Source organism: Coregonus clupeaformis, chromosome 12 (assembly GCF_020615455.1).
Source record: "Coregonus clupeaformis isolate EN_2021a chromosome 12, ASM2061545v1, whole genome shotgun sequence".
In the NCBI taxonomy this organism is placed as follows: Eukaryota; Metazoa; Chordata; class Actinopteri; order Salmoniformes; family Salmonidae; genus Coregonus; species Coregonus clupeaformis.
The window spans coordinates 45,336,588-45,480,766 of NC_059203.1; the positions used below are offsets into that span (position 1 = coordinate 45,336,588).

General features: G+C 42.7%; 1 protein-coding gene across 12 annotated transcripts; it reads left to right on the plus strand.

The window, feature by feature from the left end:
• Positions 1-32,292: 32,292 nt before the first annotated feature.
• LOC121578284 (neural cell adhesion molecule L1-like protein) lies at positions 32,293-112,706 on the plus strand. 12 transcript variants are annotated; one of them, XM_041892548.2, is made up of 33 exons: positions 32,293-32,638; positions 86,228-86,442; positions 87,010-87,027; positions 87,647-87,755; positions 88,048-88,238; positions 88,924-89,046; positions 89,202-89,372; positions 90,751-90,789; positions 90,972-91,083; positions 91,202-91,383; positions 91,770-91,901; positions 91,995-92,135; positions 93,127-93,238; positions 93,656-93,822; positions 94,021-94,186; positions 94,301-94,425; positions 94,792-94,893; positions 95,196-95,393; positions 95,604-95,674; positions 96,466-96,688; positions 97,042-97,077; positions 97,362-97,477; positions 97,735-97,939; positions 98,087-98,209; positions 99,496-99,675; positions 103,098-103,127; positions 104,261-104,332; positions 106,855-106,968; positions 107,197-107,358; positions 107,796-107,927; positions 110,833-110,905; positions 111,032-111,121; positions 111,980-112,028. In XM_041892548.2, the coding sequence occupies exons 2-32, from the start codon at positions 86,298-86,300 to the stop codon at positions 111,099-111,101; spliced, it is 3,840 nt and encodes a 1,279-aa protein (XP_041748482.2). In that variant the 5' UTR covers positions 32,293-32,638; positions 86,228-86,297; the 3' UTR covers positions 111,102-111,121; positions 111,980-112,028. The 12 variants fall into 12 exon arrangements, with proteins under 12 accessions (XP_041748482.2, XP_041748483.2, XP_041748474.2 ...); XM_041892549.2 differs by having other exon boundaries at positions 111,032-111,108; XM_041892540.2 differs by lacking the exon at positions 111,032-111,121 and having other exon boundaries at positions 32,295-32,638; positions 111,980-112,706.
• Positions 112,707-144,179: the final 31,473 nt, after the last annotated feature.

A 144,179-nucleotide genomic window follows, 5' to 3' on the forward strand; every position in this document is an offset into this window, starting at 1 on the left:
TTTTTTTCTGTTGGACAGTGGAGGCCAGGTTTTAGCATAACACAGTACTAGTACTAGAGTGAATGCACACCTTACTGAATAAAAAAAACATTCACATTTCTGGGGATAAATTACATTTTAATGTATGGCTGTGATTCAGAATGGTGCATCTGTATTGTGAGATCAAGAGTCCTCCAGAGGTGATAAGATGGGGACTTGACAGATGTGAATTTGTTGTGATGTGCGGGCAGCGGATAGAGAAGGGAAGAGAAGAGCTGTATACAGTAGCTACAACAACCCCTCTCCATGCTAGCGGCTCTGATAATTGCCTCTTGCATTACACTCACATTGCACCTGGATCCCATTGGCGAGAAATGTGGAACTTTTATCAGGGTGCTTCTCGGGACAGAGGAGCGCTGTAAATAGTCTAATGTTTCTCCACAGGGAACCAGTGAAGCATTGTTGTATTCACACTCGCAATCTGGGGGCATCACAACACCATTGCTTACTGGAGAAAATGAATGCCTGTCCAGTACTCTCTTAGTTTGACAGTATGTTTAATCTGGCGACAGGTTATTCAGTGATGATGTGTGTTTTCTCATAACGGAGGTGTATTAATTTGTTTTGAAGCACCGAACACCAAGGTCGTGGGGTACTGTTGGACAGTGCATATTTGTTTTAATCTTTTGTTGGCTTACTGTTGGCCTATTTTATTGAAGCTTCCAATAAACAACAAGTACACAAAAAGCTCTCACTTTCCCAATTTGCTCCTGGCCATGACTCATGAGCCAGAAATGTTATTGCTCTGTTACAATTTGCTCTCATATTTCCTTTGCTCAGGGGTGTCACCAGTGCAGCCCCTCTCCTGTCCAGCTCTGTAGTGGCAGAGAAGCCTGACAGTGTTAGCTGTTGTTATCTGTTATGTTCAGAATGTATTCTTAATCTGTGGGACCCAGCACCATACATTGTCTACACTGCCTTTCCCAACCAACACTAACACCATCAAGCTCAATACAGGCCACCTACTGTAAGCTCTCAGCTCATCACCCTTGAATAACGATGTGTCACGTTTTGACAGGTGAAGAGGAGACATACTGTAAAAGCACAGGAAGAGGTTTGAAATCTGTTTATAATAGTCAATTGTGCTCCATCTCAGATAACACACCAAAAACTAAAGTGGAGGACAGAAAAGTACAAAAAACAATAAATAAAGAAGTTAGTGTAGACATTTACTATAGGAGGTTGGACTGAGGCTGTGGAGAGATAATTAATGTCAAAACAGTACACTGGTACAAACAGGCTCTGGGTCTCCTCCTAGGCTGATATGGCCGCAATGCACCAGCAGGCTTTACAGGCCTTCAAGTGCTTCAGTGGAGACACATTCCACCAGAATGCACTGCAGAGCCTTTGACTGCCCCTCTAATGAGGTGGAGGACTGTCCGCAGCCTGCAGTCCCCCGCCAGGCCCTCCCTCGCTCCCCCTCGCTCCCTACCCACAGACCCTGCTCCCTCTGGGCCTGACCAGCCTCCCTCCCGCCTCTCACTGACTGACTGGGCAGATTAATAAAACAAGCTCTTTTACGGATCGCTTTTACTTTTTTAAAGACTGGAGCCCCGGAAAGTCGTCCTGGCGGTCTCTATAATTGGGAGACCTGTTTGGCCCTGTTAGCTGGGCTAAAGCGGGACTCCACGGCAAGCGCTCAGATGTTGCCTTGAAAGATGTGTTTGTGGGCATCTGAGACACTGGTCACGTTTTGTCAACACATCAAGGTCCTGGTAACTGTTGTATGTTGTGCATTGATGTCTTTGAAAAGGCTGCAACAATGACACTGAGGTGCAACATGGTATAATTACTGCCCTCATTCACTCACACTCTATGTACTGTACAGTTGAAGTCGGAAGTTTACATACACTTAAGTTGGAGTCATTAAAACTCGTTTTTCAACCACTCCACAAATTTCTTGTTAACAAACTATAGTTTTGGCAAGTCGGTTAGGACATCTACTTTGTGCATGACTGTCACGGATGACGCCGAGGCTGCTCCTCCTCCTTGCTCGGGCAGGCTTCGGCGTTCGTCGTCCCCGGAGTACTAGCTACTGCCGCTCGATGTTTCGATGTTTGTCTTGTATTGTCTAGTTGGTACACCTGTTTCGTATTCTGTATTGATTATGTACCATATAAGTTCCCTTGTTTTATGTTTGCTTTTGTGTGTTATTGTCCGCGTCACTTGTATGTATGTTCGGCATTGACCATCTTGTTTATTACGCACTCCGCGTACATTTCTCCTCTTGTGTTTGGAGGCTTTTGTTTTGTGCGTATTTTACTTTGGAAAGTAAAGTAGTCGTTACTGATCCTCTGTGTCCTGCGCCTGACTTCACCGCCGCATACACCTCAGCATTGACAGAATAACACACCTTTAGGGCTTGAACCACGGCTAGCAGCTCCCTGTCCCCCACGTCATAATTACGTTCCGCCGGGCTGAGCTTCTTCGAGTAAAAAGCGCAGGGCCGGAGTTTAGGAGGCGTGCCTGAGCGTTGAGACAATACAGCCCCAATACCGGCCTCTGACGCGTCCACCTCCACCTGGAACGCTAAAGCGGGGTCCGGATGCGCCAGCACCGGAACCGAGGTCAACAGGTCCTTCAGTTGTCCAAACGCCCTGTCCGCCTCAGCCGACCACTGCAAACGCACCGGGCCCCCCTTCAGCAGGGAGGTGATGGGAGCTGCTACCTGTCCAAAACCCCGGATAAACCTCCGGTAGTAATTGGCAAAACCCCAAAACCGCTGCACCTCCTTAACCGTGGTTGGAGTCTGCCAATTACGCACGGCTGAAACGCGATCAATCTCCATCTCCACCCCTGACGCGGACAACCGATGGCCCAGGAAGGAGATGGACTCCTGGAAAAACAGACATTTCTCTGCCTTGACATACAAGTCATGCTCCAACAGCCTACCCAACACTCAACGCACCAGGGCTACATGCTCGGCTCGTGTAGAAGAGTAAACTATTCTGGTCGTTGTGGATCGGTTCTCTAAGGCCTGTCGCCTCATCCCAATGCCGGGTCTCCCTACTGCCCTACAGACTGCTGAGGCTTTGTTTACCCACGTCTTCCGGCACTACGGGGTACCCGAGGATATAGTGTCTGATCGGTGTCCCCAATTCACCTCTAGAGTCTGGAGGGCGTTCATGGAACGCTTGGGGGTCTCGGTTAGCCTTACCTCGGGTTTCCACCCTGAGAGTAATGGGCAGGTGGAGAAAGTGAACCAGGATGTGGGTAGGTTTCTGAGATCTTATTGCCAGGACCGGCATGAGGAGTGGTCGGGGTATATCCCCTGGGCAGAGATCGCCCAGAACTCCCTTCGCCATTCCTCTACGAATCTGACCCCTTTCCAGTGTGTGTTGGGGTATCAGCCGGTTCTGGCACCATGGCATCAGAGCCAGATCGAGGCTCCTGCGGTGGATGAGTGGTTTCGGCGCTCGGAGGACACATGGAACGCTGCGCATGTACATCTGCAGCGGGCTATCCGTAGGCAGAAAGCGAGCGCCGATCTCCACCGCAGTGAGGGTCCTGTGTACGCACCTGGAGATCGAGTCTGGCTCTCGACTCGAAACCTGCCCCTTCGCCCTGCCCCTGCCGGAAGCTGGGTCGGCAATTTGTGGGGCCATTTAAAGTCCTGAGGAGATTGAACAAGGTATGTTACAGGTTACAACTGCCTAATGATTATCACATTAACCCCTCGTTCCATGTGTCTCTCCTCAGGCCGGTGGTAGCTGGTCCACTCCAGGACAATGAGATACGGGAGACTCCTCCGCCCCCACTGGACATCGAGGGGGCTCCGGCGTACTCAGTCTGGTCCATCGTGGATTCGAGACGTCGGATGGGGGGTCTGCAGTATCTCGTGAAGTGGGAGGGGTACGGTCCGGAGGAACGGTGCTGGGTGCCTAGGAGGGACATTTTAGATCCCTCCCTCCTGACGGAGTTCCACCGGAGTCATCCCACGCGCCCTGCTCCGCGTCCTCCTGGCCGTCCCCGAGGCCGGGGTCGGCGCACGGCTGGAGCCGCGCGTCAAGGGGGGGGTACTGTCACGGATGCCGCAGAGGCTGCTCCTCCTCCTTGCTCGGGCAGGCTTCGGCGTTCGTCGTCCCCGGAGTACTAGCTACTGACGCTTGATGTTTCGATGTTTGTCTTGTATTGTCTAGTTGGTACACCTGTTTCGTATTCTGTATTGATTATGTACCATATAAGTTCCCTTGTATTATGTTTGCCTTTGTGTGTTATTGTCCGCGTCTCTTGTATGTATGTTCGGCATTGACCATCTTGTTTATTACGCACTCCGCGTACATTTCTCCTCTTGTGTTTGGAGGCTTTTGTTTTGTGCGTATTTTACTTTGGAAAGTAAAGTAGTCGTTACTGATCCTCTGTGTCCTGTGCCTGACTTCACCGCCGCATACACCTCAGCATTGACAATGACACAAGTAATTTTTCCAACAATTATTTACATACAGATTATTTCACTTATAATTCACTGTATCACAATTCCAGTGGGTCAGAAGTTAACATACACTAAGTTGACTGTGCCTTTAAACAGCTTGGAAAATTCCAGAAAATGATGTCATGGCTTTAGAAGCTTCTGATAGGCTAATTGACATCATTTGAGTCAATTGGAGGTGTACCTGTGTATGTATTTCAAGGCCTGCCTTCAAACTCAGTGCCTCTTCGCTTGACATCATGGGAAAATCAAAAGACCTCAGAAAAAAATGGTAGACCTCCACAAGTCTGGTTCATCCTTGGGAGCAATTTCCAAATGCCTGAAGGTACCACGTTCATCTGTACAAACAATAGTACGCAAGTACAAACAGCATGGGGCCGCGCAGCCGTCATACCGCTCAGGACGGAGACGCGTTCCGTCTCCTAGAGATGAACGTACTTTGGTGCGAAAAGTGCAAATCAATCCCAGAACAACAGCAAAGGTACTTATGAAGATGCTGGAGGAAACAGGTACAAAAGTATCCATATCCACAGTAAAACGAGTCCTATATCGACATAACCTGAAAGGCCGCTCTGCAAGGAAGTTGCCACTGCTCCAAAACCGCCATGAAAAGCCAGACAACAGTTTGCAACTGCACATGGGGATAAAGATCGTACTTTTTGGAGAAATGTCCTCTGGCCTGATGAAACAAAAATAGAACTGTTTGGCCATAATGATCATTGTTATGTTTGGAGGAAAAAGGGGGTGGCTTGCAAGCCGAAGAACACCATCCCAACCGTGAAGCACGGGGGTGGCAGCATCATGCTGTGGGGGTGCTTTGCTGCAGGAGGGACTGGTGCACTTCACAGAAATAGATGGCATCATGAGGAAGGAAAATTATGTGGATATATTGAAGCAACATCTCAAGACATCAGTCAAGAAGTTAAAGCTTGGTCGCAAATGGGTCTTCCAAATGGACAATGACCCCAAGCATACTTCCGAAGTTGTGCCAAAATGGCTTAAGGACAACAAAGTCAAGGTATTGGAGTGGCCATCACAAAGCCCTGACCTCAATCCTATTGAAAATTTGTGGGCAGAACTGAAAAAGCGTGTGCGAGCAAGGAGGCCTATAAACATGACTCAAATACACCAGGAGGAGGCCTATAAACCTGACTCAAATACATCAGGAGGAATTGGCCAAAATTCACCCAACTTATTTTGGGAAGCTTGTGGAAGGCTACCTGAAACGTTTGACCCAAGTTAAACATTTTAAAGGCAATGCTACCAAATACTAATTGAGTTTATGTAAACTTCTGACCCACTGGGAATGTGATTAAATAAATCATTCTCTCTACTATTATTCTGACATTTCACATTCTTAAAATAAAGTGGTGATCCTAACTGACCTAAGACAGGGAATTCTTACTAGGATTAAATGTCAGGAATTGTGAAAAACTGAGTTGAAATGTATTTGGCTAAGATGTATGTAAACTTCCGACTTCAACTGTATGTTCAATATAGCATCTTTGTGTTGGCTATCTGAAGCATCTTCATATGAAGGTTATAGCTACATATTGTATTGAACATCCTTGAATAACAAGGAAACTGGTAAGGGTCGCAGCTGCGAAAGTTTCAGCAGGCTCTTAGCACTTAATATCTGTCTTAAAGACTACTGCCACTCTGTTGGCATAACTTTTATTGACAATTTTGACACTTTTTGCAAACAAAAGATGCTCTAAAGGGATGATGGACTACACCCAAACCATCTAGGGGCCTTGACCCTCCCTTTACATTTTATGGCCGCGTTAAGATATTGACTCAGAGACAGACCAAGCCCCGCTCAGGTAATACCTCCCATCCTCTCTAAACATTATCGTCGTACTGTTGTCTATACTTCCAGGGGTGTTGTCAGTTGTAATCTTCTACCCATTTGTTTGAACTCCCCTCTTAGATCTGCTATTGTTAGCTCAAATAAGGAGTGCACTGTGGTCTGCTCACCCAGTGATTTTAGTTCAAATTAGAATTCCATAAACTTGAATACCCCCTCAGTTTTCAAATCACGTAGAGGGCTTGGGCTGTTGCCCGATAGCAACCAAAACCCATGTAAGTCAGTTTATAATATTCCATCATTCATTACTCTGAGAGTTCCTCATATTGACGTTGGCTACGGCCTCAGGCCCTAACCTTGGAAAAGTAATTCAAATTTCTTCTCCTTCCTCTATTACTAATAGGGATAGATCAAATGGTGCAGTTCTATGCAATCTTATAGCCATACCAATTATATAAATATCAACCATCAGACAGGGCCTGCAACCGCCTATTGAGCATAGTTTGTTTGAGTTGGAGTTTCCATGTGACTAAAAAATCGTAAAGAGCTTACTTCCTAAACTGGATTACATCAAGATGTGGGCTATGCAGACGGCTCTGGACATTCTGGTATTGACTGAATATCTGGGGACATTCTGGACTCTGATATTAATATTGAGGGTTATCATGTGTTCAGAGCTGACAGACAGGGTAGAGGAGGTGGAGTGGCCATTTTTATATAAAAAAAAGAAATCTCTGTCTCTTTACTGAAATCCATTTCCCTTGCCAAACTGTTTGAGCTACTATCTTTAAGCCTTTGTCTGGGGAAAAATCTATCCAAAACTGTTATAGAGATCGACCGTCCTCCCTCGGCTAACCTTTGTGTTCTCAAGAAGTTAACTAGTTTGTTGACTTCTTTTACTAAATCAGAAGTTATTATCCTGGGTGACCTAAATTATGATTGGGAAATGCCAGCTTCCGACAATCTAAAAAACATGTGTAATGATCTAAACCTAACCCAGCTGTTGACTAAGCCTACATGGCCCAACCCTAGAGATCCTTCAAAGTCATCTCTGATTGATCATATTTTAAAGAATACACCAGATAAATATGTTTCTACTGGTGTCTTCACTCAATGCATTACTGGCCATTGCCCAGTTGTTTGTTTTTGATAAAAAAATTGAAGCTTCGTGTCATCACAAACAGGAACCTGTCAATTGTCAATTATCTTAATAATTTTGGCCCCATTTCAAGGCTTCCTTGTCAAGGTAAGATTCTCGAATCCTTGCTAAATGTACAACTTTGCTATTTATTATCTAAGAAATGTATTTTGAATGTAAACCAATCAGGGTTTAGGCCTGGGCGTAGTACTATTACAACAACCACTTTAGTTGTTAATGATCTTGTCAATGCTTTAGACACTAAAATGAAATGTGCTGCTTTGTTTGTGGACCTGTCAAAAGCATTTGATACTGTTGATCATGCTATTTTATTGAATAAGTTGTCCTCGATAGGCCTGAGCTTTGATGCCTGTTCTTGGTGTCATGTTTATCTTAGTGACAGAACTCAGGCCATCGTGATGGTCAGAACATAAAGGTGTACCACAGGGGTCGATTTTGGGAACTGTTCTCTTCACTATTTATATAAACACCATTGGTCAATAGGTTAAAAATTGTAAACTTAATTTATATGTGGATGATACTATTATGTATGCTATTGCCCCGACTGTTGATCTGGCTGTGTAAAAACTACAGTCAGATTTTATAACTATGCAGGAATCCCTTGCTGATTTAAAATGTGTGCTTAATGCTGGAAAAAATAAATACATGTTGGTTTTAAACTCTTGTAAGAATGTTTCAGATGAACTACATGTTCACTCATTTCGATGGTTCTCCAATTGAACGTGTTCCCGCATATAAATACTTAGGCATTTGGATTTACATGGATTTGACGTTTAAAAAACATATAGATGAGATGTTTAAGAAACTAAAATTTAAAGTTGGCTTTTTCTACAGAAACAGATCGTGCCTTTCTCTAAGCAGTAGGAAGCAGACTATTCAGTCAACCTTTTTATCGGTTCTTGATAATGGTGATATTATTTATCAAAGTGCAGCTGCTACTACTCTTAAACCTTTGGATGCCATGTACAGTACCATAGTGCCCTTTGTTTGTTACAGGCGACAGTTTTGATACTCATCACTGTATTCTGTATTAAAAGGTTGGCTTGACCCGTAGATCTCTACATTACTCCCTTTTTGCTTAGAAGGCCCTACTTCATAAACGTCGGTCTTATCTAACTTTGCTGTTGAAGTAAAGACACCTGAGCTGCCGAACCAGTTCACAGGATTGGTTAACTCTTGAAGTTCCTAGGGTAAATATGCTTTTAGTTTTAATGCACCGTATTGCAGGACAAAATTCAAAATACATTTCATCTTGATATTCTGGTGCTATTCGGGCAATTTAAAGTATTGATTGGGGATTTATATGTGGAGGAATGTAACTGTTTTTCTAGGTGATTTGTGATATTTTATTTGTGCTTAGCATTACTGTGTTTTTGTATTTTAATGTGTGTATAAATATACACTACCGTTCAAAAGTTTGGGTCACTTAGAAATGTCCTAATTTTCCATGAAAACAAACATGAAATGAGTATGAATAGGAAATATAGCAAAATGCATAGGAAATGTAGTCATTGACAAGGTTAGAAATAATGATTTTTAATATAAATAATAATTGTGTCCTTCAAACTGTGCTTTCGTCAAAGAATCCTCCATTTGCAGCAATTACAGCCTTGCAGACCTTTGGCATTGTCAGATTGCGACGTGAATGCGGTAGGCGAAGTCAAACGCAGGACACCGAGCTACTGGAAACGATACTTTACTAACAAAGTAACCAGAATACAAAACAACCTCCAAACAGGGAGGGGAATAACTGCACAATAGCAACTGCCGAAAATGACGAGAACAATCACACACAACACACAATGAACGACAGAGGGTTAAATAGGGAATACAATACAACATAATAGGAAACAGGTGTACACAATCAAGACAAAACAAGTCAAACACAGAAACATAGATCGGTGGCAGCTAGTACTCCGGGGACGACGAACGCCGAAGCCTGCCCGAGCAAGGAGGAGGAGCAGCCTAGGCTGATTCCGTGACAGTACCCCCCCTTTGACGCACGGCCCCAGCCGTGCGCCGACCCCGGCCTCGGGGACGGCCAGGAGGACGCGGGGCAGGGTGAGTCGGATGACTCCGGTGGAAGTCCCTCAACATGGAGGGATCTAGGATGTCCCTCCTGGGGACCCAGCACCGTTCCTCCGGACCGTACCCCTCCCACTCCACGAGATACTGCAGGCCCCCCGTCCGACGCCTCAAATCCAAGATGGAACGGACTGAGTACGCCGGAGCCCCCTCGATGTCCAACGGGGGCGGAGGAGCCTCTCGTACCTCATTCTCCTGGAGTGGACCAGTCACCACCGGCCTGAGGAGAGACACATGGAACGAGGGGTTAATGCGGTAATTAATGGGCAGTTGTAACCTATAGCATACCTCGTTCAATCTCCTCAGGACTTTAAATAGCCCCACAGACCGCCGACCCAGCTTCCGGCAGTGCAGGCGAAGGGGCAGGTTTCGGGTCGAGAGCCAGACCCGATCTCCCGGTGCATACACCGGAGCCTCACTGCGGTGGCGATCGGCGCTCGCCTTTTGCTGCCTGATAGCCCGCTGCAGATGGACATGCGCAGCGTTCCAAGTTTCTTCCGAGTCCCGAAACCACTCGTCCACCGCAGGGGCTTCGGTCTGGCTCTGATGCCAAGGTGCCAGAACCGGCTGATAACCTAGCACACACTGGAAAGGCGTAAGATTAGTGGACGAATGGCGGAGTGAGTTTTGGGCTATCTCTGCCCAGGGAATATATCCCGACCACTCCTCTTGCCGGTCCTGGCAATACGACCTCAGAAACCTACCCACATCCTGGTTCACTCTCTCCACCTGCCCATTACTCTCGGGGTGAAAACCTGAGGTAAGGCTAATCGAGACCCCCAGACGTTCCATAAACGCCCTCCAGACTCTAGAGGTGAACTGGGGACCCCGATCAGACACTATATCCTCAGGCACCCCATAGTGCCGGAAGACGTGTGTAAACAGGGCCTCAGCAGTTTGTAGGGCAGTAGGGAGACCTGGCAGGGGAATGAGACGGCAGGCTTTAGAAAACCGATCCACAACGACCAAGATCGTAGTGTTCCCCTGGGAGGGGGCAAGGTCCGTGACAAAATCCACCGATAGGTGAGACCATGGCCGTTGTGGAACGGGTAGGGGTTGTAACTTCCCCCTGGGCAGGTGTCTAGGTGCCTTACACTGGGCGCACACCGAGCAGGAGGAAACATAAACCCTCACGTCCTTCGCTAAAGTTGGCCACCAGTACTTCCCACTAAGGCAGTGCACTGTCCGACCAATACCCGGATGACCAGAGGAGGGTGACGTGTGAGCCCAGTATATCAAACGATCGCGAACCTCGAGCGGCACGTACCTCCAACCCTCTGGACACTGTGGAGGAGTAGGATCGGAACGTAACACCCGCTCGATTTCCGCATCAACCTCCCACACCACCGGTGCCACCAGACAAGACTCCGGGAGTATGGGAGTGGGCTCAATGGACCTCTCCTCTGTGTCATATAGTCGGGACAGGGCGTCTGCCTTAGCGTTTTGGGACCCTGGTCTATAGGTGAGCTTAAATACAAAGCGGGAGAGAAACATAGACCACCTTGCCTGGCGAGGGTTCAGCCTCCTCGCTGCCCGGATGTACTCCAGGTTACGATGGTCAGTCAGAATGAGAAAAGGGTGTTTAGCCCCCTCAAACCAATGTCTCCACACCTTCAGGGCTTGAACCACGGCTAGCAGCTCCCTGTCCCCCACGTCATAATTGCGATCCGCCGGACTGAGCTTCTTAGAATAGAAAGCACAGGGGCGGAGTTTAGGTGGCATACCCGAGCGCTGAGACAGCACAGCGCCGATCCCAGCCTCGGAAGCGTCCACCTCCACCTGGAATGCCAAAGAGGGATCCGGATGCGCCAGCACCGGAGCCGAGGTAAACATGTCCTTCAGACGTTTAAACGCCCTGTCCGCCTCAGCTGACCACTGCAGGCGCACCGGACCCCCCTTTAGCAGAGAGGTAATGGGAGCTGCTACCTGTCCAAAGCCCCGGATAAACCTCCGGTAGTAATTGGCAAAACCCAAGAAGCGCTGCACCTCCTTTACCGTGGTAGGAGTCTGCCAATTACGCACAGCAAAAACGCGGTCAATCTCCATCTCTACCCCTGATGCGGACAACCGATGTCCCAGGAAGGAGATGGACTCCTGGAAGAACAGACATTTCTCCGCCTTCGCATACAGGTCATGCTCCAACAGTCTACCAAGCACTCGACGCACCAGGGACACATGCTCGGCTCGTGTAGCAGAGTATATTAGAATGTCATCAATATACACCACAACGCCCTGTCCGGAAAATCTCGTCCACAAATGATTGGAAGACTGAAGGAGCATTCATTAAACCGTATGGCATGACAAGGTACTCATAGTGACCCGAGGTGGTACTGAATGCTGTCTTCCACTCATCTCCCTCCCTAATGCGCACCAGGTTGTACGCGCTCCTGAGATCCAATTTTGTGAAGAATCACGCCCCGTGTAATGACTCCGTCATACTAGCAATCAGAGGGAGAGGATAGCTGTATTTGATTGTGATCTGATTTAGACCACGGTAATCAATACACGGGCGTAAACCCCCATCCTTCTTCTTCACAAAAAGAAACTTGAGGACGCAGGGGAAGTGGACGGCCGTATGTAACCCTGTCTCAGAGATTCGGTGACGTAGGTCTCCATAGCGGCCGTCTCCTCCTGAGACAGAGGATACACGTGACTACGTGGAAGCGCAGCGCCTACTTGGAGGTCTATCGCACAATCCCCCTGTCGATGAGGTGGTAATTGAGTCGCCTTCTTCTTACTGAAGGCGAGTGCCAAATCGGCATACTCAGGTGGAATGTGCAAGGTGGGAACTTGGTTCGGGCTTTCCACCGTCGTTGCCCCTACGGAAACGCCTACACACCGCCCAGTACACTGATCAGACCATCCCTTGCGAGCTCTCTGCTGCCATGAAATGTTGGGGTCATGAGATGTTAACCAGGGAAGCCCCAACACCATGGGAAACGCAGGAGAGTCAATCAAATACAAACGTAATATCTCCTCATGACCCTCCTGCGTTTTCATCCGGAGAGGCACCGTGACCTCCCTAATCAATCCTGACCCCAAAGGGCGGCTATCTAGGGCATGATTAGGGAAGGGCACATCAACAGGTACGATAGGAATCCCTAACTTATAGGTGAACTGGCGATCTACTAGCGCCTTATGCTGGGAGTGAGGAGAAACCTCGGGAAACACCACTTTAATACACATATGATCAACAGAGAGCTCTGGGTGAGTTGGGTGCCTACTCACCTGGAATGACTCATCAGTGCATCGCCCACTGCCTCGATTCCTAGGAGACCCTCCCCAGCACCGACCAGCAGAGTGTCCTCTGCGGCCACAGTTGGTGCAGGGGACGGCCTCCCTCCTGGTCTTCCTAGCACCAGCACCCCCGAGCTCCATAGGGGTCAGCTCGGAAGTGCTGGGGGATGGAATGGACGGCCCCGAATCCGGACGTCCACGGGTAGCCAACAGGGTATCCAGGCGAATCGACATGTCCACCAGTTGATCAAAGCTGAGGTTGGTGTCCCTGCAGGCCAATTCCCGACGCACGTCCTCCCTCAGGCTACATCTATAGTGGTCGATGAGGGCCCTCTCATTAAATCCCGTGTTGGCAGCCAGCGTCCGGAAGTCCAGCGCGAACTCCTGCGCGCTCCTCCTCCCCTGTCTAAGGTGGACTAGAAGCTCACCCGCCGCTTTACCCTCTGGTGGATGATCGAATACTGCCCGGAAGCGGCGGGTGAACTCTGCATAGCTGACCGTAGCGGCATCTATCCCACCCCACTCGGCGTTGGCCCACTCCAGCGCCTTGCCGGACAGACAGGAGATGAGGGCGGACACGCTCTCGTATCCCGAGGGCGCCGGGTGAATGGTTGCTAGGTAGAGTTCAACCTGGAGTAGGAAACCCTGGCACCCGGCCGCTGTGCCATCATAAGCCCTCGGGAGCGAGAGCCGAATCCCACTGGACCCCGGAGGTGAAACGATGGGCATCGCCGATGGTGGTGGTATCGTTGGAGGGGGTATAGGTAGACCCCCTCTTTCCCATCGCTCAATGGTGTTCACCACCCGTTCCATGGTGGTGCCGAGAGCCTGGATCATGGCCGCTTGGTGTTCAACGCGTAACTCCATAGATCCAACTGGCACCGCCTCTCCTGCTGACTCCATGAGAGGTGTGTGATTCTGTCAGATTGTGACGTGAATGCGGTAGGCGAAGTCAAACGCAGGACACCGAGCTACTGGAAACGATACTTTACTAACAAAGTAACCAGAATACAAAACAACCTCCAAACAGGGAGGGAAATACCCGCACACTAGCAACTGCCGAAAATGACGAGAACAATCACACACAACACACAATGAACGACAGAGGGTTAAATAGGGAATACAATACAACATAATAGGAAACAGGTGTACACAATCAAGACAAAACAAGTCAAACACAGAAACATAGATCGGTGGCAGCTAGTACTCCGGGGACGACGAACGCCGAAGCCTGCCCGAGCAAGGAGGAGGAGCAGCCTCGGCTGATTCCGTGACAGGCATTCTACAGTCGTGGTCAAACGTTTTGAGAATGACACAAATACTAATTTTCACAAAGTCTGCTGCCTCAGTTTTGATGATGGCAATTTGCATATACTGCAGAATGTCATGAAGAGTGATCAGATGAATTGCAATTAATTGCAAAGTCCCTCTTTGCCATGAAAATGAACTTAATCCCCCAAAAACATTTCCACTGCATTTCAGCCCTGCCACAAAAGGACCAACTGCCATCATGTCAGTGATTCTCTCGTTAACACAGGTGAGAGTGTTGACGAGGACAAGGCTGGAGATCCCTCTGTCATGCTAATTGAGTTAGAATAACAGACTGGAAGCTTTAAAAGGAGGGTGGTGCTTGAAATCATTGTTCTTCCTCTGTTAACCATGGTTACCTGCAAGGAAACACGTGCCGTCATCATTGCTTTGCAAAAAAGGGCTTGACAGGCAAGGATATTGCTGCTAGTTAGATTGCACCTATATCAACCATTTATCGGATCATCAAGAACTTCAAGGAGAGAGGTTAAATTGTTGTGTAGAAGGCGTCAGGGCGCCCAAGAAAGTCCAGCAATCGCCAGGACCGTCTCCTAAAGTTGATTCAGCTGCGGGATCAGGGCACCACCAATGCAGAGCTTGCTCAGGAATGGCAGCAGGCAGGTGTGAGTGCATCTGCACGCACAGTGAGGCGAAGACTTTTGGAGGATGGCCTGGTGTCAAGAAGGGCAGCAAAGAAGCCACTTATCTCCATGAAAAACATCAGGGACAGACTGATATTCTGCAAAAGGTACAGGGATTGGACTGCTGAGGACTGGGGTAAAGTCATTTTCTCTCATGAATCCCATTTCCGATTGTTTGGGGCATCCGGAAAACACATTGTCCGACAAGGTGAGCGCCACCATCAGTCCTGTGTCATGCCAACAGTAAAGCATCCTTTTGCCTAAGAACACAGCCATGAATAAAGAATGGTACCAACACATCCTCCGAGAGCAACTTCTCCCAACCATCCAAGAACAGTTTGGTGACGACCAATGCCTTTTCCAGCATGATGGAACATCTTGCCATAAGGCAAAAGTGATAACTAAGTGGCTCAGGGAACAAAACATCGACATTTTGGGTCCATGGCCAGGAAACTCCCCAGACCTTAATTCCATTGAGAACTTGTGGTCGATCCTCAAGAGGCAGGTGGACAAACAAAAACCCACAAATTCTGACAAACTCCAAGCATTGATTATGCAAGAATGGGCTGCCATCAGTCAGGATGTGGCCCAGAAGTTAATTGATAGCATGCCAGGGCAGATTGTAGAGGTCTTGAAAAAGAAGGGTCAACACCGCAAATATTGACTCTTTGCATAAACTTAATGTAATTGTCAATAAAAGCCTTTGACACTTATGGAATGCTTGTAATTATACTTCAGTATACCATAGTAACATCTGACAAAAATATATCATAACCCTGAAGCAGCGAATTTTGTGAAGACCAATACTTGTGTCATTCTCAAAACGTTTGACCATGACTGTAGTTGTCAATTTGTTTAGGTAATCTGAAGAGATTTCACCCCTTGCTTCCTGAAGCACCTCCCACAAGTTCGATTGGCTTGATGGGCACTTCTTACGTACCACACGGTCAAGCTGCTCCCATAGGGTTAAGATCCGGTGACTGTGCTGGCCACACCATTATAGACAGAATACCAGCGGACTGCTTCTTCCCTAAAGAGTTATTGCATAGTTTGGAGCTGTGCTTTGGGTCATTGTCCTGTTGTAGGAGGAAATTGGCTCCAATCAAACGCCGTCCACAGGGTATGGCATGGCGTTGCAAAATGGCATGATAGCCTTCCTTCTTCAAGATCCTTTTTACCCTGTACAAATCTCCCACTTTACCACTACCAAAGCACCCCCATACCATCACATTGCCTCCACCATGCTTGACAGATGGCATCAAGCACTCCTCCAGCATCTTTTCATTTGGTCTGCATCTCACAAATGTCCTTCTTTGTGTTCTGAACACCTCAAACTTCGATTCGTCTGTCCATAACACTTTTTTCCAATCTTCCTCTGTCCAGTGTCTGTGTTCTTTTGCCCATCTTAATCTTTCATTTGTATTGGCCAGTCTGAGATATTGCTTTTTCTTTGCAACTCTGCCTAGAAGGTCAGCATCCCGGAGTCGCCTCTTCGCTGTTGACGTTGAGACTGGTGTTTTGCGGGTACTATTTAATGAAGCTGCCAGTTGAGGACCTGTGAGGCGTCTGTTTCTCAAACTAGACACTCTAATGTATTTTTTCTCTTGCTCAGTTGTGCACTGGGGCCTCCCACTCCTCTTTCTATTCTGGTTAGAGCCTGTTTGCGCTGTTCTGTGAAGGGAGTAGTACACAGCGTTGTACGAGATCTTCAGTTTCTTGGCAAGTTCTCACATGGAATAGCCTTAATTTCTCAGAACAAGAATAGACTGACGAGTTTCAGAAGAAAGTTCTTTGTGTCACGATCGTCGGGAACAGAGGACCAATGCGCAGCGTTGAATGCAAACATATTTATTAAATCTGAAAGATAACACGAACAAAACAACAAAACGATAACGTGACGTCCTTAGCTCAAACACAACCTACTAGGAACACGGAACAAGATCCCACAAACACTGAGGGAAAACAGACTGTTTAAATATGGTTCCCAATCAGAGACAACCAGCAACAGCTGACACTCGTTGCCTCTGATTGGGAACCACTCTGGCCAACATAGAAATACAAGACCTAGAATGGAAAACAAAAGCACAAAACATAGACTCTACACACCCCCCAAAGGCGCGGACTCCGACCACGCCAACAGAACACCACAGGGGAGGGACCGGGTGGGCACTCCGCCTTGGCGGCGGATCCGGCTCTGGGCATGATCCCCACTCCTCTCTAACCCCCCACAGTACCCTGGTCCGGTCTGGCCCTGCTGGCCGGAGCTGGACTGAACACTGGTGGAGCGGATTGCTCTAGCTCCGACGTGGAGCAGCTGACCGGTACCGACCAGGCACCCGTGGAACAGGCACGGGCCGTGTCGGACTGGACGACGCACACCACTGGCTTGGTGTGGGGAGCAGGAACAGGCCGAGCCGGGCTGACGGGCGCACCACTGACTTGGTGCGGAGAGCAGGAATGGACCCGGGCCGGGCTGGCGACGCGCACCACTGACTTGGTGCGGGAGCAGGAACAGACCAGGCCGGACTGGCGACGCGCACCATCGGCTTGGTGCGGGGAGCAGGAACAGGCCGGACCGGGCTGGCGACGCGCACCATAGGCTCGGTGCGGGGAGCAGGAACAGGCCGGGCCGGGCTGGCGACGCGCACCATAGGCTTGGGGCGGGGAGCAGGAACAGGCCGGACCGGGCTGGCGACGCGTACCATAGGTTCGGTGCGGGGAGCAGGAACAGGCCGGGCCGGGCTGGCGACGCGCACCATAGGCTTGGTGCGGGGAGCAGGAACAGGCCGGACCGGGCTGGCGACGCGCACCATAGGCTTGGTGCGGGGAGAAGGAACAGGCCGGGCCGGGCTGGCGACGCGCACCATAGGCTTGGTGCGGGGAGCAGGAACAGGCCGGGCCGGGCTGGCGACGCGCACCATAGGCTCGGTGCGGGGAGCAGGAACAGGCCGGGCCGGGCTGACGACACGCACCACAGGCTCGATGCGAGGAACAGGAACAGGCCGGACCGTACTGGGGACACACACCACTGGCCCTATGCAGGGATCAGGAACGGGCCGGACCGGACTGGTAACACACCCCAGTACCTCTCGCCGTGCCTCCACACTTTCCCTCTCCTCTGTGACCAGTGGCCCCCTTAACCTGGCGGCCTCCTCTGCAAACCCGCTGGACCGCTCCATCGCGGCCTCCTGCTGCCCCGTCGTCCACGGCGTGAGCCCCCCCCTAAAAAATTTCTGGGGGTCTCTCCTCCCCGTGGGCCTGGCCTCTATAGTTCTCGCCCAACTCTCGCTCTTCTGCTTCCAACTCCAGCCACTCTGCTCTTCATTTGGCTTGACCCAGTCGAGACTCTTCCTCCATTGCTCCCAAGTCCACCCTCTATGCTCTTCACTAGGCTTGACCCAGTCGAAGTTGCCACGGAGATCCGCTAGCGATTCCCCTGGCGATGGCTCCTGGACACGCTGCTTGGTCCAGTTTTGGTGGGATCTTCTGTCACGATCGTCGGGAACAGAGGACCAATGCGCAGCGTTGAATGCAAACATATTTATTAAATCTGAAAGATAACACGAACAAAACAACAAAACGATAACGTGACGTCCTTAGCTCAACCACAACCTACTAGGAACACGGAACAAGATCCCACAAACACTGAGGGAAAACAGACTGTTTAAATATGGTTCCCAATCAGAGACAACCAGCAACAGCTGACACTCGTTGCCTCTGATTGGGAACCACTCTGGCCAACATAGAAATACAAGACCTAGAATGGAAAACAAAAGCACAAAACATAGACTCTACACACCCTGGCTCAACATAAAAGAGTCCCTAGAGCCAGGGCATGACACTTTGTTTCTGGCCATTTTTATTCTGTAATCGAACCCACAATTGCTGATGCTCCAGATACTCAACTAGTAACAAGAAGGCCAGTTTTATTGCTTCTTTAATCAGCACAACAGTTTTCAGCTGTGCTAACATAATGGCAAAGAGGTTTTCTAATGATCAATTAGCCTTTTAAAATGATAAACTTGGATTAGCAAACACAACGTGCCATTGGAACACAGGACTGATGGTTTCTGATAATGGGCCTCTGTACACCTATGTAGATATTCCATTAAAAATCAGCAGTTTCCAGCTACAATAGCCATTTACAACAATGTCTACACTGTATTTCTGATCAATTTGATGTTATTTTAATGGACAACATTTTTCTTTCAAAAACAAGGACATTTCTAAGTGACCCCAAACTTTTGAACGGTAGTGTATATACTGAATATAATGTGTTTAATGTGTATTTTATATTGTATTATACAGAGCGCATTTGGAAAATAAACCTAGGTCTCAATATGTCTTCCCTGTCAAAATAAAGGTTAAATAAATAAAATAAAATATTTATTATGCTTTTACATTAACATTTTACATTTTAGTCATTTAGCAGACGCTCTTATCCAGAGCGACTTACATTTAGTGATGCTTGCTTGGGATTTTATGTCTCTAAATTCATTCCTAAGCACACATGCAGAGCAGTCTTTTTATGTGCTAGCTGATTTTAGAGAGTCATAATGTGAGCAATGCTACCATGTAGTTTCCTCTGTGGAGTGGATTTAGTGAATGCTATTTAAGCTATTGATTTAGGCCATACATTGTATGTATTGTTCAAAAAAGTTAAAAACAGCAAAGTTGCAGGTCTTTCCAATGATGATGACCTGCATGCCCCAGTGACTTCGCTAAAAGTGCTCAATATGGATGAAGGAGTACGATGCATGCTGGGTCCTTCCACACAGAGCGCGGGTTGCCAAATAGGAGGGCTGTTGGCCGTTGGCAGATGGCAGATGGTGCGGGGTGAGATTACACTGTCATTGGTGCATGGCATGAGATTGCACTGGTGTGAGTCACTGTGGGTGAGAGTGGGATACAGTTACTCCTCCGTATGCGGATTAGCGTTAGTGTTTATACTGGCTGTACTCTCCTATATGTGTCTGTGGAGCCAGTTCACTGTATGCTACCAGACAAGGCCAGTTGCACTGTTCCCCAGCTTCAGGGAAGAATGATAAATGCAGCCTTTTCTCTCTAACGAGAATCCAAACAGTCAGGTTTATATGCTCCATTTCTCCCCTTGGACTATGTTGCGTGCTGGATATTTATTTATACAAAATATGAATTACGGAGGAATGACTGAGCAAGCCTACTTTGCATAGGACTGTAGTAGAAAATTGGCATCCTAATGATATTGCTACTATAAAACCAGGATGATACATTTAAGACAGACTGTAGTCCATTTGAACAACTATCTTACAGGGGCAATTAAGGCTAAGAATCTTGCTAGAGGGCACAAAAACTTGAACCTCTTGGGATTCTAGCTCACTAGAGTTATATCATCAGGCCATTGGCCCTCTGTGATACCCCATATTGACACAGTGAAACAATGCTTTAATTATACATTCAAGTAAAATTGGTAGGCATAACAATGGTAAGACCCCAAGGTCAAGGAGAGCTCAAGGTCAAGAGGAGCTAGCAGTGTAGACTGCCTTGGTTAGAGTGTTACTATGCAGGACTGAACAAAAAGCATCACCCTCTCAATGGGGATGTTTGGTCAAGTTAGTGGTGGAGTGTGTAATGATTGCCTTTATTAATGTATATTATAAATTACACATACCATTTCCAATTAGTAGTATGTACTAAACATTAAGTAATTCATATAATGTGATAGGCTGCGATATAAGATTTTCTCATTACAGAGTGCAAGAAACATTTTGTCCAGATGGGGGCATTGAAGACAACAAAAAACTGAATCAGGGAGGGAAGGTTCCGTTCAGGATAGAGATAGGGATACATTGTTGGAAGTGCAATAAAAAAATATTTTAAAATATTTTTAATAAAGTATTTGCGGAGAAAGTGTTACTGATAGTGATGATTATTATTGAATGTCATGATTTATGGAAAACTGTGCTACTCTGCAATGTGAGTGCTGCTCTTGTCATTTCTAACTCTACCAGGGGAGGGTAGTACAAGCCAATTTTAGGAGAGGACTACACAGACTGTAGGCACAGGGAGGTTACATAGGGCTGTAGGACTTTCCAATCCCTATTTGATCCCTTTCCATCAGCTGCCTTATTACACATTGTAAAGATGTTGTTTCTCGCACACTTTTTTTTGTAAAGATACTTTAAACAATCAGCCAATAATTCCTCATCAAATTCCATTACCTCAGAACTCCATGACCTTACATGGGGTGCAGCTGCAGAGAGTGAAATGACTCGAATTGGATTCCACTGAAAATACACAAAGACACACATACACTTGGGTCTGAAATGATTGACAATAATTTATTGTGTCAAAGATCATACCCCCAATACATGCTAACCTCCCCTGTTATTGGTAATGGTGAGAGGTTAGCATGTCTTGGGGGTATGATCTTTGGCCCTCCGTAACTTTCTCACTCATCATTATTCACGATTCATTCAGGATTATTTGTAATCATGGTAGCATCCACATTAATGAAGAAGTGTTTAGAAACATATTCTAGTCTTTGACAATTTTTTGGGCCTTCCTCCGACACCGCCTAGTATATACTGTACCAGTCAAAAGTTTGGACACACCTACTCATTCAAGGGTTTTTCTTTATTTTTACTATATTTTACATTGTAGAATAATAGTGAAGACATTATTCATTGTAAATTGTAAATAAGAATGTGTTCTTAACTGACTTGCCTAGTTAAATAAAGGTTAAATAAAAATAAGAAAAAAACATCAAAACTATGAAATAACACATATGGAATCATGTAGTAAGCAAAAAAGTATTCTATTTTATATTTGAGATTCTTCAAATAGCCACCCTTTGCCTTGATGACAGCTTTGCTCACCTGGAATGCTTTTCCAACAGTCTTGAAGGAGTTCCCACATACGCTGAGCACTTGTTGGCTGCTTTTCCTTCACTCTGCGGTCTGACTCATCCCAAACCATCATCAGGTCATCTGATGAAGCACTCCATCACTCTCCTTCTATGTAAAATAGCCCTTACACAGCCTGGAGGTGTGTTGGGTCATTGTCCTGTTGAAAAACAAATTATAGTCCCACTAATCCCAAACCAGACCGGATGGCGTATCGCTGCAGAATGCTGTGGTAGCCATGCTGGTTAAGTGTGCCTTGAATTCTAAATAAAACACAGACAGTGTCACCAGCAAAGCACCCCCACACCATAACACCTCCTCCTCTATGCTTTACGGTGGGAGCTACACATGCAGAGATCATCCGTTCACCCACACCGCGTCTCACAAAGACACAGTGGTTTGAACTAAAAATCTTTAATTTGGACTCCAGGCCAAAGGATACATTTCCACCGGTCTAATGTCCATTGCTCGTGTTTCTTGGCCCAAGCAGGTCTCTTCTTCTTATTGGTGTCATTTAGTAATGCTTTCTTTGGAGCAATTCGACCATGAAGGTCTGATTAACACAGTCCCCTCTGAACAGTTCATGTTGAGATGTGTCTGTTACTTGAACTCTGTGAAGCATTTATTTGGGCTGCAATTTCTGAGGCTGGTAACTCTAATGAACTTATCCTCTGCAGCAGAGGTAACTCTGGGTCTTCCATTCCTGTGGCAGTCCTCATGAGAGCAATTTTCATCATAGCGCTTGATGTTATTTGCGACTGCACTTGAAGAAACTTTCAGCGTTTTTGAAATGTTCCAGATTGACTGACCTTCATGTCTTAAAGTAATGATGGACTGTCATTTGTCTTTGCTTATTTGAGCTGCCATGATATGTACTTGGTATTTTACCAAATAGGGCTATATTCTGTATACCCCCCTACCTTGTCACAACACAACTGATTGGATCAAAAGCATTAAGAAGGAAAGAAATTCCACAAATTAACTTTTAAGAAGGCACACCTGTTAATTGAAATGCATTCCAGTTGACTACCCCATGAAGCTGTTTGAGAGAATGCCAAGAGTGTGCAAAGCTGTCATCAAGGGAAAAGGGTGGCTACTTTGAAGAATCTCAAATATAAAATATGTTTAGATTGTTTAACACTTTTTTGGTTACTACATGATTCCATATGTGTTATTTCATAGTTTTGATGTAAAAAAAAATTAAAATAAAGAAAAACCCTTGAATGAGTAGGTGTGTCCATACTTTTGACTGGTAGCGTAGGTCCTGGATGGCAGGGAGCTTGGCCCCAGTGATGTACTGGGCCGTACTCACTACCCTCTGTAGCGCCTTACGGTCGGATGCCGAGCAGTTGCCATACCAGGTGGTGATGCAACCGGTCAGGATGCTCTCGATGGTGCAGCTGTAGAACTGTTTGAGGATCTAGGGACCCAGGCCAAATCTTTTCAGTCTCTTGAGGGGGAAAAGGCGTTGCCGTGCCCTCTTCACAACTTTCTTGGTGTGTTTGAACCATGATAGTTTGTTGGTGATGTGGACACCAAGGAACTTGAAACTCTCGATCCGCTCCACTACAGCCCTGTTGATGTGAATGAAGGCGTGTTCGGCTCTCCTTTTCCTGTAGTCCACGATCATCTCCTTTGTCTTGCTCACGTTGAGGGAGAGGTTGATGTCCTGGAACTACACTGCCAGGTCTCTGACCTCCTCCCTATAGGCTGTCTCACCGATGTCAGTGATCAGGCCTACCACCGTCGTGTCGTCAGCAAACGTATTGATGGTGTTGGTGTCGTGCTTGGCCACACAGTCGTGGGTGAACAGGGAGTACAGGAGGGGACTAAGCACGCACCCCTGAGGGGCCCCCGTGTTGAGGATCAGCGTGGCAGATGTGGTGTTGCTTACCCTTTCCCCTGGGGGCGGCCCGTCAGGAAGACCAGGATCCAGTTGCAGAGGGAGGTGTTTAGTCCCAGGGTCCTTAGCTTAGTGATGAGATTTGTGGGCACTATGGTGTTGAACGCTGAGCTGTAGTCAATGAACAGCATTCTCACATAGGTGTTCCTTTTGTCCAGGTGGGAAAGGGCAGTGTGGAGTGCAATTGAGATTGCGTCATCTGATGATCTATTGGGGAGGGATGCGAATTGGAATGGGTCTAGGGTTTCCGGGATGATGGTGTTGATGTGAGCCATGACCAGCCTTTCAAAGCACTTCATGGCTACAGACGTGACTGCTACGGGGCGGTAGTCATTTTGGCAGGTTACCTTCACTTTTTTGGGAACAGGGACTATGGTGGTCTGCTTGAAACGTGTAGGAATCACAGACTCGGTCAGGGTGAGGTTGAAAATGTCAGTGAAGACACTTGCTAGTTTGTCTGTGCATGCTCTGAGTACACATCCTGGTAATCCATCTGGCCCCGCGGCCTTGTGAATGTTGACCTGTTGAAAGGTCTTGCTCACATTGGCTATGGAGAGCGTGATCACACAGTCCTCCGGAACAGCTGGTGCTCTCATGCATGCTTCACTGTTGCTTGCCTCGAAGCGGGCATAAAAGGCATTTAGCCCGTCTGGTAGGCTCACGTCACTGGGCAGCTCGTGGCTGGGTTTCCCTTTGCCACATCCGACGAGCGTCAGAGCCGGTGTAGTAGGAATCAATCTTAGTCCTGTATTGACGCTTTGTCTGTTTGATGGTTCGCCTGAGGGCACTGCTCCTTGAAAGCGGCAGCCAGTGTATATCTGCTAATCAAAACAAACCACCTGTGAAGGTTGGCCATCCACCATTTAACATACGCTGGATAATAGCTCAGCTCGTATCGACCCCAAACATGCACCGTCAAGGATCGTCCCACCATTATGGCACCAGCTAAGGAACCAGACATATACAGTATTTGCCAGTACACAAAAACAGTCCATTTCAACTTCAGATATTGAATTTGTAACTTTAACTATAAGCTTAAATACAAAAAAGATACTATCAGCAATCTTACAGCTCAGGGCTCTCTCTCACTGATAAGGTGTTATTGCAGCAAATTTACTTATTATTCAGACTGAACGTAGACATGAGCAGAGACAGAGAGAGTAAGAGAGAAAGAGAAGAAAGAGAGAAAGAAAGAGAGAGAGAAAGAGAGAGCGACTGTGTGGGGGAGCTTAATCTAAACACAGAGGGCAGACAGAAACTCGATTACTGGGAAATGTAACTCTCCTGTCAGAGTGACAGTGACAGTGTCTGGGGCAGGCTGTGACTCCCTGATGATACCATCAAAGTCCTCCTTTATTTGTCTTGATGAGGAAGCGATTCCGCTTCCCCAGATCCCCTGGGGGCACGCTGATGTCATCTGCCTGTCACCCACCATGACTGGAAGCCTCACTGCTGCCAGGAGTCAGGCACAGATGAATTAAGTCTGCTGCTCAATGCATCAGGTCTCACAATGTGACTGGTCAAGCCCAGTAATAACAGCCAGAATATATTAGCATCTTTGCTGCTTCTCCTACTGCTACGTGGTTGTAATGGTTGTATCACTATGATACAACCTCTACAACCACAGTTACCCAAGACTTCTACTAAAATGTGTACTTCTACTGCTGCTACTACTACTTCTACTAGTACTACCCCACTGGGCACTCACTGGTTAAATCAACGTTGTTTCCACGTCATTTCAGTGAAATTACATTGAACCAACATGGAATATAAGTTGAATTGACATCTGTGCCCAGTGGGACTAGTCCTAGTACTAGGCCTACTACATTTTCTCCTTTATTTTTCTGTTGCATGCCTTTTGTTGTTGACTTGCTATGCCCCACCCTTATTTCTTAGAGACACAAAAGCCACTGCCAGACAGAAATGTGTGCTGCTCCTTTCCAGGATTTTGGGAGCACATGCAAATGACATATAATATTGCCAGTTTGTGTGTGTGTGTGGGTGTGTGTGTCCTTTGAATGTCTGAGTCCAAGGCAGCACTTTGTTGAAGAGACAGATTTATCAGCAGGCCTTTGTGAGTGTCCCTTGCCTCCAGCACCTTTGGCTTCTACAGATGACTGCAGACAAACACATATGGTCTATTGAGATTATACCTCATTTGAGATGTACAATGGTCGCATTAGAGCGTTTGAAAGGACCTCTGAATCCCCTGTATTCACAATGGTGACAGGTCGCAGATGCGGATTTGTAACTATTTATTGTCATTGTCCATTGAAGCACACTGTAGGATAAGAAATCCATGAATTAAAGTGAAGCATAAAGTGCTTCAATGTAAATGTCTGAAAATAAATCCCATATTCAGCTGCCTACCACTGCATGCTAGACAATATATAATTATATGCAGCTAGATTGTTAATTGACTTCCTGCATTCCACCTAGCCTATATCTCCATGGCAACCCCTTGGCTCTTTTCATGGTTGTTGCAAAATAATAAAAGTTCAAAACACTCTTATTCACTCTGACATCATGCCAGTCTCTGAATACAACATTAACACTTATTTTTTAGAAGAAAAAAACCCTGAATATTCCAAACACATTTGTAATTTGTAATTTTATTAAATTCACTTCCACTATCTTACCTACCACATATTTGTTGTTGTTGCAGATATCATGTAAAGCAGTCTATGGCTTCTGGGAACTCATAAAGAATGTGTCATGATGGCCCTGATGCGCAGACATAGGGAGCTTCAGAGAGGGCAGGCATACGAGAGCCAGGGAGAGATAGTGGGGGCTGAACTCCAGTCCCCACTGACACTAACATGGCCCTCTCTGTTCTCTGTCACAGTGAGCTCATCCAGTCCTGACTCACTGCCTGGCGTCCTGCTCCTCCTTTGGGAGCCACTCTGCATCCCTCTCACTCACTAACACACTGACCCCAACAGATCATGTGTCTACGTCTGTAACAGGATAGATCGTCTGCTGGAACAAGCACAAGAAACAAGCTGGTGTCGTTGCGCAAGAACACGACTCACCATTTGAAAACAAAATCTTGATTTGTTTTTGGGTTTCGCTAATCTCTTTGTTACATAACATGCTTAATCTGCTCTTCTTGGAACAAAATCATTGGTTTAATTGTGTCCTCAGCCAATATGTTGTCACGGTTACTTACACTGGATTATCATGGCAAATATGATCACACATGCAATGTCTTCTAATTACTGAGATCATTTCAACACCAGGGGAAAATGTCACTTGTCACCTAAATGTCATCATCATCATACCACTGTTATTCTCTGCTGCGTGGAGCGCTGTGTGATGGCTGTCTCTTCACTGCAGTAAATGACATCACATAGCTGTGTGTGACGTTTAAACACCAGGGGTGAGAACTGAAGGTGAGAAAAATATGCTGGAACAAACTGTTGTAGGGAAGAATATAAATAGTTAAAACAGAGTGAATGTAGCGAAAACAACTGACAGAATAGCACCCTTAGAAACATACATTTCCCCTCTTATTTGGCCTATGAAAGGACCCCAATGAGCACTCCTCATGGGTTTTATATGTATTCCCCACAGCCCTACAAGGAAACAGGTGGTGCTGTTCCCCACTTCCTCTGAACCCACTCCAAATGTCAGGGGGCAAGCATGAAGATGGTAAATATGAGGGATTATTTGTATTGATTTTAATATGTTATTTTTAATTAGCCCAAGGGCTTAAGACTTGATTAGATTGGGTTCTGGCTCTAACTCTATTGATTTTAGGTAGACTCCTCTAAATCCACTCTCCTCCTTATTACAGATCCCTGCTGCCTCCCTCGTGGGCTGTGTTCGAAGTGTTACCAAACATGTAGTCTGTTTCTTATGGGGCCAGAAACCATTTGATCGAAAGTGACAAAATAACACCCCTGCTGTCCCACCGGCACAATTCTATTACCCTGTTATGAACTTCCCTTGGGAGTAAAGAAGCGCTGTGCATTCTGGGTAAGTGTGCAGAACAGACACTCCAGCATAATTCTGTTCTTTAAACCTCATCTTGGGAATTATTCAGGACATTTACAGCACAGAGCAGCTCAGCCCCTCACGCCTGGAGGGGTGTTTATTGTGTGTGTGAATCCTCCAGTGATAAAGCTGGTGAATGACATCCTCCTACAGGCATCAGCCTTGCATATCAAAATGTTTTTTTGTTTTTTTTTGCACAACCATTCACACAATAATGTGCTCCAATGTACAACATCACCCAGGGTGATTACTCTCTCTTAACATTAATTCTTTGCTGTATTCACACACAGATCAGATATGGCCATACCTGCCCACCAATTTGGCTGAGTGGAAAGGCAATTATTTGCATGATCACACTGTCATTGTGTTGCATCCATCCATTGAAAAATGTAATTATAGAATGGTAAATTCTTTCAGAGGAGAAGGACGGAAATGAAGACTCTGCCTGCCATCAACTTTGATGAAGACTGCAGGTTTCTCACTGTGTATACAGTAATACACAAACCATTCAATCCAACTTTACCTTATGTTCAGTAATGAACTTCAAACCACTTTCAATAATGTAATGTAAAATGTACATCTTTGTATGGCAACCATATAACCCAAAACTGGCTTTCTTGTTCCCAACATACAGTATAGGACCCAATATCACAGTAGGTTTCTTTGAGTAGAAGTACAGTGTAGACTATATTATTTTTTACATATCAAGTGTAACAGCAGTACTATTACATATATGAAAGGGAAATATCAAATTGCACTTATTGCTGAGTAGGTGACAGTCTGTTGCCATCTGTTTGCTATCTCACCTCAAATGTAATTTCCTTAACATTTTGATTGCTATGGAAACAACATATTAGCTCCCACATTTCCTGCCCCCATCCTGCTCCCCAACGAACCACTGCCAGTATCTCTCAGCTTTTATTTTGTGAGAGGATGCTCCTTATTTCCCTCATTAAGAGTAAATGATTCCATGAAGGCGGTATGATGGAGCTACACGCCAGCACTGGGTTGTTCCCCTGGGACCTCGCCTACGCCCGCTGTAATCTGCTTCAGGAAGGCGCATGCCTCTCTCTGCCTCTCCCTGCCTGCTGCTAATATTAATACAAACCCATGACAAGGTATGGCTGTGCCTCAAGGCAGCACATCCCTGTCTCTGGCTCTGGGACTGTGGGGGTGTTCATTCAAACACTGAGAAGCTACAGATGGCTTAGGAACATTCTGATTCAAGATGGTGGCAAATATATGTACTGTACTCATTTACATTACATTTACATCATTTATCAGACGCTCTTATCCAGAGCGACTTACAAATATACGGTATTTGGCACAAACAAGTAGTGTTCATCAAATCATTATGAGATTACATATTTAAACATATTTTTTTTACAAAGCTCAAATTTTAGGGCTACCTTTAGGAGATAGCAATCCTACACATTGTATTCAACAATCAAATGTCATATTATGCTATTATTTTGTGGTTTGTAAATACCATTGAGGAACCAATTATGCTTTTTTGGCATACATTTATCATAGCGTTCTCATTTAAAAAGAGATTTATGCTTTCTCCTGAGGATTCAATCCGACAGACGGGACCTAATCCATACTGACTATTTGATAAAAGAAGAAAACAATTGTTTGCAGAAATCTGTCATTCATTAGTTTTTAGTCTCCCTGTTTATGTTTACTCTCAGCTCTGAATGGTTTCATCTTCAAGTGAAATGAATAAGCACTCAGCTTACCTTTGATCTAGCCTTCTAAATGTCACAACAATAATGCATGTATTACTAGACAATATGTTGCATTACCATGTTTTTGTGTATTTCTTTCCTATCAGGGGTTTTTGCTTGTGATTATGTAAATTAGTAGACTGTACTGCAAACCGAGTACAATTCATGTTAAATTACAGTGAAAAATCTAATGGTACTTCAAAACATATCGAATGTACTGTATTCCTCAAAAAGGGCCCTTCAGTTCCAGGTAAATAATACACCATGCAACATTGTGCTTTTGGCAACACAATCTGTCTTAATTTTTTATGAAAGCCTATGGGCTGACTGGTAAAGCAGGCAGAAAACAGGCTGCATATTTACTTCCAGCTCATTTATTCTCATTATGCAGCCCTCCAGAAGTCAATGAGGGGATTTCTGCCCCACAGAGATACCCATGGTAGAAAAAAAAGAAAGAGTGAGAGAGAGAGAGAGAGAGAGAGTGACAGAGTGTGAGAGCGAGAGAGGGTGTGTATAGATGCATCTAAAGAACGAGGGGTCAGAGTGACACAGGGACACAGAGAGGAAACGGGGGGGGTACATTCATTCATGCTAGGCCCGTGAACTTTGACACCTCTGACAGAGGTACCCTTTGTTTGCAAACCCAACTCTGATGACATGAGCTCATTCACATCCTCTCGCTCAGTATCTATAGAACATTTATCATTCTGACTCATAATAAGGCTATATGCTGTGTCTGGTGGTGGCAGAAGTGATGCTGGAGGTGCTGATGATATCATATCTTACTATAGTCATATACAGACTAGTAACTGCCCAGAGTGTCTCATTACTGTCTTGAAATATTGGATAAATTGAGGACATAATCCAAATGTTCATTGAATCTTCACAAACAGGCACGTGCCTGTCTACCTGTGTCCGAGCACCTGTCCCTTTGCCCTCCCACTCGCCAAGTGCATATTTTTGTATACAGTTTTTGTCGTTGTTCTGAACCCACTGCCCTGCAAGTCGTTGAGACGTCATCAAGTTAGCCACCCGCCGCCCCACCCCATTGGTTGGTTGTGCCTGTTGGTCTGCCCTGTATGGAGCTCGAGCCCAGTTGCGCCTATTACCTGCCCTGTAAGGAGATTGCGCGGGCCAGGTATCCAAACACATACATGGCATGAGATGCGGCTACAGGTCGAGTGTGTCTAGCAAGCTACCTAGTTGAAATATCAACATTTTATTACTCTTGATTTACATGATCATTGATCAATTTTCGGTCTGGTTGGCTGATAGCCTAGAGAGAGACACAAAGACAAAGAGGTGCGGCTGCATCTACGACCCTCCGACCCAACTCCATCCCTTCTTCAGTCGGGAGTTGCACGTGTGTCAGGGCAGCAGCAACTCAGGTAGTTTAGACTCTAGCTAACCACCATGTCATAAAAAATTGCACCTGCCCCTGAAAGGTCTGTGCACGGCCCTGTTCACAAATGAAAGTCAATTCAGAATCTACGCTTCCCGTAAGTCTACATAAATGAAAGTCAATTCATAGGCTAGGTTTTATTGAAGAAGCATGACTTCCAAGTAAAACAAGATCTGAGTTATCAAAAATAGCCTCACGACTGCATTGTGACTGTAGCCCACTGCTCCCACAACAGCAAGACGGTATTACTGTTATGCATTTGACATTGCTGTTGTTACAACCGATAGTGTTTTTGAAAGTGTGTTTCAAAAAGAATGTGAAACCCTCATTCCTTTAGTGCATTTCATATAATGACACACACATTTGGTGAGCACACATTTGAACTTTTTGAAGGGAATCCGAATACATTGTGTTGTACTGCATGTAATATTTCCTATTTTCTAGAAATGATCTACGTATGCTACACAGACTTTTATTCAAGCTTAAATGGGTTATGCATAGCCTACCTCTGTTTGATAACACCCTGTATGCTTAGCTGGGATGATACAGTAATTGTACTGCAGTGGTTAGAGATACTCTGCCCCTTGACATTGTAGAGTACTCTCTGCACTTCAAATACTGAAACAGGTGTTCTCAGTCTGACAAGAAATCTAATTGTATTTGATGGAGCACTTTTTGTAATGTGGAGTGTGCCTCATATAGAGATCCTATTACACACAGTGCTCCTTGAATGCATCGTGTAATCCCGTCAATGTGATTAAAATGGCCTGAATTAGATTAGGTTGGATTCTATTCAGTCTGTTCATTCCCTCTCTCAGATATATCAGGCTAAGCGCTTGAGAGAACAGGATGAAATCTATTAAATGTGGAAAGGGATGTATAGAATAGGGTTGCCTGTAACACTTTACAAGAAACCCCAGGTTATAGGTCATGGGGCAGTGTGTCGTCCAATTACATCACTCTCAGCCATAAACATTGTTTTTCACACCAACAGCTACCCAGAAGAACTGTATCCAACTATTGCCCTTATAACCTAGTTGACAGCATGCATTTCTATTATTTTTTTAAGCATGTTACTCATCACTGAGCAGAGTTTACATGGCAGGTGTCTCCTGAAAATCCAAATTAGCACCCAGTAATATGGTGGAGATTGAAAAGCTAATTTGATTGCTACCTGAACTCCTCCACCCAGCACAGCTTATCAGTGGCACAGAGATGGAGCAAGTACTTTAATGATGTTGCTGCTGCTGCTGTCTGAGGTGCTGAAACAACCCATCCCCACAGGGACTAGTATGGTGTCTCCCTCCCTAATATGACCGTTAGGTTCTCATACATTGGGAATTAGCTGTTGATGTACCGACACAAATTATGGGAATGTTCTTTTTTTTATTATTTGTATTATGTGGTTCTGTAATTAGCCTACCTGCATAATGTTGCTCCTATACAAACCTATACCACCCATGTCCTTGAATAATCTATCTGCCTTATCCTGTGAAGTTGTTTGATTTACATTCACAATTCCAATTCCGTTTTCCTCTGATTTACATTCAAAATTTCAATTCCATTTCCCTCTCATTCAATATACTGTATGTCTTCATTCGAATAGCCTGGTCCTGACCGGCAGAGTTGGTTGGCTGTCACACCCTCCCCCTCCCTGAAACCTGCCTGCCCATTTTGTGAGCGGAATAATGTTGCTGTCATCGAGGTTGTTTAAACCAAGTCACACCGTTGAGAAGTTGTGTAGGGTTTTCTCGGTTGCCATGGATTTATAAAAGCTATTGACTGCGATAGGGTCCCTTTCTCTGAATGTCTTTGTAGAAGAAAACATATTACTTTTTCTTTTTTTCTTTTTCAGGGGGAGCGATAGCATCTACGGTGAGGAAAGTGTTCTCGTGTCATTCTAGTTCCGTCTGACCAATTGCGCACGTTTTGAGATTCAGTAGCGATAAGTATCTCAGCCGGCAGTAAACGAAATTCAACCTCTGCAAACTGCTGGAACGAGAGGAACTGCTCTTAAAAAAGTAAGTGTATTTACTTTCGCAAATCTTTCTTTGCATATATTTGCGTTAATGCATACATGTTTTTCTCCCTAGTCTTTTCTTATTCATTAGTTCGAAATTTTGTGATACTTTGCTCTAAAGTTGGCAAGCATAAATAATCATAGCCTGTGTATCAAGTAGGCTACTATGATAGCCTATAGTGAATTGCCTATCATAGAAGAATGACTTGTAAAATAAAATAGAAAATGTAAGAGTGAATAGAAAAATCACTCATAGGCTAATGACACTAGCTGTAGCCTAGAATGGATGTTTGCCTCTATTGCCATTGTAATGCAATGATAAACAATGTTGTTTTACATGCGTTCATCTCATTGATTTCACTTACATCTACATGGATTTCTTAAAACAATATCCATTGATCACACAGCATGCTTAGTGTTTTATGTTGCATAGCAATACTACTGTGGCCAGGAATGCTGAGTCAATAGTGCAGAATTTCAAGTCTTTTCACAACTTGGAATGGTAGCCCACACAATTTAGGTAAACCCTATTGACACCCTATACCGTAATTTGTTATTGGGGGCATGGGAAGAAACTGCCCCCCTCCCCTAATGTCATCTGCCCCTGTGAACTACTCCAAGATTCTTGATTAGGCTACTTTTCTCCATCAAATAAATTAATCTCCATCATATGCATTGCTTTGGATTATGAGACAAGTGTTTTTTGTGGAGAGCACATGTGTTGAGTCATTTTCTTTAGTTAGTCAAATTAAAGTAACATTTGAAGCAGAAGATTACTATTATTGGAGCCTCTACATTTCATAATCGAATTTGAGCAAGATTGAACAGGTGATGATGATTTGTTTTTGTGTGAGTCTAAAGATACCAATATGTACAGCATAATGAAGCACGCTTTGTTTTGCATCAGTGATTCCTCTCATAATGTGCTTTTGGTAATTAAAATAACTAAGTAGTAAACATTTTGCCTCTTGGGGATTATGTGCTTGGAGAACCTAAGAGGAAAACATATCACAGCTTCTGCTCAATTTCATCCTGTTTTGATATGGTTCCATTCTTCTTCGTCTTGTGCTTGTGTGCAGCAACACTTGCCAGCCACATAAATTAGAGGGACCTTGTGAAGGTCACACTTCCATTTCTGGACATATCTCAGCCTTTCCCTAAGCAGGAAAAAAAATCACTAGTTATTTTTAACCCCTTTCTCTGGTAAAGGTGGCCAGGCACATCCAATGTGGATTGATGGGCCTATACCTAGATCCTGTAGTATGTATATACAATGAGTGTATACCACCTGAAGTGTGATACCCTGTAGGGATGTCATGCTAAACCAAGTAGCTCGTTATTATTCCAGGCTAAAGATGGAGTCTCTCATGGCATTGGTGATCACGCGTCGTCCCAAGCCTCAGTATTCAGGCCACTGGTGCTTTGTGCCTAGAAGTAGGTCGAATACTTATCTGAAGTCCAGTGTAATTGGACAAGGAAGGGCTCCACCACCAACTCCCTGCAGGTCTAGGTCAGCCATGGCAACATCTCTCACCGCTTAACATGCGGCTCCGGCCGGACAGATTTCATGCCTATTTTATTTTAGGTAACGAAAAAGATTGTGTAAGGCTAGTAAGGACATTCAACATGGTTTGAAGACCGAACAGTAGACTCTAAAAAGTGACCAAGACTGAGCAATCCCTCATTCATGCATGTGAATGAATACATCCAAATGATCATCTACACTGTACCTGTTCAGACTGAGATAGCATGTCCAACTGACACAAACTCAGAAAACATCAATTTCATTCCCTTACTCTCTCTTCCATACACAGACCAGAATACAGTCAGTCATACAAACCCACACCTGTGCCCATAACTACATTTGCTGCATTGCCTTTTCATTTTCATGCAATCCCTAATACAAATAAGCAATGCCTCCTGAGACAGCATGACTTTTGAAGCTGTGAGAGACACACAGTGTGTGTGTTTGTGTTTGTGCGCACGTGTGTGTGTACATGTGTGCGTGTGTGTGTGTGAGAGAGAGAGAAAAGAGAGAGAGGGGAAAGAAGAGGGAGGAAGAGAGAGAGAGAGGGAAGGAGAGGGAGAGAGAGAGGGAAGAAGAGGGAGGAAGAGAGAGAGCGAGAGGGGGAGAGGGAAGGAGAGAGAGGGAGAGAGAGAGGGGAGAGGGAAGGAGAGAGAGGGAGAGAGAGAGGGAAGAAGAGGGAGGAAGAGAGAGAGAGAGAGAGAGAGAGAGAGAGAGAGAGAGAGAGAGAGAGAGAGAGAGAGAGAGAGAGAGAGAGAGAGAGAGAGAGAGAGAGAGGGAAGGAGAGAGAGGGAAAAAGAGAGAGAGGGAAGAAGAGAGAGAAAGCGAGAGAGAAAGCGAGAGAGAGATGGAGAGAGATAGGGAAGAAGAGGGAGGAAGAGAGAGAGAGAGAGAGAGAGAGGGGGAAGAAGAGAGAGAGGGAAGAAGAGAGAGAGGGAAGAAGAGAGAGAAAGCGAGAGAGAGCGAGAGAGCGATGGAGAGAGAAAGAGAGAGAGAGAGGGAAGAAGAGGGAGGAAGACAGAGAGAGCGAGAGAGAGAGAGAAAGAGAGAGAGACTCCACTACTCTACTGGCACCCTACTGACTGATGGAATCCGTATTACACACTTATAAGAGATTAGAGATGAGTTTGACAACAGGAAGCAGAGATGAATTGCTGTACAGATTTAATTGCCCATTGATGATGCCCCTTTATCCCTTCATCTCTAAAACACTGGCGATAGATAACACAGATTAGCCTTTCTTGACCCTCTCTGGACTGTGACAGAGAGAGCAATTATACTGACCCAGAAACAGATACAGATATCATAAACACTGATTCTATGAAACATTGTGACACACCTAGCTGTACTCCAGACAGCAGACTCTGTATCATATCGACAGTGTGTTGGAAGGTGTGGTGCAGCCTAGCAAGTACCCAAGCCTAATTGAACTTCCGTCGGTACACACTATTACAGTGACAACCCCTGCTCCCTTTACTGCAGGCAGTGTTCACAGTGCTGCAGCTCTGCCTGAGCCCTCCTCTTTCATGTTTACTGCTGGTGACAGCAGGAAGAAGCAACCTTCCCTGTATGTTCTGGAAATATGTTTGGTTACATTAAATATTAATTTACCGTTCTCTACAATCCCTGCCTGCCTTTCTGGAAATGTGCATACAGTATCCATTTTTATTATGATACGTTTAAAATGTATCCGTTTTTAGTATGATACTTGGGGGAGAGATAGCGGCAAAGGAATTATTCTGTCCATTCAGCCTTGGAGGGGTTGGGTGGGGGATGTTGAAGATGCAATGATAAGAGGTGGTGATCACCTTTAACAGGCTGCTGTATTATTGGGGACACTGGGTGAACATGATCAATGGCAGTCTGCTCTGCATGGACAATTAATCTGCAAACCTAATACTGAAGGACAAACCTGCAATGAGGTCAATGTTATCGCACATGTTCAGGGGTTCCTTTCCCGGAACAACCCAGTGGGAGGGAGATTGGAGGCTGGTCTGTCTTGCTGGCAAGGTCCCCTGTACACTTCCGTGCTTAAGGCATTGGCTGGGGCTATCATTCTCCATGTGACATGACTAAAGGATATGCCATTGCAGAGAGTGAAGCCCTGTCCCATTCAGTGCACTTGGCTTATTGCAGTCCGGATTATTATTTGCTCGTGGCTATAGGCTTACAAGCTTGTCATATCTCAGATGTTGTCATGTGTTTACAAGTCATCATTCAGAAAGAGGCAGTTTGTGGTTATTGTTATGTCCTGGCAGAGGCATTCACAGCTTCATATTATACATGTCTCCCCTTTATGGTGCCTTAGGCTATTTGTGAAAGGCTTTTCCATGAAAAATACATTGTCTTTCACTTTTCTCAATGAAACAGGCAGCATCTTACTTGTTCTGCCTCAGTACATGGTGAAAATGGTAACTTCAAATACAATTTTGTACAGTTCTATGAAAAATAAATCCACAAAATCATGTTTGCATTTTTCATCCTGCAATGTTTTCTTAGGAATGACAACCACAACCAATAGGATTAGGTTTTATTGGATGCCGTTTGAGCCAACTGTGCATTGCCTTTCTGAAAGAACAAGGTTTACAATCTAGCACTGGGCCACTCTAGCCCTGCACGCCTATTTTCATTCAGATTAATAGTGCATTTGGGGCGCTGTTGGAAGCCAAGGATGTAGCACGCGTCTCCCTATCGCTCCTGAGTTAGTGACCAAATTTATATATTTAACTTTGCAAAACTGCATACATTTCTGTTTGCCCAGGCGTCTGAAGAGACCCATAAACAACTCAGTTCAAGTTTAATAAATTTAAATTCGTAATGACATCAACCCGACCAAAAACAGAGTCTGCAAGAGCAGGCCGCAACAAGCCTGCAACTTCTCCCCGACTCACCCCGCCACCGAACGCTACCAATGCCGGCCCCACGGAAACACTGACTGTGGAGATGCTACAATCCGTGATAGGCACCCTCAAAGCCGACATTTTCGGGAAAAATTGACTGTCTCTCTACCAACCTCAGGTCAGAGATATCAACGATCAAAGACGAGCTTAAAAAATCTATCGAGAGTATACAGAATAAGCTCGACGCACATGGGGTGACTTTATCGGATTTGGAGCGAGGGGCTACAGACCACGGCACTCGCATTAGCGAGCTAGAGGCTAGCGTCGGCTCATTGACAACTAGGGTGGCATTCCTCGATAATAGATGCGAAGATATGGAAAGTAGAATGCGGAGGAACAACATTCGTCTACTGGGAATACCGGAGGGAGTGGAGGGCCCAAGACCCACGGAGTACATGGCCCAGCTACTTCAGGAGCTGCTCGGGCTAGAGGAGAAGCCATTGCTAGACCGGGCTCACCGCACTCTGCGTAGCCGACCCAGGGATGGAGAACCCCCACGACCATTTGTCATCAGGGTGCATTTCTTTCACGTCCGCAACGACATACTGAGAAGATCGGGAGAAGCATCCTCTTCTACATAAGGGTAAAAGAGTCTCGATATTTGCGGACTACACAACAGCTGTGGCTAAGAGGCGGGCTAGCTTTGGAGCTGTGAAACGCCAACTACACACCTGCCCGGGCGTGAAGTTCGCCTCATCTACCCTGCGGTTTTGAGACTGACTTTACCGGACGGTTCCATGCACAGATTCGAGGACCCGGCTATAGCGGCAGATTTCATCAACAAGAACGTGAAAGCGGCTGTTGTACCGCATGGTTTGTAACAAATGGTTGGCTAGCTGGTCTTCCTAGCAGGCTAGTTAGCAGGCCGAATGGGTGACTAACGAAGCCATCTCTGCTGGGTTCATCGACATATGAATGTCATTCTCTTCTTTATCTTTTATTTCCAGCCCAGGTTTGCCGCCTCTAATGCCAATATCTGGGGGTCTGCATGGCTGTTTCAGTCTGATTATTTACCATCTGCGTCGAGGTTAAACCTCTCTTAATCGAGGATAGTTTTCCTTAGACTCTATTGGGGACCATTCTATTCATGTTTGGCTTACTCTAGTTAAATGGTCACTAATCTTAGGTAGCACAGAGTAAGAGTTATCATGCTTAGCTCTAAACTTTCTTCGTATTTAGGGTTTTGCTTGCATCTCATTTGGGGAGATGCTTCGGCAAGGGCGGGTGTGAGGGAAGGGTTTGTTCATGTATATAGTTTGTATATGTTTTTGTGCCTCTTCGTTTGTCTTTGTTTTTTACATTTGCGCTTTTAGGTTCAACTAAGATCTTCAGTTTACATTGTACCTTGTCCTTTACACATCCTCTCTCTCTCTTAAGATATGACTCAGCCTAGTGTAGCCCATACTGCTGGAGGGAATGGCTTTAATTTTCTTACTTGGAACTGCAGGGGCATAAATAACCCAGTTAAACGTAGTAAGGTACTACACCATCTTCATCATTTGAAAGCTCACATCATCTTTCTCCAAGAAACTCATCTGAAGGTATCACAACACTCAAGTCTTAGGTGCAGATGGGTGGGTCAGGTGTTCCATTCCTCATTTCAGAGTAAGGCGAGAGGGGTGGCTATTTTACTTCACAGATCGGTACCTTTTACATGTTCTAAGGTGATCGTAGATCCCCATGGTAGATATATAATTGTCAGTGGTAGGCTGCTCAATACAAAGGTTCTTCTTGTTAATATCTATGCTCCTAATTGGGACAACGGTGATTTTTTCAAATCGGTTTCTCTACACTCCCAGATATGTCCACCCATATGTTGATTTTAGGAGGTGACTTTAACTGTTGGTTAGACCCACAATTGGATCGATCCTCCACTAAACCTACCACCCTATCAACCTCAGCTAGAGTTGTTCGAACCTTTATGTCTGAATTCGCAGTCTCAGATCCTTGGAGAATGGTTAATCCAGCTGGGAAAGCATACTCTTTTTTCTCATCGGTCCACCACACTTTTACGCGCATAGACTACTTCCTTGTTGATGACCGGCTCCTCCACTCCATAACTTCATGTTCATATAACCCAATTGTTGTATCTGACCACGCCCCTGTTACTATGGAAGTAGCTTTTCAAAAATGTTGACAATCAGCGACCGCCTTGGCGACTAAAAACCCAACTGCTCAGTAATGAACACTTTGTCAACTTTGTTTTGAGTCAAATCGACTTTTTCATGATTACAAATAGAACCCCAAACATCTCTGCGTCTACTCTCTGGGAAACTTTGAAAGCTTATATCAGAGGTGAAATTATCTCCTACACCGCACATGAGAACAAATTGAAAAGGAATAGGTTATCTATGCTAACACGCTGTATTGCCCAATTAGATGACATTTATGCCGTTTCACCATCCCCAGATATTTATAAGGAACGTTTAACTCTGCAAAGCAGAATTTGACACACTATTAACAGACCAGGTTACTGAAATGCTTGTCAAGTCTAGGAGCACTTACTATGAACAAGGAGAGAAAGCCAGTAAATTATTAGCTCACAAGTTACGTCAACAATCATCATCATCTCAGATTACAAAAATTCGTACATCATCTGGGATATCATTAGATCCTGGGGGGATCAATGAGGAGTTCAAGAGATTTTACCAGTCTCTATATACCTCTGAAAGTAAAGCGGATACACTGGAATTGGATAATTTCTTCCACTCACTATCTGTGCCTTCGGTCGGCCGGGATTTGGTAAAAAAATTAGAGCAGCCGATCACTGTTGAAGAACTGTCTAACGCTGTCAAATCCCTTCAATCTGGGAGAAGCCCAGGGCCTGATGGCTACCCGACAGAGTTTTATAAAAAGTTTATCACCAAAATAGCCCCTATTCTAATTGAAATGTACAATGATGCATTTGTAAATGGTGCTCTCCCACATACTCTCACTCAAGCAACCATTTGTGTTATTCTTAAAAAAAACAAAGACCCTCTTGACTGTGCATCATACCGTCCAATTAGCCTGCTAAATGTGGACTATAAAATTCTAGCCAAAATTCTGGCAACGCGGCTAGAAACAGTCCTCCCATCAATTATCTCTCCGGATCAAACAGGATTTATAAAAATAGACACTCATTCTTCAATCTCCGAAGATTATTTAATATTATATACAATCCTTCTGTCAACAATACCTCTGAAGCCATTATATCCCTGGACGCGGAGAAAGCGTTTGATCGGGTGGAATGGAAATACCTTTTTACACTCTAAATAAATTTGGCTTTGGCTCCAAATTCATGACCTGGATAAAACTTCTGTACTCATCCCCCCAAGCCTCTGTCAGGACTAATAACACTCAATCAGATCGCTTCCCTCTGCAAAGATCGACACGTCAGGGTTGCCCTTTAAGTCCCTTACTGTTTGCCCTCGCCATAGAGCCACTTGCAATAGCACTTCGCTCCAACCCCCTCATCAAAGGCATAGTCAGATACGGGCACGAACACAAACTGTCTTTATATGCAGATGATTTATTAATATACACATCCAATCTTTCTGTCTCTGTCCCTGCTGCCCTTGCCACTTTCGCATCCTTCGGTCACATATCAGGGTATAAACTAAATCTCAGTAAAAGTGAATTGATGCCACTTAACATGGCTGCAAAAAAATCCCCTTTACATAACTTGCCATTTAAAATAGCACACAGCAGTTTTATTTATCTCGGGGTACATGTCACAATTAGGTTTGAAAACCTTTTTCAAGCCAACTTTGCTCCTCTCTTAACCCGTACTAAGGACGATTTGGAACGGTGGTCTTTGCTACACCTCTCCTTAGTTGCTAGAATTAACTCTATTAAAATGAATACTCTCCCTAAATTCTTATACCTCTATCAGTGCCTTCCAATATTTCTACCCAATACATTTTTCAAAAAGATCGACGGCCTAATTCTACCCTTTATATGGGACAAAAAGCCTCCTAGGATGCGAAAACAGCTCTTGCAGAGGCCCAAACCAGACGGCGGTCTAGCTCTACCAGATTTCAGATTCTATTATTGGGCCGCTAACCTTAGGATCATTCAGTACTGGTTGCAGAGCAGAGTAATATTCCCACCCCCAACTTGGCTGGAGATGGAGGCTGCCTCGTCTACACCGGCATCACTGTCTTCCCTCGCTCACTCCTCTATTACAGGCCCTTACTCCTCCTTCACCAACAATACATGTGTCAAAACAACATTGAAGATCTGGAATCAATTTAGGCGCCACTTTGGGTTTCAAACAACCTCTTCCTTGGCTCCGGTAGCCTCAAACCCAGCTTTTTCCCCCATCTATGATTGATGGTGCTTTCTCAACATGGTCTAATCTCGGTATTAAAAGATTCAGAGATCTGTATACTAACAATACATTTAGTACGTTTCAACAACTATCAGCTAAATTTGGTCTCCCCAGACATCATTTTTTTAGATTCTTACAAGTCCGGAGTTACATCCGCAGCATAGATCCAGGATTCCCCAACCTTTCTAGTGGAACACAGTTCGACACATTTCTCACCCCTCTTCCTAATCAGAAAGGCACAATGTCAATAATCTATAGTCAAATTTGCTCACTACAAGCCATCTCATTAAACAATATCAAATCCTCTTGGGAGGAGGAACTGGGTGAGGAAATATCTGATGAACTATGGGAAGAGGCACTCAAAAGGGTACATAGCTCTTCTATTTGCGCTCGACACGGCCTCATCCAATGCAAACTCATTCATAGGGCCCACTGGACCAAAGCAAGACTATCAAAAATTTACAAGGATGTGAACCCTAATTGTGTTCGATGTAACCAGTCCCCTGCTAATCATGTGCACATGTTTTGGTGCTGCCCATCTCTGGTTGGTTTCTGGAAAGACATCTTTAACACACTCTCAGAATTAAGCGGCACACAGATCGAGCCAGACCCTCTCATTGCATTATTTGGAGTTTCCTTACCCACAATACAATTGACCAAAATGAATAAGGATGTAATTGCCTTTGTCACGTTGTTAGCGAGACGATTAATTTTACTTAGATGGAAATCCTCTGCAGCCCCTTCTCATGCTCTTTGGATTAAATCTATTTTGAATTGCATAAAGTTGGAGAAAATAAAACAGACACTCAATGGGTCTGTAGACAAATTTTATGCAAAGTGGGCTCCCCTTCTTTTCTTATGTCAAAAGAATACATTTCCCTGCAGTTCCAGAGTGATGTATATTTATATATTGGTGATGTAAGAAGCCTGGTATGTGCATATACGACATCTCGGATGTTAAGGACGGTAATAACTGTGCTAGCTGACCTATAACAACTGGATCAAAACAGATATTCTTCCTTTTTTTTTTTTTTTTTTTTTTTTTTTTTGTGTTTTATCTTATTTATGTACTTAATGTCTATTTTTCTTTCATGTCTGTCTCTCCATGTTTTGCTGTATCGTTGTCTTCAAATTGTTGTTCCATATTCATACCAAATAACTTTCAAGTGCAATTATTTACTAAATGCTGGTACTGAAAATTCAATAAACAAAGTATATAAAAAAAAAAAAGATTAATAGTGCATTTTGTTTTGTGGTGGTCTGAATTTTCACAAGTGAATCTAATACAGTAAATGTTAAAAAACACACAATGAAAAGGCCAGAGTACAGTGGGGAAAAAAAGTATTGAGTCAGCCACCAATTGTGCAAGTTCTCCCACTTAAAAAGATGAGAGAGGCCTGTAATTTTCATCATAGGTACACGTCAACTATGACAGACAAAATGAGAAAAAAAAATCCAGAAAATCACATTGTAGGATTTTTAATGAATTTATTTGCAAATTATGGTGGAAAATAAGTATTTGGTCAATAACAAAAGTTTCTCAATACTTTGTTATCTACCCTTTGTTGGCAATGACACAGGTCAAACGTTTTCTGTAAGTCTTCACAAGGTTTTCACACACTGTTGCTGGTATTTTGGCCCATTCCTCCATGCAGATCTCCTCTAGAGCAGTGATGTTTTGGGGCTGTCGCTGGGCAACACGGACTTTCATCTCCCTCCAAAGATTTTCTATAGGGTTGAGATCTGGAGACTGGCTAGGCCACTCCAGGACCTTGAAATGCTTCTTACCAAGCCACTCCTTCGTTGCCCGGGCGGTGTGTTTGGGATCATTGTCATGCTGAAAGACCCAGCCACGTTTCATCTTCAATGCCCTTGCTGATGGAAGGAGGTTTTCACTCAAAATCTCACGATACATGGCCCCGTTCATTCTTTCCTTTACACGGATCAGTCGTCCTGGTCCCTTTGCAGAAAAACAGCCCCAAAGCATGATGTTTCCACCCCCATGCTTCACAGTAGGTATGGTGTTCTTTGGATGCAACTCAGCATTCTTTGTCCTCCAAACACGACGAGTTGAGTTTTTACCAAAAAGTTCTATTTTGGTTTCATCTGACCATATGACATTCTCCCAATCCTCTTCTGGATCATCCAAATGCACTCTAGCAAACTTCAGACGGGCCTGGACATGTACTGGCTTAAGCAGGGGGACACGTCTGGCACTGCAGGATTTGAGTCCCTGGCGGCGTAGTGTGTTACTGATGGTAGGCTTTGTGACTTTGGTCCCAGCTCTCTGCAGGTCATTCACTAGGTCCCCCTGTGTGGTTCTGGGATTTTTGCTCACCGTTCTTGTGATCATTTTGACCCCACGGGGTGAGATCTTGCGTGGAGCCCCAGATCGAGGGGAGATTATCAGTGGTCTTGTATGTCTTCCATTTCCTAATAATTGCTCCCACAGTTGATTTCTTCAAACCAAGCTGCTTACCTATTGCAGATTCAGTCTTCCCAGCCTGGTGCAGGTCTACAATTTTGTTTCTGGTGTCCTTTGACAGCTCTTTGGTCTTGGCCATAGTGGAGTTTGGAGTGTGACTGTTTGAGGTTGTGGACAGGTGTCTTTTATACTGATAACAAGTTCAAACAGGTGTCATTAATACAGGTAACAAGTGGAGGACAGAGGAGCCTCTTAAAGAAGAAGTTACAGGTCTGTGAGAGCCAGAAATCTTGCTTGTTTGTAGGTGACCAAATACTTATTTTCCACCATAATTTGCAAATAAATTCATTAAAAATCCTACAATGTGATTTTCTGGAGAAAAAAAATCTCAATTTGTCGGTCATAGTTGACGTGTACCTATGATGAAAATTACAGGCCTCTCTCATTTTTTTAAGTGGGAGAACTTGCACAATTGGTGGCTGACTAAATACTTTTTTCCCCCACTGTATCCATAAGGTCCTCAAAGGTACAACAAAACCTGACAGTCTTAGCATAAAGAGTAAATAGTTACAGATGTAGGATCTTAATTTGATCCCTCTTTTGTTGTTGAGAATTATCCTGCACAGCAGGAAATGCCAACTTGTAGTGTATTCAAGGTTTAAAGGGGCTTTTAAAGTTTGTAATTTCCACTTTAAAATGTCAGACTTGGTTTGCCCTAATGAAAAATGTATCAACCCCTACAACAAATCTCTATTAATTATAATCCACATAATAATTCACATTTTCTGTTGCTGCAGGATTATTTTCCTGCTGTAGCAAACTGGCTCAAATTAAGATCCTACATCTGTATGATCCTGAATGAAAGCCAGCAGAATATCAACATTATTCCCATTTCAATTGTAGTCTCAATTCCAGATAACTCATGAATATAGGAAATTACTGAACAAAGAGCAAAGACATAAAAGTGACAAATGTCCTGAATGGAATAGATGGGATCACAGTCTCCTTGGCTGTGTTCTCGCAGAGGGTATTGTGTGTGGTTGCATGGGCAAGGTTACAAGGAACCCCTAGGGACGTGGTGAAGAAGAGCAGACAGGCTGGAGGATGACAGACAGTCATGGGGACAGGCAGATCTGGACAAGGAAAATAGCCATTATCTCAAGTAGCATGATAAGAGCAGGTAGCAGAAAGTTCCCCTTTCCTTCCCTGTCAGTTGATGGGTAAATGTCATGTAAACCACTAGGGATAAAGGGGAGTGTAATTTAGGAGGATATTGACTTCACAAAGGATACATGAGGCTCATGTTTAACATCTACTACATGCATTACTATGTAATAGAGTATATATTTCCTAGTACCGACTGTATTGTATGGGCAATGAAAATATGTTCATGTTGTACACACAACCATATGGCATTGTGGTTGAATGAATCTGATGGGTAGACAGACGCCAACAAACAACAACCGTATACACAGTGACCCCATACATCCAAGTGTACACAAACACAAGCACCAGGTGCTCCACCATAATTGCCTAACTCACGTGTGCTCACCATTTGGCTGCTTCCCATAATATTAAAATGTAACTCCTGTTTTGTTTGGAATGAGATATGTCTCTAATAAAAGCCCCAGCCAGCGTCTGTAGGGGTAACGATGTAAGGTCTGTCCCTATGACAGAGCCTGGTGTGAGGGCAGCAGTCCTCTGGGACCTCATTACACAGCGTTGAGCTCCACTGGGGGCTGTAAGCAGAGCAGACGCCTGGCTGCCTGGGACTCTCAGCTGATGATGGAGCTACATGTAGGATCACTGGGTGTGATAAACTATGCACCAGCAGCCCAACGTGTACTGCTGCCTGTTTACTGGCTCTGCCATGCCTAGAGTCAAATCAAATCAAATCAAATCAAATCAAATTGTATTGGCCACATGCGCCGAATACAACAGGTGCAGACATTACAGTGAAATGCTTACTTACAGCCCTTAACCAACAGTGCATTTATTTTTAACAAAAAAGTAAAAATAAAACAACAACAACAAAAAAAAGTGTTGAGAAAAAAAGAGCAGAAGTAAAATAAAATAACAGTAGGGAGGCTATATATACAGGGGGGTACTGGTGCAGAGTCAATGTGCGGGGGCACCGGCTAGTTGAGGTAGTTGAAGTAATATGTACATGTGGGTAGAGTTAAAGTGACTATGCATAAATAATTAACAGAGGACCTAATGGAGGACCAGAGCACGTATCAACCATAATTATAATAATGAAACAAGGAGGTCATGCTAAATAGTTGGATGGGTTGCCATGTGTAAAATCTTCTCTCAGTTTGAAGGTGCAGTGATTGCTGTGTGCTATTGTCCCAATGACTGTATATGAATGGACAAATCCATCGATTACAGGAAAACATGAATTCCTATGTGAAGACCAGTGGAGGCTGCTGAGGGGAGGAATGCTCATAATAATATCTGCAAGGGAGTAAATGGAATTGCACCAAACACTTGAGAACCATGTTTTTGATGGATTTGATACCATTCCACTCATTCTGCCCCAGCCATTACCACGAGCCCGTCCTCCCCAATTAAGGTGCCACCAACCTCCTGTGGTGAAGACTCAATGGCGCATTTGAAGACACATGCGCAGTTTAAGCTAGTCCAGGAAGTGACGTTGCAGGCTAGCTCAGTGCTGCCTCAACTCATTGTTTATCTCAAGTTGAAGGCTGACCTGGGTACTGCAGGCTGCCATTAGCAACTAAATGATCCTTATAACTCCTTCTGTGTGAGCTTTTAAAATAATCGGTTCAAGGACATACATCTGGTGTAATAGACGCAATTATTGGTACCATGACTGTCTTCCAAACTGTTTTTATTTACACAAAGATTGACCACAAAGATTGACATTTTCCCATTCACTATAATGGGGGATCCTGTTTTCTGAAAACAGTGCCTGCAGTACAGCGGTCGGCCTTGAACTTCGTGGCTTCAATAAGAGGGGAAGTCGTTCTCCCCTGTATTATCTTATGTTGGTTAAGGTTGGTTAATGTTACTGAAGTACAGCAGCTGGAAACAAATTACTTGATCATTTCAATTGAATGAGTGCTTTCAGGGATTCTCATTTATCATAGCAAAATTAGAGTTGCTTTTCATAGTTGATTTCCCCAGCTCAATTCACAATTAGATGACACCCTAAGACTCATCAGCAATCCGCTGAATGTTTTGGTGCAGTAAAAAAAAAGAAGAAAAAAAACACATTTTACATGTCTACAATATGAAACTTGACTGCTTGGCCATGAACTTCAATTTTGGAGATTTATCCGAATATTTAATGGGGTTCTGAACATCTTTGTGTCTGTCCTTGGCGTATTGGTGGTCGACTGTACAGACAGGCAGAACACAGCAATAGTCTATTTCTTAATGTTCTCGCCCCCCAGACACAGAACATGTTGAGTAAAATCCTTGCCAAACTGGCCGAGACCCAGCACCATTTGTCAGCTTGGGGGTAACTCTTCTGTCCATTTCTACTAATCTAACCGTGAGACCACCTGCAGAGCAGTGGAGACCCTTTGACCTCATTATTTTTCCAACTCCAGATTCTTGGGTAAATACCAAAACTCCTGGCTGGAGCCATTTATTTTTATGGCACTACATTGGATTGGATTGTGAGTGAGCCTGCCACCTATCACGTTCCAGGGTTTACTGTAAGGTTTTCCTAGTGCCAAGGGAGTTGTTTTGTGTGAATTGGCTGCAGGTGTGTCTAAGGAAGTGAGTGAGGCTGAGTTTTTCTTTCTGTCAGTGGGTTAGGGGGCCCAGTCTTGATAAAACCACTTAAACACCATGGTGTCTTTCCTCCCAATCAGTATCTCATAGATCCCTAATTTAGATAGAAACCTCTCTCTACACACATCACTAAATATGTTTCCATTAACTTGTCCAGTTATTTTTAGTCGACATTTACAAAATAGATGCAACAATTGCCTGCTACGGTGTGTTTCCATTTAACTGTCTTGTGTCGATAAAAACAGCTGGACGTAATGACGTCACACCCCCCCAAAAATAAATTGTGTATTAATAAATTGGCGACAGCCTGTATGCCCTCCCACCCTATCTGTTTCATGTCTCAGGTAAGCATACAGTGGGGAAAAAAAAGTATTTAGTCAGCCACCAATTGTGCAAGTTCTCCCACTTAAAAAGATGAGAGAGGCCTGTAATTTCCATCATAGGTACACGTCAACTATGACAGACAAATTGAGAAAAAAAAATCCTGAAAATCACATTGTAGGATTTTTAATGAATTTATTTGCAAATTATGGTGGAAAATAAGTATTGGGCGTGTTTCGGCTTTCCATGGTGACATCACCATGCGATAAATTGTTTAATAGACCAATAACAAAGAAATTCCGCAAAAACACTACAGTGAATATCATAGTATTTATACCGTAGTTTTTATACCATAGTATTTTTTCATGTGGGAGTGATTGAGCTTGAGGGGTCTTTCAATCTCCCTAAGAGATACCAGTGAGTTGTTGCACATATTTTCCATACAAAGTTTCTTAAAGACAGCTTGCAAAAGCTCAAAAGATGAAGGCTTTAGTCGTTTGGGGAGTGATCCAACAGCATGCAAAACCTAAGAAGGAAATCTCCTGAAGGGGGGGGTACAAAATAGAACAATAGAATAGTAATGCCATGGATACAATGATACCAACATTCAAATAGATGAAGCAGTAGAGATATAAAGATGGAAAATATGTGCTTGGTTTCGTTTACTCTATAGGGACTTGAGAGAACAGACTTTACTTACATTTTTCAATACAGTCAGCACATAGATAGACCTCACACAAGCTGGTGTAATCGCAGTGCTTTGAGAATTTTAAATGGCTGTGAGGCTCCAGGCGATGGCTTTGAAACAAAAACAGATCAATAGAGGTGATCTAAGAGAAATACCGCTTTGATATCTGGGGCTACAGGCCAGGAAATGTTCCCATCAATCTTTGGTGACAGAGACTCTCTCCTGATTGGATGGACAGCCAGCGCTCTGTGTCGTTCCATTGACCCTGCCAGTTTCCTGTGGCGTCTCTCAGAGTGGGACTGTGTGTCATTTTTCCGGTGTGAGCGGCAGGGAGGCCTTGTGTTGCATGACTCACCTCAAAGACTACAGCTAATTGGGATGCAGCCGCAGCTTTGTAGGCATTTGTTGTCTCCTCGCAAATGACAACACTCCATGGAACAGATTTCCACTGCTCGGATTCGTTAATGTCATTCAAATGTGTTAAAAGCACACTATTTGATGCGAGAGAGAGGCAGAGAGAGGCAGGGAGAGGCAGATAGAGGCAGAGAGAGGCAGAGAGAGAGAGAGAGAGAAAGAGAGAGAGAGAGAGAAAGAGAGAAGAGAGAGAGAGAGAGAGAGAGAGAGAGAGAGAGAGAGAGAGAGAGAGAGAGAGAGAGAGAGAGAGAGAGAGAGACTGTCGTGCAAGCATGTCTACATGTGTAATTGTCATCAACAAAAGGATTAGGATTGGGCTATCATTGTATCCGATGCTGTCATCTTCAGATGTCTTTTGTTTTCAGATCAAACTGTATTCTACAGGCACAGGCAATCATACTGTCTCACCAATTATTGTCTGAATACGGCGCTTTATATCTATTCAGCGTCACGCACAATGGCTTTTCTCATGAATGAATTAAACACAAGCTTTTGTGTGAAGGAACAGAATATGTCTGAGACATGAGGCGTTATATGGATCTGCCTACAGCTCTTGTCACCAGTTGACAATTATTGCCTCTGTTCCAGAATCTCCTCAATGTAGTAAACAATGCAGGGGTTAAAGATCCCAGACTGGGGGTCATGATAATTGGGAGACCATGTTGCTCTTACAATAAGATGACAGGGTCTACAGAGGATGAGCTCTGGTTTATCACCAGAAAGCAGGTATGATTGACAACCTGAGCCTTGGGGACCTACCAATTCCCTCAGTCTCTTCTCTGCTATAGCCTAAATAAATCTTTCAGGCTTCCTGTTTTTATAGTATTTTACACCTCAGTAATTCCTTCTAACTACTATTGGCTGCAGCTGAGACAGTTTCCATTGGCAACCTGTGCCATTAGGGACACGTGATGAAACTATTGAGTGTGAGGTGCCTGTGGCTCTTGTGGCTCTGACCCACATGTTCTCACACAGCAATATGTTCTCACACAACAAACCTGTCCACAAGTGCTTTTCTGTGTTTGCCCCCCACTTTTATGGCCCCCATGTCACCACCCCTGGGTTAACTGACCTGCAGTTGAGATGTTTGGAGCGTGTCTAAATACTCCCTGTTGTCCCCTTGTAGCAGCAGGGGACCTGTGTTCAGGATGCCCCAGTTTCCTGTTGGGGTCACCACCACCAGTGGTAGAGGCAGAGAGAGTTTGGGGGTCAGTCAGATCCTCCCCCCGCTAGTCCGTATCTAATGTCATTACTGACACAGAGGCTCCCTCAGCACCCTCCCTCTGTTTGCCCCTCAGAGTAAAACAACAATCCTTGCTCACCCCACCCCGCTCACCCCTACCACCTGTGGAGTGAGTAGAGCTAGGTCTTCTGATTCTAAGTTTGCCAGCACACTCATTAACCCCCTGCATTATCCTATCTCTTTATGCCAGTGTATGAAGTGCACTCAGGCAAACTCTTCCCCATTCATTAGAGAATAGTCTGCATTCCTTCAAGTGAACATGGACATGGTGTGCTGGCCCTTGAAAAGCTTTCATTCCGATTGTGCTTCTGAACAGTAGTGCCACTGTTCCCCCCATATACAGTGCTTTCAGAAAGCATTCACACCCCTTGACTTTTTCCACATTTTGTTGTGTTACAAAGTGGGATTAAAATGGATTTAAATGTCATTTTTTTCAACGATCTACACAAAGTACTCTGTCAAGTGGTGGAAAGATTAATGGTGAATAAATTAGATAAGTATTCATCCCCTGAGTCAATACATGTTAGAATACATGTTAGAATCACCTTGGCAGCGATTTTCAGCTGTGAGTTTTTCTGGGTAAGTCTCTAAGAGCTTTGCAAACCTGGATTGTACAATATTTGCCCATTATTATTTTTTAAATTCTTCAAGCTCTGTCAAGTTCAAATCAAATCACATTTTATTTGTCACATGTGCCGAATACAACAGGTGTAGACCTTACCGTGAAATGCTTACTTAAAAGCCCTTAACCAACAATGCAGTTCAAGAAATAGAGTTAAGAAAATATTTGCTTAATAAACTAAAGTAAAAAAATATAATAAAAAAGTAACACAAGAAAATTACATGACAATAAAGAGTCTATATACAGGGGGTACCGGTATCGAGTCAATGTGCAATGTGGCCATTTTATTAATTGTTCAGCAGTCTTATGGCTTGGGGGTAGAAGCTTTTAAGGAGCCTTTTGGTCCTAGAACTTAATGATGGTGTTGGAGTCGTGCTTGGCCACGCAGTCGTGGGTGAACAGGGAGTACAGGAGGGGACTAAGCACGCACCCCTGAGGGGCCCCAGTGTTGAGGATCAGTGTGGTAGATGTGTTGTTGCCTAACGTTACCACCTGGGGGGCGGCCCGTCAGGAAGTCCAGGACCCAGTTGCAGAGGGAGGTGTTTAGTCCCAAGGTCCTCAACTTAATGATGAGCTTTGTGGACACTATGGTGTTGAACGCTGAGCTGCAGTCAATGAACAGTATTCTCACGTAGGTGTTCTTTTTGTCCAGGTGGAAATGGGCAGTGTGGAGTGCGATTGAGATTGCGTCATCTGTGGATCTGTTGGGGCAGTATGCGAATTGAAGTGGGTCTAGGGCTTCCAGCATGAGGGTGTTGATGTGAGCCATGACCAGCCTTTCAAAGCACTTCATGGCTACCGATGTGAGGGCTACGGGGCGGTAATAATTTAGGCAGGTTACCTTCGCTTTCTTGGGCACAGGGACTATGGTGGTCTGTTTGAAACATGTAGGTATTACAGACTCAGTCAGGGAGAAGTTGAAAATGTGCAGACAGTTACCAGTTGGTCCGCGCATGCTCTGAGTACACGTCCTGGTAAACAGTCTGGCCCCGTGGCCTTGTGAATGTTGACATGTTTAAAGGTCTTGCTCACATCGGCTACGGAGAGCGCGATCGCATAGTCATCCGGAACAGCTGGTGCTCTCATGCATGCTTCAGTGTTGCTTGCCTCGAAGCGAGCATAAAATGCATTTAGCTTGTCTGGTAGGCTCCCGTCACTGGGCAGCGCGCGGCTGGGTTTCCCTTTGTAGTCCGTAATATTTTTCCGACGAGCGTCAGAGTCGGTGTAGTAGGATTCAATCTTAGTTCTGTATTGACACTTTGCCTGTTTGATGGTTCGTCTGAGGGCATAGCGGGATTTCTTATAAGTGTCCGGATTAGTGTCCCGCTCCTTGAAAGCAGCAACTCTAGCCTTTAGCTCGATGCAGATGTTGCCTGTAATCCACGGCTTCTGGTTGGGAAATGTACGAACAGTCACTGTGGGGATGACGTCGTCGATGCACTTATTGATGAAGCCGGTGACTGAGGTGGTATACTCCTCAATTCCATTGGATGAATCCCGGAACATATTCCAGTCTGTGCTAGCGAGTCACTGGTACTTCCTGCTTTAGTTTTTGCTTGTAAATAGGAATCAGGAGGATAGAATTATGGTCAGATTTGCCAAATGGAGGGCGAGGGAGAGCTTTGTACGCGTCTCTGTGTGTGGAGTAAAGGTCTAGAGTTTTTTTTCCTCTGGTTGCACATGTGACATGCTGGTAGACATTAGGTGAAACAGATTTAATTGTGCCTGCATTAAAGTCCCCGGCCACTAGGAGCGCCACTTCTGGATGAGCATTTTCTTGTTTCCTTATGGCCTTATACAGCTCGTTGAGTGCGGTCTTAGTGCCAGCATCGGTTTGTGGTGGTAAATAGACAGCTATGAATAATATAGATGAGAACTCTCTTGGTAGATAGTGTGGTCTACAGCTTATCATGAGGTGTTCTACCTCAGGCGAGCAATACCTTGAGACTATATTAGACATTGCGCACCAGCAGTTATTGACAAATAGACACACACCCCGATTTAAGTCAAAACTGTAACTAGGCCACTCATGAACATTCAATGTCGTCTTGGTAAGCAACTCCAGTGTATATTTGGCCTTGCATTTTAGGTTATTGTCCTGCTGAAAGGTGGATTTGTCTCCCAGTGTCTGTTGGAAAGCAGACTGAATCAGGTTTTCCTCTAGGACTTTGCCTGTGCTTAGCTCTATTCTTTTTCTTTTCATCCTAAGAAACTCCCTAGTCCTTGCCGATGACAAGCATACACATAACATGATGCAGCCACCACCATGCTTGAAAATATGAAGAATGGTATTTAGTGATGTGTTGAGTTGGATTTGCCCCAAACATAATGCTTTGTATTCAGGACAAAAAGTTAATTTCTTTGCCATATTAATTTGCAGTATTACTTTAGTGCCTTATTGCAAACAGGATGCATGTTTTGAAATATTTGTATTCTGTACAGGCTTCCTTCTTTTTACTCCATCATCGATCGTTAGTATTGTGGAGTAACTACAATGTTGTTGATCCATCCTCAGTTTTCTCCTATCACAGCAATTTAATGCTGTAACTGGTTTACAATAACCATTGGCCTCATGGTGAAATCCCTGGGCGGTTTCCTTCCTCTCCGTCAACTGAGTTAGGAAGGACGCCTGTATCTTTGTAGTGACTGGGTGTATTGAAACAATATCCAAAGTGTAATTTATAACTTCACCATGCTCAAAGTGACTTTCAATGTCTGCTTTTTAAATTTTTACCCATCTACCAATAGGTGCCCTTCTTTGCAAGGCATTGGAAAACCTCCCTGGTATTTGTCGTTGAATCTGTGCTTGAATTCACTGCTCGACTGAGGGACCTTACAGATAATTGTATTTATGTGGTAGAGAGGTGGGGTAGTCATTCAAAAATCCTGTTAAACACCATTATTGCACACAGAGTTAGTCCATGCAACTTATTATCTGACTTGTTAAGCACATTTTTACTCCTGAAGTTATTTAGGCTTGACATAACAAAGGGGTTGTATACTTATTGTCTCAAGACATTTCAACTTTTCCTTTTATATTAATTTGTAAAAAATTAATAAAAACATAATTGACATTATGGGGTATTGTGTGTAGATCAGTGACACAAAATCTAAATGTAATCCATTTTAAAAGTCAACGGGTGTACTTTCTGACCCTTAAGAAACAACTTAAATTAATGTTTTCAATTGTCGTCTTGTTCTGATAAAGCATTTTAAGTGATGATAAGGTTTAGAACTGATCAGAGCTTGTTCTGACAGACCCTTACCCAATTTCCTACATTTTAGTGCCTGCTTAACATATTGCGTTACATATTCAGGCAAGTGAGCATCAAGGTCAAGGCACTCAATGGGTGAAATGAGTTATGGCAGATTTGAAATTCAGTTAACACTCTATGAACTCAGTGAACAAGAACATCAACAAACAGAGTTGACCTCTGTGTGCCTACGTATGCATACTAAAAAGAGGATGAGCCAAAACAGTGTTCCGAGACGGTTCTGTGAGTGTCTCAGCATTGTAAGTGGAGTCACGTCTACCTGTCTGTGAGCTATGATGCTGTGAAGTGGGGCTGGGACTGTGCGAGCCAACACAGCGAGTGCTAGTACTAGCGCTGCATGCTAAGGGGGAGTTCCATTACCTCTGCGCTTGGCTCAGACAGGAACCAAGGGGGATTTTTTTTCCTCAACAAGAGCAGCAAATAATATCAAAATGGTTTCCCCCCACAGTTCCTGATTCATGGGCCTGTGTTTCTCCAGCTTCCTGCTGCTGCTGGAAAGAGGGAAAATGGCTGATTTAAGGAGCCGTGCTTCTCTGTCACTATCAATGCACAGTAGATTCGGTGATGAGAGAGGTTGGCAACTTCAGTTTGATGCTTTGATTTGTTCTGTTTGTGGAATCCAGACGCCGGAGATTACGAATGACACGTGACTGCATTTTTCCCGTTCATATTTCACCTTGGTTTGAGGTTTTCATGAATGAGTGCAAATGTATTGGTGTGGTCAATTTCCTTCCCCTAAAAGGCTTTCCTCAACCTACATGTTAACAGTGTTACGAGATGTTGCATCCCATTGGGCACACACTGGTTGAATCAACGTTTTTTCCATGTCATTTCAAATAAATTATGTTGAATTGACATCTGTGCACAGTGGGATATTACGATAGCAGCAATCCACTCTATCAAAGGGGTTGCATCAGACAAAAAAAAATGTTGGTCAATACTGTCAACTAAGCTCCAGTGCTTTTATTAGCCACAGCGATGATATTGTTGGCCAACCGGTTCCTGCCTGTTGGGTCGGTGAATGAGGAGAGACAGACCCATCAGAGGGGATCCCACTGTCAGGACAGAGCCTGAGGGCTCTGGGCTCAGTAAGTCTAGAATGCAGAGCATAGACGTCTAGAACTCCACCAGCCATCATCATTAGAGCTCTGCTTCTCCAGAACGTAATGGCCATCCCTGCTCCGTTGTGTTCTGCCACCTCGGCACTTTCTGAGTGCCCATTGGAGACCGGCCGGTGTGAAGCCATGCATTAATGGTGGTGGGATGAATCCTACGTGCTATCAACCCTTTTAGAGGATGCATTGAGCAGCTTTTTGAGGAATCAACCACGGTGAGTCGATCAGAGGTAACGTCCTCTCTCCACCAAGGCCACATCCTCAAAGGCGGCTAATTGGGGCTTTTTGTCCTCGTTTATCTTCATATAAAGGCTGAAGAGAAGATGGCGTTGTTTACTGGTTTCAGTATTGAGTGAGGCAGCGGGCTGGGGAGGAGGAGGGGAAGACAGTGGAGGCAGTGTTTGGCTTGGGGGATGGGGAGCTGGTTGGTGCTGGTGAGCTAATGGAAGTGCTATCCTTAGACTCCTAATTACATTGGAAGAGATTTCAGATACCCATACAACGTACATCTTAAAACACGGAAAGCATTTCACTTTTTAAGAGGATGATTATAAAACGTCATCCATATTTCCATAGAATGAAGATCTATCATCTTCATTAATCATGGTACTGTGAAGTGCCATATTTTAAAATCAATACAACACCATGACAAGACACATAAATCAACTGTGTTTACTGTTAATCATATTAAAAGGCTTTAAATGCTTGTAGTCTTTTTCCAATTACGTGCTCCCCCTTTGTCATTTTTGTGGAGGAGGTATAGATTTTTAGCCGGCCAAATGAACTGTTTGCTAAGAGCATGCAGTCATCCCGTCCTCCAGATGTACACTTTGCAAATCAATAACCTCAGAGAGGTTGAGGTTAATTCACTCCACCGTCTTCGAGGTACTCGTTGAGTCAATTTGGTTTAATGTCGTCCAGCCTGCTCTTGTTGCTATTGAACAGGCTTGTTTGACATAGTCGCAGAAAGCAACACATTTTCAATCGCCGCCATGTTTTTCTCATGTATTTTGAATATCGTATTAGGCAATAATTTAATTTGGAGGCAGCCATGAGAGAAACACATGGGGGTGTTCTTCTTCCTGATTTGGCTCTCAATCAACTTGTGACTCCCCTCTGACAGTGTATGAATCATCTCTGGATGTGTCTTGACGTGATTCATATCTGTCACATGGGGCGTCATTAATAATGATTAGCCTGTGGCTGTACTGTGGCCTACCTGATGCTGATCAATACTTATATTCCATCGGATCAATGTCCAGTGTCGTCATGCAGAACAGGGGTTCTGATCTCTGGCTCTCGTTGGCTTATTTGTTTTTAATGGCATTCCTAATCTTATTAAAAGGGTTTGGTCTGTCCTCTGTGGTAAAACCCTTGGGTGCTCTGACAGGAGGCAACCTTAATTTGTCTCTGTCCAACTGTAGCTCCCGCCTCTCTCAGCCTCCTTTACTCATCGCCTCCCTCCATCCAATGATGGATCCCCTACCTCTGCTTTCTCTGCTTCTGTTATCTCTAATTATTCAGAACATCAGGCACAGTGCAGCTCCTCAGCTATAGATGAAGGACTCATTTCAATATATTTGTGTGGGTGTGCATCAGTAATTCAATTACACATTCACCAGGAGGTATGAAGTTAGAGAGGGATACAATTTAATGTTATTAATGAGAATGGATTAAAGGACCGGTGGGATGCTATTGTAATCTGCACTGTGTCGATGGATAGCACGTTGTTATGGGGATGCTTTCCCCTAATTTCCGCAATCGACTGAACTTTGCAGGGTCCTCCCCTGTATCGTAGTTTAATCTGCTTAAAGCTGAGATAACCATGCCAGTGAAACCCTGCCAACATCAAAAATGGAACACGTCCAAAACTAAATGGATCAAGCCGCTTGTACAGGCTCTCAGATGAGAGAAATCTAGTTCACTTTCTGTTTTGATCATTTCAGTTTTTCAATAACCTCCCTTCTGGATGGATTGGTCTACTGTAGGGCATTAGTGCTGATACTGGCTGAAACCCACCCACTGTGAGTTGGACGTATATGTACAGTGCTGTGGCACACCGTGTCTGCCATTATTAACAACCAGAAACGTAGTATCTAAAGGATATATGCATTATGCATGATAATACCAAATCATAGTTTTCCACCGTTGAAGCTTTCAGCGTTACCAGGATGAAAGCATGAGGGATAACCAGCTAAGGTACGGCTCTGGACTGACCAGATGTCCCGCTGGGTCCACAGCGTGAGCCCAGAAAAGAGATCAATGGAGCTTTCATTAGTGCAGATAACAGCAGAGGGGAATTCTGCTCCATCTATTACCAACCTCTTTAAAAGCATTAAGATTAAAATCAATTAAATTCAGCTGTGTGACATGTCACACCCTTTGGTGTGTGTGAAAGCGAGATTATACGTGTTGGATTGAGGTGTAAATATACAGTATGTCATGAAGGCAAATGTCGTTTCTGTCTGGTATGTCTTTGCAGATAGTCTATTTTGTTCTCTGTGGCACAGCAGTAAAGGTCACAATTGAGGCTTACTCAACTTTTTTTATTGATTTGTTTGACCTCTCGGTCCCCACATAACCTCATGTCTGTTGAAGATCAATGGACTATTAATGATAAAATATTTGACAATATTAGAAAATGCATTGTCTGAATCTAAGAAAGTTATATCGCACATACAGTATACCGAACAAAAATATAAAAACAGCATGCAACAATTTCCAAGATTTTACTGAGTTACAGTTCATATAAGGAAATCAGTCAATTGAAATGAATTCATTAGGCCCTAATCTATGGATTTCACATGACTGGGCAGGGGTGCAGCCATGGGTGGGCCTGGGAGGGCATAGGCCCACCCACTGGGGAGCCAGGCCCAGCCAATCAACATTTGTTTTTCCCCACAAAAAGGCTTTATAACAGACATAAATACTTCTCAGACGATCCCACAAGTTCAATATTGGTTTCATCAGACCAGAGAATCTTGTTTCTCATGGTCTGAGAGTCTTTAGGTGCCTTTTGGCAAACTCCAAGCGGGCTGTCATGTGCCTTTTACTGAGGAGAGCCTTCCGTCTGGCCACTCTATCATAAAGGCCTGATTGGTGGAGTGCTGCAGAGATGGTTGTCCTTCTGGAAGGTTCTCGCATCTCCACAGAGGAACTCTGGAGCTCTGTCAGAGTGACCATTGGGTTCTTGGTCACCTCCCTGACCAAGGCCCTTCTTCTCCGATTGCTCAGTTCGGCCGGGGGCGGCCAGCTCTAGGAAGAGTCTTGGTGGTTCCAAACATCTTCCATTTAAGAATGATGGAGGCCACTGTGTTCTTGGGGATATTCAATGCTGCAGACATTTTTTGGTACCCTTCCCCAGATCTGTGCCTCGACACAATCCTGTCTCGGAGCTCTATGGACCATTCCTTCGACATCATGGCTTGGTTTTTGCTCTGACATGCACTGTCAACTGTGGGACCTTATATAGACAGGAGTGTGCCTTTCCAAATCATGTCCAATCAATTAAATTTACCACAGGTGGACTCCAATCAAGTTGTAGAAACATCTCAAGGAAACAGGATTCACCTGAGCTCAATTTCGAGTATCATAGCAAAGGTTCTGAATACTTATGTAAATAAGGTATTTCCGTTTTTATTTTAAATATGTATTTGCAAAAATTTATAGAAACCTGTTTTCACTTTGTCATTATGGGGTATTGTGTGTAGATTGCTGAGAATTATTATTTTAAAATCCATTTTAGAATAAGGCTGTAACGTAACAAAACGTGGAAAAAGTCAAGGGGTCTGAATAATTTCCAAAGGCACTGTATATATCTATACAGTGGGGAAAAAAGGATTTAGTCAGCCACCAATTGTGCAAGTTCTCCCACTTAAAAAGATGAGAGAGGCCTGTAATTTTCATCATAGGTACACATCAACTATGACAGACAAAATGAGAAAAAATAAACCAGAAAATCACATTGTAGGATTTTTAATGAATTTATTTGCAAATTATGGTGGAAAATAAGTATTTGGTCACCTACAAACAAGCAAGATTTCTGGCTCTCACAGACCTGTAACTTCTTCTTTAAGAGGCTCCTCTGTCCTCCACTCATTACCTGTATTAATGGCACCTGTTTGAACTTGTTATCAGTATAAAATACACCTGTCCACAACCTCAAACAGTCACACTCCAAACTCCACTATGGCCAAGACCAAAGAGCTGTCAAAGGACACCAGAAACAAAATTGTAGAGCTGCACCAGGCTGGGAAGACTGAATCTGCAATAGGTAAGCAGCTTGGTTTGAAGAAATCAACTGTGGGAGCAATTATTAGGAAATGGAAGACATACAAGACCACTGATAATCTCCCTCGATCTGGGACTCCACGCAAGATCTCACCCCGTGGGGTCAAAATGATCACAAGAACGGTGAGCAAAAATCCCAGAACCACACGGGGGGACCTAGTGAATGACCTGCAGAGAGCTGGGACCAAAGTAACAAAGCCTACCATCAGTAACACACTACGCCACCAGGGACTCAAATCCTGCAGTGCCAGACTTGTCCCCCTGCTTAAGCCAGTACATGTCCAGGCCCGTCTGAAGTTTGCTAGAGTGCATTTGGATGATCCAGAAGAGGATTGGGAGAATGTCATATGGTCAGATGAAACCAAAATATAACTTTTTGGTAAAAACTCAACTCGTCGAGATTGGAGGACAAAGAATGCTGAGTTGCATCCAAAGAACACCATACCTACTGTGAAGCATGGGGGTGGAAACATCATGCTTTGGGGCTGTTTTTCTGCAAAGGGACCAGGACGACTGATCCGTGTAAAGGAAAGAATGAATGGGGCCATGTATCGTGAGATTTTGAGTGAAAACCTCCTTCCATCAGCAAGGGCATTGAAGATGAAACGTGGCTTGGTCTTTCAGCATGACAATGATCCCAAACACACCGCCCGGGCAACGAAGGAGTGACTTCGTAAGAAGCATTTCAAGGTCCTGGAGTGGCCTAGCCAGTCTCCAGATCTCAACCTCATAGAAAATCTTTGGAGGGAGTTGAAAGTCTGTGTTGCCCAGCGACAGCCCCAAAACATCACTGCTCTAGAGGAGATCTGCAAGGAGGAATGGGCCAAAAATACCAGCAACAGTGTGTGAAAACCTTGTGAAGACTTACAGAAAACGTTTGACCTGTGTCATTGCCAACAAAGGGTATATAACAAAGTATTGAGAAACTTTTGTTATTGACCAAATACTTATTTTCCACCATAATTTGCAAATAAATTCATTAAAAATCCTACAATGTGATTTTCTGGTTTATTTTTTCTCATTTTGTCTGTCATAGTTGATGTGTACCTATGATGAAAATTACAGGCCTCTCTCATCTTTTTAAGTGGGAGAACTTGCACAATTGGTGGCTGACTAAATACTTTTTTTCCCCACTGTACACTACCAGTCAAAAGTATGGACACACCTACTCATTCAAGGGTTTTTCTTTCTTTTTTACATTTTTTTACATTGTAGAATAATAGTGAAGTTATCAAAACTATGAAATAACACGTATGGAATTATGTAGTAACCAAAAAAGTTAAACAAATCAAAATATAATTTATATTTGAGATTCTTCAAATTAACCACCCTTTGCCTTGATGACAGCTTTGCACACTCTTGGCATTCTCTCAACCAGCTTCATGAGGTAGTCACCTGGAATGCATTTCAATTAACAGCTGTGCCTTCTTAAAGTTAATTTGTGGAAAATCTTTCCTTCTTAATGCGTTTGAGCCAATCAGTTGTGTTGTGACAAGGTAGGGAGGGTATACAGAAGATAGCCCTATTTGGTAAAAGTCCATATTATGGCAAGAACAGCTCAAATAAGCAAAGAGAAACGACAGTCCATCATTACTTTAAGACATGAAGGTCAGTCAATAAGGAACATTTCAAGAACTTTGAACGTTTCTTGAAGTGCATTTGCAAAAACCATCAAGTGCTATGATGAAACTGGCTCACATGAGGACCGCCACAGGAATGGAAGACCCAGAATTTCCTCTGTTACAGAGGATACGTTCATTAGAGTTACCAGGCATCTAAATTGCAGCCCAAATAAATGCTTCACAGAGTTCAAGTAACAGACATGGTCGAATTGCTGCAAAGAAACCACTACTAAAGGACACCAATAAGAAGAAGAGACCTGCTTGGGCCAAGAAACACGAGCAATGGACATTATACTGGTGGAAAGTTGTCCTTTGGTCTGGAGTCCAAATTTAAGATTTTTGGTTCCAACAGTGAAAGGATGATCTCTGCATGTGTAGTTCCCACCGTAAAGCATGGAGGAGGAGGTGTTATGGTGTGGGGGTGCTTTGCTGGTGACACGGTCTGTGATTTATTTAGAATTCAAGGCACACTTAACCAGCATGACTACCACAGCATTCTGCAGCGATATGCCATCCCATTTGGTTTGGGCTTAGTGGGACTATCATTTGTTTTTCAACAGGACAATGATTCAACACACCTCCAGGCTGTGTAAGGGCTATTTTACCAAGAAGGAGAGTGATGGAGTGCTACATCAGATGACCTGGCCTCCACAATCCCCTGACCTCAACCCAATTGAGATGGTTTGGGAGCAGTCGGACCGCAGAGTGAAGGAAAAGCAGCCAACAAGTGCTCAGTATATGTGGGAACTCCTTCAAGACTGTTGGAAAAGCATTCCAGGTGAAGCTGGTTGAGAGAATGCCAAGACTGTGCAAAGCTGTCATCAAGACAAAGGGTGGCTATTTCAAGAATCTCAAACTTTTGACTGGTACTGTATACATATGCTGTATATAGACAGTATGGACAGTATATTAATACAAAAGGTATCTAAAGCAGTAGTTATATAGGATGAGCCTTGACTAGAATACAGTATATACACATAAGAAGTTGGTAAAACAGTATGTAAACATTATTAAAGCGACCAGTTTTCTATGTATCTATCTACAGTACATTGGGCAACAGGATTCAGCCAATAAGATGGATACATTTTTCCCAGTCCTATTATGGGAAAGCATGGTGGGTAATTCAGTTAAACAAGAGCCCTCATGATGAGCGTTGAGCATCTCAGGCCTTTTAAGGAGTGGCCTGCCTGCCTGCCTGCCGTCTGTCCACACAGACAGACAGTATGGAGGGCCAGAGCACAGAGACAGATGAGCCTGTCTGTCATGGTACACTGCTAATCCTCCTGTGGAAAATGTCTCAGGGATCCGTCTCACATGAACGAGCACCTCGAGATGAGGCAGTCCAATATTTGGGGGGGAATTAATGGTGTGTGTGTGTGTGTGTGTGTGTGTGTGTATGAGAGCGAGAGAGAGTAGGCGTGTGTGTGTCTGTTAATCTACCGTACATTGACATTCAGGTCACTAAAGGCTGCGCTGTTCCACAACCCTTCAAACTGCATGTCACGATCGTCGGGTACAGAGGACCAAGGCGCAGCGTGAAAAGTGAACATATTTATTAAATAATGATGATAACACGAACAAAAACAACAAACGATAACGTGACGTCCTCGGTCTAACACAAACCACACTGGAACAAGATCCCACAACCACTGTGGGAAAACAGGCTGTCTAAATATGGTTCCCAATCAGAGACAACCAGCAACAGCTGACACTCGTTGCCTCTGATTGAGAACCATTCTGGCCAACATAGAAATACAACAACTAGAAACGAAAAACAAATGAAAACTCACACCCTGGCTCAACATACTAGAGTCCCCAGAGCCAGGGCGTGACAGTACCCCCCCAAAGGCTCGGACTCCGACCGCGCCAACCAAACACCACAGGGGAGGGACCGGGTGGGCGGCGGATCCGGCTCCGGGCATGATCCCCACTCCCTCTCTAACCCCCCAAAGTACCCCTGGTCCGGTCTGGCCCTGCTGACCGGAGCTTGACTGCACACTGGTGGAGCGGATTGCTCTAGCTCCGGCGTGAAGCAGCTGACCCGTGCCGAACCCGGCACCAGTGGAACAGGCACGGGCTGTGCCGGACTGACGACGCACACCACTGGCTTGGTGTGGGGAGCAGGAACGGGCCGAGCCGGGCTGACGAAACGCACCCCTGACTTGGTGCGGGGAGCAGGAGCCGGGCCGGACCGGGCTGACGAGCGCACCACTGACTTGGTGCGGGGAGCAGGAGCGGCCGGACCGGGCTGACGGAGCGCACCACTGACTTGGTGCGGGGAGCAGGAGCGGGCCGAACCGGGCTGACGATGCGCACCATAGGCTTGGTGCGTGGAGCAGGAACAGGCTGGGCTGGGCTGACGACGCGCACCACAGGCTCGATGCGAGGAACAGGCCGGACCGTACTGGGGACACACACCACTGGCCCTACGCAGGGATCAGGAACGGGCCGGACCGGACTGGTAACACACCCCAGTACCTCTCGCCGTGCCTCTACACTTTCCCTCTCCTCTGTGACCAGTGGCCCCCTTAACCTGGCGGCCTCTTCTGCATTCCCGCTGGACCGCTCTATAGCGGCCTCCTGCTGCCCCGTCGTCCACGGCGTGAGCCCCCCCCTAAAAATTCTGGGGGTCTTTCCTCCCCGTGGGCCAGGCCCAGCCGAGGTTGATGTCCTTAAGCGATACCTCTGGCGCTGGCTCCTGGACACGCTGCTTGGTCCAGTGTTGGTGGGATCTTCTGTCACGATCTTTGGGTACAGAGGACCAAGGCGCAGCGTGAAAAGTGAACATATTTATTAAATAATGATGATGATGATGATGATGATGATAACACGAACAAAAACAACAAACGATAACGTGACGTCCTCGGTCTAACACAAACCACACTGGAACAAGATCCCACAACCACTGTGGGAAAACAGGCTGTCTAAATATGGTTCCCAATCAGAGACAACCAGCAACAGCTGACACTCGTTGCCTCTGATTGAGAACCATTCTGGCCAACATAGAAATACAACAACTAGAAACGAAAAACAAATGAAAACTCACACCCTGGCTCAACATACTAGAGTCCCCAGAGCCAGGGCGTGACACTGCACCATTATTGTAATTTGATTAGCAAAAATAATCTGAAGCCTACATGTGTTTTATTGTATACTGGACAAAACATGCTTTGTAATTCTGGATGTTTTTTTCTTTGCCTGCATAAATCCTCCGTAGAACTACACATTATATTAATGTATGGACACATTAATGGAGACCATTTCTAATTCATTGGGTAGCGTAAATTTTTTAGAACATACCATGAAACTGTCAGTCAATGGGTACACCATAGTGGTGGGAAAGACATAGCTTTATTGTTCTCAGTGTTAGGCCATTCTACCTTTCTCATAGCCAATTAACCATTGTCAGGTAGAGCCCACAGGCACAATTCTATAAAAGTGCACCAGGAAACTGCATTACCATGCAAATAACGTCCCTTCTGGTTTTATGTTTACCTGATGGATTGTACTAATCAATTGCTTGTTGGGGTAAGAGGGCTCGGTGTTATTATACTTCAATCCAAGCTTTATGTAGAAAATGGCTAACTTAGACTCTCAAAGTAGAGCCTTATTCTTTATCAACTTTAAACCAACAGCAATAAGACTCTTGATCCTTGTGTCCTAAAGGGTCTTGTCGAGAAAACAGGCTGACAGTGCTGTGAATTCACAAGTTTTACATTACTCTACAAATCGAGAGCTTGGGACTATGTGGTTCTAGCCGCAAAAAGATACATGTAATTCTGAGATAATTGGCTTTAAACTTCCGAACCCTCATTGGTTTGAATGGTGTCAGCAATTTTTATATTGTATTCTTTTGAATTTAACAACATGAATTGGGGTATTTAGAGTACTATATACAGTAGGTAGAAAACATTGAACAGAACAAGGCTATGTCAACAACTCAATTTTGACAAAAATGCAGATAGACCCTTATAGTCCCAAGCTCTCGAAATGTAGGATAGTTATGGAGATATTAAAAACCAGAAGACCACCAAAGCAATTTATGGGGGTGTATAAAACCGCACCTGCAAGCCACATCTGGTGTTTCTAAATCCTATGAAACAGTAAAGTATAGGAGTGTACATTTCCTAAAAATTACTTTTAAAGGTCTGATATCAGATAACCGACTGATACTCCATGTGAAACGGTATATGCCTACTTTTCTGAACTGTTTTACCTCACAAATGGATAGTATTAAGGAGAAGCAAAACACATGGAACTATGTACTACTATATTAATACATGGTATTATCCTGTTTGACCAGAAGATCCACATCTTAGTCTGTGGCCTATATGGGCTAAGTAAACAGAAGTTCCAATTCTCTTATATTCCCACTTTTCAAACATGAATATGTTTATTTATAATATCTGGAACCCATAGATATGATATTTACCAGTTACACTGTATAACATGTGGGGTATCTCTGGAAATCAAGTGATTGAAAAGCCTTTCAGTGTAAGTCTCTGACAGCCTGTGCCACTTGAAAGCATTCTCACATAGATGAAATGAACACCTGCTTCATTGAAACACCCGGAAAGTTATCTTTCTGAAACTTGAAAGGACAGATGGAACATTAAAGAATCTAGTCAAAAGGGACCTTTTAGAGTGCTGCCTTTGTCAAGCTCACATCAAACGCCCCGCCTAGAAAGAGAATAGAATTGCTTTGTGTTGTCTGTCTGCGTGTGGGTGAAAGTTTGCTGTTTGCTACAGTAAAAGACACGCTGAGTAAAATGAACTACTTTTCCCACGGTGGTGTATTGTTGACATGACGACGATTTGTACAAATATTTTGTCCTCATGTACAGTATTTCAGATGCTAACAAAAAAATCTGTTTGAGTCTATAACTCGGTCATACAAAATAGTACCCGAAGAGTACGTAAAGAACAGATACTGTGAATAATTCATTGGTGCCAGTGCAGTAGCCGCTAAGAAAGTGATTCCTAACACAAAATAATATATTATGTTCTATCTGTTTTTGCCAGGTGCTGTGCAGACAAAGTGGAAAGGACATTATTTATTAGTGTTGTCCATGGACACATGTATAATGATATCCACTTTTGGAACCTTCTGGTGGTATCCTGGCTCCAGCATTCATGGCTGTGGTTGGGTAAACATTTTGTGCCAAAACACAGGGTGTTCTGTTCCAGATTTACATTCAATATTCATACAAAGGATTTCAGGATTCAAGTGATATGTTGATTATATTAATTTCCATATAAGCTGTGTATGATACAGGTTGTGTTAAATGTGCCACTCTTTCCATCTGTGGGTTAAGGGGGATACAGAGAGTTAAGTGGAATGTTAAGAGTCTGCCGTTCATATGAGCAAAAAGAGAATTAATTGAGGTCTGTAGAGGTTTGGAGTGGTTGGGCAAAAGGACATAACAATGTCCTTGGTCTCGGTGTAAATGTTACCGTGACAGACAGTGTAAAAAGCATTTAGCTGTTTAGTGGAATATAGTCTTGTTTTGGAAACATTTGCTTAATCATAAAATCTAAACTAGTACAAGTTATGGTGGGCCAGGGGTGGGTGTGGATCTCATCATATGCCATCTGTAGAGATAGTTCTGCCATGAAAAAAGTGGATAGTGGAATAAGTCATAGTTGTTGCAGGATATACAGACATTGTTAATGCAGTAAAAAATATTTGTTGTGAAATACAGCATTCAGCATTGTAATTGCCTGAGGTCAAATACTACAGAGCGGAAGAGAGGGTGGGCTAGAGTTGAGGTTGGCCAGAGTTGAAGCCAGCCCATCCAGTTACCTCTCTGTAGCAATAGTGTATTTACTGGGAGCAGCTGGGTAATCATGTTAACTAGTTATTGAACAGAAAGCATTGTGAACTCCACAATACGTAATCTAAAAGAAAAAAGAACAGTGATTTAGAATGGGTTTCAGGCAGGACACTTCAAAGTCTGTACACTCTTAGACAAAAATGTGCTATCTAGAACCTAAAAGGGTTCTTCACCTGTCCCCATAGGAGAACCCTTTGAATAACCCTTTTTGGTTCTAGGTATAACCCTTTTGGTTTCAGGTAGAACCCTTTTGGGTTCCATGTAGAACCTTTTCCACAGAGGGTTCTACATGGAACCCAGAAGGATTCTACCTGGAAACCAAAAGGGTTCTACATGGAACCAAAAATGGTTCTCCCATGGGGACAGCTGAAGAACCCTTTTGGAAGCCTTTTTTCTAAGAGTGTATCGTACCTAAAGTCTAAATCAAATAAGGTAGATGATGTATTGTATTGTATGTACCAAGGGAGTGAAATAACAGAATTCAGCAACAATAACGACAAAAGGGGTAATAAAGGTTAAATGTAAAGGAAGGTTTTCTCTAGAATAGATAGAGTCTGGGCAGAAGCCACAATCATTGTTGTGGTCCATAGAGTGTTTGATCATAATTGCACCATCAAATATTTGACTGGGCCACTCCTTTAGAGGTTACTGATGCATTTAAACAGCAGCCTTTAAACAGTGTGTGGGAATAAATGCATTGCACGCACACTCCCAATAGCACATGTTTTGAGTGAAACCCAGAATCACATATTAAATTAAATATAATTCAGAGAACTGGAAATAGTTTTACTCTCAGTTGAGCTTTTGGAACTTGCTAGGTAAAATAGATATTAAGGCAAAAAAAAAGGTTAGGTCTCCTGACACTGCTCATAAGAATTCATATATGCTAATAGTGAGGGCTTTGAACTCTTTCTATTCATTGAATGACACAATTCCAGATAAAATCTGAGAATGCTTTGTATAATATACTTTATTATATAGAAGCGCGGATGGATTGACAATGTAATTGAACCATCTATTTTTTAAGATGAAAACATAATACTGCTGAGGATCAGGATTTGGGGGAATTTGTCGGGAGATCAGGGAAAATGAGGGGAAATCCCCACCCTCTCAGCTGGCATTGATGACAGGTTTTCACTCTGTTACTGTATAGAGAAAACATTCCATGTAAACAAATGTTGAGTGTGCAGACAGAAGATCAATCAGGGGGTCAGTACTGTTGTCAGGGCTAAATCCCCTGGACCTGTAGGCTTCTTCAATATTCTGACTCCATCATCAGCTCAATCAACTGCCAGTTCAGCACCAAATATACGAATAAGGACTGCCATGCAAGCGTGTCAAAATACAGGGGAAAAGTGATGATATGTCTTTGCACAAAAAAACACCTAATTGAAAATACAACTCAAAATATCATGCAAGATTGTTTGTCCTATGTCTCGACCAACATGTTGGTGGTTTGGCTGTACAGTCTTAGAGAAAAGGGTTCCAAAAGTGTTATTCGACTGTCCCCATAGGAGAACCCTTTTTGGTTCCAGGTAGAACCCATTTTGGTTCCAGGCGGATCTGTTTTGAGTTCCAGGTAGAACCCTCTGGTGACAGGGTTCTACATGGAACCCAATAGGGTTCTACCTGGAATTAAAAGGGTTATACCTGGAACCAAAAAGGGTTCTTCAAAGGGTTATCCTATGGAGACAGCCGAAGAACCCTTTTAGGTTCCATATAGCATCTTTTTTTCTAAGAGTGTAGCTTCAGAGAGAGGAAAGATGACCGATCATGCAGCTTTATGTGAAGGCCACGTTGTGAAGGACATCTTGGACACAGGTTGAGTGTCTCTTTGTTGGCTTCTGCCTAACAAAGCATACCAGCACCATCTTGCTGCCTTGCGTCACCCATATTGATAAGGAAATAATTACTTTCCCTTCTTCCCCTGCAATGACTGTCCCCTGCATCTCCTTCACTCATTAACTTCCTCAGTATTCCTCCTCAAGCACCAGGAAATATGTGGAGGTTGTTATGGCGACAAGTCGCCCACAATGCCAATAACTTCTACAAGAGATTTTAAATGTCTAGGCCCAATGCAATCTTTATATTCTTCCACATAGCCTAAAGGTTCAGAAAATCACTATAGAGGCTCACTTTGTGAGCTTGTGTGACTACGTACGCTTCATAATAGAGATAGAGATGCTTGATAGAGATAATAAGGCCCCCACAATTCCACAGGAAATCAGTTTTGTTGTTGTCACACACTTCTGTTGAAAATATGTCCATGTTTTCCACAAAGCAGAGACCCTACCAGCAACCACTATTAGGGAAAACTGTGCCATGTCGTGACATGGAAACCCCAATAAAAAGTGTTAAGAGCCAGAGGCATTAGCATTTTGGAAGCAGCTGAATGGATGCATTTGTTCCTCTTCCTGCGCCTCCCAGAAAAACTCTATTAAAGGGAGGTTTAGAGATCGCTCCGCTTTGCTCATATTCAAGTTGTGATTGCAAGGGGAGAAAGTCTGACAGTAAAAGTATGTTTTCCTTGGAGAGTTTTTTCATTTACAAGTTATCCACTCTTCTTCTTTCAACCGTCAGTTAGTTTCCCTTGGTGATCTTTTGAGGTCCCTCAGAAATGGGGAGTTTTGTCTTTAAATGAGGTGGAGCAATAATTGATTTCCTGAGGCTGACAAAACAGGAAATCATGAATGAAGCATCCGTCATTCTTTGATATCTTCAGGAATGTGTCTCTCAATGTACAGTGTTATATATATATATATATATATATATATATATATATATATATATATATATATATATATACAGTTGAAGTCGGAAGTTTACATACACCTTAGCCAAATACATTTAAACTCAGTTTTTCACAATTCCTGACATTTAATCCTAGTAACAATTCCCTGTTTTAGGTCAGTTAGGATCCCCACTTTATTTTAAGAATGTGAAATGTCAGAATAATAGTAGAGAGAATGATTTATTTCAGCTTTTATTTCTTTCATCACATTCCCAGTGGGTCATAAGTTTACATACACTCAACTAGTATTTGGTAGCATTGCCTTTAAATTGTTTAACTTGGGTCAAACGTTTTGTGTAGCCTTCCACAAGCTTCCCACAATAAATTGGGTGAATTTTGGCCCATTCCTCTTGACAGAGCTGGTGTAACTGAGTCAGGTTTGTAGGGCTCCTTGCTCGCACACGTTTTTCAGTTCTGCCCACACATTTTCTATAGGATTGAGGTCAGGGCTTTGTGATGGCCACTCCAATACCTTGACTTTGTTGTCCTTAACCCATTTTGCCACAACTTTGGAAGTATGCTTGGGGTCATGGTCCATTTGGAAGACCCATTTGCGACCAAGCTTTAACTTCCTGACTGATGTCTTGAGATGTTGCTTCAAGATATCCACATAATTTTCCTTCCTCATGATGCCATCTATTTTGTGAAGTGCACCAGTCCCTCCTGCAGCAAAGCACCCCCACAGCATGATGCTGCCACCCCCGTGCTTCATGGTTGGGATGGTGTTCTTCGTCTTGCAAGAACCCCCTTTTTCCTCCAAACATAACAATGGTCATCATGGTCAAACAGTTCTATTTTTGTTTCATCAGACCATAGGACATTTCTCCAAAAAGTACGATCTTTGTCCCCATGTGCAGTTGCAAACCGTAGTCTGGCTTTTTTATGGCGGTTTTGGAGCAGTGGCTTCTTCCTTGCTGAGCGGCCTTTCAGGTTATGTCGATATAGGACTCGTTTTACTGTGGATATAGATAATTTTGTACCTGTTTCCTCCAGCATCTTCACAAGGTCCTTTGCTGTTTTTCTGGGATTGATTTGCACTTTTCGTACCAAAGTACGTTCATCTCTAGGAGACAGAACGCGTCTCCTTCCTGAGCGGTATGACGGCTGCATGGTCCCATGGTGTTTATACTTGCGTACTATTGTTTGTACAGATGAACGTGGTACCTTCAGGCGGTTGGAAATTGCTACCAAGGATGAACCAGACTTGTGGAGGTCTACAAATTTTTTTCTGAGGTCTTGGCCGATTTCTTTTCATTTTCCCATGATGTCAAGCAAAGAGGCATTGAGTTTGAAGGTAGGCCTTGAAATACATCCACAGGTACACCTCCAATTGACTCAAATGATGTCAATTAGCCTATCAGAAGCTTCTAAAGCATGACATCATTTTCTGGAATTTTCCAAGCTGTTTAAAGGCACAGTGAACTTAGTGTATGTAAACTTCTGACCCACTGGATTTGTGATGCAGCGAATTATAAGTTAAAGAATCTGTCTGTGAACAATTGTTGGATAAATTACTTGTGTCATGCACAAAGTAGATGTCCTAACCGACTTGCCAAAACTATAGTTTGTTAACTAGAAATTTGTGTGGTTGAAAAACAAGTTTTAATGACTCCAACCTAAGTGTATGTAAACTTCCGACTTCAACTGTATATATATATATATATATATATATATATATATATATATATATATATATATATATATATATTCCGGACTCTGACATTGCTTGTTCTGATATTTTGTTCCTTTTTGTATTATGTGTGTATTGTTATTGTATTATTAAGTATTACTGCACTGTTGAAGCTACGAACATAAGCATTTTGCTGCACCTGCGATAACATATGCAAATCTGTGAACAAAAATGTGTGATTTGATTTGATTTTGAATCAGTTAGAAGAGAACCATAGTGGAGGGTTTTGCCTGGAGTGGTTTATGAGAAAACTCCTCTATCTTACAGACAACAGGTGGGCTGCTGATGATGCTGCTGCTGTTGCTCTGTAGATGATGATGAGGATCTGATCTGCACAGCTCCCTGCCTGCAGGATCTAACCATTCAATTACAATTGAACTGCTCCATTTGGAGGAGGGCTGAGTCAATGTAGGAGGGCTGATTCAATGCAGTCTACAGTGTGTGATTGAGTGTATGCCGAGCCCTCCAACCATTTGGAATGCTGAATGCTGTGTGTTCTGGGGGCTGTGTGTGTTCTCTCTCCAGGTTGAGGGAAGCTCGGAAGCACGGTTGCCATGCCTACACATTTGACTGAAAGACAGCACGGTTGTTTTAATGAATTTGTCTTTGCACTGTATTCTCAATCTGCTGTGTACACACTTAAAATATCTCGGCACTGGGGACCCTTTCCTTTGTTAACAGTGACCTACGGGGAAATAGTTGATTATTGATTCCTGGAGTAACATGATTAAAATGGGTTCTAAGTGGACACTTCATCTGAACTTGTCCACAAGACTACTGTGAGGGTAGATAAGACGTGGCATACAGGAGCCATTCTGTCTTTTTGTCCTGGTGGTCCACTCTTTCATTTTGACTTTCCTTCACTTGTATTTCATGGTTTTCTATTTTTAAAAGGACTGTACAGCCAGAAACATGAGGTTGAAATAGAAATAACAAGCACGCACTCACAAACTGAAATGTATTAATAACAATTCCAGTTACCACATTGCCGTCTCTCAACCAGTGATGTGTGTGCAACAGACGCTAGCGTGCACACAGCTTTTAGTAGGTGTGCTAATCACGAGGAGTGATCCCATGATGACTGCCATGATCACTGAGCGCACCATCTGTGCGGCTCCGCCGGGCTCTCCACCCGCCTGATGTCTCACTGAGAGAGCTGGATGCATCTCAGGCCCTCCTGGCCCACTCCCTCCTGTCCTCCTGTCTGTCCTGCCAAGGCTGCAGTCAGTCAGTCAGGGCTCATCCCTGCCGTATGGCTGTAGAGACTGTCTCACCAACTGCTGAACTCACAGTCACACACAGTACAATATACCATACAACCTGCTGGAACCACTTAACATGTTCAGAACAGCTTAAGCTGCGACAATATATTTTAAGTGTAAGAAAATATCAGAAAGATGTGGGATTTATAATAGGCACATGTGTTATACAATATGTACCATGTTGAAAAGGTATCCTTCCTAGGTTGTTCCCTGATTTATCTGGTGTTAGCTTTATGCCTTTGGTCTGATCGGACGCTCTCTTTGGAGTGTTGCGCTGGATAAATCACCTATAAACCTGCATCTGGAAACAATTGTAGAGGCCATTAAAGTGTCAGGGATAATGGTGAATTGCATATAAACATGGCCAATAAATAGGTGGAATTTCATCTGGTTTTCATTTGCAGTTGGAGGTCACATACAGTACCCATCAAATATCCGGCAATTAAGTGATTTCTGTAGGTTTAAACAGAGGTGGGTGTTGTTTGTGATGGGATACTCAAACCGTGAACACAAACATCCTCAAAACAACAGGATTCAAGATTTGTACCACAGCTAGTTGTCCATACACATCAGCTGTGGAGAGCAATATCAAAGCAATCTGCATGGTAAACTGGAGTAATGTCACCGTAACAACATACACAGGAAAAAATACACAGTTCCTTTTTTTTTCTAGCCACTTTCAGATGAATGCATACCAGTAATGAAAGATATGCCACAGCTCTGCAGATGTCACCTTCTAGTATTAACATCAGGTTTTCTGACACATTGACTAGAAGACGAGTTTGAGAGTGAAAACAACAAAATTAGGCTATCTGCCGAAAGTTCAATTTAATAACCTCATACTGTGTATAGTCTGCATATCTGCCAAGCCTCTGAATTTGTCAAAATTGGCTTTAGTGCCGCCTCATCAGTGATCCCTCTTGTCCCAGTGGGGATGTCCTTCATTCACCCAGCATACTTTACTTTTAGTTTAAGGCTTTGAAGCGATGCTTAACTCCTGAGCATAGATCTCATTGATGGGACAGAAGGAGCTACTCAAGACCCACCTGAGCATAAAGAGCCGACTGTCTAATGTCTAGAAATATAGGGGTTAAACCAGGGCTAGACACAGCTGGTGAACACACCAGACTGCTCTCCTCTCCCTCGGTCTCTTCTCTGCTCTCAGGGCAGAGCGAGAACAACATGGACACTATGATGTGTGGGCTGATGTTGTTGATGCAGGCTATGCTCCTCCCTGTGTCCTCCTCTCTTGCTTCATTCCAAGTCGCCTGAGGGAACTCTGGTCTGGACCATGTTTCTATTTCCATTACATTGACTTGATAGGCCTCTATCTCATACTGGCCAGATAGATAGTATTTGTTGATCGCTGCCTGAAGGAGATAAGAGATGTGTTGTAAATCAAATGGAATTGTAAACATCTTCTCTCACAGAAAGATCATTGGAGGATATCTCCATTTTATTTTCTGTGTACCGATTTCCCCTTTGTTGTGTGCGTATGCACTATGAATTAGCTGTATCACATAGAGACCCTCAAGCAAATATCCCAGCAATGTCACGCTATGAAATATGTTGGATGACACAAACAGAGCTGAGCTATCTCAGTTTATTACAGCTTCCATTTTTTGTAGCTCCAGCTACAGCTCTAGTCGATCTTCGTGTACTGTGAGAGTCTCCCACAGCCTGCTCCATGGCATTTTAACAAATGCTGTTAAGTGTGAATAAATGTTTGATTTTGCGCCTCTATAAGTCATGTCCCATTCATGTAATCTGTGGGGACAGAGGTGTGAATGGGTTGGAACGGACGAGAGTGGAGGAAGAAGAGGGGAAGAAGCAGTCCTCGGGGCAGTGCCCAGGACAATGTGAGGTTTGTCTGGCCTGAGTGAGTGAACACTAAGCTTTTCGGAACTGGCAGCTTGCCCCGGGGACCTTCCCTCTCGTCGTCCTCGTTTCCAGAGCTGTCTAGCTCCAAGCAGTAAGCGTTTGTGTAAAGTTCATAAGGCTTCCTTCTGTTTGTGTGGCCATAATGGCGGCTTCATCCTGCTGCTGCTCAAAGAGAGGGCTGAGTACCTTGGAGGGCCTGTCTGGCGCTGGGTCTCTCTGGCTCTGCAGAGGAGAGGCGTGTGAGTGTTCTCAGTGTCTGGCGCTGGCAATCTGCTGCTCACATTATCAAAAGGCCAATGTCCACCGACTGTCCATTACTTCAGCTCTAAAGCCCTGTTTATACCTGGTTCTAACATGCATCCTTTGTCCTGATCTTTTCCACATTCTGATTGTGACCACATTTTTAGACAGGTGTAGACGATTAAACGACACATTGTGCTCTGACTGTGATCAGATCTTGCTGACCACCTTCAAAGGTGGTCGAGTACGCATTGTGTCTGGATATCTTACAAGTGTAGATGGGTCTGGACAGTGAAACCATTTACATCATAATTATTCTGCCTTCTAAAATCATTGACAAGTGGCACCATTGACTTATGGCATCAATATGTAAATATTATTTTGAAAAAATAGCTGTCAAATAATTTGCATACAGGGAGGGACCAGGAAATGTGGTTCACAATGCAGACACAGTGGATTGATGAGACACACATTTTAATACAATGTGTAGACGTATTTCTGAAAATGTGGGCGTAATCAGAATGTGGACAAGATCAGGACAAAGGACGCATGTTAGAGCCAGGTATAAACAAGGCTTAAATTGTGACTTTTTAAGGTCCAATCCCATCATCTTTGTGTCTTCTGGAAATCATAAAAATACAGTGCCTTCGGAAAGTATTCAGACCCCTTGACTTTTTCCACATTTTGTTACTACACAGCCTTATTCTAAAATGGATTAAATCTTTTTTTTACCCTCAGCAATCTACACACAATACCCCGTAATGACAAAGCACATTTATTAAAAATAAAAAACAGAAATACCTTATTTACATAAGTATTCAGACCATTTGCTATGAGACTCTAAATTGAGCTCAGGTGCATCCTGTTTCCATTGATCATCCTTGAGCTCTATCTACAACTTGATTGTGTCCACCTGTGGTAAATTAAATTGATTGGACATGATTTGGAAAGGCACACACCTGTCTATATATTGGGGGAGAAGGGCCTTGGTCAGGGAGGTGACCAAGAACCTGATGGTCACTCTGACAGAGCTCTAAAGTTATTCTGTGGAGATGGGAGAACCTTCCAGAAGGACAACCATCTCTGCAGCACTCCACCAATCAGGCCTTTATGGTAGAGTAGCCAGACGGAATCCTCTCCTCAGTAAAAGGCACATGACAGCCCGCTTGGAGTTTGCCAAAAGGCACCTAAAGACTCTCAGACCATGAGAAACAATATTCTCTGGTTTGATGAAACCAAGATTGAGCCCTTTGGCCTGAATGCCAAGCATTACGTCTGGAGGAAACCTGGCACCATCTCTACAGTGAAGCATGGTGGTGGCAGCATCATGCTGTGGGGATGTTTTTCAGCGGCAGGGACTGGGAGACTAGTCAGCATTGAGGCAAAGATGAACGGAGCAAAGTACAGAGAGATCCTTGATGAAAACCTGCTCCAGAGCTCTCAGGACCTCAGACTGGGGTGAAGGTTCACCTTCCAACAGGACAATGACCCTAAGCACACAGCCAAGACAACGCAGGAGTGGCTTTGGGACAAGTCTCTGAATGTCCTTGAGTGGCCCAGCCAGAGCCCGGACTTGAACCCGATCTAACATCTCTGGAGAGACTTGAAAATAGCTGTGCAGCAACGCTCCCCATCCAACCTGACAGAACTTGAGAGGATCTGCAGAGAAGAATGGAAGAAACTCCCCAAATACAGGTGTGCCAAGCTTGTAGCGTCATACCCAAAAAGACTCGATGATGTAATCGCTGCCAAAGGTGCTTCAACAAAGTACTGAGTAAAGGGTCTGAATACTTATGTAAATGTAATATTTCCGTTTTCAATTTTTTATAAATTAGCAAACAATTCTAAAAACCTGTGTGTGCTTTGTCATTATGGGGTACTGTGTGTAGATTGATGAGGGGGAAAAACAATTTAAAGCATGTTAGAATAAGGCTGTAATGTAACAAAATGTGGAAAAGATCAAGGGGTCTGAATACATGGAAAATCATTCATTGATATGTGAATTGGTCTTTTGAATAGTCTATTACGTTATATTACTATATTGATTTCAACAATGGTGTTAGAGAATAAAGTTACAATTGCACATTAAAACCAGTGGTATAAAGTACTTAAGTAAAAATACCTTAAAGTACTACTTAAGTAGTTTTTGGGGGTATCTGTACTTTACTTTACTACACTGAACAAAAATATAAATGCAACATGCAACAATTTCAAAGATTTTACTTAGTTACAGTTCATATAAGGAAATCAGTAAATTATAATGATTTCATTAGGCCCAAATCTATGGATTTTACATGACTGGGAATACAGATATGCATCTGTTGGTCACAGATACCTTCAAAAAAAAGGTAGTGGCGTGGATCAGAAAACCAGTCAGTATCTGGTGTTACCACCAATTGGCTCATGCAGCGCGACACATGTCCTTCGCATAGACAGGCTGTTGATTGTGGCCTGTGGAATGGTGTCCCACTCCTCTTGGCTGTGCGAAATTGTGGTAATTGTCAGGAACTGGAACACGCTGGCGTACACGTCGATCCAGAGCATCCCAAACTTGCTCAATGTGTGCCATGTCTGGTGAGTATGCAGGCCATGGAAGAACTGGGACATGTTCAGCTTCCAGGAATTGTGTATAGATCCTTGTGACAGGGGGCAGTGCATTATCATGCTGAAACATGAGGTGATGGCGGCGGATGAATGGCACGACAATGGGTCTCAGGATCTTGTCACGGTATCTCTGTGCATTCAAATTGCCATCGATAAAATATAATTGTGTCCGTAGCTTATGCCTGCCCATACGATAACCCCATCGCCACCATGGGGCACTCTGTTCACAACATTGTTGGACGTACTGCCAAATTCTCTAAAACTACATTGGAGGCGGCTTATGGTAGAGAAATTAACATAACATTCTCTGGGAACACGCTACCTCAAAACTTGAGACATCTGTGGCATTGTGTTGTGTGACAAAACTGCACATTTTAGAGTGGCCTTTTATTGTCCCCAGCACAAGGTGCATCTGTGTAATGATCATGCTGTTTAATCAGCTTCTTGATATGCCACACCTGTCAGGTGGAAGGATTGTCTTGGCAAAGGAGAAATGCTTACTAACAGGGATGTAAACAAATTTGTGCCAAAAATTAGAGATAAATAATATTTTTGTGCGATTGGAAGATTTCTGGGATATTTTGTTTCAGCTCATGAAACATGGGACCAACACTTTACATGTTGTGTTTATATTTTTGTTCAGTAAATTTATATTTTTGACAACTTTGACTTTTACTTCACTACATTCCTAAAGAAAATAATGTACTTTTTACTCCATACATTTTCCCTGACACCCAAAATAACTCGTAACATTTTTTATGCTTAGCAGGACAGGAAAATGGTCAAATTCACGCACTTATCAAGAGAACATCCCTGGTCATCCCTACTGCCTCTGATCAGGTGGACTCACTAAACACAAATTATTTGATTGTAAATTATGTCAGCGGGTTGTGGTGTGCCCCTGGCTATCCGTAAATTAAAACAAGACAATTGTGCCGTCTGGTTTGCTTAATATAAGCAATTTGAAATTATTTATACTTGTAATACTTAAGTGTATATTTGCAATTACATTTACTTTTGATACTTAAGTATATTTAAAACCAAATACTTTTAGACTTTTAGTAGTATTTTACTGGGTGCCTCACTTTTACTTGAGTCATTTTCTATTAAGGTATCTTAACTTTTACTCAAGTATGACAATTGGGTACTTTTTTCAACACTGATTTAAACTACCTTCAAGTGATTATAAATGTTTTACATTAATTAATGCAAAGTGAATGCTCTACAAAAAAAACATTTGCATAAAAAATGTGTGTCGAAATCATGCATTTCATATTACAGTGTTAATGTAATTAGTTAAAGTCACAGAGGTTGAAATTCATATTATTTCAGAATGGAATGCACTTATATGAATTAATCATAATTGAATTTCTAAGGAAAATAATATAGCCTCCATATACAGTATTTGATCGCTTAATGTATTTATAGTGCATTGATCCCATATCGAAGCGTACAATTATCTAATGTTTTAATTCGAAGGTATACAATCTAATTTCCACCATTTCTCAACTGTCAGCATATATGAAGCACAAGTGATAATAACCGTGCATGGGCTTGCACAAATAGCGCTCTGCTAAAAAGGCCATTTTTTTTGCAGTTTTCAGCATAATTCAAGCATGACCGTCTGCCCCTCCCCCTTTTAATGTTCTCCCTTTCTCCTTGTTAAAGCCCAAGTCTCAGACCTGGATCCACACCATACATCATCCAGACTGTGCCGCTCCCTTCCCCCCGTGTCGTGGGAGAGAGGCGGTGCTGTTGTTGGGCTATGGAGGGCTCTTATCGGCAGTCTCAGCACTCTCTCTCTGCTCTGCTCTCTGCTTCTTCCCCACAGGTCACACAGGCCCCCGTCTGTGGAGTCTTGGAATCATGTCTGTGCTCACCAATCTGTGTCAATCAAGGTCTCTAAACCAGTCGCTCAAAAAATCCCAGTTTTCATTCCACAGGTTCATTGGTTTTTCTGGTCAAACAAACAGAACATAATATTCAGACAGATTATTGTGCTTCCTTTGACCGGGTGGGTAAAGTCAAGAGCAGGCCTGGGCACAGATGTACTGTAGGGATACTGTAGCCTCGTCTTCTGTAATGCTGAGAGACAATCGCCACCAGCATTATAAGAAATAAGGAGATTGTCCCTGCCTACGAAGAGGATTGGTCCCTGAGATCTATAACACTCAAAGGCTGATCTCTACCCTGCTGCTCCCACCTGTGCTCTTGCGTGCATTTTGTAAAATATGTGTGCTTAACTATTTTTAAACAACACTTTTAAGCAAAGCTTCAGGTGCAGCAAGTATATTGCTGGTCAGGACACTGAGGGGGGCGAGATGGAACATGCATTCCTCCGCTTCTCCTCCTCAATCTTTTGTACACAGTCAGTGAATAGCCTTTAGATCGGGCTTTGTGAGAATGATTGTCAGTGGCTTAATGAGCTTCTTTGCCCAGCTAGAGGCTTTGGTAACATATGTGTCTACAGTGCCTCTCTCACTCTGTCCCCAGCTTGTGTGACAGGATCCAGTGCGTGTGGACACCGCTAGAGCAGTCCCTGGGATTTTGACAGACCCTTTACTGTTCTATGCACAGTTTTTCCCTTTGGATTGGATTGCCCGTAGAGGGAATGGTTGTTCATATGTATCTCGCGAGGGACCAGAGCAGAGAATGAAGTTAAGTCTTGTAAGTGATGTCTTATCTTGGGATGTTTCTGTAGCTGGCTGTTAAATGTTTTGCATGTGTGGTGAGGTGCACTGGGACGATCTCCCCCTCAAAGAGAGGAGAGGAGCAACATTGTCGATGTTCATGTGTTGAATGTATTGAACTGAGCTGTTTCAATAGTTCATTGTGGGTATCTCTTGTTGTCATAAAATAAATATGGTAATATTGAGGTTATTCTGTTTTGAAAGATACAAGAGAAATGTCTGGGCCAAATATTATTCTTAGTCTTCTTGTCTGGGTAAAATTATACAGTACCTAGTTTTGACATAATTTTGATTCTCTGGATAAATACAATTTTATGACAGCCTGATAGGATTGTGAACTGTGTACGCCAGTACATGATGCTGGGTGATAACATTATACCAAGTTTGAACGAACTTGTCTAGCCAGGAGTATCATACTGCCGTTAATATCTCTCCATATAGTGGGGGAATCCGTAGCATTATCTAACTCTTTTCATCTTACATCTCTGACACTGAGCTCCCCCCAGGAGCCAGACATTTCAATGTGTAGAAAAGGGACCTTAGGGAACTGGAAAAAGGGTAACAACCAGCCTGTGGCAGTTCAATATACTATACTGTATCTGCGTTGAGGGAATCAGACTTTCCTGGTGTTGCACCGAAGTAAATTGCTTTGGGGTTTGATGGAGGAGGCGATTTGGGATATAAGTCCCATCCATCATGTCCGGCTTTGGCACAGTTTCATCCACAGTTACATCCTGGGAAATTGACATCATCAGTCAGATGGAGTGAATGAACGTGGGGAGGACCTCGCTGCGTTAGTTTACACAAAATAATATCCCTTTCCCCACAGTCCAGGCTGTGAATCCATAACACTCCTCTCCTGGCTACTCAGGCAGGATCACAGACTAATATGATGATTGTCCTGGGCATGGGGCGCCCATCTGTGACTCAGGACTTCAAAGAGACGAGAGCTGAGAGGAAAAATTTTGAAGAGCTTGGCTTCTCACCATTCTGTAGACAGTTGACAGGAGCAATATACAGTACCTTTTGTGTCACTTGTACTTGAAACGTGACACATTGAGATATTCTGTCAGGCATTACTCTGCTGTCTCAACGCTGTGACAGCTTCACCATGATTTCTCTCAACCCTTGAATTCTCAGATTTACACTTCCGTTATAAACCAGTTATAGTAAGCCATTGTGTGACATGGCCTGTTGCTCACTTCCCAGTCACATTCACTTCCAATTACAGCGATGTGTCTTTCAACAAAGAAATTACACACAAGCGGCTAGCCAATACATCTCACCATATCTTTAAATGAAGAATAATGGTGAAATGATTGGGAGAGATTGCAGCAATTTTTGCACTGTTTATGTCCCTGCTGTGCCTTAATATGCTCAGCAGGCCTCCATATTTCACTGAGACAAACAGAGCTTTCAGCAGCAAGCAGAGCAGAGTTTCACGAAGGAACAACTCATTAGAAAAGGAGAAAAACCTTCACTGTAATCACTCAGCAAAGATTAAATAGACAGGTGAGGAAATGCATCGACAAAAAGGAACCTTGAAGTGATATAAAACAAAGCTGATGTTTTGGCTATCGTTTTCCTTAATATGTATGATCAAATAGCCCATATTTTGCCAATGGAAGATGCTACAGACACAAAGTGTACAGTATACCAGGATTTTATTCCAGGATTTTCATTGCTGGCTAAAAAGCGATGCCTGTCCCCTGGAGGTCAAAGGTCATATGGTGTCACCCGGGGATGTGTCCCTCTCTGTCCCTGGTCATGACAGTTTATATGGGGTCAGTAAGGTCATTTGTCATTTCTCCACTTGGGACAGAGGTCAGCGACCCTGCAGTACATCTCAGGAACCACTCCATATCCACATTGGTCTAAAGCCATATAGCGTCATTCCCTCACTCCTCTATGCTCCATGCGTGGACAGACTCCTGCAATATTAATGGTGTGGTAATTGAACTGTTCACACACTGGCATGCATGGTAAAGCAGAGTGAAATTGAGCCAAATCTCAATTAGACAAGGTTATTATTTAATATTGGTCTGACTTCCTAATCACATTAAGGGCCTTGTTTATGTTTTCCTCCTGCTGCTGCTGAAGTTTTAATAATGAATTAACTCCTCTCACTCACAAGCATGTAGAGGAATCTGAATCTTGTCTCTGCCTCTGTTTGCCAGAGGTCAGAATGGAACCCATTGCAAATCAACAGGAAATATGATTACATAACAGTAAGTAAGTTAACTGAATGCATCCAAATAAAAGTACTTTTTATGAAATTCCAGGGGGTCTACTTCCCCTGTAGTAGTTAATATTATGATTTTTTGTATATTTTAAACAAGATATGGGTGTGTCATGGGAAATTCTTCACACAAAACATAATTGTTCGATGGACCCCTAGCACATCAGTAAAGAACTACACCCTTATGTTTTTTGTCTAGAACCAGTCTCAAGTCATTTGTAAACTAAATGAGAAATTGACTTCGCAAAAACTGAAAGGAAAGAAAATGAAAAATACATAATTACCGGCAACATAAATGCATGTTAATTGCTGTTTAATGTTAATCAATTCTCCCAATGTTTTAATTGTACTTCGGTGATTAACTGGGATTCAGTGCTGAGGCATTACCAGGAGTGTGTGTGGAGCGTGGTGCTACTGTCTTCCTACATCAATGCTCTTCAGTGAGGAGAATATTTTAATCTAGCTTGACAAGATGAGGATCTGCTTAATCCCATTACAGGCTTGCAGCACATCAAACTACAGTAGGCCTGTAGACACAGACACTCTCCTGCCTGTCTGCCTGTCGTACTGCAGAGCCTGTAGACACTCCTGCCTGTCTGCCTGTCGTACTGCAGAGCCTGTAGATATTCTCCTGCCTGTTGTCCAGCAGAGTTTTGCATGTGAAAGAGGCAGACCGCAGACAACAGAACGGCAAGATGTTAAACAGCATAGCATCTTTGAATGGCAACAGTTAAGGACACTTCACAGTCCTTCAACAGAGCTTCACCATTTTCCTTTAGCCAGCTTGCTTTGTCTATATCTTGATAATAATATCTACAATACTGTATCTTGATAATGCCTCATCTAGAAAATCATTGTTATAAAGCCTCTGAGGAAGTAGTGAATTCTACAGTGTATCAACAGACTCTTGACTTTGGTGTATAAATCAAGGTTAGGATTCCATGCCAGCCCAGATGGCTGAACTAGGAGACTGAAGGGATAGAAAGCATGCCAACCGGAACACTGTGCCAGTAACATCTCCTTATGAAGAGAGACGTGGGTGTCTTTGATTCAGCCTGGAGCCTGAATTATGACGATGGGGCTTCTCAATCAAGTGAACCAGCAGGTAGAGTGAGCATGGAGCAGACGCGACATCCCTCTCTGCCTGCCTCTTACATTTCCTCTGTTATCAGTCTTGTGCCTGGTGCTCGTTTTGAATGAGAAATGGTTTTGCACATCTTGGCAGGTAGCCCACTGTAAAGGATGAAGAGCAGTGTGAGAGCAGCACTCTACAGTATCAGTCAATCAGAGTTGAGTTTAAGGCATGGCTCTAGATTGCACATGGCCCGTGTCCCCTGTCCCTCTCCCTCCACCCCAGGACAGCTTCTGTTCCTTTTGAGCCTCGGCTAAGAGAGATCAGAGTTCATTTTGGCCTTCCCACTGTGAGTAGCTTTTAACCTCCCACTAACTTCATCAGTCTCAGACTCAAGCTATTGCTGCTGAAGGAGAGGATTAAGAACAGCCTGCGGTCTTAGAGCAGGCTTGCCTCAGGCCCACTCAACTGATTCATATAACCTGTAGCTTATACTGTATACTGGGTTAGAGCTAGACATCCCAGTCTCCCACCAGTTTAGCCCCTATGTTTTATGGACCTCCCTCAACCAGATGGCCAAGTTGGATTGGGCTAAATGCTCAACGAGGGGGAGAACAAATTAAATCAGATGGCAAGTGATCAAGCACAGTTTGAACAGAACGTAATCCATCTAAGTGGTGTTAAGTTCATAAAGGCCCTGAGAGGAACACATTACATTTTACATTTTAGTCATTTATCCAGAGCGACTTACAGTTAGTGAGTGCATACATTTTTTTTTCATACTGGCCCCCCGTGGGAAACGAAACCCACAACCCTGGCGTTGCAAGCGCCATTCTCTACCAACTGAGCTACAGGAGGCATTGTCTTGGAGGGATTGTAAAAAGCTCCCCCTTAAACTCACCAAACTTACCAACAAAGCACTGGCTAATTAGCACAGCACAGCATCCTACTTTCTGATTTGAATCTGTAATTTGCAGCATAAATCACAGTGTGTGGGAAAAGAGTGAAATGGGAGCAACAAATCAAGCCTTGGGCATTTTTCAGGTCAGGACTCATGGATCATAACAAAGCCATGTCAATCTGAGGTTGGAGGAAAAGTAAATGGCCTAGTATTGTGATTAAGAGGGGTGGGTGTATTGCACACTCTGTTGTCTGTGGCTCTGCCGGTGACATCAGGCAGGTCAACCACTGTGTCAGAATAACCAGGATGGAGTCACAGAGGCCCCAGACAGAGTTAATACCATTAGCATGAGGCATAGGGAGAGAGGTCAGGTTTCGTGTCCATCTGAAAACAGAGCCTTGCGAAGAAATGAATTAAATCAACTCTTTCACTCCTTGGTCAATTATTCAATTTCTTCTCATGAACTGCCATTTGACCTCTGTGTTTGAATTTGGTAATTGAGGGAGAAGATTTAAAAAAGAGGAGCAGTGGTTTCGGTCAGTATGATTGAAAACACACCAGTAAAAAGCTGTTTGTGAAAACTGCCGTGCCTGTTGGAGCATGGTTATCTCTTACGTCTGGTTCTCTCCGTCCTGCTGAAATAAAGAGCTTAACACACACAGCTTCCTCTCCCAGTACAATTCCCTTTTTTGGCATTAACTGGAAGCTCCATCATCAACACGAGAAGAGACACCAGTTCCAACCAGTTGTAATTACTGGATTTGTAAGCTTGTGATGAGAAATGTTCAGCTATTTTCATTGTGGGGACTCCCCAAAGACCCATGAGCATTATAATTTGACAATTTTCGTAGTAGTGGCCGATTATTGCTTATTTTTCCATGTGGTCTGGTCTATGCTACCCTGCATTGAACTAATTGGAGTCCTGACTAGAATGACCCAATGAGCTGGGTCACTGCCAACATGAGGGAGGCTAATGAACGGATACCCCAGAGATTCTACTACAGAACAGAGGCTGGTGGGCAACAATGCCGCCGAGGTGGACATTCCTGCAGAGAGCTCTTCCCCCAAAATCCTTTGCTCTAGTCATACTGTGTAGAGCTCATTATAATCGAAGCCACTGACCAGTTAGGTGGAGAATGACCTGTGCCCTCTGACCGTGTGACCCACTGGTTATCAGATAACATGTTATTCAGTGTGTAGAGTCGTTAATGTGTGTAGAAAAATACTATTACTATTCTTTGGAAGAGGACTATTGCTATGTCTGAGGACCATGTGTGCAGCATTCCTAGATCAACAGGGTTGTGTTGTGTTCTCTTTTTGAATATTCAGGGAGGAGCCCACAGACATAGAACAGCAACAGCCTGACGGCAGACGCTGCAGCAGGGTTGTATCTTAATGATGTAAATCTTTCGCTCCATTGTGGAATGAATTCATAATTTTCACTTTGAAATGTGGAACATCTGCCAAGTATAACCACAGGCAGCCACATATATTTATATATTTAAACTCTTGTTCTATTGTGCATGAAATTGTGCTGCCTGTTGTGCTGCCAAGCCAACACACTCCAACAGACAATAAACAAGAAAACAATTTGTGTCTCAAGGGAACAGGGTGATATAGAGCTTTAATATGTAGATTTTTGTTTAAGCCCAGAATGTGGTCCCTGCTGATGCGAGTGACTGCTGTGCTGGAGACGTGTGTTGTGCCTGGCTAAGCATCTCTCTCAGTCACCGGGGGTTCTCTCTCTGCGTTGTGTTGCCTTGTGTGGGATTGCCTGACTGTCTGCCGTGCCTGACGCATTGGTAAATCTGGATTCATGGGAGGCCTCTCTGACTCTTTCTCTCTCTGTTGTTTGTGTTGTTCTTGAAGGTCCTTCGTCTTCTGCATGACATAGATATGAACTGAGAGTGGGAAGAGTGCAGCTTGTGTCACTTCCTCCATGATGAACTCTGAGATTGTTGTCTGCTGTGGAGCGATGAGGATGAGGTCATCGATGTGGAGCCCAGGATTGGCTCTCCTAATGGGCGTGGTCACCAGTGTCTGTACCTTTCACCTCACCACTGCCATAGACATCCCACTGGAGGGTAAGTGCTCACTTTTCCCATAAAGTGCTTGGGCAGGATATCATAAAGCTTTGTAAAGTACAGTATATTGATTTTGTTCTCCAATATCTGTAATGGTCAAAGCAAAGCACAGGTATTCTTTGAAATATAGCATATTTTGTAAATCTGTATCATGCCAAAATCAGTTCAATTATATTCATGGGTCGAACACATCCTTTACTGGGGTTTGGTTTCTAGTTTCATCTTGTTTAAATCAGGTTTCTTCATTCTCTTGTATTGGGGCTGTGTATCTTACAGTTTCCTTGGAAACGAGTATCAAGTTTTCTCTTCTAAATTATTCAGAAACATCTCTTAAGGGCCCGCTTACAAAGAACAGTTCAAACAGGTTTTGAAAATGCAACGCATACTTGCTGTTGATGCAGGGTAATTAATTTCATGCAATCTCCTTAAATGCAATTCACAATCCTCTGTTTTGATGTACCTACAGTACAAATGTTTCTAAAGGCCTATAACCAATAAAAAAAACAATAATATGCTTAAACTTCTGCCTGTGTTTTTGTTGTCTTCCTGCCGCCATGGATATTCTAGTTTTAGGTCACATAAACAGTAAGTTTGCTCTGATGTGCCCTGTCCCATCCAGCATTAGTGACAGCCTGTCTGTCCTCACTTCATCTCTTGGCTCAGTGGTCAGCAACACAGCAGTTATACCATGTGGTCATCTTGTTTACGATCTGCATCTCATGTGCCATCCTCCATTTATTTACACAATCAACATCTTCGAATTGGATTGTCTTGGACGACTGTCACCCATTTAGTGGCATGTAGTTTTAACCTGCACCATTGGCCATACTGGCCTCACCTCATGCCGCTAGTTTTACCGTTGTTGACCCCTGTAGTTTTGTAGTATATTTCTCACTCATATCACAAGAAACAAGAAACAAGAAAGCATTGACAAAGCAGGGCAAGTTCAAACAGTGCTGTATGTCACTGTGAAATAGAACTGTAAGAAAAGGAACCCATTGGGCACAGACGTAATTTGAAATGACGTGAAAACAACGTTGATTCGACCAGTGTGTGCCCAGTGGGAAATACCATCATAATCGAAATGAACCATCCCATAACATCCCATAACACCTTATAGAGTGTGAGAGATTATATCATCAGAAACCTGCAGTAGGTCTAGGGGAGTTTTCATAAAGTGTTGTCCTTGTTGTCTGTTTTCCAGTTGAGCAGCTACCCACCATCACAGAGGCGTCCCCCAGTTCTCTGATCGCCTTCCCCTTCGATGAGAGCTTCCCCATGACGTGTGAAGCCAAAGGGAACCCCGAGCCAGAGTGAGTTCTGAGTGTCCTACTATACCATTCCATACCCAGCAGATGGGAGAGGGACAGCCCAGGAGAGCTCGTTAGCAGCCCAACAGACAGCCTATCACTGGCCATCGATTTGGCGTGTCACATTTGGCTAGTTGATTTGGCGAGTTTTGGTGTTTGATTTTCAAGTCTTGGACAGACTGTGAGGACCAACCTTGGATACTAAACACACTGTACATTTGGCTGAAACACATGAAACATTTTCAAGATTTACGTTGAACGTTATCAGTGACTGATTTAACTGTTGATTTTGTAGATTCCGGTGGACGAAAAATGGGGAAGAGTTTGACCCCTACCAGGACCCGAGGCTGATCAAGGAGGACAACTCGGGGACATTTGTGATCCCCAACACTGGGAACCTCACAGAGTACCAGGGAACATACCGCTGTTATGCCTCGAACAAACTAGGGACAGCCATAACGGAGGAGATTGAGTTTGTTGTGCCCCGTAAGTAGCATAGATCCATACATCTCTGATCTCTATGGTGCTCCATTACAGTTCTTTGAAAGTAATTCAGGGCCTGAAAATCAATGTTGTGACTCTGTCGCTCCGTCGTGAGCTGTTCGTTGTATTGACCATGGCAGAAAGTCATTGAACCTCCAGAGCATTCCACCCCCAGTTGCCTCTCATCTATACCCATATAGAAGGGAGACTGATCTAGCCTCTCCATCATTTCCCTTGGTACATTTTTCATTTTGTTCCAAAGCATAGTACATAAATCTTCAAAGAAATCCAGACCGAGGGGAACTGTGACAAAATTTGTCCGTGCTTCAACCATTCAGTGCGACTGACACGCAGCACAACAGTACTAATGACGTCTATTTCTTCCCGCAAGTCAAAATATGAAGAATGTGCTGTAAAATCCAATTCACTGGAACACAAACACCTCCATAGACGACCAGCACAAAACACTAGTATCATAGGACTGCCACCTGCTGGAGAGAAAGGCAACTACATCAAATGACTGACAAATCATACACTGACATACACTGAGTATACCAAACATTAAGAACACCTTCCTAATATTGAGTTGCTTTCACCTGGATTCACCTGGTCAGTCTATGTCATGGAAAGAGCAGGTGTTCCTAATGTTTTGTACACTCCATATATATTATGGTTTTTTTTTAATCAGATGTTCCTAAGTTTCCAAAGGAGACGATTGATCCCATCGAGGTGGAGGAGGGTCAGCCTGTCATTCTGGAGTGTAACCCTCCTAAAGGAATCCCTCCTTTACAGATCTACTGGATGACCATCGGTGAGTGACTAGCGGCTTCCCAGACCTAACACAGTGTCTGAGTCATGTCCAATGCTTTCTGTGGACACCTGCCGTTTTATTGAAGGACAATAGATCAAACAAAAGCTACTAGCATGCGGTTTATATGGAATGTTGCCCTCTTTTCACCTCCTCAGGCCTTCAGCACATAGAGCAGGATGACAGGGTGTCCATGGGTCTGAACGGCGACCTGTTCTTCTCTAATGCTCTGGAGAAGGACAGTCGCAGAGACTACTGCTGCTTCGCTGCCTTCCCCAGGATACGCACCATCGTACAGAAGACTGCCATGTCTGTCATAGTCAAAAGCAGTAGGTGTCAATCTAAAAGGCATGTCTGTGATTAGGTTTATTTATTAACTCCGCTACAGCGTAGAGCTTGACCAAATGACTTTGGTCTTGTGAAGATTCAGATCCAGCAAAAAGCTTTGTTTTGATCATCATAATGACCTCAACCTCTGATTCAATGCATTTGTCGCTATGATCATGTACAGTTGAAGTCGGAAGTTTACATACACCTTAGCCAAATACATTTAAACTCAGTTTTTCACAATTCCTGACATTTAATCCTAGTACAAATTCCCTGTCTTAGGTCAGTTAGGATCACAACTTTATTTTAAGAATGTGAAATGTCAGAATAATAGTAAAGAGAATGATTTATTTAAGCTTTTATTTAATCACATTCCCAGTGGGTCAGAAGTTTACATACACTCAATTAGTATTTGGTAGCATTGCCTTTAAATTGTTTAACTTGGGTCAGTTTTGGAGCAGTGGCTTCTTCCTCGCTGAGCGGCCTTTCAGGTTTGTCGATATAGGACTCTTTTTACTGTGGATATAGATACTTTTGTACCTGTTTCCTCCAGCATCTTCACAAGGTCCTTTGCTGTTGTTCTGGGATTGATTTGCACTTTTCGCACCAAAGTATGTTCATCTTTAGGAGACAGAACGCGTCTCCTTCCTGAGCGGTATGAAGGCTGCGTGGTCCCATGGTGTTTATACTTGCATACTATTATCTGTACAGATGAACGTGGTACCTTCAGGCGTTTGGAAATTGCTCCCAAGGATGAACCAGACTTGTGGAGGTCTACACATTTTTTTCTGAGGTCTTGGCCGATTTCTTTTCATTTTCCCATGATGTCAAGCAAAGAGGCATTGAGTTTGAAGGTAGGCCTTGAAATACATCCACAGGTACACCTCCAATTGACTCAAATGATGTCAATTAGCCTATCAGAAGCTTCTAAAGCATGACATCATTTTCTGGAATTTTCCAAGCTGTTTAAAGGCACAGTCAACTTAGTGTATGTAAACTTCTGACCCACTGGAATTGTGAAACAGTGAATTATAAGTGAAATAATTTGTCTGTAGACAATTGTTGGAAAAATTACTTGTGTCATGCACAAAGTAGATGTCCTAACCAACTTGCCAAAACTATAGTTTGTTAAGAAGAAATGTGTGGAGTGGTTGAAAAACAAGTTTTAATGACTCCAACCTAAGTGTATGTAAACTTCCGACATCAACTGTACATGATCAAGAACATTCCCAATATCCAACAGCATTTCCAAAGTTGTATTTTCTTTACTCTTGATGACACTGATGTTTTCATGAATCTACAGCACCCCATTGTCTGTCATGATTGTTCTGTTTTATGGATGCTTTGCACATTTTCATATGTTACCCACCTTCATTTCAGAAAATTCAAACAGTGACTCAAGTAGCAGTCCTGGTCATGGTAAGTTACATGCCATACCATATCATTGTCCAGAACACCCCATACATTATTTTTTTTCATATCAGAGTGTGATATGGGGATCCAAAGATTGCATTGTAGGTTAGCAGTCCAAGAGTTAGACCCATGCATTGCCTTCTTTGAAAAACTAAGCATAAAAAACTGTTTCTATTCCATTCTCAAAGCCAATTCAATTCTGGAGAGGAAACCAAGTCTTCTGATGCCCTCTGGTGTCAAGTCGGAGACACAGCTGGTGAAAGGTGATGAGCTGCTACTGGAGTGCATTGCGGAGGGCTTGTAAGTAAACCCTTCCTCTCTATTTTACAAAGTACTGCATGATATCTGCTAGACACTTCATTGTATTTGAAGCAACTACATCAATGTAAAATATCAATCATTATACTGCCCCTTTCAGTCCAACACCCAAGATTGAATGGGTGAAGATGGGCCACAGGCTGCCCGACAGAGCGACAATAGAGAACCATGGGAAACTCCTGAGCATTAACCGGGTCAATGAGGACGACAGTGGGAAATACATGTGTACGGCTAAGAACATCCATGGAGAGGCCAGGCACTCCTTTGATGTATCAGTGGAAGGTAAGTGGAGAAATTGACAAAGGTTGAAATAATAGGTTCTTAGTTTTATTATGTGTGTCTGAAAAACAGCTGTATAGCTTAAACTGCATTCATAGGTTTTACTGTAGGAAACCGCAATAGAGTCTGATATGATAAGTACTTCGTAATAGTAACTCATTTTTATGATAACGAGTGCCATCTACTGTACATTGAATGAACTGCTATTCAAGAGGGATTCAAAAAGTCACCATTTGAGAATTGGCTCCAGGTGATAGAAAACACAAACATCATAACTCTTGCATGATTCCCATGTTTTTTAATGCAAATTCTGGGAGAGAGGTGTACTGTGCTCTGGTTCCCTCACTTCTTCCTGATGTTATGTCTGTCTTTGATGTTGTTCTTTCCAGAGCCTCCTCGGTGGGTGTCTGGGCCTGAGAGCCAGCTTAGTACGATTGGCTCAAATGTGCATATCAAGTGCTCCGCCACTGGCACTCCTCAGCCCACCATCCAATGGAGGGTGAATGGAAAACGTCTTGAGGGTATGTTCTCAGTCTACCTCGACAAGACATGAATGTCCTATTTCTAGTACTGCCAATTGATGCACAGTTAATGGATTTCATTGTTGATTGCAGAGGTCCCAGCATCTAACAGAAAAGAGTTGGATGACACCATTGTCTTGCACAACGCCAAATCAATTGACAGTGCCGTCTACCAATGTGAGGCCTCCAACAGACATGGAACCCTACTGGCCAATGCCAATATCATGATCATGAGTAAGTTTATGGGGCTTCGTTGGTTTTACTCTCCACCTCTGAAAATAGCCTCTACTTTCCTCTGAGGCTTTAAGTTTTAATGGTCACAAATGAATAGTTGCAACATCTCAGCATTCATCATTGTTTTACCAGTCGTGCTCATCCATTTAGTATGGAATTGAATGAAGAGGAAAGTGCACAAAATAATCCAACCAGTTGCTTGGCATTGGCGTGAGGCAGTGGAAGACTGTCTGTGAGTGGTGGTGTGTCTGGTTTGAAAGCCGGCTCTGGCGCCTGCGCACCTCGGGCCATGGTGAAATAAAGGTTGTCTGAGCACCACAGTCCTCCATACAGACTACCCACCCACGTCCCCTGTCCCTGTTGATCAGCCCGCCTGCTCCCAGGCATTTATTCATATGCTAGCACGTTTCTCTACTCCATTCAGAATGCAATGCCACAACACTAAAATGTGTTCCTTTTTTAAGAGCAGATTTTAAAAAATGTGCTCTCTTTGGCTTCTCAGAAATGTCTGGAGTTTGTCACTGGTGACAAACTAGGAAGTTATTAACTGGACTGTTTCTGGATTCAAAATCACAGCTTTTCCTTTTTGTTAACAATGGAGTGAGACAGACAGGATGTTTTGGTTAGAAATGATAAGACACATTTATTTTAAATTTGGCAGTCATTGTTCCACTTGTTTTCATTTATTATTCATTTTTTATTGTTTCAAATTGTATGACAATCATCGTGACAGTCCAGCCATTCTTTCAAAATAAATGTTAATTAACAAAAATGGAAGAAAACTTGGTCAGCTTTATCAGTCTCATTTATTTGAATCTTGGCTATACATTTTAATGGACTTTCTTAGTGTATCTTTGTAACCAATACTGCAATACAGGCGAAGGGCAATTCCTCAATCCCTCCATATCTGTATGGAAGTTAGAAAATAAATCTCTCTCTCTCGTTCATTTCCCAAACCCTGAATCACTAACTGGGATATCTCTCCCCACAGATCTGCCTCCTATGATCCTGACAGAGGAAGGTCTGGAGTATTCCACTGTGGAGGGGAAGAGTGTAGTCATGCACTGCAAGGTGTTCAGCTCTCCACCCTCTATTGTAACCTGGTGAGTAGGCTAACCAAAGCCTGGTCCCAGAACAGTACTGGCTTCAGCCAACTCATCCTACTCTTCTTGTCATGCCATCAATCATTGGTTCAAGCCCATACAAATGCTGGACCAGGCTATTCCAGCTCCAACCAATCCTCTCAGAGGCCAGTAGAGAGCAGTAGCTATCAATGTGTCGTTAGTATATATCAGTGTCAAAGTGTCATTAGATAGTTATAAAAATAACTGTGTACAGGATCTGTTTCTCTGTTGGTGCACCACTGTTTACTGTGGAAATGTACAGAAAGAAAAAACGTACACCTACACAAATTCTTTAAGGGGTATTGTTGCAGTATCTTCTTAAGTGCTCAGCAAGGTTCCGCTGTAATTGAATTAAATCGCAAGTGGAGACTTTAATTGATTGTTTTAAATGTACAGGAACAAGGATGATTCAACAGGGTCTGTGGAGGGACAAAGGTTTACAGTTCACCAGAATGGATCATTGGAGATCCATAATGTGGAGAAAGAGGACATGGGCCAATACACATGTTACACCAAGAATACTGAAGGGAAGTCGGCTATAACTGCCTTACTGGATGTTAAAGGTATGAAACTAAATATAAGATGTCATTTGTTTAACACACAACTAGGGCCATGTGTTTTTCTAAATACAGTATGTGACCTGACTAGGAAAAAATGCCTTACATAGTTTTGGTTAGAAAGTCACATGGTTAGAAAAAAGAGGGTCCTAAACATAGCCCTTTACATGTAGCTTATACAGTGGTGTGTTTCATCTATCCAAGATCCCACAAAGATATTCCAGGCCCCAGAGGACTTGCAGGTCCTAATAGGATCCACAGCCCAGCTCTCCTGCCTGGCGGTGTACGACAACTCCTTCAGTGGCGACTTTGAGATAGTGTGGGAAAAAGATGATATGGAGATAGCACTAAACCACACTGAGAATTCTGGGTAAGACGAAGCCTTTCTTATGGTGTCACAGATTCAAGCCTAGCCGGATAGTGAACTTGTTTTTTTTCAGATTGCACAGATCAATAGGTTGTCTCTCTTTTTTTCTGCCGATAGATATTTCGTAGAGGATGGCATACTGCAGATCGTCAACGTAAGCCACAGAGACCAGGGCATGTACAAGTGTGTGGCCAGAACTCCAGTGGACCAGGACACTGCCTCTGCACTACTTATAGTGCTGGGTGAGCATATAGGTCAAATACTGTACATCAAAACCTGGTCTGACCCAAAGGGTCTATGACACCCAGCACAACAGAAATGCATAGCATGTCACAGTATGGATCCATATGCTGAAGCCAAGCGTTCCATGGCGTACAGAACAGAGCAGAACATGATTACACCATGTGTCTTCAGACCTCGGCTCTGCATTTACAGAACAATGCCTTTCATATCGTTTGCAGCGTAGTTTTACATGTTGCTTTCTTTTCCATTAGTCAGTTTCTGACTGTTTCATGGAGCATTTAAACATTTTTCTCAGTCCTTTTCCAGAGGATACCATGTCTTTGTGTTATCAAAGTAATGTTGTTGTGGTGGTGGTGTTTTTCCAGATGTCCCAGATGCACCTGAGAACTTGGTGCTGTCTGAACACAAGGGCAGAAGTGTGAAGCTCAAATGGATCCCTGGGGATGACCACAACAGCTCAACCACTGGTAATAGTCTGGCTCTACAAACAAAGTTCAGCAGCTCTGCATGCATGTTGTAACAGCAGGCCTGTAGTATATACAATGATAATAACATGGCACATATTTACTAAGAAAATGGAATTAGTACTTTATTATTGTGTAAGTCTCCTGTCAACATCCCAACACAAATGTGTCCTTTTTTAGCAAGTTTCCTGCTTAGTTCAGTGTCTGAAGAGTTTGCTACACAGGTGGCTGTTAGATAAGCAGCTCCTTTGGCAAAGGGCTTGGGCAGATTGGGGACTGGTTTGTGTGTCTCACCCTGTGAACAGACTTCATTATTGAGTATGAGGAGAGCCAGTGGGAGCCAGGGAACTGGAACGAGCTTCAGAGAGTTCCAGGAAATCACGGTTCGGCAGTCCTCAAACTTTACGGACATGTTGACTATCGCTTTCGAGTGTCTGGAGTCAACGCGGTGGGAAGGGGGCGTCCCAGTGAGCCCACAGAAAGATACAAGACCCCTCCTGCAGGTAGGAAGTCCACTTATGTTCCTTTATCCTCCAGCTTCATATCCCCCTACAGGACGTCTGACCTGCCTCCGCCGCTCGTTGAACTTTAAAACACTCAAACATCTGAGATAATTGATTTCACCCTTAGGTCTCTCATGCACATTTCACAGGAGATGTATTTAACTAACAATTACAATTCTGGCAAAATCCATATTTCTTCTCTCCCACCAGCCCCTGACAAGAACCCAGAAAATATTAAAATCGAAGGTCATTTGCCACATGAAATGGATATCAACTGGGAGGTAACAAACAGAATGTGGTTCCTTTAATATTCCTTCCCTGCGAACGTACGCACCCCTCCGAGTACTGAATATTTCACAGCAGTTACATTTTGGGGAAATCAAAGAATCTCTCTTTATTCATAGAGAAAATAAGCTTTAGTGTTATCCCTCAGTAATAAATCAAATATCCCTGCTTTTGTTATGTCATATTATGATGTATAACTTTAGAAAACCTATTTTTGATGGGTCGTAGTGAATGGGATAGCTATCAAAGCAGTTCATTGTGGTGCTTTTAATAGAAAGTGAAAAGGAATGGAGCAGAGAGGAGTACAGTAATACAGTAATAAATTCTGCTTCATTGTAAAAAGATTAATCTCACCCCCACGTATTATCGTCCTGCCCTAGCAGAGTAATTTAACCTGAACTTCTGAATTTATGAGCTCCCTCATTGTTAATGATTTGCTTTTGTGGATAATAGTGTCTTATTCTATTTCCCATCATGGTCAGGCCATTGTGAGGAAAGCACTAGATCTCTCTATAATCTCTATAGTCTGTGAAGTCCTAGCCTGCTCCTTATATCAGAGGGGTGCCTCAGAGCTCCCTGGAGCCAGCACCCAGCCAATTGTCTTATTGTTTTACTGATTTTATATGATCAAAGATTAGGATCCATGTATATGGGCTTGACATGATAACCCCACAATAGCTGAGATGTTGAAGGAAATATAAAGAGCTCCTTGCTTCATTGTTCAAGTTCCTATTAAACGGTAATAATCTGTGTGTTACTGTTATTCTTACATTCCCCGCCCTTGCAGCCATTGTCCCCCATTGAACACAATGGGCCAGGCCTTGAATATAAGGTGAGCTATAAACGGCAGGATGTGGAGGAGGACTGGCATGAGCATGTGGTGAAAAGACACTCGTTTGTGGTGAAGGGCACTCCCACGTTTGTGCCATATGAGATCAGGATCCAGGCGAGGAACTACCAGGGATGGGGACCAGAACCCAAAGTGATGACGGGCTACTCTGGAGAGGACTGTGAGTGACTACTGTCCTTTTTTAATAAAATCTTACAGCCTTGTAAATACAAAGAATTTATGTGAATTTCACAATAATAATACTATTCAAATGTATAAGGCCAGTACAGTATGTACCATTCAGCTCTGTGTATTGTTGGCTACAGTCCATAAAAGCTGGACTCTTTCTTCTTCAAATTGCTATACATTTGTGAGCAGAGTAGTTGATGAAATCCAATGTTTGCTAGTAGCTTGGTTGAGCATCACTTTATAGAGCCTATGTACCCTTTCACTTATGCCAAAGTGAAAACTCTCTTTTAGAAGTCATAAACCATTTCATTCCATACAGTTTTTTATTTCTATCTTTATCTTTAGCTTTCTTTTGGATTTGCCCTCAGGATGTAACCTCAGGTCAAATATAACACCTCAACCTTGTTAACTATGTGTTTTCTTCCTTTAGAAGCTTTGTACTCTTCTGTTGTCATACTGTCTGGTATCATCGCTTAGGCAATAGCACTGAGCCCCACACTAGTTCCACCCTTGTGAAAGTGGTATATCACATTATTTAGATTGCAGTCACTGATGTATAGATTATTATTTGACAGAGGTAAATCTTTAAATCACCTAAACACTCAACCCAGCCAACACTACACATATGAATGGCCTGTCTGATGTGAGTGTGTTTGGCCCTGCAGTCCCATCCGCAGCCCCTGATGATGTAGAGGTGGAGGTGATGAACAACTCGCTGGTCAAGGTCAGCTGGACACGTGTTCACAAGGACAAGCTGCATGGACATCTGGGAGGCTACAGGGTAATTCCTCAAAACAGCCCAGTAGCTTTAAGACACAGTTTAAAAGGAGAGACCCTGACCACGCTGGATCTTCTGGCCCTCTCATCCCACTCCGTCTCCCTACTGCTGACAGCTCACTGTTCCCTTACACTAGTAAAAAAAATACTATAACCCAGACTATAGCCTTGTTCTATTTATGAGCTGTTGTCCTTTTCTCACATAATTATGATCTGTTAGACCCATAACACTTTGTCTCCCCTCTGTCATGGCGGTGTCAGATAAACTGGTGGCGGCTGCGTAGTCTGCTGGACTCAAAAAAGACTCACGGGAACAAACACACACTGACATTCCCGGGGGACCGGAACCATGCCATGGTACCGGGGCTCACGCCCTTCTCTGAGTACAGCCTCATCGTCATGACCTTCAACGGGCGAGGCAACGGGCCAGGCAGCAACGCCGTCAACTTCAAAACTCCAGAGGGAGGTAAGACAGGAGGGGAGAGGTCTGGGGTGCCATTGAACATATTGATTCAGTACTGTCCAACTGAAGAAGAAAATAACTATCTAGAGACAAGATTATTGTGCTACACTATCAAACTGCTTACTACCTGTATATTATTTTGTTTCCCAGTTCCAGAGAAAAACCCAGTTTTCAGGGTCACAGATGTTCAGAAGCACACCGTTGCTCTCACCTGGGCACCTCCTCTGGTTGCCAATGGAGTCCTCACAGGATACCGGCTAGAGTATCAGCTAAGTGTGTACAACTCTTTCCCCTTCCCCGTTGAACTGCAGTCTCTTACATGCACCAGCCTACCTTCATTCAAAGTGACTAGCGATTCCTTGATCTTACCACTAGGAGATATTGTTGTGCTTGTGAATGGTGCTACAGCACGTTGTTGAACGCTTTGTTAATGAGGGTTTATAGTTTAGTTCCTACAGCTGGTGTTCTATTATAGAAATGTGAGAAATGCATGCAGAGCTGTGATTGTGAAGATCCACAGGTTTAAATCTCACAGTGATTGCATGAGAATATGATTAAATGGGGGGAAACTCAGATTAAAATAATGAGGCTTGAATAAAACTAAATGTTAAATGTCTCTTATTGGATGGCATCAGAAAGCATGGAAGTGGATATCCAAGTATGACTTATTGATAGTATAACCAGGGATGACCCCCTTGGTGGAAAAAAATCACTGTGTTGTTCTGAAGAGAGAGGGGTCAGTGTTGGGTTGGGGTGTGACACACTGGCCTGTGTGGTGTGTCATGATCCGGCTCCAACAGCGCTGACCAAGGCCAGCGTGTCACAGCCTTTTAAGGTCTTTGTTAGTGACCCGATACCGTCCACTGGGGACTTCATCACAACCAACGTCCCAGATTAATCCCAAAGGAAACAGTCACTGGACAACCGTAACGTGCATGTGTATGTCTCACCCTTCATCCCTGGCCTGAAACAATGATGATGATGAGGCTAATTACAAAGTTTTAAAGAAAGCTTTGCACAGCAACTCTCCCTAATGGTTTTTGATTTTGCCGCTGTGCAAGAGGGCCAAAAGTGTCATGCTGTATTTCAGAAGAAGGGACGTTTACATTGTGCAAGCGTGATAAAGCTGATGGACTCTTTTGAAGTGAGGGGTTTTTGAAGTCCCCTTGAAGGAACTTGTGTGTGAAATGTTAAGGATAATGCACACAGCTGTCAGCATGGCACCGGGAGGAAGCACCAGAGGAATTTAAAGGCTGCTGCACAGCTGTTCCAGGGCTGAGCCCAGCTTCTTAGAGGGCCTTGCTAACTAAATATTTCACAGGTTCCACAGGACCTACACTGTTACATTGAGAGCTAGTTCCATCACTAGGGAGGGCTGAACCAACTCACAATGCAGATCAGATATTATACATGCTTACATAGCGTGGTCATGTATCCATCACCCCAACATATCATGAGTGTCCTTTTCAAATGATCAATCAAAGGCTTCTTTTCAGAGAGATCCTATGTGTCCATTAATATAGTAACACAAGTTTAATTCAGTGTCTGTGTGTGTTTAGTCAATGACACAGAGGAGGTGGGTGTCCTGCAGTCGGTGGACATCAGCCGCCCTGACACCACCACGTGTGTCCTGCGGGACCTCGAGGCTGTCAGCAGGTACAAGTTCTACCTGCGCTCCTGCACCAGGGTGGGCTGTGGGCCCCAGGTCAGCGAGGAGAGCACCACCACGCCTGAAGCACGTAAGTCACACAGGCCGGGGTGTTGCAGGGCAGATGGGGGATACTGGAGGAAGTCCTATATGGACAGAAGGGGGCATGGGTTTAGGGTTGGGGGTAATAGTGAGCTGTGGCAGCCAGACTTTGGGATGATGTACTTTGTAGATGACCAAGCCTGTACTCTGTAGATGACCAAGCTTGTACTCTGTAGATGACCAAGACTGTACTCTGTAGATGACCAAGCCTGTACTCTGTAGATGACCAAGCCTGCACTCTGTAGATAACCAAGCCTGTACTCTGTAGATGACCAAGCCTGTACTCTGTAGATGACCAAGCCTGTACTCTGTAGATAACCAAGCCTGTACTCTGTAGATGACCAAGCCTGTACTCTGTAGATGACCAAGCCTGTACTCTGTAGATGACCAAGCCTGTATACTGTAGATGACCAAGCCTGTACTCTGTAGATGACCAAGCCTGTACTCTGTAGATAACCAAGCCTGTACTCTGTAGATGACCAAGCCTGTACTCTGTAGAAGACCAAGCCTGTACTCTGTAGATGACCAAGCCTGTACTCTGTAGATGACCAAGCCTGTACTCTGTAGATGACCAAGCCTGTACTCTGTAGATGACCAAGCCTGTACTCTGTAGATGACCAAGCCTGTACTCTGTAGATGACCAAGCCTGTACTCTGTAGATGACCAAGCCTGTATACTGTAGATGACCAAGCCTGTACTCTGTAGATGACCAAGCCTGTACACTGTAGATGACCAAGCCTGTACTCTGTAGATGACCAAGCCTGTACTCTGTAGATGACCAAGCCTGTACACTGTAGATGACCAAGCCTGTACTCTGTAGATGACCAAGCCATTTCAGTAATGGCTTGGCCCAGAATTTCAGGGAATATGATATTGGCTCCAACTGCCTGGCTTTTCATATCTCCATCTAAGTAATTTTTGTTGGTAAACAATATCATAAGGGTGTGAGAAGGGGTTTCATTCGTCATTGTCATGAAAGAGCAAGTGCTTATTGATTTAAAGGAGAAAGCAAGCTATGAAACAACCAGCTGGAAAATAGATTTGCCTTCGGCAAGAGAAACTGTATATTTTCTATATCATATTGTATTATTATATAGGAATTGGTGAGGTAAGTCAATTGCCAGCCATTGCAGTATGTTTGGTTCATGCATGTTTGGTTCATTTTATAAAACACTTCACATGAGTGGTAGATATGTACTCTTCTGAGTCTGTGGGAGTATAGATAAGGGGGTGGCACCAGTCAAATATAATTAGAATCTAATGAAAATAAGCAAGTGCACTTGATTTTGTAATGGAGAGTCTGTACTGTATTCTGAGGTGCCACAGCACACACAGCCTCTGTCCAACAACAGTAATAATTCATTTGGGTCCTCTCTAATAGTACATTTTAGTAGACGCTCTTATCCAGAGCAACTTACAGGAGCAATTAGGGTTAAGTGCCTTGCTCAAGGGCACGTCAACAGATTTTTCAGCAAGTCTGCTCAGGGATTCGAGCCAGCGACCTTTCAGTTACTGGCCCAATGCTCATAATCGCTAGGCTACCTGCAAGTAAGGGCTTTCACATGAATATAAATGTACAGTATAACAAAACATAGCATCTTATTCAATCTCAGTAAGCAGGCTTCTGGGATGAATTCAAAAACATCAAATTTGGTGTGCTGTGAGAATGCATGTTTAGATAATATTGTTTTGGATGTATATCCTGTAAATACAAGTTACACTCTTATAAAAAAGGGTTCCAAAAGGTTTCTTTGGCTGTCCATATAAGAGAACCCTTTTTGTTTCCAGGTATAACCCTTTTTGGTTTCAGGTAGAAACCTTTTTTTCTACCTGGAACCCAACGTTTTTTTTTTACCTGGAACCAATAAGGGTTCTACCTGGAACCAATAAGGGTTCTTCAAAGGTTTCTCCTGTGGGGACAGCTGAAAAACCCTTTTAGGTTCTACATAGCACCTTTTATTCTAAGAGTGTTGATTGAGATGGGCCATAATTGTAATTTACTTCATTTACACAAATTGATGCATCTTTTTCATGCTTATGTTGCGGTTGGTGTCTGCATATGCTTTCGCTATGCCATGCTAATGTACACTGAACAAAAATATAAACGCAAAGTGCTGGTCCCATGTTTCATGAGCTGAAATAAAAGATTCCAGAAATGTTCCATACGCACAAAAAGCTTATTTCTCTTACGTTTTCTGAACAAATTCGTTTACATCCCTGTTAGTGAGCATTTGTCCTTTGCCAAGATAATCCATCCACCTGACAGGTGTGGCATATCAAGAAGCTGATTAAACAGCATGATCATAACACAGGGGCACCTTGTGCTGGGGACAATAAAAGGCCACTCTAAAATGTACAATTTTGTCACACAACACAATGCCACAGATGTCTCAAGTTTTGAGGGAGTGTGCAATTGGCATGCTGACTGCAGGAATGTCCACCAGAGCTGTTGGCAGAGAATTGAATGTTAATTTCTCTATCATAAGCCGCCTCCAACATTGTTTTAGAGAATTTGGCAGTACGTCCAACTGGCCTCACAACCGCAGACACGTGTATGGCGTCATGTGGGCGAGCGGTTTGCTGATATCAACGTTGTGAACAGAGTGACAGTGGGGTTATAGTATGGGCAGGCATAAGCTACGGACAATGAAAACAAATGCATTTTATCGATGGCAATTTGAATGCACAGAGATACCGTGACGAGATCCTGAGGCCTATTGTTGTGTCATTCATCCGCCACCATCACCTCATGTTTCAGCCTGATAATGCATGGCCCCATGTCACAAGGATCTGTACACAATTCCTGGAAGATGAAAATGTCCCAGTTCTTCCATGGCCTGCATACTCACCAGACATGTCAACCATTGAGCATGTTTGGGATGCTCTGGATTGATGTGTACGACAGCGTATTCCATTTCCCGCCAACATCCAGCAACTTCGCACAGCCATTGAAGAGGAGAGGGACAACATTCCACAGGCCACAATCAACAGCCTGATCAACTCTGCGAAGGAGATGTTTCACGCTCCATGAGGCAAATGGTGATCACACCAGATACTGACTGGTTTTCTGATCCACGGCCCTACCTTTTTTTAAGGTATCTGTGACCAACATATGCATTCCTAGTCATGTGAAATCCATAGAATAGGGCCTAATGAATTTATTTAATTCGACTGATTTCCTTATATGAACTGTAACTCAGTAAAATCTTTGAATTTGTTGCATGTTGCATTTATATTTTTGTTCAGTATATGTAAGGCTTTTAACTTGTGCAATTGAAAATAATCTATGCCTATCAGGTATCCATCGTTTTGATGGGTACATTCAGTGTGTGGTGTGGAAGCTGAAACCACTTTCAAAACATGTACCTGCTTGGCAATGCGTTCCTTTTTTCTTTTCTATCTCTTCACCAGCTTCAACAGCGGTGTCCACTGTCAACTTCAGTATGTAGATTTCTGTTTATGTGCAGTAAAAATAACTACTGTAGTCTAACGCTGCTGTAAATCATGCCCTCGGGTATATTAACTACGTTGATTTATTACTGCATGAGTCTGCAATTCATTAATTGTATCATATCCTTGGTAGATAGTTGAGTAGTACTGTAGCTCTCTCATTCCATTTCTGAGAACGACTCATGCTATTCTTTTGATATACCTGTTAGTATGATTTCTGTAAGCTATAGTTTCTTTAACATAGACTAGCTGTGTGCATGAATATGGATAAAGGGCTGATAAACGGGTGGGAGGTGACAGCTACAGACAGCTCTAGACAGCTCCTGCCTCCATGGTTGAATGGGTCAAGCAGGCATTTAGCAAAAGTTACTGAATCTGATGTCAGCAACAATTAAGACCTTTAATATTTCACACAAATACGAAACTAAAATGATGCAGATACTCCTCTCATCTGTGAATAATTGCCCTTGTCTGTTGCTTGCCCTTGCCGTCAGCGCTGAGCACTCTGATGCCTCCTTTCATTAGTAGACCAATACAGACTCCCCTGTTTTCAGACCAAGTTTGTGGTTTTCTCTGCAATAACAATGGTAATGAGGATCCTGATTATAAATTCATATTAATCCGATCTCATTAGTGAATCTCTGAATGAATATTGACTTGTGTTCTAACAACAACAGGATCAATGCCACCTGTATTACAAAAGCAACAGGATCAAATGAATCTTTAAGTGCAACATACAGGAAGGCTATCAGACAGGCATCTATATTGTAGTGTCATTCAGTTCAAATGATGGCGTCTTTGCCTCAAACCGAACAGTGGAATAGTCGCTTCCTGTAGTACAAATGATTACCAATGATCATATCTAACCATAAATTAGACCTTATTTCCTAGTTGTTTGATGGTATTCATTGCTCTGTAGTAGTAACCACCCTGACTAGTCATTATAGTAGACATATCTGTAGACTAGAAACTAATATCAGTCCAATAGACTAGAAACTAATATCATTCCACAATACCCATACTTGTAATGTACTAACAATTTGTCTAGTAGTCAGTAGACAGTAGCTCCCCCTCCCTAACTCAAAAAAATAGCCAATAATCTCAAGATCTGTCTTTCTTTTCAGACCAGTCTGCTTCCCCCTCACCTCCAAGCACTGCAGTCTCCCACGTGTCCAATGCCACCCGTTCCAACATAGGTATACATGTCACCAATTGTGTTCAGTATGGCAATGAGAGCCATAGGTGGAAATACTGGAAACTCAAGTGATCGCAATGACACAAATACTCTATTTTGAACTTCAATCAATGAAAAACTAACCTAAGTATCGATGTTGAGTTAAAGTCCAGAAAACGGCTCAACAAGCTCACCAACAGACAGTCAAGTTATTGAATCTATTCCATACCTGAAGGTGTGAATGTAGTGTGTTGAAGTTTGAACAGGACAAATATGTCTTTCATTTTTACATTTTAGCAGACACTCTTATCCAGAGCGACTCACAGTTAGTGAATACATATTATAATTTTTTATACTGGCCCCCCGTGGGAATCGAACCCACAACCCTGGCGTTGCAAACACCATGCTCTATCAACTGAGCTTCCCCCTCACCTCCCTGCCGGCCATTCCCTCCCCTACCCTGGGCCAATTGTGCGCCGCCCATGAGTCTCCCGGTCGCGGCAGGCTGCGACAGAGCCTGGATTCGAACCAGGATCTCTAGTGGCACAGTTAGCACTGCAATGCAGTGCCTTAGACCACTGCGCCACTCAGGATATTGTCAAGGATTGATTTTTTGGGGCCCAGTCCTCTTTTACACGGCAGAATATTGACCAAACAGTCACCTGAACATTTCCTTGTAACCTTCAACTGGGTAACAACAATAGTGCCGTGGGGCAAGCAAATGTCCATAGCACCATTTGAGCTGAGGGAAATGTCGGCTTAGCCAGGCAGAGTGAGGAGGAGGTGTGAGCTCTTAAGGAGACAGTAATGTTTAGGGGACTGAGATAAGTGGATAAATGGACAACTTTTGAAAGCTGTAGATCAGAATATTTCTGTGTACTGGGTCACTCCTTTCAATAGAGCTCCCTGACTTCGAAGAGCCATCTTTCAGGCATTGTGGCAGGGCCAGGGCTGCGCTCCCTGCTGTGGCAGCAGATGCTTTCTGCAGCCTTTAATACCAGGCTGAGCAGCGCAGTGACAAACACGCCAAGCCCTGGGATATTTTTAGTCAGGCCCTGTGTCACTTAGTCATCATACTAAGCGAATGATGGAAATTACCATAGTTACGAAGTCATACATCAGCATTACCCACGGTGTGTCATTTGTGCTCACAGGGATGGGCAGCACAGACACAGGTGTCCTTGTGTACTGAATTATCACCTGAGCAAATAATGACACCTGAGCAGGAGACACAGTCACAGATTTGCATGTTTGCCTGAGGGAAATGAAGGGGATCGGTTGCTGTTGACCGGCTCAGACCAAAGCTTTATTTTCCAGCTTTAGCAATATGGAGTGATGCATGATTCTCACCCTTACTCCAGGTGCAGTGGTTCTTTGATTTCTTCTAGGTGTCAGAGTCTTCAGAGTCTTTATTAGTCTGTTATTGTCTAGTGTATTCACCACTGTGTACATGAGTTAAACTGCAGTGAGGCACAGGGACTTTCTAACCTCTCATATTTAACATTCCCATTGATGTGTTTACTGTTGTAGAAGAAAAGCTCAATTTTGAAATTGAACCCTTCCACGTGAACCACGTGACCCCCTCCACATCTTAAGCATATTTTCCATAGGGGTATGTACACTGAATGTACAAAACATTATAATATTGTGTTGCCCCTTTAGCCCTCAGAACAGCCTCAATTAGTTGGGTAATGGACTCTACAAGGTGTCGAAAGTTGACTCCAATGCTTTCCACAGTTGTGTCAAGTTGGCTGGATGTCCTTTGTGTGGTGGACCATTCTTGATACACACGGGAAACTGTTGAGCGTGAAAAACCCAGCAGCATTGCAGTTCTTTACACACTCAAACTGGCGCGCCTGGCACCTACTACCATACCCGTTCAAAGGCATTTAAATCTTTATATTGTCAATTCACCCTCTGAATGACACACACACAAGCCATGTCTCAATTGTCTCAAGGCTTAAAAATCATTCTTTAACCAGTCTCCTCCCCTTCATCTACACTGATTGAAGTGGATTTAACAAGTGACATCAATAAGGGATCATAGCTTTCACCTGGATGCACCTGGTCAGTCTATGTCATGGAAAGAGCAGGTGTTCTTAATGTTAGGTACACTCAGTGTACAGTACATATGTATTTCAGCAGGGTAAATCTATGTGATTTGAAAACCGATAGCAATCAGTGGTATTGCTTAAGAAAATGAGTCAATAAGCAGGGTTTTGCTTTGTTCATTCGTCTGCAGGTTTCAGTGGATGCATGCTATCTATAGATTTCCATTCAGCTCTGCGGGCTTTCCTTGTCATAACATTTCCATATCATTGCTGTTTTCCTTTGGTCATTTCATTACAAGTGATTCATGAAATGTGTAAAAGTTATTGATAAGCCTTCATTCTGTATCCTCAAGTAGTATTAGGAATGAAACACATATGCAAACTCCCTGGCCAGCTTTAGATGTAATGTTTTATTGTGTGGATGTAATCTGTCCTCTCCTTACTATCCTTTACTAACCGTGTTCTGCCATTTCTCCCCTCTTCTGTCTGTCAGTCCCAGCCCTGTTGAATATTAGTTCCTCAGTTAGTGACAACTTTGCAAATATCAGCTGGATTCCGGGAAGCGAACAAACAGATTCAGAGTTTTATGTTGCATATATGAACAACCGTAAGCCCATATTACTTCTCTGTCCATTTGTAGTCTATTTTGTAGTTATACATGTTTAAGGTGATTTTGAATGTAATGGTAACATCTGAGAAATCTGTATTCCATATTACCGTTACATGTTAGAAATGTTGTTCTGTGTTATTTCATCGAACTCTCTGTAAATAACCTTTAACCCTTGACCCTTCACCCCTCATGAGTACTAACCCTCCCTGATTGTGCACCTTATAGGTAAAGGTAACTGGAAGATCTCTGAGGCAGTTAACATCTCTAAGACTTTCCACATCATTGAGGGGCTGGAGCCTGGGACTGCGTACACTGTGCGCCTTATGACTAAGAACTGGGTTGATAATTCTAGTATTTTTGAAGATGTAATCAGGACCAGGGTTAAAGGTGAGCAGGGATGCAACAGGAAAAGAAGCAAACGCTCTCCCAACCCTCATTCAACTCCCCACCTACATAAGCACCACAACCAATTGAGTCTTATTGAGTACTAGGCCTATGCAGGTGCACCAATGTCCTTGAACGTGTCTCAAGGTATATCATGCATGGTTTTCTCAGTGTCAATAGGATTCCATTTTTTTTCTTCTTCTGTGTGACTTGGTGAAAGGAATCCTGTTTGAACAGCCTCCTCAGTTGATTAATTAGACAAGGGGATTAGCTGTTTAATATTAATACTGGTACATTTCCATTTCAGCGTAACCTGCTGCCTCTCTGCCTCTGCATCAGATAGACTTTGTCGATGTAAACATTCAATGAAGTGTCCTCATGAAAGGCAGAGTCAAGTCAATGTCAAAGAGTCATGTTGCTGTTTATTTTCCTCTCCTCAGGTCTGGCAAGCATCCATGGAGGAATCTCCACTCAGGGCTGGTTCATCGGGCTGATGTGTGCCGTGGCTCTCCTCACACTCATTGCGTTAATCGCGTGCTTTGTCAACAGAAATAAAGGAGGGAAATATTCTGGTAGGTGCTCACTCTCAAACACACACACACTGCACCTTATGAATGCTAACTAATCATTACACTAGGCATCATTATATTTCCATTTAGAGTCCTCGTTACAAAAGATAAATTATACATCACTCTGGACACCGTTATAGATATACTTAAGCTGATATATTATTGTTTGTAGAAATATACATCACACCACTGCTCAAAATGTCAACGCTGATATATTTAGAGTATAATGGGAACTTGAATTAATGGGAGCATATGCATTTGTATTCATAACATTTAAATACAGCATATTTGGAATATGCTGAATTTGAATAACAAAGCATACAATGCACAAAATACACAGAAGATATGCAAATGTTATGGTCACATGCCAGTGGTGGTGTGATGCCATAAGCACCAGCCAGGGTATCTTAATGCCAGTCCTGTCTGTGGGGGATGGGGGTTCTTTTACAGTCCCTTTCATCTTTATACACTTATTGGGCACCAGGTTCAGCTCAGCTAATTGCCCATCATGTCAGAAAGACAGTCTAAATCACAGGGCTTTGTTCTGTGTTGCCTTCATTAAACACTACCTCCTGCACTTTCACTGATAGTAAGCTTTCCACTTTGAAATTAGGATTCATTTGTTACTCATATTGTAAATGTTGCTGACATCAAGTACTAATGAGTATGTTGTTACTTCAGAATGTGAGAAAACTTGTAAGGTGTTTTAACAGAACATTATTGTGTCTTTATCAACCCTTACAATAAAATATTTGAAAAAACACTTTTTTGCCCACATGAGTCAGACACAGGGTTTTCAGACACATGGTAGGTTCTACATGGATTTTTGACATGTATATTTTTCACGTTTATTTTTCACGTGACTCAGAAACATTTGACTCAGACACATTTCCCAACGATATTATAAGTTTCACTAGATCCCGGGTCTCCAATGGGAGAAGCCAATGTCTTGACCATTAAACCAAGCGGGTCAACACTTTTTCTCTTCCAATGGGTATTTATTATACATTTATCACAATCTCTGAATATTGACTGTTCGATTCAGAATAGGGCAGTCAAATGTTTAACATTTTTATCAAGTTGCAAAAATTTAGCTGTAATTTAAGATTTTTAAAATAAAAAGCATTACAAGAATATTGACGTCTTGATTTTGTCCAAAGTAACGGTTAGCAAAATCAGCTAAATTGATAAAGCACACTTTCTTTAACCTCAATCTCAACTTGTTTTGACATCGCATTGTTGTTTTTAGCTGTATCGATTATGTATTTTGGATGATTCAGTGTATTTTGATTAATGCGATTAATCACGATAAATAAAAAGTTAACTCGAGTTAACTGATTAACTCTAACAGCCCTAATTCTAAATAATCTCTTTATATAGAAGTATCTGTTTACATTCATTCCAAAAGCAAACATATTCACACATTTTCAAATACATTAAAATCCCTTTTAGGCCTGTGTATTAAATGTAACAAAAACCAATGGACAGCTAACTATAACAGAAGACCAACGTAAGAAGAAGAGACACGCGCTTGCTGCAGTAATACACTGAATGCCTCTCCTTAGTGGTAGCAATTGTTTTTCATGTGAACTTTCAATTCTACATGTGAAAATGAGATTTACACATGTGGAGTTTTCTTAGATGTGAAATTGCAAATGTGATTTTCTCATGTTAAAGGTCCAATGCATCCGTTTTTATCTCAATAGCAATCATTTATGGTTAACAATTAAATACTTTACTGTGATTGTTTTCAATTAAAATTGTCAAAAAGAAACAAGAATAGCCTCTTAGTAAAGAGCAATTTCTCAAGCAATAATTTTGCTAGGACTGTCTGGAAGTGGTCTGAGTGGGAAGGGGAAAACTGAAAACTAGCTGTTATTGGCAGAGAGGTTTGGAACTCTCATTGGTCTAATAACTAATTTACCGTCTAGTGATGTCACCAGGCAGGCAAAAACTCCATCCCACCATAACAGGCTGATATTTCAGGCTGTCTTTTCAAACAGCTCTTACACTAAAATGGCATCATCATCATTTTCACAATTTCACAGTATTTTTCCAACCTCATAGTGTGGGAATATACACTGAGTGTACAAAACATTAGGAACATGCTTTTTCCATGACATAGACTGACCAGGTAAATCCAGGATAAATCTACTGTATGATCCCTTATTGATGCCACTTGTTAAATCCACTTCAATCAGTGTAGATGAAGGGGAGGAGACCGGTTAAATAATGATTTTTAAGCCTTGAGACAATTGAGACATGGATTATGTATGTGTGCCATTCAGAGGGTGAATGGGCAAGACAAAAGATTAAGTGCCTTTAAACGGGGTTTGGTAGTAGGTTCCATGTGCACTGGTTTGAGTGTGTCAAGAACTGCAACGCTGCTGGGTTTTTCACGCTCAACAGTTTCCTGTGTGTATCAAGAATGGTCCACCACCCAAAGGACGTCCAGCCAACTTGACACAATTGTGGGAAGCATTGGAGTCAACATGGGCCAGCATCCCTGTGGAACGCTTTCGACAACTTGTAGAGTCCATGCCCCGAAGAATTTAGGATATTCTGAGGGCAAAAGGGGGTGCAACTCAATATTAGAAAGGTGTTCCTAATGTTTTTTACACTCAGTGGATATCAAACACAGGAAAATCACGTTTTTGACTGCACTGGGCCTTTAATGTTTTTCAAATGTGAAAACATGTTATTCTCCTCACAGGTGAAAAGGTGGGTTTAACATATGAACTCTAAATTTAATACATGTGAAAATATGGTTTTGCATGTGAAATTTAAGCTCAACATGTGAAAGCAACCATTTCACCTGTTTTTTTTTGTAAGGGAAGGTAAAAAGTTGTTTATGGAATGTTATACTGTACTCATGGTACCCTAAAGAATGATCTTTCTCTCTGAGCAGTAAAGGAGAAAGAGGACCTCCACCCAGACCTTGAATCTCAGGGTATGCATGACGACACCTTCTGTGAATACAGGTAAATCACACCTCCAACCACCGTTACATCGAGAATTCAGACAACAGCTCATATTACATTGTACCCAATGTTTTGAATTGTATCACATCATATAATTATATCTCTGCATTTCTCCTGATTTAAAAGAAAACCCCACATGCATGAGCTATACACGGACCCTCACAGACATCCCTGTTCGAGACATGTGATGGGCTGAGTAACATGTAGGCTAAACATGTATGTGGTAAACAGCAACAAACACCCCTGTTGTTGTTGACGAATCAGTGATGTTGATGTGGTATCACCCTATAGGGTGCATTGTGATTAGGTAGATGTGTGGTGGTAGAGCTCAGCTCATTAGCAGGAACAGCCTCATTGTTCAGATGTTCCTAATTGTTTCTGAATGGAGCTCAATGAAGGATGGCTGCCTGGCCGCAACACAACCTAGCAGGAGGCTAAAACCAATCTGTGTAATTGAATGCAGCTCGTCTCTGGGGCAGTAATATCTGTGCTCTATTCATTAATCCTCCACTGGTTGGATTCAGAACACACTAACAGAGTGAAACTCAGAGACCCACACTCCACTCCAATCAGTAGAGTCTCACACTCAGAACCTAAATTGGTGTTATGAATCAAAAGTAGCCAAGACATCTTTCCTCATGTGGTCACAGTAAAGTTGAGAAGTAGAGTGGTGTGTATGGTCCTTAAAATATATGGCCCCCAATGTCAGACCACGGGAAAGCACATTTATTGTATTGAACACTATATCAGCCCGACATCCGCATCAATACCCTGTCTTCTTTAAATCACCCCATTCATTGTCACATACAGTACATTGATATACTGTACATGTATAGTTTAAGTACACTTGACATGAGTGCCCCTTACTAGTGCACATATTTGATCATTTTTTCTTCCATCAGTCAGTCAGAGGTAAACATTGCTGCCAAATCACCGAAGCTCTTCATTGAAGCTTTATGGGTTCAAACCTGCCTGTGTCCCTGTCCTCACCAGTAAAGCCTATTGAGTTAAGCCATGAGTGAAATTAGGTGGATTTTAAATCCCCTGTCTTTTTGCCATCGTGTTGTGACACAGTGACAACGATGAGAAGCCACTGAAGGGCAGCCAGCACTCTCTAAGCGGACAGATCAAAGCAGAGGACAGTGGGGACAGCCTGGTGGACTATGGGGATGAGGACGTCCAGTTCAACGAGGATGGCTCCTTTATCGGCGAGTACGCTGGACGCAAGGAAAAAAGGGTGTCCATGGAAGTCAAAGGAACCCCCAATCAGAGCAAAGCGTAAGAGAAAGGAAATGGGGCCATCATCCATCCTTAGGACAACACTTTCATCAGACTGGTGGAGGGGGGGACATAAAGGAAGTACATGACATCATCCATACCAAGCACAATCTCATGTGAAATGTAATGTGTCATTGTCAGCTGCACTGCCATCTTCATTTTATAAAGCTTGTTCTTTTATCAAACTGTAACAGAATGCATCATTTCGAAATGTATATATTATTGTATGTGTGGAGTGTTTTATATTACTGCAAATCAGTGAAAACCTTTGAGGCTTTTGCATTTTTTTGTCAAATGCAACAACTGTTTGTAATCCACTCAAATATAAAAGGAAGAAAATAAGAAAAGTCCAGTCCATATTGCTCCTTGTGTTATACTGCCAGGTCTCTCATTCCCAGTCATCTTTTAGCAAACAACACGTGTTAGTGAGCATATGATGTCTGTCTTGTTCAGTTGAAGCAAATATTATTGACATTTTATATTTGAAATGCATTCATTAAATATGATTTTAATATGTGTACAAAAGTTGTTTATTAACTTATTTCCTGGTTTTATACATGACAAAATAATAACAAAATGGATGCCTCAGTTATATCACATGATGAAATACACAAAAGACCTAAGGCAGGTGGGTCATTCCACTGATTAGGTGCCTTTTGAGTAGTGTAACTTGGTCAACATTATATATTTTTTAACCTAATTTCAATATTCTGTAATAAAGACCAAATGTTAAACTTAATAAAATAAAAAAATTATCCCATCTCAATAGGTTAAATAAATAAAAAATACTATAGTAAGTGCCTATTAAGTGCCAAATAACAGGTAGCTTAGTGGGTAAGAGCGTTGTGCCAGTAACCGAAAGGTCGCTGGTTCTAATCCCCGAGCCGACTAGGTGATAAATCTGGCGATGTGCCCTTAAGCAAGGCACTTAACCCTAATTGCTCATGTAAGTCGCTCTGGATAAGAGCGTCTGCTAAATGACTAAAAATGTAAATGTAAAAAATAAAGTAACAGGGTTGACCGTAACAGGGTTGACGACTTAATCTTGAATCAGCCATAAATCCCCTTGTGACGGGGAATAGAAGCTTGATGTGTGCAACAGGGAAGGGCAATTGAATGCAAGCTTCACAAAAAATGTTTAATTATAGAAAAATGTCTAGCCTGTCTATCTGTAGATAACAGGGTTCATGTGTTATGCTCGACCCACTCAGTTTTACACCACAAAACACCAGAAACACCTGATTTTACACTATGATTTGACTATTATGTTCAATGTTTCTTTTGAAAAAAATATTTAAAAATGAATAGTTTCAATATATTAAAACGAGAGTTCAGTTCACATAACAGGGTTGACCTTAACATGAGGGACAGGTTTTTTTTTTTTTTTACCTTAAAATGAATCACTAATCACATTAAATATATAATCATTTTCAGAAATGAGTGTCAAAGCAACAAAATAACTAGGGCTTTACAATGATGGTGAAAACTTGGAGAAACGTTGGGGTTAAGTGGATTAAAATCACAGAGGATGCACAGAGCAACATGAATTTTATGTCTATTCATATAAAAAAAATCGGATTTATTGAATTTTCCATGTGGTCTATATTACAGGCCACTTCATTTAATATAACAGGCAATTCAATATTTGTGCACAATTTCTACTTAATATATCCAAGGGACACAAAAGGCACTCATTTCATGGAACGACCCAGGTGCTCTGAGAACGCTCAGTTGATAACGGAAAGTACGTATACTGTTGTTGTAGACATTTCCGATACAATTTCCAAGGTGAAGCTGTGATTCAGTGGTTTTATGTCAGCTCGCTACAACATGCAGACAATTATCAACCGAGTTACCGCTTCATCTAGTTCATCAACATACCAATTAAAGCATGGCTTAATGTTGTTCCAATGTTCTTAGAACAGCCTTGCTCATTACAACTTGCATGCCATTGTAGACACTGCCATTCAACTCCAAAAATGAACCATAGTAGGCCTGTTTTAAAGTCAACCTAAACGTTAACATGATGATTGCCTTCTATTGCATCTTTGTACAAATACATGTACAGCAATTGCATGTGTTTCAGAATGTTTGTGGATGTTTTTGATGTTATTAAATTGTTTCACTTTTCATAACCGTTGGCCATGGACTGACTGTCCGTCTTTAAACTGTATATAGAAAGAACACTTCAATTTAAATATAAACGATTTGTGCTTTGGGGTTTGTAATAAACTGAGCATTCTGCAGAAAGCTTTGAAATGCCATTACAACATCCACTGGTTGGGATGCAGAACATGACTATGCCTATGTTACAATGTGGTAAGTGTTCTGTCTGATGAACATTTTGTTGTAAACAATGCATAACACCATTGGGACATGAATGGGTATACTTTGTGTGGGGCTGATTCTGTTAAGTTACTGTAATTTACTGCATATTTACAGTAATCACTCAATTACATTTTTACCTCACATTGTGCCAAATTGTGTTGGAGCTTCTCTAATTCATAGATTATAGAATGCATATGTTTCTTTAGCTTTGAGTTTAGATATGTATTGACTTCATCAGGTGTTAATTAGGTAGGGACCTTCCTGATAAAGCAATATCATATGCAGAAACAGATCACACTCCAATCATGACAGACTTCAAATCAGACGTCTGAGAACGTGTTTCCAGAGTTGTAAGAACAGTGGGGGGGGAAATGTATTTGAAAAGGTATCACTTCAAGGTCATGCTTGTTTCCAAGGATGTTAATGGATTGTTTAAAACAACTTGTGCCTCAGGAGACTAACATGGGAAATCAAAGGGGTGGGCTCAGTCAGTGGATAAAGGAGCAGGGCTATAATCACATGGATAAGCAGATAGCAGAGAGTAAAGTATCACACTGCTCAGGTCATGATGGGTTGCCCTGTTCCATTTGACTGAACTTTACAAGTCACATTTCCTCCTGTGTGAAGGACCACGTTTGTTCTTTAGGACTCAGCAGACAAAATAAATATGTTAAAGAAAACTGCTATATATATATATATATATTTTACAGTTTATACATGAGGAACAGCTATATTGGTCAAAGATATGGTCCCTTGGATGGTATGTTACGATAAAATGTTTTTAGCTGTGAATAACCCACTACATTGTGCTCCCTTACCTCTAGTGTAATGTAATTGACTGTAGGGACTAGGACTGAGCCCCTGTGCTCGTGTTACTGAGGCTACTGAGGAATGAATGCAGGAGAGGAGAGGTCAATGACTCAGAACACAAGACGAACCTTTAAGAGCCCCAGTGAAGCCATAGAGAATTTTCAGACAAAGCACTCCCACAGCGTTTCATCTAAATCACTAGGAAAGTTATAAATAATGTACAACTCGGGTCAATGTCAGCATTTGCATAGAAGACCCAGCGCAGGAACAAATGGCTGGATTAAGTAGAGGAGAAATGGGCTCTCCCACACTATAAATCCTTTCCTGTGTCACCAGTTCTAGTTTGTTTCAGATATCCAGGTCCCAGCCGCTGGAGGAACCGAATAAGCAACTTGGTCTCAGAGCATTTCATATTATTCTGTACAAAAATCTATGATACTCCATTTAGTATGGTATGTAACGTGTAGTATGGTATGTATTAATTTGTGGATAATCATCACCTATTTCGTATGATATATTACGAATTACAATTTGTATTATATGTTACGAATTACAATTCGTATTATGTGTTACGAATTCTAGCTAGGTGGCTAACGTTAGCTAGCTGGCTAACGTTATCTAGGCTAGTGGTTAGGGTTAGGGTTAAGGTTAGGGTTAAGTTTAGGAGTTAGTTTAAAGGGTTAAGGTTAGGGTTAGGATTAGCTAAAAGGGTTAAGGTTAGGGGAAGGATTAGCTAACATGCTAAGTAGTTGCAAAGTAGCTAAAAAGTAGTAAAAGTTGCTAATTAGCTAAAATGTTGCTAGACGTTCACATTCTACATCCACCCATCCACCTTGTCCAACCACCCTGCTTTAATTTTTGCCTTAAGTACCCATCTGTCTTATGTAACCATACCAAACATATCATACTAATTTGAGTGTCCCAGATTTACATTCACTAGTCTATGAGACCGAGCTGGAATACAACAGGTGTAGACTTTACGTGAAATGTTTGCTTATTAGAGCCCTTCCTGAGTTAAAAATAATAATATGAAAAATAAAAATAGTAACACAAGAGGATTAAAATACACAAGAATGAAGCTATAAACAGGGAGTACCAGTACCATATCACTGTGCAGGGGTACGAGGTATTTGAGGTAGATACAGTGCATTCGGAAAGTATTTGGACCCTTGACTTGTTAAACATTTTGTTACATTAAAGCCTTATTCTAAAATGGACAGATTTTTTTTTTCAGTCATCAATCTACACACAATACCCACTCAGTACTTTGTTGAAGTGCCTTTGGCAGCGATTACAGCCTCAAGTCTTCTTGGGTATAACACTACAAGCACACCTGTATTTGGGGAGTTTTCCCCATTCTTCTGTGCAGATCCTCTTAAGCTCTGTCAGGTTGGATGGGGAGTGTTATGGCACAGCTATTTTAAGGTCTCTCCAGAGATGTTTGATCGGGGTTCATGTCCGGGCCACTCAAGGACTTGTCCCGAAGCTACTCCTGTGTTGTCTTGGCTGTGTGCTTAGGGTCATCTTTTCATTTGTATTTTTACCCCTTTTTCGTGATATCCAATTGGTAGTTACAGTCTTGTCCCATCGCTGCAACACCCCTACAGACTCGGGAGAGGTGAAGGTTGAGAGCCATGCGTCCTCCAAAACACAATCCTGCCAAGCCGCACTGCTTCTTGACACACTGCTCCCTTAACCCGGAAGCCAGCCGCACCAATGTGTCAGAGGAAACACCGTACAGCTGGCGACTGAAGTCAGCTTGCAGGTGCCCAGCCCGCCACAAGGAGTCGCTAGAGCGCGATGCGACAAGGAAATCCTGGCCGGCCAAACCCTCTCCTAACGACACTGGGCCAATTGTAAGTCGCCTCATAGGTCTCCCGGTCACAGCCGGCTGTGACACAGCCTGGGATCGAACCCGGGTTTGTAGTGATGCCTCAAGCACTGCGATGCAGTGCCTTAGAACGCTGCACCACTCGGGAGATGTGCTCAGGGTAGTTGTCTTGTTGGAAGGTGAACCTTTGCCCCAGTCTGAGGTCCTGAGCGCTCTGTGGCAGGTTTTCATCAAGGATCTCTCTGTACTTTGCGCCGTTCATCTTTCCCTCGATCCTGACTAGTCTCCCAGTCCCTGCTGCTGAAAAACATCCCCACAGCATGATGCTGCCACCACCATGCTTCACCGTAGGGATGGTGCCAGGTTTCCTCCGCTTGGCATTCAGGCCAAAGAGTTCAATTTTGGTTTCATCAGACCAGATAATCTTGTTTCAGATGGTCTGAGAGTGCTGCAGAGATTGGTGGAGCGCTGCAGAGATGGTTGTCCTTCTGGAAGGTTCTCCCATCTCCACAGAGGAACTCTAGAGCTCTGTCTGAGTGACCATAGGGTTCTTGGTCACCTCCCAGACCAAGGCCCTTCTCCCCCGATTGCTCAGTTTGGCCAGGCGGCCAGCTCTAGGGAGAGTCTTGGTGGTTCCAAACTTCTTCCATTTAAGAATGATGGAGTCCACTATGTTCTTGGGGACCTTCAATGCTGCAGAAATGTTTTGGTACCCTTCCCCAGATCTGTGCCTCGACACAATCCTGTCTCGGAGCTCTACGGACAATTCCTTCGACCTCATTGCTTGGTGTTTGCTCTGACATGCACTGTCAACTGTGGGACCTTATATAGACAGGTGTGTGCCTTTCCAAATCATGTCCAATCAATTGAATTTACCACAGGTGGACTCCAATCAAGTTGTAGAAACATCTCAAGGATGATCAATTGAAACAGGATGCACCTGAGCTCAATTTCGAGTCTCATAGCAAAGGGTCTGAATACTTATGTAAATAAGGTATTTCTGTTTTTTACTTGTAACAAATGTACAAACATTTCTAAAAACCCGGTTTTCGCTTTGTCATTATGGGGTATCGTGTAGATTGATTTAATCAATTTTAGAATAAGGTTGTAAAGTAACAAAATGTGGGAAAAGTCAAGTGGTCTGAATACTTTCCGAATGCGCTGTGTCCATAACGGCAGGGTAAAGTGACTAGACATCAGGATAGAAAATAATAAGAGTAAACAGTAGCAGCAGAAATATGATGAGTAATATGAATGTATGTGTGTGTGTGCATGTGTGTGTGTGGCATTAATGTTGGACCTGATTAATGTTTTTGCTGATATACTGGCATTCACATCATGAGGCCATTTTGTGAAATAATCAAGAACATTATGTAACTTTTTATACTTTGTTTCAGTTTAATTATATCTGTTCAAGCACACAGGAACAATTTGGAACAGTAGAAACTGTAAATGTCTTCCAGGGAAGGAGTAATCCTTTTCATCAAGTTTGCACAGTCATGGTTTAAATTGTCTTTGGGACTTGAAAGGACAGATATTTTGTTGCTTCATAATCTCCATTGACTTAAATGTAAAGTGTTGTTTTGAATTAAAGACCGAAACATTATCTGTGCCCAACAGGTTGATTTCCAAAGTAAATTTCCCAATTTGTCCCTAGCTAGTATACTTTCCGTATTTTCTGCATGAAAATGAACTCTTTCTGTCCCTCTTATTGTCTTAGCAAGAGTTAGTTACAGTCCATATTCATATTAATGTAAGGCAATCCTACATTACAAGTGTACTGAACTGAAGGGTGATTAATTTGGAGAGTGGCAAAAATGCTAATGCCTGTGCAGGCCTGTGACTCTCTCAAAGCTCTGATGCAGCTGGGACATCTAAGGGAATGATCTCAACACATCGTACTTACGCTGCAAATGAATTGATCCGCAGGTCTCTTGGAGCTGTCAGCAACTCACTTTGTATGAGGCCTTCATTCATCAACACATTTTCCATGTGAGCAGCAACTTTGGGGGGAGAAAAATAGAGCTAAACTTCTCTGCCCTGTCCTATTTGTTGCATAAATCCTGCTGCCAGCACTACTAGACATTTCAGGAAACAAATTATGGTCAGGGGGTGGTTAGAGCTTGCTGAGTGTCCCAGATGATTTGAAATGCATTTGGCCTGGCCTCTGAAAACTGTATTTCTGTTCTTCTGCTCTTCTGAGGGATATATAAAACGAAATTATTATATATGGTCCTGCGTGGCTCAATTGGTAGAACATGGTGCTTGCAATGTCAGGGTTGTGGGTTTGATTCCCGCCACACCAAAATGTATACACACACAATTGTCTGCTAAATGGTTTATTAGATATTTATTTATGATGTAATCATATGTATGTACTGCAATACCATTAATCAATATTTTTGGCCTAAATGGATTTAATCTTTATTATGAGAAGAAAGAAACTATCTGTGTAATGCAGGGGATGTCAAACTCATTCCATGGAGGGCCTAGTGTCTACTCGTTTTGGTTTTCCCTTTCAATTAAGAACTAGACAACCAGGTGAGGGGAGTTCCTTAATAATCAGTGAACTTAATTAATCAATCAAGTACAAGGGAGGAGCGAAATCCCGCAGACACTCGGCCCTCCGTGGAATGAGTTTGACAAGTGATGTAATGACTCAGGTCATTGAGGAGCAAAGTGTCTGCATTTCTGTCCAATTATCAACAGACCGGATGCATGCACTCTCACCTACAGACTTGGCATAAGCATTTGTGATGCTTCAGCCTTGACTTTCTAGTGGCCCTATAGTCTAACAGTAATGATGAGGTTAATGATGATTACAGAGACATCTCAAATATCTGGTACTGGCTCTTGATGGTGTGCAATCCAAACTGTTGTAGAACAGAGTGGCTTTTTCAGTAAAACTGTTTTTGTAGTTGTAACAGAGTATTTTCCTGAAGCTTTGAATGCTAGGACTAGGACATCTTCCCAGTATTTCTGGAGAAGCTGTGAAATGACCAACCACAGATTGACATATCTGGCACAGACAGATGCTGTACTGTGACTCTGGTAGCACTTATTTAGGAATGTAGGCTATGGAGGAACACATGGCACGGCAAAGGTAAATGGGTCCCCTTGGGAGGTGGACAGATGGGGGTATATCACACAACTAAGACGGCTCTGGGCTGCTCTGGAAACGGCCCAATACTGTAGCAGAGGTTTCTGCAGTTCAGACTGGGGTGACTCCGTGTTTGACCTGGAATCTCCGTTCATCTCTGGCCAAGTCTCCACACATCACCCTCTACTGTATGTGCATCAGCTTGTCTGTCTGTGTGGTCTCATGAGCAGCACAGTGTCTGTCCTCTAGGCAGTGCTACAGTATGGCCTGCTCTACTAGAGAACATGTTCCCCTAGCTTGTATAATCCATGGGTTTCATGAATGATAAAAAGTGTGAAATAAATTAATAAACAGCAACATTACCATACTACAGAGACCTTCCCTTATCACAAATGCACAAGTGGATGCATGCTTCGAATTGTATTTGCATATTTTACTCTCTTTGTCATTAAAACACAATGCAATCGAAAACATTTTTCCACACCCATTTACACTCCTGCCTTTATGTCTCTATGCAAGGCTCATATAGACTATCACCTGGAATAATGATGGATTTGCAGAATGTAATATGCACCCAATCAGGAATATGAATGACAGATACGTCCTCCTGAACATTAACATACTATTTGTGGAAATGATATGCAGGAACCTAAGAAATGCCCAAAGCTTAAGTGTAATAAAATAAATGTAATGTATTATTTATTGATATGCTGGGGCATTAAACAGCTTCTCGTTATTGTCCTAATGGTGTTCTGCAAATTCCTGCCCCTGGTCTTTAGGATTAGGATGATTCATTTTGCCAGAGTACTTTACAGATGGATAAATTCCCACTGGTTTTTAAATGCAGAAATATTTTCTTTACATTCAAGTACACCATGTCCACCTAATTTTATGAGCAATATCAATGTTAAGTGGTTGCTGTGCTGAATATTGCCAGCGCATTTCAACTGCACAGTGTAATGCAGCACCAATGAATGTGTTTGACAAATGTGTTACCAAAAATGAATTCAAAATTGTTTCATTACATTGCAGTCAAAAGTAATAGTGATAATATATGGCCTAATAATTCAGTTGTCCATGATTTGTTTTCATCTGTTTGATTTACAACAGGAATGGATTGGAATAAGAAGTCAAGCTTCAATGAAACATGTAGTACAGCTCCAAGATACAACAAAGTGGGCTAGCCAAGTAAAGTGAAATACTATTATTCCGATAAATAGAGTTAATTGGGCAAAACAGGTCCCTGGTTTATTGAGCAATAAATCAATTTGGTCTGCTCTCAGAGCACCAAGTGCAACATAGCACTAAAAGTGAATACCCCAAATGCTTATGATATTTTTGAAGAGATTTAATTTATGTTGATCAAATATTGAAAAGCATTGACTGGTCCTACAAATACTTCAAAATATAATGATGTTAATAAATGCCAATATAATGATTTGAGAAACAAACTGAACCTCATTTTAGAAAAAACTGAACTCATTGTGTCAATGAGACTTTCACTTTTACCAACAAGTCATTTATGTCTCAATTGTATTACACAGTTATTTCTCTGCAAGGAGCCTAATCTAAGATGTTTTGTGCTGCTATATCTTGTGTGAGGAGAGACACAGCACTGCCCCTGGCATCTCAGAAGACCTATAGTATATAAAGTATGTCTAACAACTTAATAACTTGAGTGGACATCGCCTCCAGCTCACAGCTGGCGAGGAGACCGCAAGAGGAGTGGTTCTCTGTGATCCAATCAGGTGAGGAGGCTGTTGTCTGCTGTGTGCTGGGCTGTTCAGCCAGCCTCCTGCACAGGGCTCCCCACCAGGGGCTGTCGACCACGCCGGAGGAGCAGAGGTGCTTACACATTCTGACCACATTTTTTATACCAGTTACTCCAGCATAAACTGAGCCAAAGTCCTACTATGCCACTTTAAAAAGCCCTCACACTAGAGAGGATCAGCTTCAGAGCACTACAATCAAGGCAATCCGGCTCAATCACTTTGACTTTCAGGGGTAAAAATGTTTATATATATATATGTAAATTGCTATGAAAATGAGGGCTGACACAATAATCATATTATTCTGTAATCAACAGTTATGGACATTAACTGTGAACGGAAAATAATCATAATAATCATAATACATGAATTTGAGGGGGGAGAGGGGATTTCAATGTAATTTTCATGTAAATATAGTTTACCTGATAGCAGTTTTCATTTTTACAAGAAGAGGGTATAGTTTGTAATTTTCTCAACGAGGACAGCAATCATTTTACGAGCAGTATGGCACGGTCGAGAGGAAAAGCTTTATTTCCTAAAGTTCTAAGCGGTCAAAACCATTTGTTTTTGAGACGGTCAAAACCATTTGTTTTTGTCACCAAAGCAGTGTTGTATTCATTACAATTATGACAATAACCATGATAATGTGCATGACAATTAAATTAGAATTTCATGAATCTAGCACAATGTATCATTAAATCATTTAAATTACCAGCTTTGCTGTGAAGATTATCGCAGATCTATCCTTTCACATGGCTCTGAAAAACGGGTAGGCCTATATAACATGATGTTATAGCATGATGCAGAGATCGGCTCTGCGCTGGCCTGGTACATTCAACTACCAGAAGAACCAGACTGGAATACACCTACCTGGGTAAAAGTTATTTACCACAATCACCCCCTCAATGACATTGATCTTCTCTTCATGAGAGCTGGCTGCTGAGACTTATCTGATTTTCAGAGCAGATGATCAGTTTTCTCTGTATAATTGACCTGGATCCTATTGTTTACATTATTCTACCCCAGAGCTGGAGTCTTGGATCTCACTGCTTGACATCCGTCCCTGATTTTTTTTGTTGTCTGACTTGAATAACTTACTGCAAACATGAACCCCCCATTTTCTCCATAACACAATTTGTCCACATGATAAAGCGTGTATTTGTTAGTAACTCATTTTTGACCAAATGTGCAGTTCCTGCTCTTTTGCTTGGTTGGGCAGAGTGCCCAGCTCATTATGTAACCTTCTCTGTTCTCTGACATGGCATTGATAACTGATTTAAGTAGACAACCATAATGCATAATTATGTACCACTAATCAATAGCCTAAATCGCCCATGACTCATACAGTATGACACAGACATAGACATGTAATAGTAATAACTGATCCACTCAGTATAGTCAGTGTGTTGAAAAGAAATCAAATGAAACATTAATTTGTTTGTTTTGTTATTGTTGTTTTTTCTCCACACACTACCGCACTTGAACAAAGTGTGCTAAATCACACAACTTAGTGAAGAAAAGAGAGCCATCTGGTATTTAAATCATAGTCCATAGAGAAAGATGATGCAAATCAAGCAGGATTTTAAAGGTCTCCTTTGTTGTGAAAATAAAATAAAATGTTTTCATCCAAGAGCGTTGGAGTTACAACTCATTGATAAGGTAATGATGTATACCACAGGTCAGGCAAGGAATGGAGGTAATGATGACAGTCATTTAACATATTTACTGGCATATACTGGACCACCATCTGCAATTTTATGGTTGATTTAGAATCGCTTTATCCTCTCTTTATAGCCAGGACTTCACAATCAATTGTGCATCAGGCATATTTTTATCATTACATGTCTGCTGAGCCAGCAGGGCTCATTTGATTGCCATAGTGAAATGCTTTTCTACCCTGCAATACAAATGTCCTCCATTTGAATTTATTTTTCAAAGGAAAAATCACTTTTTTATTGGCATGGCCAATACTCAACAACATTATTCTTCATTACTAGGTCATAAGGCATTGACCCCTTTATTTTTATATATTTTTTGGCACTGACTCTATGCACACTCACAGGACTCTACACACTCACTCACACACACTCATACTGACACTCCAACACACACTCACACACTTCATTTGCTCACAAACACATAAGACGCACATATATTCATACTGACTCTAAACACACGTATACATATTCACCTACAATCATCATATACGCTGCTGCTACTCCTGATGCCTAGTCACCTTAACCCTATACATATCTACCCCTATCACTCCAGTATCCCTGCACATTATATGGTTTTGGCACTGACCCTGGAACTGACCCTGTATATAGATTACTTACTTTCTCGTGTTCTTCTTATTTCTATTTCTCATGTGTTTTTGTTCTACTTTACTTAATTTTTTTCTACTATACAGTATATTGGGTAACACTGCATTTTAAGGGGTCCTTATTACAGTGTAATTACATGTGTAATTACACTGTAACAAGTATGGTAGTTAACTGTAACAACCAATAGTTACACTGTAATAACAACATTGCTGTGTGTAGTTACGAAGGTGTAACAATGGACGCTTGTTACCATGCATGTTAAATTCACAAATGTAGTGTTTTGTTTCTTCTCAGCTCTATCCAATTGTAACAACTGTCACAAAGGTTGTGACCCCTCGTGGATGCGCTGGGTGTCCGAGAGATTATGCCCAATAGGCTCTAATTACTTACCCACGAATATGCACTGTTCAAAATATTTTTGATAGCACTTGACACCAAAATAAAGTGTACTATCTGGGTTAATTTGGTCATCCCAGATGAGGAAAAACATTATTTCAAAGCATCGTACATGTAATGTTTGCCTAAGCACAATGTAATTACTAGGGGTTACACAGGATTTAGATAGTTAAAATGAAGTGTATCTTGAGGGGTACTTACTTGTAATTAATGTGTACTTATACAGCACACTACCCATCCTGACAACCTGGCCCTCATTTCAAAGCTTCATTTGGGTCATATATTTATTATTGTAGATAATAACTCCGAAATTGTAATTGTTTCCAATGAATCATACATATAAACATTGACAAGAATAGGAAAACTGATTGGCAGCTTGTGAATAGCTTTGCATATGTATGCATTTTGCTTTCATATGTAGACTGCAGTATATTTATCTTTGTTGATGATATTTAGCATGTATTATTTTAACAAATGTTTTTGATTCAAAGCTGCAATGAAACTCACACAACAATTTCCTGACATTCATTTACATTTGCGTGACTTATAACATCTGAAATGCTCCAATATGTCCATAAACAACCAGGAGCAGCATGTTGTGGCAACTCGCCATTCTCACACCCTTCACACATTTTACATTTACATTTTAGTCATTTAGCAGACGCTCTTATCCAGAGCGACTTACAGTTAGTGAGTGCATACCTTGGTTTTTTTATTTTTATTTTTCATACTGGCCCCCCGTGGGAATCGAACCCACAACCCTGGCGTTGCAAACGCCATGCTCTACCAACTGAGCTACATCCCTGCTGGCCATTCCCTCCCCTAGACGACGCTGGGCCAATTGTGCGCCGCCCCATGGGTCTCCCGGTCACGGCCAGCTACGACAGAGCCTGGATTCGAACCAGGATCTCTAGTGGCACAGCTAGCACTGCGATGCAGTGCCTTAGACCACTGCGCCACTCGCCACTGCTCACACCCACTGAGCGACTGAGTGCTCCAGGAGATTAGGCACAGGACTAGTATTTGTGCAGACAATAAGGCAGATTGAGAAAACAATGCCGAGGTGGTTATTAAAAACAGCCATTCTCGATAAAGGTGACTAAGAAGTCACAAATCTGAGATAAATGATCAATAGTTAATAAAACATTTCTCCAATCCAAGTTCCATTGCCTTTTTATAGTTGATGTCTAACAGCCAGTAAGTAATTCACACAGAATTAGCAAGACAATAAATGTGTTGAAGCAAAAGAGATTGAAATGTTTATGGATTTGAAATTGCTTAGTTTACTACAACACGTTTAATTCCATATGATTTTGATATGAAATATGAGCTAGAACTTCACCAAGTCTTCAAACACAATACGAAATTCAGCAGTAAAGTCAGTCACCAGAGAATGAGGTTGAGATTTTTCAGCATCTGCCAAAAAGGCATTTGATGACTGGAGAGGTTTTCAAACCATTTTGGACAATGGAGGACTTCAGTTCCAATATTGTGACAGAGGGCTTTAGACCTGAAACCAAGGCTACCGAGCATTATATTATATTGGTGCCATAAAAATACCTTTAGCAAGTGAGTGGGATTGTAACACCCCTTGAGTCATTGAGAATGTAGAGCTTCAAGGCCTATTTGGAGTAGTCCTGGTATACACTGTCTTACAGTCAAACCGTCATACAATTCTTTGAAATGTGTTTATTTTTTCTTCCTTAGAAAGACAAGGACAGGTTATGTTGAGCCTGGGTATTTAAGGTATAGCCAGACACATGGCCATGGAAGAGTGCTCTTCTGACTGAGAGGCCTGCTGTCTGTCTGCTTACCTTGGAGGCAATCTCTTTGACTGATATCCTTTGGACAATTTGCCTTCCCCAACAAATATGATCCTTTCCTCTTGAGATTCTCTGTCTTCTCATATTTTACAGTAGCTCCAACTTCACATCTTTGATCCTTCGCACAGATTGTACACTGCTCAAAAAAATAAAGGGAACACTTAAACAACACAATGTAACTCCAAGTCAATCACACTTCTGTGAAATCAAACTGTCCACTTAGGAAGCAACACTAATTGACATTAAATTTCACATGCTGTTGTGCAAATGGAATAGACAATAGGCAATTAGCAAGACACCCCCAATAAAGGACTGGTTTTGCAGGTGGTGACCACAGACCACTTTTCAGTTCCTATGCTTCCTGGCTGATGTTTTGGTCACTTTTGAATGCTGGCGGTGCTTTCACTCTAGTGGTAGCATGAGACGGAGTCTACAACCCACACAAGTGGCTCAGGTAGTGCAGCTCATCCAGGATTGCACATCAATGCGAGCTGTGGCAAGAAGGTTTGCTGTGTCTGTCAGCGTAGTGTCCAGAGCATGGAGGCGCTACCAGGAGACAAGCCAGTACATCAGGAGACGTGGAGGAGGCCGTAGGAGGGCAACAACCCAGCAGCAGGACTGCTACCTCCGCCTTTGTGCAAGGAGGAGCAGGAGGAGCACTGCCAGAGCCCTGCAAAATGACCTCCAGCAGGCCACAAATGTGCATGTGTCTGCTCAAACGGTCAGAAACAGACTCCATGAGGGTGGTATGAGGGCCCGACGTCCACAGGTGGGGGGTTGTGCTTACAGCCCAACACCGTGCAGGACGTTTGGCATTTGCCAGAGAACACCAAGATTGGCAAATTCGCCACTGGCGCCCTGTGCTCTTCACAGATGAAAGCAGGTTCACACTGAGCACATGTGACAGACGTGACAGAGTCTGGAGATGCCGTGGAGAACGTTCTGCTGCCTGCAACATCCTCCAGCATGACCGGTTTGGCGGTGGGTCAGTCATGGTGTGGGGTGGCATTTCTTTGGGGGGCCGCACAGCCCTCCATGTGCTCGCCAGAGGTAGCCTGACTGCCATTAGGTACCGAGTTGAGATCCTCAGACCCCTTGTGAGACCATATGCTGGTGCGGTTGGCCCTGGGTTCCTCCTAATGCAAGACAATGCTAGACCTCATGTGGCTGGAGTGTGTCAGCAGTTCCTGCAAGAGGAAGGCATTGATGCTATGGACTGGCCCGCCCGTTCCCCAGACCTGAATCCAATTGAGCACATCTGGGACATCATGTCTCGCTCCATCCACCAACGCCACGTTGCACCACAGACTGTCCAGGAGTTGGCGGATGCTTTAGTCCAGGTCTGGGAGGAGATCCCTCAGGAGACCATCCGCCACCTCATCAGGAGCATGCCCAGGCGTTGTAGGGAGGTCATACAGGCACGTGGAGGCCACACACACTACTGAGCCTCATTTTGACTTGTTTTAAGGACATTACATCAAAGTTGGATCAGCCTGTAGTGTGGTTTTCCACTTTAATTTTGAGGGTGACTCCAAATCCAGACCTCCATGGGTTGATACATTTGATTTCCATTGATATTTTTTGTGTGATTTTGTTGTCAGCACATTCAACTATGTAAATAAAAAAGTATTTAATAAGATTATTTCATTCATTCAGATCTAGGATGTGTTATTTTAGTGTTCCCTTTATTTTTTTGAGCAGTGTATTTTGATTTAGCAGGTAATTCATATAAAAGGCAAGCTGAATAATCATTATGACTAAATGGTGAATTTACAGCAATATTAAATTCCTCCTCAGTGAATTTAATAAAAATAGTGAAACATTAAAAAAGTTATCCTTTTTAGATAAAACTATACTAAATGTATTGACGTCACCAAATAATTGATTAAAACACAGTTTTGCAATGAAGGTCTGCAGTAGCCTCAACAGCACTCTGTAGGGTAGCACCATGGTGCAGCCGGAGGACAGCTAGCTTCCGTCCTCCTCTTGGTATATTGACTTCAACACAAAACCCAGGAGGCTCATGGTTCTCACCCCCTTCCATAGACTTACACAGTAATTAAGACATCTTCCGGAGGACGTTCTCCAACCTATCAGAGCTCTTGCAGCATGAACTGACATGTTGTCCACCCAATCAAAGGATCAGAGAATGATCCTTTGTACTAAAAGCATAAGTTACAGATAGCTAGCACTGCAGTGCATAACATGTGATGAGTAGTTGACTCAAAGAGCGAGAAAGACAATAGTTGAACAGTTTTGAACAAATTAATTTCTTAAAAAACGAAGGAGATGCAAAAGAAAGAGAGCAAGCAAGAGAGAGAGAGATTTCGTTTTTTTTTTCACTTTCACTTTCACTTTCTTAGCTAGCAAATGCAGCTAGCTAGTTTAGCCTACTCAAACACCCGGCTCAAACAGAGGGATGCTATGTTAGCTAGCTGGCTATGACTATCCAACACGCACACTGGAACTCTTCCAAGTCAAGGTAAGCTTTTGGTTTTACTAATTTATTGCCACTGGGGCCCGCCGGTGTAACTGCTAAACTGCTTACTGACTGTACACTGTACTGCATGATTGTAGCAGGTTTACTAATGCGTTAGTTGTATTTGCTATGTTGACTATGACGTTACTTTAGCTAATATGGTGACAACGATGTAGGCTGTGTGTAGCGGTTATGATATGGTTTGGCTTGGAAAGTTTTTTTTGCCTGGTCACATACAGCTGATGTGTTGTGCATTGAAGTCCACAAGCGAAGCGAAAAGGTGAGAGGAGGAGAGCGCGTAGATGTGAGAAGGAATACAACATGGCTGCTATGAAAGTGAACTGTGTTTACGTATGATCAGGGGTGTATTCATTCCGCCGATTATGTTGAAAAAAAAATCTTAAACGGAAGCAAACTGAATTAAACGGGGATAAACATACCTGAATTCCTCCGATAGAAACTCTCGTTTGTAACTGTTGGACTAATGATTACACCCTATATCAGCTAGATGCAGGCAAGCGTGTGCAAGGCAGTATTGAATGTGTCACTGTCTGTCCATGTGTCACTGTCTGTCACCTCAAATTTTTAGCTCGACCTGTGTGCACCTATGTTGTAAACTTTCATTAATAAGCTAGGTTGTAGCAACCTCATGATGGGTATAGGGAATATTAGAGTATCATGTAGTAGCCTTAACCTTAACCTATCAATGTTACAATGAACTGGGTCAATGGAATATGAATGACATCCAATGACATCCAATATGCTGTAATAGAAATAAGGCCATGTTCATGAAAAAATAATAATCCTCCCTCATCTTAAAATGGCACCGACCACCACTGCTTTACAGAGTTGTACAATGTAAATGCATTTGCATTTATCTAAGCAAACAGATTAAACCTTTCACAGGTTTAACTTTTTACAGCTCCTTTAGTGAATTCATACATTTCCAACAAATTGTCTGTATAGTACATTATAATAACAACAGCATATGCATTGCACTACTTGTTACATCTTACACTCAACAAAGTGTAATCCAAGGTAAAAAATATGTTTTACAGTAATCCAAACATGACTTGTACTATTGAGGCTGAGGCATTGGAATGTGTTGTGGCACAACAAAGGTAATTTGGTGTGATAATCCATCCTTTGAATGGGATTACTGCTTTATCCTGTCCTAAAATTGCTTTTTTGGTGGCACAGAAAACTAATCACCAGCTGACCTCAACAAAGTAGAGAATCTAAATGGTCTAAACTTGTGTTCAAACTGTATTTGCATAATATTGTACTAGCTTTAGGAAATACAGACTACTAGCTATCTTGGCAGGCTAACACAACACATCCTTTCTTATAGATCTGATTACCACTGCTAATTTCAAAATATACAGTGCATTCGGAAAGTATTCAGACCCCTTGACTTTCTCCACATTTTGTTACGTTACAGCCTCATTCTAAAATGGATTAAAAAACACATTTTCTCATCAATCTACACAGAATACCCTTTGCTATGAGACTCGAAATTGAGCTCAGGTGCATCCTGTTTCCATTGATCATCCTTGAGATGTTTCTACAACTTGATTGTAGTCCACCTGTGGTAAATTCAATTGATTGGACATTATTGGAAAGGAACACACTTGTCTATATAAGGTCCCACAGTTGACAGTGCATGTCAGATCAAAAACCAAGCCACGAGGTCGAAGAATTGTCCGTAGAGCTCCGAGACAGGATTGTGTCGAGGCACAGATCTGGGGAATGGTACCAAAAAATGTCCGCAGCATTTCTTTTGGCAGTATTACTTTAGAGCCTTGTTGCAAACAGGATGCATGTTATGGAATATTTGTATTCTGTACAAGCTTCCTCCTTTTAATTCTGTAATTTAGGTTAGTATTGTGGATGTCACGCCTGCACCCGCTCCCCCTCCCTGGCGCTCAAGGGCGCCAGGCTGCCCATCATTACGCACACCAGTCACCATCGTTACGCGCATCTGCGCTCATTGGACTCACCTGGACTCCTTCACTTTGTTCATTGACCCTTCTATATCTGTCTGTTCCCCAGTTTGATCCCTGTATCTGCATTAATGTCGTTACGTTTCTCCTGTCCAGATCGAACCGAGATCGTTACAGAATGCATACACCAATATTGGAAGCATCAGGACGCTTTTTTTGTTTTGTTTTTTTGTTGGGGTTGGTGACGTCAGGTCCGGGTGCCGCGGCCGAAGGAACCGGGGGTGCCTCAGCTGGCTCGTCGGGCTTCCACGCCTTAGCTGGCTTGAGAGGTTTCCTTGCCTCGGTTGGCTCGGCAGGCTCCCATCCCACATCATGCCTCAGCCGGCTCATCAGGCTTCCACGCCTCAGCCGGCTCGTCAGTCTTCCACACCTCAGCCGGCTCGTCAGTCTTCCACGCCTCAGCCGGCTCGTCAGGTTTCCACGCGTCAGCCGGCTCGTCAGGTTTCCACGCCTCAGCCGGCTCGTCAGGTTTCCACGCCTCAGCCGGCTCGTCAGTCTTCCACGCCTCAGCCGGCTCGTCAGGTTTCCACGCCTCAGCCGGCTCGTCAGGTTTCCACGCCTCAGCCGGCTCGTCAGGTTTCCACGCCTCAGCCGGCTCGTCAGGTTTCCACGCCTCAGCCGGCTCGTCAGGTTTCCACGCCTCAGCCGGCTCGTCAGGTTTCCACGCCTCAGCCGGCTCGTCAGGTTTCCACGCCTCAGCCGGCTCGTCAGGCTTCCACGCCTCAGAACGCTCGTCAGGCTCCCACACCTCGGCCGGTTCATCAGGCTCGACAGGTTCTCGCGCCTCGGATGGCTCGTGAGGCTCCCATGCCTCGGCCAGCCAGTCAGGCTCGCCCACGTGGGACGTTGGGTGGCGTCCCTGAGGGGGGTACTGTCACACCAGGCTGCCCATCATTACGCACACTTGTCACCATCGTTACGCGCATCTGCGCTCATTGACTCACCTGGACTCCTTCACTTTGTTGATTGCCCCTTCTATATCTGTCTGTTCCCCAGCTTGATCCCCGTTTCTGCATTAATGTTGTTACGTTTCTCCTGTCCAGATGCTGTCTGTGTTTTGTTCCATGTCTTTTATTTATTAAATCATCACCCTGTACTTGCTTCCCGTCTCCCAGCATCTGTCGAGCCGAGATCCTTACAGTGGAGTAACTACAATTTTGTTGATCCATCCTCAGTTTTCTCCTATCACAGCCATTGAACTCTGTACCTGTTTTAAAGTCACCATTGGCCTCATGGTGAAATCCCTGAGTGGTTTCTTTCCTCTCCTGCAACTGAGTTAGGAAGCCTGTATCTTTGTAGTGACTGGGTGTATTGATACACCATCTAAAGTGTAATTAATAACTTCATCATGCTCAAATGGATATTCAATGTCTGCTTTTTTTTTTACCCATCTACCGATAGGTGCCATTCTTTGCAAGGCATTGGAAAACCTCACTGGTCTTTGTGGTTGAATCTGTGTTTGAAATGTACTGCTCGACTGAGGGACCTTACAGATAATTAATTGTATGTGTGGAGTACTGAGATGAGGTAGTCATTCAGAAATCATGCTGATCTGGCCTCCCGAGTGGTGCAGCGGTCTAAGGCATTGCATTGCGGTGCTAGAGGTGTCACTACAGACCCGGGTTCAATCCCAGGCTGTGTCGCAGCTGGCCGCGACCGGGAGACCCTTGAGGTGGTGCACAATTGACCCAGTGTCGTCCGGGTTGAAAAACGGGTAAAGAAAATGATGTTAATCACTATTATTGCACACAGAGTGAGTCCATGTGAGTTGTTAACATTTTTGTTCCTGAACTTATTTAGGCTTGCCATAATAAAGGGGTTGAATACTTATTGACTAGAGACATTTAAAAAAGAATAAGAATAATATATTTTTTTACATCCTCTTTGACATTATGAGGTATTGTGTGTAGGCCAGTGACAAAAAAAATCAAACAAAGCTGTAACACAACAAAATGTGGAAAAGATCAAGGGGTGTGAATACCTTCTGAAGGTACTGTATGAGCAGATCATCATGGAAAAAATATAGTTTAATTGTATTAGAGGATGACAAATTGAAACAATTTGATGCAGCTACTTATGAGGATAATGGTTAATGTAAGACAGCTTGTTTGGTTTTATTTTGATGGTTTGCTGAGTTGTGATTGATTAATGCTGGATTAGTGCTGTTTTTAACTTCCTGAATCTGTGATTAGTGTGAAGTTTAAACAGAAGTGACAGGTTACTATCCTGGCAATAAATGCAAAACATAAAAAAGCTATTTAGGCATTGGGTGTTTTTGGCATCTTAAAAACAGCACTTAAGTTGATAAACCTCAATACAATTAAGACAGTATGTTCTACCTAAAACAATTAGGTCTACTTGACTGTGTTCTTGACTTACAGTGAGGGAAAAAAGTATTTGATCCCCTGCTGATTTTGTACGTTTGCCCACTGACAAAGAAGTGATCAGTCTATAATTTTAATGGTAGGTTTATTTGAACAGTGAGAGACAGAATAACAAAACAAAAATCCAGAAGAACGCATGTCAAAATGTTATACATTTATTTGCATTTTAATGAGGGAAATAAGTATTTGACCCCCTCTCAATCAGAAAGATTTCTAGCTCCCAGGTGTCTTTTATACAGTTAACTGTCACGATCGTTTATAGACGGGACAGACCAAGGCGCAGCGTGATATGCATTCATGTTTATTTATATTGAATAAACACCACGACAAAACAACAAATGAAACGAAAAGTGAAGTCCAAGGTAGCACACAAACAACATACCTTACACGGAACAAGATCCCACAACCCACTAGTGCCAATAGGCTGCCTAAGTATGGTCCCAATCAGAGACAACGAGCGACAGCTGCCTCTGATTGGGAACCACACTGGCCAACATAGAAATAGACATACTAGATACTAAACCTTAGAACCAACACAACACGGAATATACACACCCTGACTCAACAAATAAACGTCCCCTGAGTCAGGGCGTGACATTAACGAGCTGAGATTAGGCGCACACTCTTAAAGTGTTCCTAATCTCAGCTTGTTACTTGTATAAAAGACACCTGTCCACAGAAGCAATCAATCAATCAGATTCCAAACTCTCCAGCATAGCCAAGACCAAAGAGCTCTCCAAGGATGTCAGGGACAAGATTGTAGACCTACACATGGCTGGAATGGGCAACAAGACCATCGCCAAGCAGCTTGGTGAGAAGGTGACAACAGTTGGTGCGATTACTCGCAAATGGAAGAAACACAAAAGAACTGTCAATCTCCCTCGGCCTGGGGCTCCATGTAAGATCTCACATCATGGAGTTGCAATGATCATGAGAACGGTGAGGAATCAGCCCAGAACTACACGGGAGGATCTTGTCAATGATCTCAAGGCAGCTGGGACCATAGTCACCAAGAAAACAATTGGTAACACACTACGCCGTGAAGGACTGAAATCCTGCAGCGCCCGCAAGGTCACCCTGCTCAAGAAAGCACATATACAGGCCCGTCTGAAGTTTGCCAATGAACATCTGAATGATTCAGAGGAGAACTGGGTGAAAGTGTTGTGGTCAGATGAGACCAAAATTGAGCTCTATGGCATCAACTCGACTCGCCGTGTTTGGAGGAGGAGGAATGCTGCCAATGACCCCAAGAACACCATCCCCACCGTCAAACATGGAGGTGGAAACATTTGGCTTTGGGGGTGTTTTTCTGCGAAGGGGACAGGACAACTTCACCGCATCAAAGGGACGGACGATGGACGGGGCCATGTACCGTCAAATCTTGGGTGAGAACCTCCTACCCTCAGCCAGGGCATTGAAAATGGGTCGTGGATGGGTATTCCAGCATGACAATGACCCAAAACACACGGCCAAGGCAACAAAGGAGTGGCTCACGAAGAAGCACATTAAGGTCCTGGAGTGGCCTAGCCAGTCTCCAGACCTTAATCCCATAGAAAATCTGTGGCGGGAGCTGAAGGTTCGAGTTGCCAAACGTCAGCCTTGAAACCTTAATGACTTGGAGAAGATCTGCAAAGAGGAGTGGGACAAAATCCCTCCTGAGATGTGTGCAAACCTGGTGGCCAACTACAACAAACGTCTGACCTCTGTGATTGCCATGAAGGGTTTTGCCACCAAGTACTAAATCATGTTTTGCAGAGGGTTCAAATACTTATTTCCCTCATTAAAATGCAAATCAATTTATAACATTTTTGACATGCATTTTTCTGGATTTTGTTGTTGTTATTCTGTCTCTCACTGTTAAAATCAAATCAAATCAAATCAAATCAAATTTTATTGGTCACATGAATACAACAGGTGCAGACATTACAGTGAAATGCTTACTTACAGCCCTTAACCAACAGTGCATTTATTTTTAACAAAAAAAGTAAAAATAAAACAACAACAAAAAAAGTGTTGAGAAAAAAAGAGCAGAAGTAAAATATATATAGAGGGGGGTACCGGTGCAAATAAACCTACCATTAAAATTGTAGACTGATCATGTCTTTGTCAGTGGGCAAACGTACAAAATCAGCAGGGGATCAAATACTTTTTTCCCTCACTGTATACCTTTCAGCTCCTAGTGGAGGAAAGAGCCTCAGCGGTGCATCTACAGCGAACTCTGTTCTGGGTGGTTTTCTTGACTACATTCCAGGTGGTTCCTGCCTTCTTCCTTTCTGTAAGATAGTTACAGGTGTGAGAAATTACAATTTGAATGATGAATTGACTTGCATTAGTTAATTAATTAGTGGATGATTGGCACAATTCATTTCAGTCTGCTGCCCACAAAAAGTGATACAGTCTATTGGTGTGGTGGGTTTGGTTTTAAGAGCCAGACACCCAAAACCCCTGCTTTTTGCTATATGGATAGAAACCAAAAACAACAATAAAACAGGGTTTACACAATAGGTCTTTCTGGTCATTGTTTCATCAACAAAATATGTCTGATATCACATTGACCTGGCAACCAATCGTAGGATTTGCTCCTTTGTCAACTTCCCTGCCCTGTCTCAATTTATTTTTATTGTCTTCGTGGTCCTCTGTAGCTCAATTGGTAGAGCATGGCGCTTGTAACGCCAGGGTAATGGGTTCGATCCCCGGGACCACCCATATGTAAAAATCTATGCACACATGACTGTAAGTCGCTTTGGATAAAAGTGTCTGCTAAATGGCGTATTATTAAGATTTATTACTAATGGAAAGCTTCTCTTTAAAAATCCCCCACTATTAGTAATCATTCATGCAATAGATGCCAGATTGCAAAGAACCCCCATTGCATAATAAGAGACAGGAACACAACGCTATCAGCATTTGTGACCCGATTCAGGATCATGGCCATTTGATGCTAATTCGTAATTCATAGTAGGGCAGTATTTTTATTTTATTTTGTGCAGAAATGTATTCTTGAACATGTGAAATTTCATCTGCCTTAACTACAAACTTGTATGGGATCCATAAATATGAATAAAACATTTAAATAATGAGTTTAGCCAAGGAGAAAGCATTGAGCTATATTGGGAGAAACAAGGCAGGATTCATGATTGGTTGATATAATGAAGAGGTTGGAAGGTAGAGACTACTTTCTGGAGGACAATGCCATGCTGACTCATGCCTTTACATGTACATTCTTATAGCGATGGGTGGGGCTAAGGCTTAAGAGGGTGTTAACGATGCTGAATGGCCATAAACAAAGAAGAACTCTCTAGAAAGTGTGAACATCTTTCAAGAGCATTTTTCTCATACTTGTCTCCAAAGTGCGATAGCACGTTTATCAAATTTCAAAGAAGCATAACCTACTTATTGAACAACTGCAGTGTATGATATACCATATACCAAGCTCTGAGTCTGTAAAAAAAAAGCCAATCTTGAAAATTTTACATAAGCTCACCTTCCTGAATTCAGTCACAGTTACTCAAATTACAAACAAGGCCAGACATCTTATCCCAACCTGCCAATTGAATACTCTATTACTGTGCTGATTGTTCAGAAGCTCAGACCAACCAGACAGAAAAGAGGCGTCATCACTGGTGTCATGCACTTCTTTTCTATAATATTTCTCGGATATTGGAAATCTATGCTTGTTAAATTTGAGAATTGAGGCTGATTGAGGCAATATTAATAAACAATACATCTGAATGCAAATGATGTATTTTGTCTGTGGAGAGATGGTGGGAAAGTGGGTCATTGTTAATGCAGAATTTTAATGACAAAGAAACACTCTTTACATTATTGGGACATCTCAATATGTCCATTCTTGTTCTCTTCTAATTTTAGCAAACAGTACATTAGCAGCTTTAGGTTTGATGAATGAGAGGGCAGCTTGGCTTGTAGATGTTGGTGCATCGAAACAGTGACAAATGGCTCTGGGCCTAGTGATTGCAAAGCACAGTCAACAGCGCTGGCGCTGCCTGCCACTGCCTCAAACAGACAAGCTTCCTATATACTACTCACTTCCACATCATTAATCTTATTCATGAGCTGATGAAACTGTCGGAAGCATACAGCAAGGAAGACATGGTGGTGTATTGTTAGGTAGGCCTACTGCAGCCTGCTAGTTCCTCATGTGTCACAAAGGGACCAATAAAAATGTTTGATGTATTCAGTCTGCACCAGTCTGACATTGTAACCACTACTACACAATGCCAAGCAAGGACAATATAATACTTAATTAAATGTAAATTATAGTTTAGTATAATAGTGTAGCAGAAATGATCATCCTAGATGGGGTCAGCTATAGCAAAGGGGGCTATGTGGAGTGTTCATGCCACACTGAATAAAATAATGAGCCAAACTACAATAATACACAAACTATCAGAAGAACACATAATTGTGAAGATAATTGCATCATTGCCTCAAACAAAACCTTGTTTTTATAAAGCCTCTATTAAAATGCATGTTAATGAAGAGTGTTTTCACCAGATAATCATTGCCTGCAGGTTGTGTGCAATGAGGTTAATTAGAATCCTACTTTAGACTGAAATATAATGATAAACTACATCTGCAATGGAAATAACACATCCATGTGTTATACTGCATACAAAAATATCACTGCTAGCACACATTTCCAGACTTTTCTTTGTAACAGTTGTATAAACAATATTTGGTCAAAAGTGACCTAGGTTTGGTTCACATGTTAACTTTCATGGTCAATTATCGTTGAAACAATGTTTATCCAACGTTTTCATAACTTGGGAGAGTAATTTCATAAATCCATAGCATCTAGGTTGATTCTCAAGGAATGGGGAAAAAATAGGCACAGCTAATTCTAGCGCAATTGTTCTGACATTTTTTTTTGTCAGAACCAAGAAATATCAGTTAGCAACTGATTTCAACCGTTATTCACCCACTCAAAAAGACAGCCAGAAGTTTTGGGAATTTCCAATGTGTTATCGTTTTGCTTCCAACCATCTAAAAGCACAACCAAATGTCAATGGAAAAACAATGTCAGATTTTTGGTTTAGTTGTCATCTAAATGTGTTATCACTGTGCTTTCAACCATTCAAAAGCACAACAAAGTTAAAATGGGAATACAATGCCATATATTTTGTATTTATACAACAACGTAATATGTTATCGCTGTGCTTCATGTAAGTCGCTCTGAATAAGAGCGTCTGCTAAATGACTAAAATGTAAAATGTAATAGCGCAACCAAAAGACCTGGATTGCAGTTGAGATTACATTAAAAGTGCATAGTGCACGTAATCAATGCTGTTCGAGATTCCTAGCAGATTATTACAGTAATTGTGAAGATCTCCAGACCTGCGACCTTTGCACGCTATCTTTAACATGCATACTTTTTATGATTACATAAGAAGACATGTATGGTTACAGGAACCTCAAAATGTGGCCATTTTAAGGTTGAATAAATATTGTTATATTAGTTTGTAAGATATCCTTAACTTTATGCTATTTACTGTAATACAAAAGTTATATTGAATTATGTTTGGTTTACAATGCAACCAAATATCAACATTTAAAAGAGATGTATCTAATGCTTGGATAGTTTCATCTGGCTAATTCCTATTCTTTAACCTTAATTTTTTGGTGACTAGTCTGGCTTTAATTTGTCTGACATAGTCTGGATTTAATTCCAGTTGGTCTACAAATGAAAGTAACTGTCCAGTGTTTCCAGATTTATATGAAATATTACCTATAATTAATTATAATATGAGTGAAATAGCTTTCCTTCCCCCCAAAATGTAATTAAGGATGTTAAAAACAACTTTTCTGTGTTGGAATGATGTGGGCATACCGCAACAACAGAATGGCATTGGCATATACCGGTCATAAAAAATATGAATGCGAGTAGACTGCTGATTGGCCAGCTCAGCCAATGAGCCAACATGACATCATGTTCTATGATGAAATAGCAAGCATTTTTTAAATGGTCTGTTTGAGATACAAGTTTGAAGTGGAGTTTTTGAAGTGTTTTTTCTCCAAAATATGAGTATAGGACGAGTCAACAACATTATTTAGATATGAGTTAACAGAATATGAACTTTTAAAAGTGAGATTTGCACTGGACAGTTACTTTAATAATGTATATGTTTTATTCAGGTCTCCACCTCAACCAACAATCTAAATTAAAGAATAGGATTAAATTAAATAAAACTTTATTTAAAGTGCATTTTAAATTTGATTTGATTTGGTCCTATTCTTTCACTTATATTTTTTGTTGAGATGGAGACGTGAATCCTACATATTAATTATTAACTTGAAGATCCGAATTACGTTCTGCGCATGTGTTTCTTTACCTATACTTTACACCAAAAAAATTTCTTGTCAACCTCCATTCACATTTTTCACTATCGATCATGAATGATAATTCTTCAAGTTTTACTGGTGAAATGTCCATGCAGCATCCGCATACCAACCAAAATGCATTTAGATCTTCTTGAGTTATACAGTGTTGTTTCGAATAGCCTACAGTGTTGTTTTGAATTATGTACAGTGAACGAAGTTTAGAGCAGATTGTGTTACAAACTGTAGCATAGTCTACCTGTGTTAAGTTTAAATCAAAGCACATATTTTGCCTAGTGGCTCGCGCTGTTGAGTTCTGGCCACATAAGAGTTTTGGCACGATCATCCTAAAATCTCATAAGAAATTAGGTGGTGTTTTTTGTCTTACAGTAATGTTATACTATGCAGGGTTGGGGAGTAACTGAATAAATATAATCAGTTACAGTAGGCTAGATGTTATCTGATTACAAAAAAAACGGTAACTAATCAGATATGATACCAGCAAAAATATTGTAATCAGATTACAGATACTTTTGAAAAACTAGATGATTACTTCTTGGATAACTTTTAAATTCAGAAATTATGTTTGCGGAGAAAAAAATACATTGTGACACCGTTCTGTTTTCTGAATGACATTCAATTCTGCATTGAAAAAAGGCGCAAGTTTAAGTTTGTTCCACAAAAGTAATCCGATTACATTACTGAGTTTGGGTAATCCAAAAGTTACGTTACTGATTACAATTTTGGACAGGTAACAAGTAACTGTAACTGATTAAATTTAGAATGTAACCTACCCAATCCTGATACTATGCTAATATATTTGCTTCTGTTATGCAGAATACTATGTGATCTTGCAAGCATTGATTCAGCTTTGATCTAACGTTATTAAACAAGCACCATTCGCCAGAGTAGCCTGTTCTCTATGAGTAGAGCAGAGACTGTGCATAAAGTAGAGAATCCCCCACATGCGCAAAAGCTTCGGGACCTATAGCTGCAGGGAAGAGGGATCCAGAAAAGTCGGATCTGCAGCCACTCTGTATCTTGTTTAAACCAATAGACTTTGACAGATGACACATCTTTGTGTCTGTCCCATTATGGCATATGTGAGAGCACAGGCAGCGCCATTGAGGCCAACTCCATTTTGAAGTAGTCCATTTTCTTCTTCAACTACTTCTATGAGTTGGTAAAGAAACTGAATGTGTGTTGTTTGATCAGGTATAAAGCCAAGGTTGGTGATTTACTGCCACCTGCAGTTATGGAATGTTTACTCACAAGTATAATTAATTGGCTGATCCCTCCTGATGACCTGGATGGAAATATATGATCCTTAACCCATAAGAAGTCCCACCCAGTTGACTAATTCAAAATGGTGAAAGTCCTCAATAGCACTGCCCATGCTAAAACAGGCTTTTGGGCACTAGAGTTGTCTAAGTCTATGTTTAAACCACATAGCTATTCAATTATATTTTTAAAAAACTGGCTGTGTCATCGTGAGACCCGAGATCACGGGAAGGCAGGAATACAGTCAAAACACGAAACAAATTTGAATCTGTGGTTTAGCAAATTAGCTACCAATGCTAAATATAGTAGATAAAATTAATTGGATATGTAAATTCAAGGATGCAGAACGGACATGTACAGCTAACTTCATTTGCTTACTGAATGTATTTCTTCTGGGAATCAAGACTACAGAGGTTGTTATGGATATATGAAATAAATGCAGTGGGATATGGACACATAAGCTTGACTTTAGGACACTCTTAAAGTATGAAAACGTTTGACAAAATGTGTTTCAATCCCCATAGAAAGTAGTCTATACAATGCTTATGTATGAAGAGAGAGGATTAAACTTCATGGGCTGGTCACCTTCTAGCTATGACTTGACTCTCTCCTGCTGGTTACAGCTGATTAGCCATCACCGTTTATGATTCATGGAGCCTGTTATTAAAAGTCTTATCAATGTGTTCAATTACAGTTTTGGGGATCCAGTAAGGTACTCTGAGGTATGTACAGTGGGGAAAAAAAGTATTTAGTCAGCCACCAATTGTGCAAGTTCTCCCACTTAAAAAGATGAGAGAGGCCTGTAATTTTCATCATAGGTACACGTCAACTATGACAGACAAATTGAGAAAAAAAAATCCGGAAAATCACATTGTAGGATTTTTAATGAATTTATTTGCAAATTATGGTGGAAAATAAGTATTTGGTCACCTACAAACAAGCAAGATTTCTGGCTCTCACAGACCTGTAACTTCTTCTTTAAGAGGCTCCTCTGTCCTCCACTCGTTACCTGTATTAATGGCACCTGTTTGAACTTGTTATCAGTATTAAAGACACCTGTCCACAACCTCAAACAGTCACACTCCAAACTCCACTATGGCCAAGACCAAAGAGCTGTCAAAGGACACCAGAAACAAAATTGTAGACCTGCACCAGGCTGGGAAGACTGAATCTGCAATAGGTAAGCAGCTTGGTTTGAAGAAATCAACTGTGGGAGCAATTATTAGGAAATGGAAGACATACAAGACCACTGATAATCTCCCTCGATCTGGGGCTCCACGCAAGATCTCACCCCGTGGGGTCAAAATGATCACAAGAACGGTGAGCAAAAATCCCAGAACCACACGGGGGGACCTAGTGAATGACCTGCAGAGAGCTGGGACCAAAGTAACAAAGCCTACCATCAGTAACACACTACGCCGCCAGGGACTCAAATCCTGCAGTGCCAGACGTGTCCCCCTGCTTAAACCAGTACATGTCCAGGGCCGTCTGAAGTTTGCTAGAGTGCATTTGGATGATCCAGAAGAGGATTGGGAGAATGTCATATGGTCAGATGAAACCAAAATGTAACTTTTTGGTAAAAACTCAACTCGTTGTGTTTGGAGGACAAAGAATGCTGAGTTGCATCCAAAGAACACCATACCTACTGTGAAGCATGGGGGTGGAAACATCATGCTTTGGGGCTGTTTTTCTGCAAAGGGACCAGGACGACTGATCCGTGTAAAGGAAAGAATGAATGGGGCCATGTATCGTGAGATTTTGAGTGAAAACCTCCTTCCATCAGCAAGGGCATTGAAGATGAAACGTGGCTGGGTCTTTCAGCATGACAATGATCCCAAACACACCGCCCGGGCAACGAAGGAGTGGCTTCGTAAGAAGCATTTCAAGGTCCTGGAGTGGCCTAGCCAGTCTCCAGATCTCAACCCCATAGAAAATCTTTGGAGGGAGTTGAAAGTCCGTGTTGCCCAGCGACAGCCCCAAAACATCACTGCTCTAGAGGAGATCTGCATGGAGGAATGGGCCAAAATACCAGCAACAGTGTGTGAAAACATTGTGAAGACTTACAGAAAACGTTTGACCTGTGTCATTGCCAACAAAGGGTATATAACAAAGTATTGAGAAACTTTTGTTATTGACCAAATACTTATTTTCCACCATAATTTGCAAATAAATTCATTAAAAATCCTACAATGTGATTTTCTGGATTTTTTTTCCTCATTTTGTCTGTCATAGTTGACGTGTACCTATGATGAAAATTACAGGCCTCTCTCATCTTTTTAAGTAGGAGAACTTGCACACTTGGTGTCTGACTAAATACTTTTTTTCCCCACTGTATATCCCCAATATTATGCTACAGTTACTAATGTGTATTTGTTTTTAATAAACCGAATGTACAGGCTACATTTCTTATTGTTTTGTACTGTACTGTACGCAGAAACTAGAGGCTTCTATTACATAGTTTGCAGGTTGAAGTTTCTTGTCATGAGTCTTGTCTTGGAGGCAGAGCTGAGCGATTGCCCTTAGATAGGCCAGCTGCAAAGTCAAAATTGGCTATATTGTAAAAATTCATGAAAACAAAAATGTGCTTTTTGGTCTTAATTTAAGGTTAGGGTTCGGCATTAGGGTTAGCAGTGTGGTTAAGGTTAGGGTTAATGACTTTATGACTTTGTGGCTGTACCAGCTAGTGACCACTCTGCAGAGCTGCCTTCAGAACAAGATTAATGACAAAAACTGCTAACCTGCGAGTAGTTTGAGCAGTCTCAAAGTCACAAGATATTATTTAAATAAGAAACCTCTCAACAAGTATGCTGTTTGATATACAGTACAATACCCCCAACATTTTTGTGGCTCTTTAGTGTATGATTATCAATATGGAGTGAGCAAATTACAGAAAATATAATATTATCATGTTATTTTTTAAAGTTTTGATCATGCAGTTTCATGTTTACCAAGGAGCTATTACTGTATGAAGAGCTCATTATTTCTCACTTAGTTTAGTCATGAATACAGACTAGTGGTTCTTTACAATGAACTTCATTGGAAGTTTACAGCGAGAGAGACTTGAATCAAGTGCACAATGTTCAATGATAGCGTCATGACCATGATTGACACAACTATTGAACAAAGTCACAT

What these genes read in the sequence shown, in the direction of transcription:
- LOC121578284 (XM_041892540.2), top strand. Translation starts at nt 86,298, where the DNA reads ATGATGAACTCTGAGATTGTTGTCTGCTGTGGAGCGATGAGGATGAGG. An exon ending in ATACAAGACCCCTCCTGCAG is followed by an intron (nt 95,394 to 95,603) that starts GTAGGAAGTCCA and finishes CTCTCCCACCAG; the next exon opens with CCCCTGACAAGAACCCAGAA. An exon ending in CCGGCTAGAGTATCAGCTAA is followed by an intron (nt 98,210 to 99,495) that starts GTGTGTACAACT and finishes GTGTGTGTTTAG; the next exon opens with TCAATGACACAGAGGAGGTG.